Consider the following 144,179-nt stretch of genomic DNA (forward strand, 5'->3'; position numbering starts at 1 on the left):
GTCTGTAAAATAAACACCTGAGCACCTGCAACGGAATGGTCTCGTGAGAATTCCGTGAGAACGTGTCAGTAAACTCTCCAGCGTATTGCCTGGCGTACGGAAGACCGCGAGTGTGAGAAGGCGATCATGATGGAAATGAACACGTTTCCTTTCATCAGTGATACCTGATATTGAACTCCGAGCTAGGCTTGACCTAAGGGGAACCCACACCAGGACGGAAACGCCAGGAATTAGTACCACAGTCATGCAGAGCCAGTGCCATGAACAGAACCATAGGTTCTGGTCAACAGCCATGAATACCCAACAGCGTTTACTGCCACGAACGAGGGCCAAGAAGTCTTAGTTTACTCCTGGTGTGCGGTCGACTGGCCCACTTTCTTTACACCTTTGGGCGTTTGCTCCTACAAGAGAGGAAATACAGAGTAGCAAAATGGATAGGCATCGGTAGATATTTTTAGGGCCGGACTCTATAAATTCTAATCCTGGTTTTAACATCAATAGTTATGCAACTTGCCCGGCTGGGTGGTTCAGCGGTTGAGCGTCCAACTATGCACCAAGAGGTCACTGGTGCGATTCCAGGTCAGGGAAGATGCCTGGGTTGAGGGTCGATCCCCAGTAGGGGGTGTGGAAGAGGCAGCCAATCAATGGTGAAGTTTCTCTCTCATCCATGTTTCTGTCTCTCTCTCTCTCTAAAATCAATAAAAACCTGCTTTTAAAAAATGAGTTATGCAACTTGATGCAAATTGCTTGCTCTCTCTGTGACTCGGTCTCCTCATCTGTGGAATGATAAAGGTGGGCTTTTTGAGGGTATTCAATGAGTCAAGGATAGTAAATATTCAGAATAGCGTCTGGTGTGAAGGCAGAGGTTCATTTATTATCGATGCAATAATGGTCAGCTGTAGATGTGAAAGTCTCCTGAAGTTCCGAGATTCTACAATCACATGATCTTGACGGAATCCTGGCTTTTATCCACTGACATGAATTTTCCAGAATCTGACCACCTGTATCATTTCATTACCTCTCTCCGTCACGCTCTGTCTAAGCCTGAGGATAGTATTGGAGACAACCTGCCCACCCTGTTCCTATAATATGATACACATATTATAGACCTAAACATGTATATTCTGTGTCTGAAAATTGCCACAATTTAGGCACACACAGTCTATGGTTTAGGGCAGGAGTGGGGAACCTTTTCTCTGCCAAGGGCCATTTGAATATTTATAACATCATTCGCGGGCCATACACAATTATCAACTTAAAAATTAGCCTGTGTTTGGTCAAACATTTAATTAACTCACCCCTAATGCCTTGGCAGGGCCAGGCCCAATGATTTCATGGGCCTTGTACAGTATGGCCCATGGGCTGGGGACGATCCCCACCCCTGGGTTAGGGCATCAGTTCCTACCAAAACAGAAGAGTACAAAATTTCATTCTTCTCTCCGTGGCATCAAATTAATGAGCATGGAACCCAGGGAAAGTGCGGCGGAGAAGTTTAAAGAAATGTGATTGTCCCCTCATGTAGCTAAATGCCCCTTACATTTGTTATAAAGCCATTCATCTTCACCTTTCCCTGAAATTTTATTATCTTGACCCATTTTTCTTCATAATCCTAGCAAAGTCATTCACCCTAGAATTGGAGATGTGTGCACCGGGGGAAGAGATGGCCTCTCAGAGAAATCTGGGGAACAGGAGACAAAGAAGAGATATTTGGGAGAACTTGCTGGTGACAGGACCAGCCACAATGACTACGGATGTCATCAATATGTTAAGCTCCCGGGGATTGGCCACATCGCGCCGTGTGATATTCCTTGACACTGAGTAGTCATTGGCGTCGAGGTGCTCAGACTGTTTTGCACCCTCTCCACTCCGTCCATTCTGATCCGATTCCATCTTATTTCCTGGCCGTGTGTCCTCTGTGGCGGCCCATTTCTCACCCTTCACCCAAACAGGTTGTGACATATGCCAAGTTATATCACTCATCATGCGCAGAACACAGGTCTCAATCCGTGCCTCTATGAAATCTTCATTCACTAGTTTACACCAAGGAAGGAAGGGAAGTAGCGGATTCAATGTTTGCATCACAGCCCACAGCCCCGTGCACACGCGACTCGCGTGATGCGTCCTGGGTGTCCCCTTATACGCCTACCCGCACAGAGGCATTGGAGCATTTCACGAACACCTTCCGACTCGCCAATGGAAGTCTCCTTCAACTCTGGACCCTGCTCATCTTCGCTAACGATTTCTTCTCTTTGTTTTACCACCTCTTCCTCTCACTGGCTTTTAGGCTTTGCATTCTCTTACAAATGGCCTGGTTGTTTTTCTTATTGCATGCAGGACCTGCCAGGACTTTCCCATTAATGCCACCGGCAGAGATGCCTAAAATATTCCTGATGGATTGAAGCCTGGCCTGCAAGTCCCTGACTTTGCAAATTAAAAACAAACACAGCTGAACTCGCTCTGTTTAATTGAACCCAGCCCTGAGAATGGAGCTGCAGGCAGATAAGGGCCCCCCCGGAACGCGGCTGGGGTAATTATAGGAACATACATACAGCACCCACGTCTCTGCTGTGAATGGTAATTTCCAACACCACGTTTTTAATGCGAAGATGCTAGGTTTTAGAGGAGGTTTCTCCTGTGTTTGTGGGGGCCATGGAGAGCGAGTGGCTGGGGAAGAAGTGAAATGGGGAATTGTCACCAAGAAGGCCAGGACACAACCAATAGGGTCTCCATTTCTCAGGCAAGGTTTCTTCCATCCTAAATGCTATTCCACTTCCAGGGCAAGAGCTGCAGGGTGTCTTCTAACATGTGTTTCCTGGTGTTTTGTTTGTTTGTTAAAAATGTGTTTACGGATTTTTTAGAGAGAGAGAGGAATAGAGGGATAGAAACATCAATGAGAGAGAAACAGTAATGATCGGCGGCCTCCTGCACGGCCCCTACTGGGGATCCAGCCCACAACCCCAGGCATGTTCCCTGACCAGGAGCTGAACCCGGGACTTGTTTTTTTGTTTTTAAGAATCATTCCAAGAGCTGTTCATCCTTGCATTTGGCAGCCATCCATATATTGAGAGCCTCTCCTATAAGCAAGTGCCAACCCCTGTAGGAATAGCAAGCCATATATGTGTTCCTGGGTGGGTGGCAGGAAGGGGTGGGGCTAATCTCATGAGGGGCGTGGCATCCCCTAGGACAGTGGTCGGCAAACCGCGGCTCGCGAGCCACATGCGGCTCTTCGGCCCCTTGAGTGTGGCTCTTCCACAAAATACCACGGCCTGGGCGAGTCTGTTTTGAAGAAGTGGCGTTAGAAGAAGTTTAAGTTTAAAAAATGTGGCTCTCAAAAGAAATTTCAATCATTGTCCTGTTGATACTTGGCTCTGTTGACTAATGTTTGCCGACCACTGGTCTAGGAGAAGGTGCTTAAGGATGGGCGATGTGATCGCCAGGTGGAAGTACATCCACGGGAACAACATGCAGGGAAACTTGGGTGCGAGAAGGTGTGAACACACAGGGCTTGTTCAGGGAGCTTTAATAATAATAATAAAAATAACAATGATTTGGACCCACGACCTTCCAGTTTCAGTCCCCACCGACCTCCGTCATTAGGTGTAAGCAGGTGACCTAGTCCTATGAATGGGAGGGTCCCGTTGTTGGGTATTGCTTCTGTGAGGTGCTGCCTGTATGAGATCAGGAGTATCCCCTTTTCTCCTTGCCTCCGCCTGCCACCTGGATGGGTTGGGAGACGGGTGTTCTAGCGGGCAGTGTGAGCCACAAGGACAGGGCCTCCGAGAGGGACGCTGAAGCGATGAGTGGGAGAATGACCTGGGCCCTTCTCTCAGTCCTGGATTCCCTCTCTTTGTCATTATTTCAATCCAAAGAAAAATAAACATCTCAGGTGTGTATGTCACTTTTACATTAGCCAAACCTAATGTTGTTGGTTTTTTTTTTAAATATATTTTTATTGATTTCAGAGGAGAAGGGAGATGGAGAGAGATAGAAACATCAATGATGAGAGAGACTCACTCATCAGCTGCCTCCTGGACGTCCCAGGAGCCCACAACCTGGCCATGTACCCTGACCGGGAATCCAACTGTGGCCTCCAGGTTCACAGGTCGACTCTCAACCACTGAGCCACGCCGGTTGGGCAGCCAAACCTAATCTTAATTGCCACACCTTCTTAAGAATTTCCACCAGTTTAGGGAGATTGTAGATATAAAGGCCCGGTCTCACATCATTTCCAGGGCATCTCTGAAAATTGTATCTGAAAATCGAGTCCTGTTGAGCTCAAATCATTTTAACTATGCGTTTTGTTAAATGACTGTTTTTTAAAAGCACCTCCCTGCCCATTTTTAGGCAAGCTGAATTATCAGCTCTATTTCGGAGTGCGTTTTAGGGGGAGAGGGGATCATGGGAAAGCCTTTGTGTTTAATGACACAAAGAAATAGCAATCACTTTTTAAAGGTTGCGGGATTTTAAATCACAACAACCGTGCCATTTCCAGCAGGGAGGGAGCGCCTCCGAGGGCTTGGGATTTGGGTTCTAATTTGCAAACAGGGCTTGTGTTTGGATTAGGATTTGACTTCCACTTCCCTCTATGGATTTGGGTAAAGCTTTTGTTAATCACTCATCCGAAGAAAGAGTGGCTTGAGCCCCTGTGGGATGGAACAATAGATCTATTTTTATTTCATCAACTCTAACAAATGAGAACTCTATGTGCGCCTCTGGCTGCCACACCGGAGCTTTCTAGCTCTTCGGAGCCAACTGCTCTTTAAGAATCCAAGTCATTTTTAGGAGTCTGTGATTCAATTCTTAGGATTCATTTAGAGCCATTACATTGCAACAATGTCCATGTTGAAATTATTAGGAAGAATTTCATTTTTAAATCAAATTTCTTAAATACATATATATATATATATATATATATATATGCACACACACATATATATAGTATAGAATATATTTTATATTTATATGTGTGTGTATAGACATGTAATAATTAAACAGTCAAAGAATTCTAGACAAGCAAACTTCTTTATAATAAAATTACGTTAATACTCTAAGGTAACACATCGCGATAATACAGATTTCTATACAACAGCTAATTCAAATGTTAGGCCATAGGGCAATTGTTGTCTAAGTGCCTCTCACCCCAGTTTCTCAGGGCGGGGGGTGGGGTATCTCCTGGGTATGGAGAGAGCCTCGAGATGGAAGGATGAGGGCAGAGGGGGGGAAGGGGAGAAGCTGGGGTTGGCAGATGGTAGGACCTCGTTTTTCCCAGATTCTCTCAGGCCAGACCTTCCTGATTTTCCTTCTGCTCTGTAGCACAAGGGAGCCAGACGCAACACTAGAATAGCAGACATGCAGGTGCAGCGTTAACGGGTCTGCCGTCATCACCTTAGGGTTGACTTCTGTATGTGGCACTTGGGCCCCAGCACATACCTTTCGTAGGCTGTGTTCGCCGACTGCGAGTTTAGCCCCGACAGGGTGTGTCCTTGGGGTTCTCGCCGGGAGTTTTCAGGGGAGTGTGTGCTTGTACCTACTTGCTCACGAACGCTACATGTGATCTGTTTAAATTTTAATTTTCAGATAAATTCAGATCCACATTGACTTGCAAAATCAGTCCAGGGAAACCTGCCTACTCACCCTTCGTGTCTCTTACCAGAGGCGGTCCCAGGCCCTTTGCGTCATGGTGTGGGTATGCGTTCCCCTAGCTCTGCGTGCTTTGGCTCACCAAGTGACAAAGAACACGCTACCTACGAGTTCAAGGGCCCACATTTGAGCTCAGAGTTTTTCAGGTCTCGAGCTCACACCCAAATGTCAAACCTGAACACACGAAATGGGAACACGGCAATCGGAGAAGCGCCGGGTTTCAGACCACAGCGTGGGAATAGGAGGGAGCGGCGTGATGACTCGGTGCGTGCTGTGTGCGGGTCCGTCACGGAGGACAGGCTGAAATCCTGAAGAAGGTGCATAGGCGAGGAATGGCAGAAGGGACAGGAGCAGCAGGATGGTTAGTGGAGAGAAAGAGACCTCGGGGGGACGTGATACTTATTCCCAATCATGGTCACACCGTGATGTCACTGGGAGGAGGATTACAGTAAATTTGCATGGAGAATTACAGCCAACAGGTCAGTTATTTTTAGGCTTCTTGCTATTTCATATAAAAAGAAAAGTCTCCATTGCTATTTTGCATAAGAGAAAACGGAATAGAAGTGTATTAAAAGGAATGATCATAGCCTCTACCTCATAACAATTATGCTCATCACTTAATGCAGCGTCTAATGCAAAGTTAATACTCAGTAAACAGCAGCGATAATATTATTATGATTATTCTCCTCGTTGTCATTATTATTATAGTGATGGAATTTACTGCTTTGGGAAATACTAGATCTGAGAGCTTTTAAAAAAGCGTTGGAAGATTGGAGAGAGAATGATAGCATTTGCTGGGAAGTTAAGCTGCATCAACACATTTTCTTCCATATCTCAGACTCAATTATTATTATAAGTATGTTTTTATTTATAGTCAATGAGATATCATAGGAAAGTCTCATAATTAATTTCGTTCAGCCTTTCCTAGGTCTATCTGAGGGAACTTGCTGATGCGTCTCTTTTTTAAAATCCTTACCTGAGGATATGTTTTTATTGATTTTTTAGAGAGGGAGGGAGGGAACAAGAGAGAGAGGGGGCGAGAGAGAGAGAAATATTAATGTGAGAGAGAAACATTGGTTGGTTGCCTCCCCTAGGCACTCAGACCAGGGATCGAACCTGCAGCCTAGGTATGTGCCCTGACTGGGCATTGAACCCACAACCGTTTGGTGTACAAGACCATGCTCCAACCAGCTGAGCACCCGGCCAGGGCTGCCCTTCTCACTCGTTTTTTTTTTTTTCCTCTCACTCGTTTTTTGCCGTCCTTCGGAGGAGACACTAACCCAAAGAGAAAGGGTAATAAAAAGAGATAAAAAGATGAAAGTAGAAACAAAGAGATTAGACAATTCATAAATTCATGAATTGCTTCCTCAGAAATCCATAAATAATTCTGCTTTAGGACAGGGGAAAAGCAGGGAGCATAAATCATGTTGACGTTTTCATTTTCGTTTGCTTGCGAAGGAGTCATGCTGGACCCGAGGTGTGACACTGGGCTCCCGGTGCTCGCTCTTCCTCTTGGGAGAACCCTGGTTCCTATGTCGTAGCTTCTGCCTGGGTGGAAGGACCACTCAGCTGCCTGGGACCTGGCTCAGGCCAACCCATCCTGGCACCAGCACAGTCCAGAACCTGCGTCCCGTCTCCCCTGATCAACCCCTGCACCCAGCACTGTACTGAGTGAGATGCAGTAGGCCATCTGATGAACTCTTGCTCTGGCATTGCAAACGCAATATGTTGCAACTCGGGGAGAATAGACTCAATTTTTTTACAATTTTTCTCAGTCACATGTCAAAATGTGTATTAGGAACTAGAAATTCCAAGCAAGAATGGGGATGGTTAGGTGAGATTGGGAGTGTGTCTTAATGCTAGATGTAAAATGATGTATGTTTTAGAGGAAACAAAATTGACTTGGGGAGCATGACCAGTTTTAACTTAAGAGTAAAACGAAGTCAGGTGCTCCCTGTCCAGAGTGGCTCAGTTGGTCGAGCACCGTCCGGTGCACGGAAACATCGCTGGTGCGATTCCCGGTGTGTGCTGTGTGCAGGAGGCAGCTGACCAATGTTTCTCACATTGATGTGTCTCTCTCACATTGATGTTTCTCTCTCTGAAAATATCAATAAATATATATTTTTAAAAAATAGGATGCTATTGGTGGACAAGTAGCATTGAGGAGCCCCGGTGTAGTAGATTTAGTCCGGGATTGGCACAGGCCAGGCCTGCAGTCAGAGTTCATTTTGTTTTTCAGTTGGTTCCTCATGTTTCTCCATTGTTGTGTGGCTCTTTGGCACTCAGTATATTGACGCTTCCTGGTTTAGATCAAAGCCGTGTCAATGGGAGAATGTCACTGGGAGTCAATTCCTCAGTCTGACAAAGCCTTGCTCTGGTATCTGAATAATGGGAACACCCAGGGGTAAGCACTGGGCCCTGAGTTTTGCAGAAACCAAGATCATGCGGCTGGCTTGTCTCAAGTATGCACCCCCCCCCGCCCCCCTGGAAGTTATCCTGTGCAAACTGATAACCGAGGCCACGTCAATACCTCTTGATAAAAATAGTTGATGTCTATGCTTCCTATAGTGCATTTGAGAGTCAGAGAAGGAGAAAGCTGCTACACAGAATTTCTCCTAATTTTCTGATTTAATTAATTTTACTGCAATACTACATTTTAGGACTCAGTCCCTTTTCATCAATGATGTAAAGATCTCTTTTTATACTAAGTTGCTACTGTGTGATACAGAAATAACAATGTAGTAATGTACAACAAATTGCCTGAAGTTATTTCAAAATATATCACCCAAGAACAATGAAATGAGAATAGCTTGGCTAATGAATAAATATCATAGAACAAAAGATCACCATACCGAGAATTAAGTTTGATAAATTATTCCAAAAGAAAAACTCAGGAGAATTAATAGAATAAAGCTATTTTTTTTTAGGTTGTAAAAATGAATTACCCTAATTTCTTTGCAATCAGTTGCTAAGCGTGAAAGAAAGAGTAAGAAAAAATATCAAAGGTTATAGTGTTTATAACAGAGCACATATTCAACAGACGAACGAGCATAAGAATTTCAAGCAGTTAAAGTGTGTGATGGGGGAGGGGACTTAGAGTTTGGTCTCTCTAACGGGTAGTTATAATTTCTTCACAGCTGGGTCAGCTGACAGGCAGGTTGGAAGAGTTAGCGTAAGTCTCCTACACGAGGTACAGCATTGAGTCAGGCAGGGCTGAAGCCCCCAGCCACAACCCACTGATGGTGACTGAAGGGTCCTAAGCAGCCTGATCAAGACTCAACGTCCTAGTGAATTCTGAAAGTGAACCGAGGATGAATGCCACTGAGAGTATTGTTATAAGAGTACATCCAAAGGAAATGGAAAAAATGTTAATCTGTGTCCTAGGATTTGGTGTCTTGTAACCATCACCTTTTAGTGGTCTGGTTCACACTGTAGCCATCACCCTCCGATGGCCTGGTTCACACTATAGCCATCACCCTCCGATGGCCTGGTTCACACTGTAGCCATCACCCTCCGATGGCCTGGCTCACACTATAGCCATCACCCTCCGATGGTCTGGTTCACACTGTAGCCATCACCCTCCAATGGCCTGGTTCACACTGTAGCCATCACCCTCCAATGGTCTGGCTCACACTGTAGCCATCACCCACTGATGGTCTGGCTCACTTTGTAGCCATCACCCCCCTGATGGTCTGGCTCACACTGTAGCCATCACCCTCCGATGGTCTGGCTCACATTGTAGCCATCACCCCCCTGATGGTCTGGCTCACACTATAGCCATCACCCTCCAATGGTCTGGTTCACATTGTAGCCATCACCCCCCTGATGGTCTGGCTCACACTATAGCCATCACCTGCCGATGGCCTGGCTCACATTGTAGCCATCACCCGCCGATGCCTGGTTCACACTGTAGCCATCACCCTCCGATGGCCTGGTTCACACTGTAGCCATCACCCGCTGATGCCTGGTTCACACTGTAGCCATCACCCTCCAATGGCCTGGTTCACACTGTAGCCATCACCCGCCGATGGCCTGGCTCACACTATAGCCATCACCCTCCGATGGTCTGGTTCACATTGTAGCCATCACCCTCCAATGGCCTGGTTCACACTGTAGCCATCACCCTCCGATGGCCTGGTTCACACTGTAGCCATCACCCTCCGATGGCCTGGCTCACATTGTAGCCATCACCCGCCGATGGCCTGGCTCACATTGTAGCCACCACCCTCCCCTGTAATGGAGCCCACATTCTTGCCATGAAAGTTGCACTGGGGTCAACAGGAAAGGAATTACGTGAGCATTTGCTTACAGGAATTTTCATATAATACTAGGGCCACCTGGATGGAAATAGCTTCTCCCATAAAATATGAATTTATGTGGAAATGCATTGATTCATTGTAATTGGTTGACAGCATGCTTGTGTGTTATTGACTGAAAAATAACATCAGTACATTTATGGAGGTGAAGGTCTAATTTTTTTTTAATTTCCTAATAAAACTAATTAGACATTATACTTTTATTGAGTTATACTTTTTCCATCCTTCCTTACTTAATGAATCCTTTGTAATCTTTAAAGTAAATTATAATTCCTGAAATGTCCTATTAAAAAATCAGCTGAAGTCACTAAAGTAGGAAAACTAAATGTGTAAATCCTTATTCAGACATTATTGGTATGCACATTTATAAACAGGAGTGTTTATATATAGTATGCTAAATGGCTATGTACAAATATAAATGCGAGAATGGATATAATTATATGGCTATCAACCAGTGAAATATTCAGCGCACATTATACGTGGTGGAATGTATTCTGCCTGGGTGAGTTGAGACAGATTGCATAATAAAATGAACATGGCAAAAGTGGGGTTTAAGTCAGGAAACAGAACAGGAAAGCAATTTCCTGAGTTATTTAAATGCTTTCAAAGAGAAATGTCATTACATCCTTGAGTTACACTGGCATATAATTGCATGAGCATCACAAATAACAATGTCTTACGAAGAAAAACAGAAGTTATTATAGGAAAATTATTCCCAATCATAAATCTTCATTTTAAGCTCAGGTAAATACACACAGAAGGGATTTGCATGGCTTCAAAATTAATTCCAGGCATTAAATCATTCATTATTATGATTCCAAAAAAAAGTTTGTTTCTAATTACAATTTTTAAAAACCTTATGAGCATGTTGATAAAGTGTAGTAATGTCTATTGTTTCCTCTGAAATGGAAAAAAAAATATATGATGGATTGATGGGTGGGTAGATAGATGAACAGATACGCAATGTGAAACAAAATATTGATTGTGGAATTTGAGTAGGGGCAAAAACTAGGGGTGTTCAGTGGCGTTTATTACCATTTTTATGTCCCCTCAGTAGCTTTCCTAATAAAATGTTGAGAGAACATGTGGAGAGGATAAAGAGAAGGACATGTTACAGGAAAGCTGAACGTCATTGGAGCATTTGTCGAGATATTACCCAGGAACATACCTGGGAAGGAAAAGGAATTTTGTGTGTGAAGGAAATTGCATACCATAGTTTGAACGTGTCACTGTATCCCATCAAACATGGAAAAATATTCATGCACCGTGCTTCAGATCAGCCAGTTCATTTATTGGACTGTTTGACACTATACTTTGCAGTCCCTACTCCTTGTACATCCCATCTGCTAGATCCTGGAAAGCAATAAATGGGAAATGGAAAGATCATGTTTTGAGTCCGATGGAGGACAAAGGACAGGAACTTTGGAAACACCCAGGGCGAATGTCCTACGTGGGCAGTGTTAGGGAGAGAACTCGGTCGTCCGTGCCAGGGATGGATGGGAAGTCTTTGCCAGAGTCCAGGGAAGGAGAAAGGTCATGAAGGATATTGACAGCAGACTCCAAGAGCAACACATCCTCAAACGCAGTCCACTCACCACACTCAACAACTTACTGAGTTTTTGTTGTTGTTGTTGTTTTGTGTTTTTGTTAATCCTCACCCGAGGATATTTTTCCATTGATTTTTTAGAGAGAGTGGAAGGGAGAGGGAGAGAGTGAGAGAGAGAAACATTGATGTATGAGAGACTCATCGATTGGTTGCCTCCCATATGGGCCCAACCAGGGCTGGGGATCAAGCCTGCAACGGAGGTACCTGCCCTTGATGGGAATCGAACCCAGAACCCTTCAATCTGAGGTCTGACGCTCTATCCACTGAGCCAGACCGGCTAGGGCCACCATGGACTGTTTTGAAGGACTGAGCATGGTAGGGTGGTGTCAGGAACGAAAGGAGTCTTGGGAAGACGTAAGCAATGTCACAGTTACACGCCTTCATAGGGTGAGTGAGAAAGATCACCTGTGAGCACCGCTGACTGCCTGGTGTTGAGGTTGGAGCATTGAAGATGCCATGGACCCTCACCCAAAGCTTGAGACCGTGGTGGTTATTCATGCTAGCTGCCCACGGCCCTCTTTTTCTTTCCTGTGAGTTTTCTGAATGGAATAAATCATTCAGACCAGCCCCGTAAAGCCTAATTAGGGTGCGCTTTTAGATGGATGCAGGGAAACGTGTGTTCAGAGCTAATGAGGCATCGCAGGGGGGAGAGACCTGGCCGGAAGCAGCGTCTGTAAGAGGGAACATGTGGGCAGCCCGATTCAAAGCCGGCGTCACGTGTACCTGAGCCCAAGAGTGCTGTTTGTCTCTTCAGCCTCTCACCCCGAAACCCAGCTTTCCCCTTGAAAACAGGAGAGGTGCTGAGATGACACTTTAACATTTTATTTGAAGAAAAGGGCAGGCGACATTATTCCATGCAAAGCCAACGGCATTCTGTTCTTCAGATAGAAAAACCCCTCAAAAAGGTTCAAAGACTTAATTACATCTTACAGCACCTGAAAATAAAATCATGTCGCGGACTGGATAGAACATTCTCAGGACATGGAGCATTCTTGCTCACTTTGTAGAAAGGAAAAGCAAGTGTTTTTTGTTTTTTTTATTCAATTACAGTTGACATCCAATATTATTTTATATTAGTTTCAGGTGTACAGCATGGGAGTTAGACATTTATGTAATTTATGAAATGATTTCCCGGGTAAGTCCAGTACCCACCTGACCCCATCCATCGTTACTACAGTATTACTGACTGTATTCCCTGTGCTGTAGTTTATGTACCCCTGACTGTTTTGTAACTACCAATCTGTATGTCTTAATCCTTCACCTTCTTCACCCACCCCCCCCCGCAACCACCCTCTCTTCTGGCAACCATCAGTTTGTTGGTTGTTTGGGGGTTTTTTTGTGCGTAGATGAGCTACTATCCTATATAATAAAACTCTAATATGCAAATCGACTGAATGCGGAACGACCAGTCGCTATGATGCACACTGACCACCAGGGGGCAGATGCTCAACGCAGGAGCTGCCCCCTGGAGGTCAGTGCGCTCCCACAGGGGGAGCACCGCTCAGCCAGAAGTCGGGCTCACAGCTGCCGGGTGCAGCAGCGGTGGTGGGAGTCTCTCGGGGGGGTCCCGGACTGCAAGAGGGTGCAGGCCGGGCTAAGGCCCCCCCCCCCCAGTGCACGAATGTTGTGCACTGGGCCTCTAGTCTGAAATAATGATAGATTTTGAAGTGGATTAATGGATTCAGACAACTTCAGGTGACATTTAATGCTCTGAGGCACTGACTTCTTTGGCAGGCAGCATCGCAGTTATGGGGAGCAGCTCTCCACCAGTGAGTGATGGAGACTGGTTTATAACCAAGCTCCGCACGCAGGAGTTGAGGGTGACCGCCTTGCCCCAAAGACCCGTCGTGTTTGTGTAAATGGCACTCACTTCAGGCACAGTGGTGCCCCTGCATGTTCGGGTCTCACACCGAGAATACACTATCCAAAGGCAAACCCCCTTGAGTGGGCGCCGCCTTAAATCCTCGCCAGCTCACAGATAACACGGTAGCCACACCTGAGCCTCAGAAAGCGGGGCTCCAGCGAGGCACCCTGGGACGGTTCTGGAAAGGAAGGTTAAACACGTGCATCCACACAACGGATCACTACGCTGCAGTGAAAAATGGAACTCTTACCATTCGCGACAGCGTGGATGGACCTGGAGAGCATTAAGCTGAGCGAAATAAGCCAGCCAGTATCACGTGATCTCACTCATTTGTGGAATCTAATGGACAAAACACACTGATGAACAAACCACAGATCCAGAGACACAGAAGCATCGAAGGGACCCTCAAACCCCAGAGGGAAGGCAGAAGGCAGGGGAGGGTGGGAGGGGGGGGATCTTGGGGGGAAGAGATCAACCAAAGAACTTGCATGAATGTGATCATAACCAGTGGACGCAGACAATGGCCGGGGGTGAAGGCCGGGGCTGGGGGGCAGGGGCAGGCTGGGAGAGGACCACGGGGAAAAGGAGACATATGTTGTAATACTTTCAATAATAAAGAATTTTTTAAAGAAAGCTAATTCAAAAGTCTAGTTAATTCAGCTTATCAGGAAAGATATTTATAAAAATTATAATTTAAAATACAATAAATGAAGCAGAGATTCGGGAAAAAAAATAATAATGTCCCGAAGACAGTTCTGTCTCCTGTGTCCTTCCGTCAGAGACAGGCTCTGGGGACACTGTTAGTCCCCTCCACATCTGTGAGGGATGAACGCTGGCGCACAGGCCAGGGACCTCCCACCAGGCGGGTGAGAGATGACACGCAGCCAAAGAAATCTAAGCGACAGAAAGGGCCGCCCGCCTTCCCCTGAAATCCTCTCCCTGTGCGACAGAAGCCGGCTTGGTCACCCCGATGATGGGAAGCAGAGGCCATGTCAGTGGACAGCAAAGGAAGGTATCCATCCAGGCCCCGTGCGCACAGCTCTCAGCCATGGGAGGGCGGCGGGGGGGGGGGGGGGGGGGGGATAGTGAGTGTGGGGCCTAAATGGGCTGTGAACGCGGGAAACGCTGCAGGAGATGCAGAGTTGCTTCGTTTTCAATGCCCAGATCAAGTGATATGATCGTGATTCTCCTTAGGAGGGTCTTTGCGTCTATTTTCTAGTAAGTTCCAGAATATTCTAACCTGGGAGCAGAGGTTATTCTTGTTTATTGCTGCTCCAGACAGTGAAGGATGCGAACGTGACCACAAAAGATCTCCGTAGTTATCTCCCAGAGAATCATAAAACCTGCTTCTCACGAGAGCCCGGGGCATCATCCAGTTCAACCTCCAGGCTTTACCGAGGACAACAGCGCAGGCCCGGGAGGTTCAAGGTCAAGGTGCTCATCTGGGGAGCCCTGGGGCTGGGACCAGAAACGCTTCCCCCTGCTCCAGTGTGCACCTGCCATCGGGGGGCGCTGACGGGGTCCGCTGCAAGTAGGCACGTGAGCAGCCGCCCACCAGAAAGACAGCCCTCGGCCCTTTCTCCCGGTTCATCCAGATCATAAAAATTCCCAGATCTCCCCACTCCTTTTTAAAGCTGCGGAGCGTTAGGTCTCGAAGACATGCCATTGACGTGTCTCTCTTACACCCATTCCTCTCTCTGGAAATCAATGAAAACATATTGTAAAAATAGTGACGGTCTCTGCAATGGAAAGCCATGGCCTGTCAGGACAGAACCACGATTGAGAGCGGGGTGGGGCGAGGGGGGGCGCTCTACCACGGATTTTACTTGAGTCTCTTTCCCCTGTGGCAGCGCAGACTTGGAGGCGGAGAGTCTGTGTCTCCTGAGGGCAACCCCTAACGCAGGCGTCACTGGCAACAGCGTGGATTCCGCCACGGTCGTCTCCGATCAGAAGAAGCCCCAATGGGAGACTCGGACAAAATCATCAGGAGACAGCGATGTTGCTGGCATCACCGAAACTTATCAATTAGCATCAGCTACTGTTTAGAAATAGCCTCGTGTCCTGTGGCAGGACATACTTGAACTTGTAGATGAGACAAGAAAAGGGTGAGCTGGAAGTGGGTAACAGTAATCACCCCCACTTTTGTTCGTAGCCAAAAATGCGTGATGATACGTACGTGCCCCCAAACTCTCGGTTTCAAAGCTTGACGAAAATCCCTTCAGCTCGCCTCGATCTAGAAACAGATTTGCTAGACACCGTGTTCTGCCTGGAGCATGCAGGGCGGGGATGACATTCATGACATTGATGGCACTGTTGTATGTCAAACCCAAATAAGAGCTGCAAACAGCTGACACAACACTCCCGCCCCTGAATGCACACGTTATTGGAACCACGGGGCCCGGAGCCCTGTCTCTGGGGCCGTTATCGGGGCCCGGGTGGAGGTGGGCTCTTCGGGGCAGCCTGTAGTGACCCCCGCAGCCCATGCTGGTCGGGTCTTGCACGGAGAGAGTTTTGCTTTTGGTATTTGTGTCCTGCAGCAGGCTCCTTACCTCGGGCGTGAGAGTCAGGGCTTTGGAATCTGGGTACCAGGGTCGCTCTGTTGCCCATGGAAACAAAAGCTTCTTTGGAGGATGGACGCCCTGCAGGGGGCAAGGCAGAAAGTAAGCCCCTGGATTCCGGCCGTTGCCCTCTCAGAGAGTGTGTGCGCTGCGTGAACAAGAGCCTCAGAGATGTCTGCCCGGGATTGCAGTACTCCACGGCGCTTTGAGAGCTCGTTGTTGGCGTCTCTGAATCACCTAGAGGAGGAGGCCACACTCCTTTACATGAGCTGGGCCTAAGTAGGGTAAATAGTCCAGGGGGGACGGCTCAGGGCCCTTCAGCAAAGAGAGGGGACACACGGATGCCGACAGGCAGGGAAGGTGGGCAGATTGTGTGATTAAGAAGAAAGCTTTGGACATCCATGAAGGCTGGACCACGATGCGTGTTTCAAAATGTCATGAAAATGGCAGGGACTAGACTTTGCCAAGCGTCTGCTATCTTTCTTCCAACATTCAAGCTACAAATTCAGCCGCATGCTCCACTTCATTATGAAGAAGCGTTTCCGGGGAGGAGAAGGCTGGCCTTTCTGATAGCCTTGTACTTAGCTCGTGCTGTGCCCAGATAGCACCGTGGGAGAGGGATGGCAGCAGGGACAGAGAATGAGAACCGGTCCAGGACACGATGACAATACTCCCGTGCGGTGGTCATTGCAGGAGGCACAGGGGACAGGAAGGGAAAGGAGGAAGAGGGAGAAGTGAGTGCTTCTCGACCATGTCACCTGCATCGAGCACAGAGCCTGAAACTCGACCTCGGGTATCCAGAGGCAGCCTTCCTAGTACAACCGAGAGACCCATGTCCGTGTCCCCATTTCGGACGCGGGGAGGGAGATTGAGGGAGAACTGCGGAGAGGAACGAGGTAGGCGACCGAATAAAGATATCAGTAACAGAAAGCAACTTTTCAAAACTGTTCCTACACATTCCGAGTCAGAGCATACCTGTGTTTTGTTTGTCACTCTGCGTTACTGAAGAGAATGAGACTGTGCTTGAACTTGGAATCAGACGCGTGTGGTGCAAAGTAGAAAATCAGAATGACTGGGCAGTTGGTTGGGTGTGAGGGGTTGGGAATAGGATCCAATGATCACTTCAGTGTAGGGAGACCCGATGGGTGGCAATGCGTATTAGAAAGCTATGCAGCCCGGCTGGTGTGGCTCAGTGGTTGAGCATCAGCCTATGAACCAGGAGGTTACAATTCAATTCCCAGTCAGGGCACCTGCCTGTGTTGCGGGCTCGATCCCCACAGGTGGTGGTAGGCGGGGAGGGGGTTGTGCAGGAGGCAGCCTATCAATTATTCTCTCTCATCATTGATATTTCTATCTATCAATCTCCCTTCCTCTCTGAAATAAAAATATGTTTAAAGAAAAAGAGAAAGCTATGCAATGTGGGATAGGGGGGAAAGATCTGGAAGACAAAGATATAAATTCTTTCAAGAAGAACCTGTCACATACTAAGTATTTCTGCAATGTTTGGGCGGAAACGTGGGACAGAAGTTAGACTGCCTCGGGGCATCGGGCCCTGGAAATACATGTGTCTCTCACATGCGTGGCTGAGTTGGGGTTTCATCTAAAGGAGGAGGCTGGCTCCAAAGAGACTAAGATGTGAAGTGAGCAGAGCAGTGGGCTGTGAGGGTGGAACACAAGAGATGCCACAGAGGAGGTGGAGGGCAGAAGAGATGCTCGTGGGAGAAACATGGAGGCAGAGGTCACAGAGGGTAAACCGATAGCTGGTCCCACAAAAAGTCACAGAATGAGTCCATCCAGCCAATGGAAATTGCTTGGGCCTTTTCTCCGGGAATATAACAGCCAGCCGATGCCTGCCCGTTGGTGTGGACTCTTGTCGGAGAAATGTGAGCTTGTTTGGCACCGAAGCTAACCAGGGTGCACGCTGCATTGTAGATGGGAAAGGAGGGTGTGGGGACCATGAGCGTAGACGCCCTGTTCATGAAGGAGGACAGGGTGAGGAGGCTGGAACCGAGAGGAGCTACAGAGTCAAGGCAGCCAGCTGAGGATGGGAGAGATCTGAGGACACTTAGAAGGAAAGGGCACTAGAATGAGGGGGAAGGCCGGGGTGAACGCCAGAGCAAGGTCAGAGGGGACGGGCGGAGCTGTGTTTGAGAGAAGCAGGAGAGGCAGAGAGGAGACGAGAGACCTCGCCTTGACAATGAAAAAACCACGGAGACACTAGGCTCAATTCTGCTACCTGCCACTTAGAATGGAGGCACTTGGCAATTTACCAAATCGAATTCCTAGTGATAAGATTACCTCCCCACATAGAGGAAGTAGTAAAGCAAGTAACACACAGAACTTGTAATTACTGTTAATATCTTACCTTATAATAGACAAATATGCAAATTGACCGCACCTTTGCTACGCCCAAGCAACGCCCACCTACCACGCCCACCAGGAAACCGTTGCAGGGACGCTGGGTGTGGTGGAGCCCAAGGCCGGGAAAGCCGCCCGAGGCTTTCCCGGCCTTGGGCACCAGCGGGGATCCTGCACGGATCACAGGAAACCACTGGGGGTCGGCTCCTGCGATCCTTAGCAGGGATGTTGGGTGCGGCCGAGCCCAAGGCCACCGCCCAGGGCCAAGCCCTGACCCTGAAAGAAGGCAGAAGGCGGTGGCCACAGCCAAGGCCTGGGTCCCCGGTGCTGGCAGAAAACTGGTGCAGGCAGCCAGGTTAATGAAGGTCTATTGCACGAATCTTCGTGCAAACGGGCTGCTAGTTGGGTTATAAGTGAAGATGAACAAGGTAGTGTGTGTGTGTGTGTATGAGAGAGAGAGAGAGAGAGAGAGAGAGAGAGGAAGGAGAGGGGCAAAGGAAAACCAAACCTATTTCCACCCATTTTTGCGTGTTATTTCCGAGATCTTTTCCCCTGGCCCCTCCCTTTTCCCACAGTCCTTGGGATCCAGTGGGAGTGGGAGGCAGCCGAAACTTGCATTTGTTTCTAGATATTCCAAAGTTCCACTCACAATGTATTGATGATCTGCTGTATTCAAAGCACTCTACCGAGGGGAGGGGCTACAAAGTTAATGAGGGCGGAGACCTAGCCCTTTTGAGCTCCGGGTCTCCTAGGGCTGAGAGGTAAGGATGCAAACACCTGCAGGGTGAATGTCTTCTCACCGAGCCTGGCATCTTCTACCTCCTTAAAGGCAAAGTAGAATCGGCTCTTTCAGAAGGCCTCTCTCCTTCAGGCCGAAGGTAGTCGGGAGGGACTCTTGACATGTCATTGGGTGTGGAGGTACGTTGGACACACATGAACATGAACGAAGAAGAGGCTTGTCAGTCCAGAGGAGGTGTGGCGTCCGGCCTGGGAGGTGATGTGACGACATGCGGGAACCCCTTTCACATCCCTCATGGTTCAGGGTTCAGGTTCGGGGTTCGGGTTCTGGAGGAGGCCGCACACCAATGAAAGAGACTAGAAAAGTATTAATTTGGGAATATTGGGGGCCAGGCGGGAGCCCACCTCTAGGGGGAGGACGACCACTCGCTCTGGCCTTGTAATTCCTTTTATTAAGGTCTGGGGTCCACCCATAGCCAGTAATAGCCAATCAGCAAGGATTTACATAAGATTGACAGGTGGAAGTTGCTTCAGCTACCAATGTCTCAATCAGAGGACCATGGGCGGCTTCCGCCAAAGGCAGGGGCCTCGGCAGGATGCATTGCTCAGTGATGACACGAAGTCGCGGTTCCAAGGAGGGCAGCGGGCTCTTCATAATAAAAATCCCATCCTTGCACTTTTTAAAATTTATTTCAGAGATAAAAATAGGGTGCAGGCAGGGAGAAGTGCTTCCCCCGAAACAAGAGCTTTCCACACAGTGAAAAAGCTGGAGTTAGATCATCCGTCAGCATGAGGAAGCGAGGCCATGCGTTCTCCAATGGCCGCTCTGGGGCCTTGGTGACGTGGCTGGCCTCTCGGCAGAGGGGCTTCCATAAACAGCAAACCTCCTTCCTCACCCGGCACCCTCTCCTGCTTGGACCTGGGGAAAATTTGTAACTCGGAGATGATTTTCAGAGTAGACAACGGTGTGACTACTGCAGCCCAGCGGTGGGATGTGTGGGAGGAAAGATGTCGATGCACAAGGTCACCTCTTATTTAATACATCTTGGGGGAGGGGGTAGATTTATTTCCAAAAACAAGAAGATTTCTAAGTGTGTAGTATTTCACTCAAAGGCTTACTTTTACCACATCTATCCCCATAAAGTGCCCAAGCATACCTTACTAAATTAGTTTGCATTTCAAAATTCTTTGTGAAAAAACAAAATTTTATACAAGGTAAAATCAGTGATTTTCAGTGAATCGTGCAATAAAACAAAACAAGAAAAATCACAGCCATAGAAGGCAGAAAGCACCAAAATAAAGTCAAAGAGATTTAAAAACAACAGAAAAAAAACACCTATGGCTGCATGAAATGCTCGTATAAACTCACCTGTGCACATCTAATTTGTAATTTGCTGTTAAGGGTTTTCAATTTAGCTTTTCAGTTAATCCAGGAAAATCATACCTTCTGGGGAAAAGCATTCGGGGAGGACTCTCACTTCCAAACATAAATCCAAGAAAGTTTGAGAGTAACAGCCACTTCTCTGTCCTCTACAGGACAAGGTAATGGGACTGGACTCCTGGGAGAAATATCTCATCACTTGTTTACATTGATATCTAAAGTGCCAAGCTTGATGGTGTGTCACCAAGAGAAGAGGTCTCCACAGAATAAAATAGCTGGCGAAGGGAAGAGCGATAACCCAGGGTCATGCCCAATATTGGGTCAGATACGTATCAGGAGATACCTGCAGACGCAGGGAAAATTTAATTCAACTGAATGGTCTTTTTCATAGTTTTTTTTTTTTTTTTTTTCACTGTGTGGACTATGTCCACTCAAAATTCACTTATTGAAACTCTACCCCTCAATATGATGGTCTTAGCAGGTGGGGCCTTTAGGATATAATTAGGGTTAGATCAGGTCAGGATGGGGCCCTCATGAGTGGGATTAGTGCCCTTATATGAATCAGGAGGAAGTTCTCACCAGAACTCAACCTTGCTGGCACCCTGATTTCAGATTTCTGGCGTCCACAACTGTGAGGAAGAAATTCCAACTGTTTACAAGTCTGTGGTATTCTTGTATAGCAGCCCGAACAGACTAAGACACTCCCCACCTTTCCTCCTCCTCTTCCTCCTTCTTCCTCTTCTTCTTCCTCCTCTTCTTCTTCTTCCTCCTTCTTCCTCCTCTTCTTCTTCCTCTTCCTCCTCCTCTTCCTCCTTCTTCCTCCTCTTTCTCCTCCTCCTCCTCCTCTTCCTCCTCCTCTGTCCTCCTCCTCTTCCTCCTTCTTCCTCTTCTTCTTCCTCCTCCTTCTCCTCTTCTTCCTCTTCCTCCTCCTCTTCTTCTCCTCCTCCTCCTCTTCCTCCTTCTTCCTCCTCTTCTTCTTCTCTCTCTCTTCTCTTTCTCTCTCTCTCACTCTCTCACACACACACACACACACACACACTCAAGAATAGCAAGCTATTTCAAGTTGTGTTCATTCCCACCCACACTCTCCACCATCCTTTCCTATCTGGGACTAAGCCTTCTTCTTGCCTCTTTCTTCTTTAGATTCCATCCCTTTCCTAGCAGGCCCTACGCCTGGCACAGGTCATGCTAATGCACTCATCTGGGATTCTCTGTAGGCCTGAGGACCACAGCTACTTCCCAATAAAATGGGTGGGAGATGCCAATGTGAGAGCAAAGACTGCTCTATGCGATGGCCAAGGAGGGCTGCGCTGCTGGGAGCTAGAGGGCCAGTTTGTCCACACCTCTTCCCACATCAACCTCAAGTCACTGAATCCGGCTTAAGCCAGTTTTTCTGTTCTGGCTGCAGAGCCCAGAGGACAGGAAATCATTACAGGGAAAACATTTCTAGCAAAGGTCACTTTAATAGAAAATTACATCCATCACCTCGAAGAAAAAAAAAGTTTCCATTGATGTCATCCGTCCATGGGATATCATCCGTTTTAGTTTCTGACTTGAGTTTTTAAAAGTTAATCTTAACTTCCCAGACAACAGCATGGTGATTACCAGAAGGAAAGGGGAGTGTGTGTGTGTGTGTGTGGTGGGGTGGGGGGTAGGAGGGGGCAAAGAGGGATACATGGTGATGGAAGGAGACTTGACTTGACTTTGGGGGTTGAACACACAATGCAATATACAGATGATGTGCTATAGAATTGTATCCCTGAAACCCATATCGTTTCATTAACCATCACAGGGAAATCTGAGAACCCAGCCCCACTGGAATCATAGCGAAAAGTCAGCCCACCTTTCTCTCCTCTGCCCCGTAGCCCTGAGCCCTTGGACATGATAGAACTGAGAGTGAAATAATGGCTGGGATTTAAGTAGCCGGAGTTAGGAGGGAAGGGTGTTCGGGGCGGAGAGAACAGTCTCTGCAAAGGCACAGAGGCAGGGAAATGAGACAACTGAGTCTAATCCCAATTCCTAACCAGTTCAAGAATATGAATCAGGAATCAATTCCCAGGGGGGATTTTTCCTACGGAAGCCTGTGCTGTCATGCAGGGCTGGTATTTACAATGGTAGGATGCGATTAGCACAGAAATTTGTTTAAACACCCTTTGGGCCAAATCCTCTTTAATCTCAAAATAACAGTTTTAACAATGGTTTAGAAAATCATTTTCAAGATAACACCCCCATTTTTTCAAAAAATATACTTTGAATCCCTATGAAACCTGACGAGGTGCCATCTATTTAAATTACAAGTGTTTTATGGAACAAGGTACCATTTCAACAATAAACTGGCTCTTTCGAGAGAGAAAAAAATAAAGTGTAAGATAGCTCAGGCAGCAATCTTGGCATTAGGACTGTAAACTGAGTTAATTTTTAAAAAATTGCAGCTGTTATTTTATAGTCAGATAAAAAGTAAAGGGTGAAGTATGTCATTTCACATTGAGGCGTATGAGGAAAAGCCCATTTCTCTACGTGGTTTGTATTTGACCTGAAACGGTAGCTATGCCCCTGCGCTCCCCAGGTTTTCCGGGTGCATAATAATTCCAGAACATTCTGAATATGAATGTCTTCAAGCACGAGGTGGATACCAAGGGCTCCTAAAAAGATATCTAAGTTCTAGAAATAAACTAGCACATAAATCTGCGTAAACTGATCCTGTAGCGAGCGGCCTTACCGTGTGTGCATGTTCTAAGATTTGTAGGGCTCGTTTAATGAATTTTACTTCTTTATCTCGAAACACCCTGAAAGCCAAATCCATGGCTATCCATGCTCTTTACACCAAAATGATGAATCCCCAGCACAAAACAGACTTCCACGAATCCATGGTAAAGGGACTCTCAGAATCCGCATGCCAATGCAAACGCACACAGGACCGTCTTCAGAGAGCAACACCTCTTCCCTTCAGGACACATTTCTTTGCTGCCAAGCTGGCTTTTCTGAAATCGCCGCCTGTGTTTGTGATACCGAGGCCATGTCTTTGAAACGCAACACATTCTAATAGTGAACATCCCTTCCTTGTGGGCGCCGAATCCTTTCACGTCACGGGAGACCTAGTGCAGAGGAGCACAAAGCTCAGCACTTGAAATCCAAAAGCCTTTATCCAGCAGCTCGTATGTGGCCAGGCAACTGAACTAGGAGCTGGACTCTGAGCATCAATAACTAAGTCCAGATTCTGCGCTGAAAGAGCTGAGAGAAGGGTCATTGTCATAGAGAATGAGTAACCATAAGGCAATGTGAGATACGTGTATATGAATAGAGAGGGCTCAAAATGCCAGGAGCAGACAAACTTGGGGTCATGGAAGTTGTCATCAAAAAAGGTACTGTAGCCCGGCCGGGTTGCTCAGTGGTTGAGCGTTGACCTAGGAACCAGGAGGTCACGGTTCGATTCTCAATCAGGGCACATGCCCGGGTTGCGGGCTCCATCCCCAGTGTGGGGCATGTGGGAGGCAGCCGATCGATGATTCGCTCTCATCATTGATGTTTCTATCTCTCCCTTCCTCTCTGAAATCAATAAAATAATATATTTTTTAAAAGCTAATATATTAGCTAGAGTTATTTTTAAAAGGAGAGAGAACGTTTGGGGTTGACCGGGAGTGGGGGGAGGATGTGGTTTTCCTGGGTTGCTAATCTCTCTTTGAAGATTTATAGTCAGACTTCCCTCCCTTCCTCAACCCCAAAGCCCAATCCGTTGCTCCTTTCTCCCTGCTTCCCCTACAGTATCTCAGGGAGGTAAGTTAATCCTGTAAAAGTCCAACCGGAAGCCAGGGGGGCCGCTCGCACCCCCTGTGAGCCTCCCTTCCCCTTAAGGGTGAGGGAATTGCTTCGTGGAGCCTTTTCCCCCTCGCGATGGGACTCCTGTCCTTGTGAATTTATAGTTGAATTAAACGCGCTGAAATCGTTCAAGACAAGCACATTTAGTATATGTGCACCCCCCCCTCGGTTTGGGGGCTCCCCTTGCAGTCTCGGATTGGGGTTAATTACTGATGATTTGTCCTCTGTATTCATAATTTTTCTCTGGCAGTTTCACACAGTGATTACGGGGCCTTTCCTTTGTCCTGCCTAATTAAATGCTGAAAGGCTCCTCCAGGGCCGGGTCTGCTGAGGCAGCTGGATGGTTTGCCATCGGAATACAGTGTTCAGCGCTCCCTCCCCGGGCAGACCCTCGCCCTGGCTCTCGCAGGCGGCGCGCGTGAGCTGCTGCGGCCCGGCTGCCGATCATCTGTGATTAAAAACAGACAGACAGACTGGTGGGGGGGGGGTCAGAATCCGCCTCGGGGTCCTGCAAAGGGGACTGGCTGCTTCGGTTTGGGCTTCCTGCGCTTTGTCTGTAATCAGTGGGTGCTGAGGACTCCTTGCCGTGGCCACGGGGAGTCACCTGTGCTTGGAGAAGGGAAGGCAGGGCCCCTCGGGGACAGGGATGGGCCCAGCGCGGGGGCTGCGAGTGTGAGGCCTGGAAAGGGGCCCCTATGTAACACGACAGGATAGAGAGAGAAAGAGAGAGAGAGAGAGAGAGAGAGAGAGAGAGAGAGAGAGATCAGGGCTCTAGGAAGGCACACAAACCCACTCTGAGAGGTCAGCTAGAGAGAAGGGGGTTCAAAACTCGAAGGCAGTAGAAGGGCTGTGGGTGGCATCCCGTGGGCGTTTATGTCATAAATAACGGCGCACGTGCTCAGGGACACTTGCATTATTGGAACAAATACCCACAGGGCCGGAAGGAACTGATCTGAGATCTGAAAGCCCAGCGCCATGGCAGGCAGACCAGTGACACATTCACAGGGCGGCCTGCGGCTTCTGACCACCCGGGGTTCCCGAAGCACCTGCTCAGGGCTGATGAAGACACTGGGAGGAGGCCCGCATTCCCACTGCTGCTCCAGGGAGGCGCTGTGGCAGCAATGAGACCCCGTGTTCCCAGGCACATTTCCTACAGACAGGCCCGTGGGCACCCTCCTCTCCCCGGGGCGCCCTCGCCGAGGGCTGCGTTAGGATGTTGTCTACTGAAAAGCATGGGGTTAGGGGAGGGAAAGGAGACTGAATGAGGGAGCAGGTGGGAGGGAGGCAGCCGTCCTTCCCAGGGAGGAAGTCCCTCCCCCAGATCCATCTGATTGTCAGTACCATTGCATTAGGGTCTCTGAGAAATCATATACTGCTTCCTCCAGCCTTGATGCAAAGGTAGGCCTCAATCGTGGACGATCGCCTACTCAGTCTTCACGGGCGGTTCCTGTGACCCCAGACACACCAGGCGTTGCAGGAGAGAAGGAAATGCCGCCAGTCAGTCCCTGTTATCAAAGAGGTTACAGCTGAGTGAGAGAACAGAACTGCGTCCAAAATAATGATGAGCAGTATATAAGGAATCTGATTTTCTTAACAAAGGTATAGGTCTGTATTAATTAATAGGAGTCGCTACAGCCAGCAGCACCGAGGGAGGGAGGGTAAAATCTTCTACATAAAACCTCCCAAGTGTGGTCCCCAGGCCGGCACCGTGGGCATCATCTGGGTGCAGACTGGAAGGCCAGGCTCCGGATCTGCCACACCAGAGACTGGGTTTTAACAAGAACCAGGCAACGCGCGTGCACAGTGAAGTTTGAGGAAAATTGGACCCAACTCTACGGTTTAAGAGGGCAGGAACCCCAGCTAGATTCTGGGCTGATCCCCGACAACTAGGCTCACAACATTGGTAGGTGATCAATGAATATTCGTAACGGAAGACAGTGCTGTCCATTGCTAAGTACCAAGAGTGCAGGGGAAAATCAAGATGAAAAGGGTGTACCTATTCTTAGAATATTCAGAGAAGCCCCACTGTGGGCATGAAAAGATAATATTTAGATAATTGAGAAGAGTCCTCATTGTGTTGGACAGTATCCCCAGAATTCTGGGTGGGTGAGTAGATATTTAAAATATCATTTTAAAAAAAGATGTTTGTATTCATTAATCTCTATTAACTAAAATGATTTGTAGTATTTCTAATATATTAACTAAAATATTTTCTTTGGGTATGCATGTATAAATGGGAAAATTATACATTTATGACTCCAGAACAAGGATTAAAATAGACTCTAGGACTATTTTGCTTTCATCTAATTATTCTTTATTGATAAGAGTCTATGAAAATGCTTTTATGTTAAACTCTCAAAAGAATATTAAGAAAAAGCATGACATCTCTTACTATGCCCATTATCGATTAAATGAAAAGTTAGAACTTTATCACGATAGGGATGTGATCAGTCTGGCTTTAAAAAATATGTCTGTCTAACTTTTATTATCAGGTTTCTATTACTGGGCATAACTCTGGAGTTTTTTCATTGTTGGCAAATTCCAATACAAAAGTCAATAAGAAGCACAGAAAGCATTATGTAAAGACATCTGCGGGTCTCTGGGTTATGTTTTGAAGTAGGAAGAGGTTGTCCACATCATTGGTTCTCAACAGGGCGACTTATTTTAATAGCCCTCATAGCTCTCCAAAAATACCCGTGGCCAGCTCCCTCCCCCCCACCCCAGTCCTATCAGGTCAGAACTTCTGGGTGTGAGACCTCACCTTTTATTGGGTAAAGGTGGTCTAGCTAAATTGTATCAGTCCTTTATCTTCCTTTGTAGTTCCACTTTTCACTTATGCACATCATAATTTGTTATCAGTGTTCATCTTTTGCAGGACCAGTATTGACATAAGTCATACACATACTTTGGCTGGGAATAAACAAGTCCATGATGATAAAATTCGAAATTGATCTAGGCTTCACTTTCTGTTGACTCTTACAGAAAGACAAAGGGGACGGAGGACTTTCTTCGTTAAAACAGAGCTCTGAGCCTTGTCTCTGGGATGTAGATACAGAGTTGATGAAGGTGGAGGTTGATGGTTCTTTGCAAGCACCTTCCCCTCTATGTCTCTACATAACTCACTCCATTTTCGGGATCCACCTCTGTAGCCATTTCCTTTGGGGCGATAGATCAGTGTGTCTGCATAATTCTCCCATCAAGCCAGGAATCAGATTTTTAAGGTCCTAGAAATGATATAAACTAATAGAATATGCCTATGGACGTCTCAGTGAGGAATTTGGAAAAGTCTAGTCTGTAAATCAAGGGAAAGCACAATACAGGTGATATAAATGTAAAAGCTACTGCAGATAGCTTGTATTTAAAGCTGGGGGACAAGAGAAGTCTACTAGAAAGATTGGATTGATGTCAAGTTGGGGGAGGAGATTTAAGCACTGGTTTTCTCCAAGTTTAGTAATCAAAAGAGAACAAACTAGCACTAAAGATTAAAGAGAGAAAGAAGCAGGGTAGTATAGCATTATAGAAGTCAAGAGAAAGATGTGTTTTCAAGGAGCGGTGCTTGCAGTCCAGTAAGAGTAGTGATGAAAACATTCGATTTTGACCAAGTGGAAGTCCTTGGTGACCTTCACAGGAACGCTCTCAGTGAACTGCAGGGCATGGACCCTGTTAGAGGAGTGGAGAGGACAAGCCGAAGGAGGATGGAGTCGGCAACTCCAGATAACACTTTTCTGAACTTTAGTTATCAGGCGTAGCAGACAAATGAGGAGGAGGAGAACCAATGAGGTCAAGAGCAGGTGTGTGCTTGTGGTTTGTTGTATTGATTGGATTCGTTTGTAAGACTGATGAAACAGATTTGGGTTAAGGCGCCTCTCTGCACTCCATCCCTCAGAACAGGAACATGGGCAGTTCTCTACACTCCTGTGTCTCCCTCGCTCAACATTCCATCGATTACTGCAAGCAGATTTAACTCCTGTTGCTTGAATCTATCCCCTCCTCTCGTCTCTATTACCATGGATTTCCCTCACTTACTTAGATAACTCTCCTCTCCCATCTTATAGTCCTTTAAAACCTTTCTTTATATTGCAAGGAGATATGTATGCAGAAGGCCCCGGATTCAGGGTAATGAGACAAAACTTTCTGGAGCTCAGACAAAAACTTAAAGGGCTCTAAGCCGAAAATTGACATCCCCCAAAGATTGTCTTAATGAGCGATGAAAGCTAACTGCTAATACGCAACGACATAAAAGTATGAAAATCATATATTGCTATAATTGATACTCTGGTTTATTTCTCAGAATTTCGTTTTGTCTCTCACTTTAAATGATTAGTGAGGTGAAGAAACTAGACAATAATGTTTTAATCTAACTTAATGTAAAATGATAATGTATTTTTAGAAGTATTATTAATAGAATTGAAGTAAAAAGCATGACTATCCATGTCCTTATAATCTAATTAATTGGAGAGTACATGCGCAATTTGTACTTTTAAAAATATTTTGACTTTTCATGGCATATATTTCACATACCAGATGAATAATATACTCATCTGTTCAATCTGCATCCAGCAGGACAGTGATCTGACCATTGCCGAGGCATCAGGTGGCCCATTCCTTCTTTTCTTGGGGGGAGTCCCAGTTCCACCTGATGTAAATGAGGTGACACCTGCTAGTAGATTGTAACATCCCCTTTCAGCCTCACAAGTGTCCATGTTTGAATGATAAATTACGTGGTCACTGTCTGCATCTCTATCACAAACTACAGTATATACTTTTAGAAAATATATACATTAGACCAGCGGTCGCCAACCTTTCAGACCTCATGGACGACCAGTGGCCCACTGGTTGGCGCCCACTGCGTTAGACTATCTAACAATAAGAATGTCCGGTACACGTAACTCTATGTGTGTGTGTTTTCTCGGCCTGCATAAGATTCAGCGGGAGCTCAAGATTCCCAACAGGGTAGGAGAAGATCAGAGACTGCGGTAAAGCATTCTTAGCACATTTAAAAAAGCTTATGGCCCTAACCGGTTTGGCTCAGTGGATAGAGCGTCGGCCTGCGGACTGAAAGGTCCCAGGTTCGATTCCGGTCAAGGGCATGTACCTTGGTTGCGGGCACATCCCCAGTAGGAGGTGTGCAGGAGGCAGCTGATCGATGTTTCTCTCTCATCGATGTTTCTAACTCTCTATCCCTCTCCCTTCCTCTCTGTAAAAAATCAATAAAATATATTTTAAAAAAATAATAAAATAATAAAAAAGCTTATGAACACAAGTGAAGTAAATTTCTTAAATTTGTAGACACAACTGTACTTTTCTCATTTGGTTTATCAGGATAAGTGAACATGATTCTATAAACCACGCCATGCAGGATTTGGCAAAGCCTAACTGATTAGCAAATATCAGCTGTTAAAATTCTTACTGTTACTCTGTGTTGTTATTATTATTAATGTTGGGTTTCGGTTCTAATAGCCCGCTGGGTAGGTTCGGCCATCCTGGGGCAGGGTTTGGCCAGCAAGACCGCACCTAGAATTACGTAGCTCAGGTGGCTTCAATCCTAGGCAGGCACACAGGGCACAAATCACATTCTGACATGGTCAGGACAGGCATAAAACTATACCACCCTGACCAGATCTAGCAAGGGGTGCACTATGCCTGCAGTACCCCAGGAGTTCTCAGGTAGGAATTCCTGTATTAATACATTTATATCATACTACCCAAAGTCCTGCTTATGTCCATGCCCAAAGCAGGCTTGCTCATGCAGATGTCGAATGCAGAGACATTACAGTATGGGGTGACACAAGGGGTCCTACATTATCTTATTTAGAGATGACGCCTGCCTCTGAGGTTGTGATAACTAAAGGCAATGTTTCCTAGTAAGTGCTTTAAAAAAAGAAAGCAATAGTAACTGTTATTATTTTCTATTTGATTTGGAGATCATGATAAATAAACTGTATTGGGATAGGTGAACAAAGACATATGAGAAAAAAATTAAGGGAAATAAATTCATTCAAAGCAGTGGCCATTTTGTATTTTAGGAGAATTAATGAATTTGGGGGTGAAGGGGAGGACTCAAAAATATGTCTAAACATCTAAGAAGTTTACCTGGAAGTTAAAAGCATTCAGGCAGAGAACCCTAAATTATTAAAAATGTACATTTGCAACATAAATGTGTAAACACCGAGGAAGGAAACAACCTCCAGCATACCAGAGGTGTTTGGAACGAATTTGAAGCGATGGGTGAAAGCATCGCAGGGTTGTGTGATTTGCTCCATGAGAGTGAACTTGAGATGCGTCTCTATTATGTGAACCCCCTTGGCCATGGAAGAGCAAGAGTTAGAGGGCTTTGTCAGGACAATCAAAAGAAAAATATAGCCCTAGCTGGTGTGGTTCAGTGGATAGAGCATTGGCCTGCAGACTGAAGAGTCCCGGGTTCGATTTCGGTCAGGGCACATGCCCAGGGTTGCGGGCTTGATCCCCAGTGGGGAGCATGTAGGAGACAGTCAGTCAATGATTCTCTCTCATTGTTGATGTTTCTACCTCTCTCTCCCTTCCCCTTTCTCTCTGAAATCAATAAAATCAATTAATCAATAAGATAAATATAGGCTCCTGGAAAAGAGAACAGCCAGGGTCTAAATGACGCTTAAGAATCTGCGTTACTGTTGTATGCAGGGTAATTTGCATATAGTGAGAGGCTACTGGAAGGTAATAATTAAACCAAGTCCTGGTGAAAAAAAGCAGCAGTTAGGACACAATGGGGACAGAGTGTAGTGTTACTGATTTAGCCTCCTTGTTTGCTCTTTGAAAGAGAGAAGAAAGCCATTCATGTTATTTTCAGATAATACTAAATTGGGACATGTTAATAACCTCAACGGGGAGAGAAAAAACAGAGCAGTGATTCTATATAATAAGCACACAAACCAACACATTAATTAGATTCAGTATGGAAATCCGTCTACAAGACATTAATTTGCATAATTATGCAGCGCAAATGAAATGATGAGTTGACACAATAGATTGTTCCTGTTTCCCTACCCTCCCTCCATGCCACCCAATACATGGATCTTCACACTGAATAACACAGTCATTTCCCTTGAATTGGGGAAGGCGGTCAGGTTTTCACTGCATGTAGGACGGTGGTGGTCATTAGTCTGAAAAGAAATGTGTTCTGACTTTTGACACCAACATTGTAGCTACTGACCCAGGCTCATCTGCTCACAGCCAAGCGGACAGGCCTTATGGGAAAATGTTGCTGGGTGGTTGTTGTTTGTTTGGTTGGTTGGTTGGTTGGTTGGTTGGTTTTTGTCAAGAACCAGCCATGAGATTAGGACATTGAGGACCAGAGATGGAATGCTGCAAAGACACAGGACAACAGGAAACTGGGAGAAATCAACGCACGGTGTTTGTAAGCTTCTCAGCCTGTGGCACGGAGGCCTGAATGGGCTAAGACGAAAACAGAGTGGGAAGAAGAGTCACCGCTCCTACAGAAATGGACATCCCCGATGTGGCTGAAGAGGGAAGTTCTGTGGTGACGATTCTTTGGGGCCATTTGTGACGTTGGCAACATGGAACCTATGAACAAGACCCTTCTTGTCCCTTCTGGGTTCTTCCTGTCATAAATATTGTGAAGGCAAGTTCATGCTTCCAATGCTGATGGATTTTGAGATTCTCATTTGGTTGGGGGAATCAATAGGGTGTGTGAAGACTGGTGGGTTACCCAATGATAATACGTGGGAAACAAATTAGGAGTATAAATTGTTGACTAAAAATAGCTGCTTGAAAGAGATCCAGTCCCACCACGAGTGGGGCGGAGGAAAGCATCCCTCCTGGGAATCAAGGACTTGCTGGGATGAATTACAAGCAATCAAAAGAAGAAAGCCACATCCTTAACTGATGGAAGGAAATCCCTGAGGGAGAAAGCACTCATTTGTACTGTTCTCCCTTTGTGGGAGGCTGATTCCTCAAATGTTAATTTTATTGTGTGAGCTACTCCTTCTCTGCTCTCAGATTTGTCTGCACAGATTGTCATGCAATTCTTCTGGTTATTTTAACTCAGTTTTACTAAGTGCTCCAGTATTTAACCATTTCTTCAGATCCTTTCATTGATACATCATTTCTATTAGATGCTATTAAGAAACTGTACAAATGTACATTAACCCGAATAACAATGAGAATGTACCCTCCCCCTGCCCACTCTCATTTACACCGCAATGGCTGTCCCCATCCTCAATGGCTGCCCCCATCCGCGTGACAGATCCTGTCTGCCCTGGGGCATCAGGCCTAAGCTGGCAGTCAGACATCCCTCTGGCAGCCCAGGAGCCCTCGGGGGATGTCCGACTGCAGCTTAGGCCTGCTCCCTGTGGCCGCAGTCAAACATCTTTAGTGCTGCCGAGGAGGTGGGAGAGGCTCTCACCACCACTGCTGCGCTCACAGCAGTCCCCCTATGGGAGCACACTAACCACCAGGGGGCAGCTCCTGTGTTGAGCATCTCTGTGGTCAGTGTGCATCATAGCGACTGGTCGTTCCCAGTCATTCTGCTGTTAGGGTTAATTTGCATATTGCCCTTTTATTATATAGGATAATACTTACTGCCTTCTGACACACTGTGTGTGGGGGAGGGGAAGGCTATGCATAATTCTAAGGTGACTGTCAGTGAATCACATCCAAGTATAGACACATACTCGTGAATCCAGATAGGACCTGTGACAGGACAATGTAGTAGGGCAAAGGGGAAGGGATGTCACTACCTTAATTAGGCTATCCTGTATAATAAAAGGCTAATATGCAAATTGTCCCCTCAACCAGGAGTTCGACCAGGAGTTCGACCAGGGTGCGGGGCTGACTGGTCAACCACCCGCAGCCCCTCCCCCTGGCCGGCATGGCCCAATCGGCCCCACCCATGCACGAATTCGTGCACTGGGCCTCTAGTTTTATATGAAACTCTCTCTTAGCTCGCTGGAGCAAGAAATTCTCATGGTGGTCTTGAATAAAAGAAGCTACTCTGTGTGAAAGGATCGCATGTCAAGGAACCATGGGGACCTCTGAGAGAAAAGAATCACATCTGCTGACAGCCAGGAAGGAAATTGGGACTTCAGTCCTACAGCCTCAAGCAACCTTATTCCACCTGCAGCCCGTGATCTGGTTCAGCTCTGTAGTCCCCAGTACCGGGTCCAGTTCTCCACTCACCGGCAAGTGTTGAATGTGACCAGTTATGGGGACTATTTGAAGTCTTTTCTCTAGAGAAGTCTTCTCGCTAGAGAAACCAGGTCAGATGTAAGAAATATTGAGGAGTAAAAATAACAGCGTTTAGGAACGATGGGGTGTTGGGGATGAGAGAGAAGGAGGGTGACTTCCAGATGTCTGACTGAGGCGACTGGTGGTTTCACAAGCGAGTCCCCCTCACTGTGGCCTGGATGCCTGCATTCTGAGGTTGAGAGAGCAGATGTTGGATGTTGGCCTCCTTCCTTAGTTGACTATCTAAGGGGGTTGGTGATTTGCTTTACGCTGAAAGCAGCTCTGTTGCTTGATCTGCCCCAGGGACACTCCCCCAGCCTTTTCAGTTTCTCGGGCAGTGCTGGCCTTGCTCCTGGCTATAGCCTGATGTATATCAACATGCCTAAAGCCTCATTACTGTCACCCAGGGCGGACTGTCAACTGGAGTAAGCATCCTAGCAAGTTTTCTCCCTCCTCCCCTCACTGTCAGGTTCCTCAGACAAGGCATATGTTTCTGTCATCGCCAAATTACCGGCACACGCCCTAGAAGGTGCATCCTCATTAATTACAGGGCTGTGTCAGAAACGCCTTGACATTGGAGCAGGGGAAGGTGCCCATTGTGCATGTGTTAATAGCACACCGTGTGTCTATCCCCAAAACCTGGCGACACAATGCCACGCATTTGTCATCAGGAAGCGAAATCATTGGAGAATATGGGTGACTTCTGACAAGTGCCTACATGGGGAGAACTTTCAATGAATAGAAAATCAGGGTAGCATAGTTTTGAGAGGGTGAAACTTACCATTAAATATCAATGTTTAATATGTATTGATAAGTACAGAGAAGTTGCTGACTCTCTAGGAGGCTGGAGCCCTTATCCCATAATAACTCTTCTCGGTATATCCTGTAACTTACTTACCCCTAGAGAGTCAGAGCCAGCTATATAAGTATAAGGAATGTCAGGGGGACAGAAAGCCAGCAAGCTAGGAACCAATATATATTTTGCAAAATCAAGATGTGGCCAAGAGGAAGGATGGCTTTGGCGAATCAAGCTTGGAGACACAGTGATCAGTTGGGGGATCATTTCTGGTAAGAAAGGATGAAAACTTGAACTAGACCAGTGATGCTAGAGATTCGTTTGGATGTCACGAAAGGTAATACAGTTCATTGCTTTGTCAGAATGCACAGGTCTCATTCCCCAGCTTAACATCATCTCCGGTTGTTCCTCTTTCTAAATTAACCTCGCTATCACAGCCTTATCTTTGCTGCACTAACTCTCCCATCCTCAGAATCATCTCTACCCCTTTCATTCCGTTTTGCCTCACAGGATTTTAAACTTATGCTACTACCACTAATTCATTTTAAAATCCCATCCAATGAATATATATTGAGCACCTACTGTATACCATGCTTGTTCCCCCTAGGCCCTCAATAGTCTAGTGATACAATCACTCATGTTGTGTTTCTACCACAACACGAATTAGAAATCTGAAAATTACTTGGTAATGTAATTCATATGTTTACTGAGCCCCTACCATGTTTCAGGCAATGTTCAAAGTGCTGGGAGTGTAGTAATGGACATCAGCAGCTAAAGGACCTACCAGCAGGGGACTTCCAATTTTGATAGGAGGAGCACGGTCAATAAACAAAACTAATAAAATATTTGCCTCGCCAGATGCCTCTGAGAATTGTGGGGAATAATAAAGTAGGGAAGTGGAGAGGGGGTAGATCAAGAGTGTCAACTTGGGGGCATGAAATTTTCAATTAGATTGTCAGGGAAGACCTTACTTCCAAGCTATACTGATGTTGATTCTCTCTCATCATTGATCTCTCTCTCTCTCTCTCTCTCTCTCTCTCTCTCTCTCTCTCTCTCCTCTCTCTCATCAATAATATATATATATATATATATATATATATATATATATATATATATATTATAGGAGATTCAATGAAATCACCAAGAGAGTGCCAGTTCGTAACCTTGGAGGTTGGGGGAATGTTTTTCTCACAACCCTGTAAATAGTGGAACAATTATTCCGATTTTACTCTTAGAAATGTATCTAGTTAATGCTCCCCCCGCCCTCCACATACACACACACCTCCTTCTTCACTTCTTCTTCCACCTTCCCTACCTCTTGCTTGGAGTAGCCTCCTAACTCAGCCTTTCAACTCAGGTCTGCATCCCTCATGTCCGCCCTCCACACACCTCAAAGAGACTATTGAGTCACTCTCCAGTTTAAAGGCTCCCAATAGCTTCATTCCAACCTAGAGAGCAAAGTTAGAATGCAGTATTTATTGCCTATGAAGGTTCTATAACCTGCCCCTTCCCTTTTCCTTCAGCCTCATGTCTCATATTCACTCTATCTTCTATTTTATGATCCAACAATAATGAACTCCTAGTGGTCTTCTTTCTAACCTCTGTTTCTTACTCAACTCCTTCTGGTCTCCTTTTTGGAGAGAAATGCTCCACTTTTGACAGACTTTTACCCAGTGTAGAAAGCAGAGCTCCATTGTTGCCCCCTTTGGATTTGGGGAAGATCTTGCATATCTGCGCCCCGATAACACCCTGTGCTCCTCGCTATCACAATATTCAACACCGGTTACTGGAGTGATCTGTTATTCGTCTCCCCAGTGCACCACAGTTCTCCGAGGTCAGTGACTGGACTTTCTACCTCTTTCCATCTGCAAGGCTGACTCTACTGCCTACCTTCAGTGGCCGCTCCACGGCAATGAAGGTAACAGAAGGAGACTGGTTTCCCGGCACATAGAGGAACTGTCCATGGCTCTGCTCACGCTATTTCCGGGCCTTTCTTACTCCCTGGATTGTCCTAACCCATCTCATCCTTCCAGGCTCAACTTAAATGCCATCTTCCCTGCATGGCATAGGTGTCTCCTCCCCCAGACAATCTCATCTTTTCTTCAAAGAGAAGCCCTTGCCTCTATTGGTATGTCTCCAAGGTAGCACTTGGCATCGTCACACTCATTTCTCTTTGGCTCTTTTGAGTAAGTTTATGGACAGAGAGAGGGTGTGATTCATTTATCACACATCACCTTGAGTCTCGTGTACCATTGAGCACATAGTAAACATTCAGTACGTTCTTGTTGAATAAATCTCTTAATTGATTATCATATTGATTTATCGAGAGCTCCTAAAATAGATACCATCATAGAAAGAGTTTGATTACAAATTTTTAAAAAATGTCATTAGAAGTATATATGTATACAAATTATTTTTAAATGATTAAATCTGGAATGAGTTTTGAAATTAATCTAATTTTATGGGTGAAGAAACTAATGCCAAGAGAGTTAAATTAGTTCTTCACCAGAAAGAAGGTTTCAGGTATCATGGCCATGGCTCAGCCTCCTGCTTGGCTCACTCAATATTCTGTCGTTTTGTTTCTCCCCAATTCTTCCACATCTTGCTGTTCACCCCATCCTCTCAACTGGGCAGCACTTGCATGGGGGTTTGATATGGTATATATTTCCAACGAATATTTTAAAATAAAAAACTAAGTATTCTTATTCCAGATGCCATCTTGTCAATACCATGACAATTACTTTAACATATTTTCTCTTATCAAAAGAAAGAATTATATAGAAATCCCCTTAATGTCCTCTTTAATTATATTCTGATGGCTAGGGACTAGATTCCATCAGAAGGACTATTATAAATATTAAAAGACTGGAGCTCTGTCCCCAGTTCCCAAAAAGTGATAGGTTGTCTCAGCCATATACCCAAAGGCAGAAAAGTTTGCCCATCCAGCCAGCCTTCCCACCTTTAAAGTCTGCTTTCCCCATTGCCCTGAAACACAGGCTGGCCACGTGAATTCTGCACGATTTTTCCAGGTTGCTTCATCACCGTTATTCTCAAGGATATCACAGAGTGATAGATGTTATAACAAATGTGAAAACAGGGTGTAATGGGGACAGGCAGGTGATGTTCCCAGCTCAGACTGTCAAAGAGACATTGAGGGGAAAACAGAAGTTAGCCGGGCAAAGAATAGCTGAGGGACATTTTAGAAAGAGGAAGAATTACATGAAAAAGAATAAGTTGGTGTTTCATGGAAGAAAAGGTAAGAAATGTTGGCTAGGTTTAGGTTTTGGAGGGGTTCCGTGAGATCAACTAAGCCTGGACTCTATCTGGAACATTAGAATGAGTCAAGGAAGGCTTCAAAGAGAGGAGAGAAAATAAAAACAATTGCATTTTAGAAAGAGACCTCTGGAAGCAATGTGGAGAATAGATTCAATCAAATTAAGACCAAAGACTTAACTTAGTTTAGAAGGAACTAAAATGCATTCCTTCCCCAGAGAGAAATGACAAGTGATTACATTAAGACTATGGCTATGAAAATGGAGACTGAATGGATCCCAGAGTAGTCAACTAGATTGTTGACCAACAAGATGGGGGAGGAAAATAGAGAGTAAGAAGTTCAGAATGCATTTCTTGCATGCAGGGTTCTGGAGGTAACAGCTCTACCCCTGCTAGAAGGGTTTTCACGGAAATGACTGGAAAACTCCATGGATGATACCACTGTTCACAGAGGCATGGGCTTAAGGAACCATAAGGCATTGGGGTTTTTCTTTCTTTCTTTTTTTTTTTTTTTTGGGGGGGGGGGGGCGTGGTATTGAAAATGATGAGTTTAAGGACAGCATGGATTGTGAAATAACAAAATTAATAATATAGACTAATAGGTACTACTCTAATCTTTATCTCATTTTCTCCTCACAAAAACCTCTGTGAGGTAATTATTATTATTGTTATTATTATTACTCCATGTGACAAGTAAGGAAATTTAGAGAAACTGAGTAATCTTTTCAAGGTCACCCAGATAGTTAAATTCCATGCCCAGTAGACTGTTGGATATACACGAGTAAAGCTCAGAAGAGAGTGCTTATGTGGAGACTTAAGTGTAGAACTTGCTAAGATTGTAGTTGCAGTCATGAAAGTAGACATGTCCACAAGTTGTCATGTGTAGAATGAGAGAGGAGACCAGAGGCCCACCTCTGGGGTAGACCAGTCTCCCAGGAACAGGTTGAAGAAGCATAACATGCAAAGGCAAGAAGTCTATTTAGGAAACACTATTAACAGCCTCGGAAGAAACTGTAGGTGCACAGGAACCACTGAGATTAGATGGCATACCTGGGTAGAGAAGTCATGTGTCTGTGGTGTTTTATTTTAGTAGGCTTGGTTATTTTAGAGCAGTTTTAGGTTCACAGCAAAAATGAATGGAAAGGCCCTGGCCAGGTAGTTCAGTTGGTTAGAGCATCATCCTGATATACCAAGGCTATGGGTTCAATCCTCGGTCAGGGCACATACAAGAATCAACCAATGAATGCATAAATAAATGGAACAAATCAATGTTTCTCTCTGTCTCTCAAACCAATAAAAAATAAATTAAAAATAATGAGTGGAAGGGCCCACATTGGAGTCTTAATACGTTTCAATATTTTTTTCTAGCATCACTCCACAATTATGACTGGATAATATTTTGCAAATAAAGGGAAATAAAGAACACAAAAGGCAAGTCATATAATTTCTAAATTGAAATCCTTAGAAAGAGAATTCAGTGTTCAAGTCTTGAGAGCAGTAGGGTTTGATTAGTTTTCCTTTATCTCACTGTTTGTTTGTTTGATAATAAACTGGAAGCTATCAGTAGGTTCCTGAAGTGGAATGTTTAAAAAGTTCAAGGGAATTTAAGAGTTTAAGGAACTGAGAGGCCAGGACATTGGAAAAGTTACTGGTACAGTTTTTGAAGTCATAAAAAAATATCCACATAGAAGATGTATACAGGGTGGGGCAAAACTAGGTTTACAGTTGTTTATATGGAAAATCACACAAGAATTAATGACTGATAATACATGAACAAACTGTGTTTCACACAGTCACAACTGTAAACCTACTTTTGCCCCACCCTGTATGTCTGCATCCTAGAGCTTTAAGGAAGTTCACGTGTAGTTCCCGGATGAGGGTTGAAAACAGAAAGACAGACTGGGGTAAGTTGTGAGGCAAAGAATTCAGAGTAGAGCAGGTCACTAAACAAAACAAAAACCCTTGCCCTGGCTGGTTTGGCTCAGTGTATAGAGCATCAGCCTGTGGACTAAAGGGTGCCAGGTTTGATTCCGGCCAAGGGCACATGCCCGGGTTGTGGGCTCGATCCCCCACCCCTCCCAGTGGAGGGCGTGCAGGAGGCAGCCGATCAATGATTCTCTCTCATCGTAGATGTTTCTCTCTCTCTCTCCCACTTCCTTCCTCTCTGAAATCAATAAAAATATATTTAAGAAGAAAAAAAAAAACCCTTGCAAGGAAGCAGGAAGAATACCAGCCACTCCTTGCGTTCAGGATTCTGGAGATAACACCTCTACCCCTGCAAGAAGGGTTTCATGGAAAATGTGTCAACTGATTTGTCAGAGGTTAATGAAGACTGTGATCGCTCAAGTTGTATGCGGACAATTTCTGTTGCTGTCTCATTAGCTCTTTTTTCTGAACTGTTTCTTTGTAAGTTTCCTAGGTGAGTTTTAATGAATTTTTGTGTTCCACGTTCAGTGCTGATGGGAAAGCTATGTGATGATAAAGATGCTGACACTCACTCTGCTTATCATTGTTTCCCTTCAAACCCCAAATGGCACATAAACAGTAAAACTAATCAACTGAAGCAGAAACACAGTATCAATTAGGCTGGTGCCTGGGAACTGAAAAAGGAGCAAACAAAATTAATTCCAATCAGTTTGGTCATAAAAAAATCAACAATGTGTAATAACTCGAGATGATTATGCCAGAAAGTAGCTGTGATTCGGCAAATAATTTTTATATATGTCTAGAAACCATCAAAACAGTCTTCATATCTGTGTCTTGTTATCATTTTAAAATTACGCTTAGAATCACCATCAAGGTAGTTGAGACTCTGTGAGACAGGAAATTGAGCTTTTCAAACATACGTCTATTTGTCCTTGGTGGCTTGCAATCACATGTTGAAGATATTTCAAAACTTAAAAAAAATATATAACAATAAACATTTATTGAGCATTTATTTTGTACATTATGTACTTTATATACCTTTTAAAAATCATTATCGTAGTCACCCACGGCACTGGAGGAGAGGACCTCCATATCCCGGTGATAGAGGGTTCTCCAAAGTGCCTTCAGAAGTACCCTACAAGGAGAATAGGGGACATCTGTAATGCTGTCAGCAATTAAAAGAACACTCTCAAAAAGTGCCTTTGCCCGGCCTGCATTGCTCAGTGGTTGAGCATCAATTTATGAACCAGAAGGTCAGGGTTCGATTCCCGGTCGGGGCACATGCTGGGGTTATGGGCTCCATCCCCAGTGTGGGGTGTGCAGGAGGCAGCCAATCAATGATTCTCATCGTGACGTTTCTATCTCTCTCTCTCCCTTCCTCTCTAAAATCAATATTTATTTATTTATTTATTTATTTATTGTAAAACTGGAGGCCTAATGCACAAAATTCATACAAAAGTAGGCCTTCCTTCCCCTGACTGCCGGCACTGGCTTCCCTCTGGCACCCGGGACCTGAGCTTCCCTCCGGCCACCGGCAGGCACCTGGGACCCGGGCTTCCCTCGCAGCCCCGGCTTTGTCCGGAAGGACTTCTGGTCTAATTAGCATATTACACTTTTTTATTATTATAGATAAATAATGCCCTATGGGGAAAGAGTAGATTCCCAAGCTTAGCAAGCCCAGCAAGTACCAACCTGGATAGAACTGTCACCTAAGATTCATATGGGTTACGCATCACCTGGGAGGTGGGAGAGGAGAAACAGAGGCACGGATTCCAGGCAGAGAAATTAGGGAGGAAATGGCCTTGCCTTGGTCTGCATTGGGGGAAGTGGGAAAGTTTTATTATTTCCTGGAACTGAGCATATTCATCACTGAACTGATATATCTCATCAGAATTTATTAAGCATGTCCAGAAAATGTATGGCGATTTTTCTTAAATTGCATTCCATGGATATAAGGGTGCCAACGAAGTGGGCTTGCAAAGGCATGAAGAAGAAAGGTTACAGCTGGCTTCTGATTTTAACCCACGTGTCTCTGTAGTCCAACATTACATGTATACCTATGTGATAAGTCATGACTGAGCCTAGCAGTCAAGGCCTATACAAATGACCACGCTGGTCGCTCCTGCCTCAGGCTATCCCCAGACTCCTCTCTCCTCTTGCTTTAGGTTTATGGACACGTCCTAGATGCCGGGCAATTCTGCGTCTGTTCAGTGTGCCAGTGGTTGTTCTAATGAACGTTTCCATACCACATTGCTGACATGTACTCTTCAAAGAGTGACGAACATGACATTGGTGCAAGTAGATAATGAACTCCTGGGAAAAGATGTTATATAACTCATTAATCAATGACAGAACCAGTAAGACATCAATACCATCTGAAAGGAACCAGCTAAGAAAAGACACACACACACACACACACACACACACACACACACATACACACACGCACGCACACACACACACATAAATATAATTTATTATAATATATATATATATAATTTTTAAATGAGTATTGGGCCCGGTCACTGTGGCTCAGCAGTTGAGCATTGACCCAGGAACCAAGAGGTCACAAGTTCGATTCCTGGTCAGAGCACATGCCTGCATTGCGGGCTTGATCCCCAGTAAGGGGAGTGCAGGAGGCAGCCGATCGATGATTTACCTGTTTCTATCTCTCTTTCCCTCTCCCTTCCTCTCTCTCTCAAAAATCAATAAAACATATTTTTAAAAAATTGGCATTGGGCCTACGCGCGCGCGCACACACACGCACACACACGCACACGCACACACACACACACACTTTAGTAAGGAAAGCTGAAATGGGTAAGCATGTATTCAAGATCAGTTAATATCCCATATCCCATAGGGCAATACAATGCAATCTTTAGAGCCATCCCATTTGTACTGGGTAGAAGTCAATCGTGTCCTTACTAACCATAAATACTTTTATTCCTATGAATAGGAATCACTTGTGTGACTCAGTTTTCCAGAAGTTAACAACTACCCCTTCACAGTGCAGATAGCCTGACTAATAAGAAACCAGCCGCAGGTCCCCAGCCCTGGCCCACTGTGTGCCTCTCAGCATCCCCTGGAAGGACAGCACACCATCTCCTTTGCCCATTTACCTGTCTTGGACAGTTTTTCTAAAACAATTCATTTCCTAGTAAAAACGCATCTTTCAAAACTCAGCCCAGTGGCCACGTCCTCTATGAAAATGGTGTAAATGCCTCCAGGAAAACTCGTGGTTCCCTTCTGTTTTCTGTGATTCACTCCTCGGTCATATCACCTACATCACAGGGTGGAGAGGGTAGTCCGTGACAGTGTCCGTAACTCTCCCCAGCGACCAGCAGTATTCCTGGCCTGCCGAACCACCGTCAGGTCGCCCTGTAACTGGAAAGTCCTGGTTCAAAGCCTGGCTCCAGCATGTTGTAGCTGCATAGCCGCGGGCAAGTTATCTACTAACTGGACGGAGTTTTATTGAGCTCCTCTTTTAAATGAGAATAATGTCTGACACCAGGTTTTATTGTGAGGAGTAAATGAGGTGAAATATATAAAACATTTATTGCAATTAGACTCTCGATAAATAATACAGCAACGGTAATAAAGATATCAAGAACATAGTAAATCGTCGGAAGCAGCGGAATGTAGATAAACAAGGCTAAACACTTGGACACTGAGAATTTCTCGGACTGTATTTTATGGATGACTTGGCATATTTCACCAGACCTTGGGAAGATCCTTAAATCAGAGTCAAAACGTCAGTTTCAAGTCTTACTGAAAGCAGACGGTGAAAAAGGACTAAGCATTTACTTTATTAAATTATGTTCATTGCTGTATCAAATTATGTTAATTAGCGTAATTAAGTAATTCGCAAAGCAATTCAAGTTTCCTACAAAATTTATCTCTGCGAGTATTTTCTGCATGTTTCTTTGCTTGTTCTTTTAGTTTACAAACTACACAAAATAAATTTCCTGAAATTGTATAATTTTCAGGCACTCCTGCTCAGATATTATTAACATTTTGAAAGGAAAAAGACTCATTAAAAATGTAATAGTTATCTTTAGGAAAGCATAGCATATTTCAGTAAGAACTTTTTATTGTAATGATTTATTTAAAAGAAAACTCCTAGGCACAAGGAATAATGCAGAAGTTAGAGAAGTTAGTGGTTTTCAGTGGGCTACTTACACTCCTCTGAGAGCTCCTGCGTAAGAAAATACTGGTACAACACCATTGACTGCAAAAAAACCTGCTCCATTAACTTTCTTCCTCATTTTGGAGGGAGAATAAGTAAAAATTAAGTGCTTTACAGACCGACAAAATGGAAGCCGGAAACATGAGGAAAACACTTGAGCATGGCCAGTGTTGCTCAGTGGTTGAGGGTCAGCCCATGAACCAAGAGGTCACTGGTTCGATTCCAGGTCGGGGCACATGCCTGGGCTCCGGGCTCGATCCCCAGTAGGGGGCATGCAGGAGGCACCCAATTGATGTTTCTCCCATCAATGTTTTTATCTTTCTATCCTCCCTTCCTCTCTCTCTCAAATCAACAAAATAAAATATTTTTTAAAAAGAACTTGAATTCTTCATGAAGGTTTATTTTCAACCCAGCACAAGAACCACCATCAAAATAAGTGAAAATAATATGTCCATTATGTTCTCAAGAGAGCTGTACCACCTCCACACAATAGTTCAGTTCCGGACAATATTTTTCTAAGTTGAAGTTTTATAAGTGGAATCATATTTGAAAAATCGCTGGAAAGACCAATGACCCAAAGCTATTGATCATTCAGGCTGTTTTTGTAACGCAACCATCCAATGGCTTTGTCCTTTTTTCTTATGTATGAACTTGTATTTTCATAGAACGGAGCCAGGAGTTGCCTGATGGGTAATTTGTTCTAAATATCCTGTGTTCTGCTACCGGATTCAGAATGCCCGGAAATGACCATGAGTTGCGTTATCGTGAACAATAAATACCGCTCACCCATGGAGAGCCTGCTTGTGCCAGACAGTGGACCAAAGTACTTCGTGTGGATTAGCCCATGTGAGCCTCACGATACACCAAGAGGTGCCTCATTTTATTGAAGAAATATCCTATTGCATATGGGATATTGCTAATCTTGACAGGGAAGGAAACAGAGATGAGGCCGTTTGCCCGAATGAAAGGATGGAGGCTGGACCGGATAGTCAGTGACGGGCTAAAGTCCTTGGCAGTCCACCGTCCAGCATGCCCTCCCTTAAAGAGCCCATGGGTTAGTCACTTTAAAACATGGGACAAAACATGACAAGAAAAGAATTTGTTCATTAATTATCCAACATAAACTCCCTCATTTTCCATGGCCCAGGTTAATAGGTTTAAGAAAAAAAAAACTATGTATTTCTCCTATCATCCTAAGAGAGATTTTAAATGGCCTTCTCTGGGAGTATGGAGGAAGTAATGCTTACCTTATTTTTAGTTTTTCATTAAAGGATTTGGGTTGCTCTGACTCTGAATTTGCATAAATAGAAAGTGCATTTAGAAAAATGTTAAATCTATTCAATTCACCTACCACTGGTGGGTCCAATTTTCAGGTATAATGAAGCATTCCAGAGAGCAAATAATGAGATGAATGGGGTGCTCGCTCAGATAAAATCAGCCAGCTTCATAAAGGGGTCGGCTTGGTGGAGTCGTAGGACGCCTCGTCGGGACGGCCACGGCTTCCATCCCAATCTCATTGTTTTCTCTCCGCACAAATGCTGCATAATTATACATGATCTATTCAAAGGAATACATTAGACATCCTAAAATAATGACTAATTAGCATAATGATCATCTCAGTATCTTTCAACTAATAACCAAGGAATTTTGTTGAAACCTAAAAGGGTTGCAAGAACGAGGTCAAAGACTGGAAGCGGTGGGGGTGGGAAGGAGCTGTCTGCTTGTATGCCAATGCTCCCCAGCTATTTATGTCCTCGTCTTACTAGCCCTTCTGTGAAGAAGCAAGCAGGAGGCATATGACTGTCGGCATTGCTTTGGCAACAGGACTATCATCTAAGAGAAGATGAAACAGCGGGACATGGTCCAGGGATGGGATGCGGTTATGGGAGGGATCCGTTTGTCTTGCAGAAGATCAGCAAAACCTCACCTTCCAGAACCCAAACTTGAGGTGTCTTTTTAGGACTTCAAGTTGAAAAGACTCACTTCGGGGTTATAATCCTTGACGTTTTCAAACTTTGCAAAAACAGTGAAAAGAAAAATGAGGCTAGTGAGAGGACCCATTCTTAGAATGGAGCCCTGCCAGTGTGGCTCAGTGGTTGAGCGTCAACCTATGAACCAGGAGGTCACAGTTCGATTCCCGGTCAGGGCACATGCCCGGGTTGCGGGCTCAATCCCCAGGGGAAGTGTGCAGGAGGCAGCCGATCCATGATCCTCTCTCATCGTCGATGTTTCTCTCTCTCTCCCCTCTCCCTTCCTCTCTGAAATCAATCAAAATCTATTTTTTTTTAAAAAAAGAATGGATAATCCAAGGAATTTAAAAGCGTGCTAAGAAAACAGCAGTGAATAGCATTTGTGTGTGACTGAGTCTGTTGTGTGTGATGATGACCAAAGCATTTTCAATGTTGGAGGGTTTATTTAGGAAAATAAGAGATAATCTAGTGGTTTTTACTGCTTGTCAATTATCCAATTATGTAAACTAGATAATGTCTACATCAGGTTTAGAACTACACCTTTCTTTGAGTTGAGCTGCAGATCTAAGATGAGTGGCTTCCGTCGGGCAGTGAGCTCTGTTTGGCTGCTCTTGTAAGTGTGGCATCTTCCAAGCCACAACCTGCTTCTGCGGTTTAATAATCCTACGGGAGGAAGAACTATGGGTATGTGTCACTGTGAGAAACCATCCTATTCCTCTTTCCTCCAAAAGAGATGAAACCCGGACCATGCCCCATCCTCTCTGTCACCTTAACTTACTCATGGACAGTGAGGACACTTTCTGTCTTCCTGCCGGATGTAATTCTCAAGCCTTAGAAACTAGCATCCTTTGTCATGGCACTAAAGGCCAGGCCCTTTAGGAACCAAGCATCCTGAGCAGCATGGATGTGGCCCTCGCCCCCCAGGACGGAGGCATCCCTGTGATCCGTTCTCTCCCACATACACAGCCCATCACATCACAAAGGCAAAAGGGAAAAACGAACGTCCTCCCTTGCGGATAAAATATTTCAAGGTGCATCTTTTTCTTTCTCTCTACATTCCCCGTGCCAAAAAGAAAAGTGGAGTTGGAGTGACACTGTGTTCCAAAGTAATGCTAATGTATCTGCAATCAACAAAGAGAGAGAAAAAAAGAAAGAAACAAGATCTCAAAAATTGTAATTGCAACCGGCGCACGTCGGGATTCTCAACTTGGAACGTGCACTGTGGAATAATAAAGCAAAGTCTTTCCTTTCATCATCGCCATCAGAGTCCACACAGCTGAGAAATCTGCCATTAGATAAAGGATTAGCAGCGAGACTGATTTCACTGTTTACATGATTAAGTGCGCCTGTGTGGTCTAATGTTGTCAGGAGACGCCTCCCTCTCTGAAGGTCAGACACCGAGAGCAGGAAGCACCAGGGAGGGAGAAGATAAAAGCTTGCCTGTGGCAAAAACATTTCCCAGAGAAAGCAGCATCTGGAAGTGACTCTCCTATTTATGGGGCTAGAATCTATCCCTAAGTGCTCTGTGACAACTGGTAGACGAGGTGCAAGTCTTAAAATGAAAAATGTCGTCAAATCTCTACCGAGAACATGGTCTTTCCAGGCCATGAAACACCCCTCAGTTCGCTTTTACATGAGCTAGAAGTAGATGTCATTGATCAGCAACAAGAAGAAAAATACAACAGTGAATTGGTAGCCCCATTGCTTCCGTAGCAAATGACCACAGGTTCGGTGGCAGGAACCAATGCATCGTTTTATTATCTTGACAGAGAAGCCAAGGTTTCCTCAAGTCACATCCTGGTTTCTTTCTGCATGAGAGTTCTCTCCGTTTATCTCTTTCTTCTTGAATTTGACCATGAGCAGCAAGAAGAAAACGTCATGGAAGAACGAGAAAACCTTGAACTCGTCCGGAGGGAAAGGAATGGGTCAGGGAAGGCTCTGGGAGGATCAAGACTGGCATGTGCGCCGAAACCGGTGTGGCTCAGTGGATAGAGCATCGGCCTGCGGACTGAAAGGTCCGAGGTTCGATTCCGGTCAAGGGCGTGTACATTGGTTGCGGGCCCATCCCCGGTAGGGGGTGTGCAGGAGGCAGCTGGTCGATGTTTCTAGCTCTCTATCCCTCTTCCTTCCTCTCTGTAAAAAATCAATAATATATATATATAAAGACTGGCATGTGAAGGACCAGTTGGCATCAGCCACATGGTGGGTGTGACTTAAGGCAGAAATAATAACCTGAGAAAGAAGTCCTCTTTCTGTTTCTGGTCACGTGTTCATATTTCAGAGGCAACCATGAATAAAAGCTGTCACAAAGGTTAAGCAGCCACTTCCTTTTCCTCTGTTGATCTGTCATGTTCGGTCTTAAACAAAAATGTGGATCAGTTGCTGTCACCACCGGTTTCAGATGAGATCTTGGTCGACCTGGGGACACGCAAACCCTCGCTGGCTAACTGGTACTCGGGTGCCCCTCCGTGTATTCAAACTGAGAGAGACATAGATGGAGGTCGGCCGATGGCAGGAGCCGGAGCTGACATGCTCTGAGGCAGCGTATGTCAGAATCCCCTGTAGAACCGCTTAAAACACTCGTTTGGAACGCCGTCACATTGTTTTGTATCTTGAGTTCCCACATAAAAATGGGTAAAGTCACTACACAACCAAATCAAAACCACAAAGTCAGCTGTGACAACAGAATGATGGGACAGGATATCCCCACAAACCCCTGACTACCCAGAGGTGGGGACACGCTGCCAGCAGCCTCAAGGACGCTCACCCCTGGTGCGAGATCCGACAGAAGCCAGGGGACACTGACAGGCCTGCAAACAGCAGCCAGCAGGTGGTCAGGGGACATGCAGCAGGCCAGCTGGAGAAGAACTGCCACTACTTTGGGGGTTCCCCCTCCCCCAATAACAGGTGCTTGGAGTCAAGGGGGCACCGCAAGTTCCACTGAGGGGCTAAGGCCGTCCGTCCCCTGTGAACGCTCAAACGCACCCCCGAGAGCTCCCTTCTAGAACAGGAATCCACACGGCCAGGGGGATCGAGGCTGATGAGGACAGAACAGCAGAAACGAGGGAAGGAAAGGAGCCAGGAGTCCAGTGGGAAAAGCCAACCATCTTGCTCCTAGTAAGCAAGCCGCTATATATCATTGTACACACACACACACACACACACACACACACACACACGAGCAACCTGGAAGGTAGACTTGCTCTCTAAACCAAGACCCGTTCTAAAAGTACGGGGGGGGGGGGGAAACTAACTTCACAAAAAAATGAGCAAATTACAAGCTTCCAACTGAAATTCCATGTCAACCTCCCCATTTTACCAAAGAATTACACGGGGCTGCCAAAAAGACAGCTATCTGGTTCCTGTTCCAGGAGCTCTGGGCTGTCAGTTACTCCGAGGTGGGGACAAATTGCCAACAGCCACAAGGTATCCACACTGTTTTCTTTGTTATGCAGCTAGTCCAGTGTTACCTGTCTTAATATCAATGATAAGCTTCTAACCACACTCTTTATATGTGTACTAGAGGCCCAGTGCATGACATTCGTGCACTTGGGTGTGGAGCGTTCCTTAGCCTGGCCAGCACCCTTTTGCAGTCTGGGAGCCCTCAGGGGATGTCTGACTGAAGCTTAAACCACTCCACAGACATCCTTAGCACTGCATCGAGCGTCTGGCCCCTGGTGGTCAGTGTGCATCATAGCAACCAGTTGTTACACCATTCAGTCAATTTGCATATTACCCTTTTATTATATAGGATTTTACTAGTTTAATTCTCAGAAGGTTGTTGTTGGGTTTTGTTTTTTTTACTTTTTTTCTATATGTTCATTTCATCCTAATACATTTTTATGGACTATATTTATTTTCATAAAAATGACTTACACTTCCAAATATATCTCAGTCTATTTTAATGAGAAAATGTGAAAACAAAGGAACCGAGGTTAAATTTAGTCAAGATTACATAGTGAATGAGATGTATTTTTAAACATATTTGAAGGGGTTAACAGAATATATATATGTGTGTGTGTGTGTGTGTGTGTGTGTGTGTGTATTAGAGGAGACAGTGAAAAATAATATTTAAGTAACAGATATAAGAAAACATCAAGAAAACTGATTAAGCTGACATGCTTCGCCTATAAAGAACATAATAAAACATAAATAAAGGTAATTTCAATATCTGGGGCTTCAAATTTTTTATGACAAATAGCCTGTCAAGCTTACTTTCTAGGTGACAACTAAAAGCATATCATCACTTGGAAAATATTTTATTACATTTTATAGCTTATATGTTTGGATTACAGTTCAGCGTGGTTTACGTAGATTGGCATGAGTTGTATATAAAACCACCAACCTCAATATATTAAAACAAAGCTCCAGGGGAAGTGGCAGGTTAATATAGAACCAAACAAAAAATTCCATCCGTTCAGAGTGTCAAACACCCGGTGTCCTCTGTCACAGGGAGATACTCAGGGCAGGTGTTAAAATCAAAGGATGATATGAAATGTTGCTTTCAACACCAAAATTGTGCACCGAGGCTGATGAAACTGAGCATGACAAACGTTCGGGAAAGCATTGGAGAACGTGATGTCTGGAATGGATTTCTTACTATTGTATTGCTCATAGTGTATTCACTTTCACGAATACCCCTAGCATGCCTTGCAGTGGCTGTGAACAAAGGCAAACACCGCCTTCAGGAGGCTCTGCCTCCTGTCGGACTGCTCTGTTCTGTTCAAAAGGCACCCCTGATCTGTTCCAATCGGGCTTCCTGGAATGGCCCCAGGAAAGTTTTCTGGCAAAGGTGAACTTGGCTCATTAGAGAAAGAAGGTTCTCTGAAGGCTGCCACTCACCTCCCTTCCTTTTGAAAAAGTAAACTTCAAGGCACGAGAGAGCAAGGGGTGAGTTTAGACTAATTACAGAACATTCAATGATTGTGCTTCGGCTCTAATTTCCAATTAATTTTAAAGAACAGAAGCCACGCTCATACATTTCTCTTTGCCTGCGTCTACCAGTCCACCCACCAGGCCCACAACAATCGGATTTTCTGAAGGATTCTGTCTTGCAACCTGCATGCCGTGCCTGAAGGTGGGAGTTGCCTGCAAGTTCTGTGCCCCAGAATTAAGTGCGCAAAGATTTTCTCCATACGCGATTAAGAAAACAGTGCTACGTGGATAGCTTCTTTTCGTCTGTTAAAAGGGGGAGGTCTGAGTTCCTGGAGCCTCCATGGGATCTGGGCTGCCTCCAGCGTGAGCACTCCCAGGAGAGAGCTTCGTGGGGTCAAACGTTCATCGTTCATCGTCAGTCACTGTTGTCTGGCTCCTCAGCTCTGTGTCCTGCTCCCCTTCAGGAAGGAGGAGGGACTGCTCCACTTCCAGGATGCAGCATCCACACTGGTTGATGCACAGAGGGGCTTGGGGTCAAGGCATGGAGACGCCACCTTCCGTGCACGAATGGCTTGAAGTACTTTCTTGGCTGTGGAGGTGAAGTCAGGATTAGAGGGAGGTGGATGGGAGGTCTCTGCAGCTCGCGTGTGCTGCTGCCTTCAGCTAACACACCCAGTGGGGCATCTGAGGACCGCACACCTGCCCCAGAAGCGCAGCCCGCAGCTGTCGGCTGACCAAGGCCGGCTACTGTCTTCCTTCTCGTTCTTCTCCATTTCTCATCTCCTGATGCATCTTCTTGGTTTGCTCACTGGGGCCTGGGGCCATTCAGCAGCTCACTCGCTCCTTTCCCGCTGCCTCTGGGAAGTGGTTAGCAGCCCGCCATCACCCTGATGTCTTTCATTCCTCCGTCCTTTGCTGAGAAGTGTTGGCACGGAGGGCCCTTTGTACTCCGGCTGCCTAGTATTGCCTGGACTGGGGATGGCAAGGATTTACTCCGACTCACCTCTTTGATTTAGTCTAAACAGAACTCAACAAATAAAGCAGGAGTCGAATGGTTGGCAGCGAAGACAACGCTGAAGAGAAGGAAGATGAGGCCAGGCACGTGGAGGCCGCGTGCTTCCGTTGCGTGCTTCGTTGGAATCTGTACCACCGATAGCTTTGTCTCCACCCACACTCCCCCCGTTAACTTTGTGCACGTGGTCATAAAAACTGAGTCGTCTGAGCAAGGCCGATGCCGGTGGATTTCAATTACTTGCAGAATTTCGGTGTCACTGATGCTCAAGGTTACATCTTGTCTCGCCTCTCCCAGTAAAAACCCTTCCTTGAATGGCCCCTCACAAAAAGGAGTCCCCAGATGCAGTTGTTCTTAGAATGGCACCTTGACGAAGGGGTCAGTCTAACCCTGGCAGGAAGGCGACCTGGGACCTTGGTGTGGGGCCTGGAGCAGTCCCCACAGGTGTTTATGTGTAGATTTCTTTTTATAAACACATATTTTTACATATTTTATCAATTAAATTGAGAGTCTTCATCTTTTGGCAGGGATTTTAAACCACTTAAATGTATTGTTGTAACTGTTATTTAGATGTCAGCGTCTATAATTATACTTTTGCTCTTATTTTACTGTTTCCTTCTTAATAGCACATCAAATTAATCATGTTTATAATAAACTAGAGGCCCTGTGCATGGATTCGTGCACCGGTGGGGTCCCTCTGCCTGGCCTGCGCCCTCTCACAATCCAGGACCCCACCAGTGCACGATTGGGCTAGGGAGGGACCGCGGGAGGGCTCCAGGGCATGTCTGGCCCATCTCGCCCAATCCCAATTGGCCACCCCCAGCAGCAATCTAACCTACCAGTTGGAGCGTCTGCCCCCTGGTGGTTAGTGCACACCATAGCTACCGGTTGAACATTCAAACGGTCAAACAGTCACTTAGGCTTTTATATACATAGATTACAAGTTTTGAAGTGCTCCAAGAGTCTTTATCCACACTGTCTTTCAGGAAAGACGAGTTGAACACTTTGATAGCTTCTCTCTTACCTTCTGACACTTCCCAAATATCTCTATTTCATCTTTAAGGTAGAGTTCATTAATTTTCTTTTTTTTTTTTTCTTTTGTATCCTAGTTTGCTCCAGCAGTCAAACGAGTTAAGATTTTTCAGTACCAGCTCTCCTTTAATTTTGATGTTCTGTATTCTAATTTGTTTTTATTAGTCTTTCCCTTATCTTAATGATGCTGTTTAATTAAATCTAATTATCTCTTTTCAAAAACAACAGCCACCTTTTTTTTTTAGTGGATATTCTGTTGTTGGAACAAAATTGCATCTATACTTTGAGATATCTGTATTATTTAACTCTTGGATGCTCATCATTGGTCCCGGGAGTCTTTTTGAGGTGTCTGTGTATATCATAACATATAACCTGTAAAATATGTATTTATGCAAGACTAAGGAATGACCAATTTGAATGAGATAGGAATGTGTCCTAAGTGCTAGAAAAGAACAACATTGTTGCTGAGCTCAATGTATTGCAGTTCCACATTTTAAGGTGCTGGGTTACATCGTTGAGGGCTTTATCCAGGAAAAGGTATTTGGAGACACTATTTCATCCGTATCTGTGTGATATGTTATTCCGTTGTGTATTGGCATTGCATGTGAAAGTTGAAAACGGTTAGGGTCTTTTAGTACTGGTTGACAATTATACATTTCCTAGGAGCATACCCCTTTAATTTCTCTCGGAGCCCAAGCTTGGGGATTTATTTGCTTGCTGTAGTTCGCGACTGTTTCCTGTTATTATGCCCTCGCTGAGTCAGGCGCCCGCGTTCTGTGTTCTTCTCTGGGGATGCCTGTACTCACACAGTGTGTTCGCCGTCTCCATCTTCTCGCGAGATTATTTATGTACACTTGGAAATTTACTCCAGTCTCTCTTCTGCTTCACTTGCCGGATTTTTCTTCAAGGACACTTCTCCTACCCTAAATGAAATGTCTTTGATTATGGCTTTATTTTTTTATATCTAAGAAATCGCCTTAGTCTTTTCTGGGTTCATTGTTAAGACCTTCGTTTCAGTTTACTAAGCATGAGTTTCTAGGTTTTCTCATGAAAGTTTCCCTTTAGAATTTCATATGACCTTTGACATGGTTTGATTTCTCTCTCTCCTTCTGATGCTTCAGAGTATTTTGTTGGTTTCTGTGTTTTAAACTGAGAGCTAATTTTCTTTAATGCTCCTCTCGTTAGCTGGCGTACTTTTGGGGACCAGGACGCGGGACACACTTCAAGGCCTACACGTTCAGAATTATGAAGTAGACCAGCTGAGGAAAGGGCCTTTCTTGCTCTTAGAACGCAAATAATTGCAGAACACATCCTTGTATTTGAAAAACATTAAAATACAACCCTTGATTTCACATTGGCATTTCCATATCCCAAGAAGAGAAGAGATGAATGACAGAGCAGTGCTCTCTCTAAGGGCCCCAATATGTATCTAGAGTCTCCTAAATGCGAGAGCCTGCGGTACACGCTTCTCACACAGTATCTCATTTTCTTCCCACAAAAACCCCGTGAAGCAGGAAATGCTGTGTGTAATTACCAGCTCAGGGGTGGACAGTCCAGATGATGGAGTTGAGATCGGAATTCAGTAGCGGTCCAGAAACACACCGCGAGTCAACAGCAGAGCCAGCGTTCTCTCTGCTCTGCCACCCCACTGCAGTCTCCTGCATTTGACTGGCATGACGGGCGCCTTAGGAGGTCACCCCTTTCCTCTGTGTGCCATTTGCAAATGTAAAATGTTTGGAAGGCAACGAGGCCCTGGCTGGGTTGCTCATTGGTTAGAGCATCATCCTGATATGCCAAGGTTGTGGGGTCTATCTCCAGTCAGGGCACATACACGAATCAACCAATGAATGCATAGAAAGTGGAACAACAAATTGATGTCTCTCTCTCTCTCTCTCTCTCTCTCTCTCTCTCCCTCTCTCCCTGCACCCCGCCCCCCTCTAAAAAAAAGAAAAAAAAAAACACTAAAAAAAAAAAAGAGAGAGAGAAAGAAAGACAATGAAAATAATTCCCAGTATAGGTCCATAGGAAACATACATGGGCTTTGTTCTCATGGGGTTTATGGTCTGAATTATTTTAGTTGGTGAACCAGAGCCATCTCAGTATACCCCGGAACCGAAAAGAAAGGACTCCGGTTGGTGACCCAATGTACTCAGCCTGTCCCTCGCTGTCTGGTGACGCGGGCTCAGGAGGAAGCACCGAGCCCAGCTGTGCCATCCATAAAACAGAGACAACAACAGTGCACTGCTAACCTCGGGTGGTGCCAGGAGGAATAAATAGCATCCTGCGTATGAAATCGCCATGAGCATTCACAGACAGACGGACGCCTACATACAGGGGTATATAAAGGGATCACCTTCCTGCTTCCTGAGGAAAAGAATGCATTTCTTGCTTATTTAAAAAAGCAATTACGTGACAAGGAAACAGTTTCTACCCAACGGCAAAGTTCGGAGGCTCCTGCTCGTGTAAACATATAGATAACAAATTGGAAAATGAATGGTGGAAAAGAAGAATTCATTCATTCAGGTGTTGTAGAATTGTGTACCTGAAACCTGTATAATGTTGTGAACCAGCGTCACCCCAATAAATTCAAATTTTAAAAAAAAGAATATATTTTACAACTTTTACTGCAAGGAGAAAGATTTTTTGTGCTTTTTTTATTAACAAAAATTATTTTTTAAAAGTGCGTTTAGTTGGTAAGAGTGGTTACAATTAAGAGATCATTTATTATTGAACATTTTATTATTCTTCAAAAGTATTTCTTTCCTTAAAATGCAGTGATGAAGCCGGAGAGGAAGTGTTAAATCTTAACTCCCACGGAGTATTTTACAGGATAGGTCTGTAACTTACAGAAAGGTTAGCTTGGAAAATGAATGCAAATAAACACATATGCTCTATTAAAAGCAGAATAATTCCTTCATGATTTCAATTATTTGATATGATCATATCAAGGCCACTCGGAGCCTCATAAAATACAACTTTGGGGTTTCTACCTTGTGGGTGAGATTTAGCTAATCAGCCCCAATCCTTCCCCAAACGCGGGCGGAGCGAGTACCAGATGACAAGGGAGATGGGGCACAGAGAGATGCTGGTGGGACCACCGTGGCAACGAAGACGGGATGATGCACAAGGACGGACCGTGTTCTCGGGGAACCCGGAGTCCCCTGAGGGCCATGGGACATAGACGCTGCCCGCTGTTGTTAACTGTTAAATTAGGGAGACGGGGGTGGGTGGGCACCATGGGAACATGGTCTGAAGATCCTTAAACTCATCCTAGCGTCTGAGAAACCCCTAAACGGAAGACAGGGACGAAGAGGCCATTCCAGTCAAAGGCCAGTGCCTGGTGGTGGAGAGTGTCCCAAGCACAAAGCGGGAGAGAAGGCAGGGGACACTGGAGACAGACCCTGTCGCGGTGGCCCGAGTGTGGGGTGCAGAGGGGACGGGTGTGCAGCGCAGCAGGCCGCGGCACAGGTTCACACGCGAGAGGCCCCCTGGCACACAGACCCGGGGAGGAGGTACAGAGGGTGGGTTCCCTCAGAGCAGAGGAACCCTGTCCAGTTGGAGTTGGCTTGGCTTGGGGGGGAGGCGAGGAAGGTCACGGTCAGACCTGCTCTTAAGGGGCACCCCGCTGGCTTCTGGGCGCACAGTGGCTGGGGAGGGTCAGCAGGAGGCTGATTGGGAAGCTGCTGAAATCTCTGAGCGGGAGCTGCGAGTGACCATGACCTCCGACTAGAGGTCCTTCAGACCGCATTAGACACCGTGCATGATGCGATGCTGGGAGTTTGCCAGAGAAACTGAACACGTGGAAAAGCCAGGAGAGTACCGAGCCTGGGAAGGAGGGCTCAGAGGTAAATGGGGTTGTTTCCTGTGGCCTAGGCGCCTGGCTTCCAGGGGGGACTGGAATAACCCTCTGAGCACCCCCAGGTAACCCCTCTGAGCACCCCCAGGTAACCCCTCTGAGCACCCCCAGGTATACCTTTTGTTCAGACTGGGGGGCAGGGGCTGCTGCCCCTTGGGAAGTGAATTGCTAGCAGGATGTTGGAGCCCCTCCCCTGTACAGCATTTACTCAGAGGGTGTGGGGGCTGCGCAGGGGGAGGATTATCTGTGGCTCCAGCACGCAGCCTGGCTCCTCTCTGCACACGTGGCTGCCAGGGCCTGTGGTTAGGTTTGTCCATTTCAGCGGCATCACGATACCGAACAGCTGGCCACTGCGCCTCCCCAGGCCACTGCTCACACGCCTCTGCTTTGTCAGCCACAAGTCCCAGGGCTGAGCGCTGAGAAACCAGAGGAAGCGTGTTATGAAAGCAATCGCACCGAGAAACACAGCGTGCGGGCCCCCTGGATACGAGTGAAAAACCCAACAAATCATGGTGGTTTTGTTTGTTTGTTTTTTCAAAATAAATTCTAAACAATGGTTATGCTGATGTGAAGCCTTATATTTGAAAGATGTATCCTCATAGCACTGGTGACCACTGGCCCGATTTAATTCATGATTTCAAAAGGTGTATATTCTTAGGGAGATCAGGTACACAACCAGAACATGGGAGCTAAACACTCAAAACGCGCAGATTAATAATTGCTGCGCCCTGACCCGTTTGGCTCAATGGATAGAGCGTCGGCCTGCAGACTGAAAGGGTCCCAGGTTCAATTCCGGTCAAGGGCATGTACCTTGGTTGTGGGCACATCCCCAGCGGGGGGTGTGCAGGAGGCAGCTGATCGGTGTTTCTCTCTCATCGATGTTTCTGGCTCTCTATCCCTCTCCCTTCTTCTCTGTAAAAAATCAATAAAATATATATTTTTTAAATAATTGCTGGTATTTAAAGGCAGGTTACTTGACTCTGGGATGAACAGAGATTTGAAAAGTGATTTGAGAAAGACATCCAATGGTGAACCTAGGACAAATATAGAACTATTGGGGGGAAAATAAGCTAGTACAAAGGCTAACACACATCTGTGAAGCAAGCATATAACACATGTGGTTTCATGAAGATTAGGGCAAACGTGGAATTTAGAAAGATACCATCATGAACTGAGTTAGATTTAATCATCAGTTTTCATTTAATGATTCAGAATTAACACTGATTTCTCATTTAATGAGTAAGATTTATGGCACTATCAAAAATTGAAAATATCATTAATTAATATAAAAGGCTTGGTAAAGACATCTGATCACTCACTCAAAGACAGTTCAACATTGGAAATGAAGCATGATTACCTTACATCCGGCAGAAATTTATAATACCAAACTGGTAGTAACATGGAACTATAGGAAGAGAATGTACACTTCACTCGGAGTTCGCACTGTGAGTAATGAATAATCCACTGAGAAATAATTGCCCTCATAAAACATCATTATTCACACACTTTACCTCCCAGGGCATCTTTGCACAATATTGAACATGATAACACTTGATCAGAAATGGAAAAACGATCACTTCCCACTGTCATCTGGAAAGGTCTATCGGTCAACAGCAAAAAGGCACAAGACCCTAAATGACCAGTTAAAGCACAAGAGCTTCAAGAGTCTGTTTCTATCCCTTCAGGACACTTCCCTGGAAAGAAGGGGGCTATCATTTTCAGACAAATTAAAGATAAAGGCACCTCTATGTGTAAACACACAGGTATTTGATCATTGGCATCTTCCTGTGAAGAATATTACATTTTCTCCATTATTCCCCTTCTAAACATCTACTCTGTAAAAATACCTTTCCATTCTGTCCAACACATTATTCCTATTTACCTGACAGTTGGATATGCCCACGTCTACTTTACACACTGTGTGTGAACTTCCGTATCCTGCGCCAGACTCATGTTTTCCAAGCCTTGAAGCAAGATTCTACTTTCTTATGGAAATAGTACACTACTGAGAAGAAAAGTAATTGATAAGAAAACCTTGGACATTTCTTTTTTTAAGTGTTTTTTTTTTTAATTCTTTCTTGTTTAAAGTATTACATATGAGTACTTTTTCCCCCATTGACCTCTCCCTGCTCATTCCCATCCCCCAGCACATGCCCTCACCCCCCACCACTGGCTGTGTCCATGGTTATGCTTATAGGCATGCATACAGGTCCTTTGGTTGGCCTCTCAGCAGCACCTCCCTTCACCAGCACCCCCACATACACACCCGCCTTCCCCCTGCGGTCGGATGGTCTGTTCGATGGTTCTGTCTCTCTGGATCTATTTTAGTTCATCTCTTAATCAGTGTTTCCTTCTTCCTCGATGTGAGAGACACACACTGACTGGTTGCCTCCTGCACACGGCCTGCACAGGGGTGGAAAGTGAACCCGCGACCAAGTACATGCCCATGACCGGGAATCGAATCCGTGACCCTTCGGTGGTCAGGCCGAGGCTCTAACCACTCCACCACACCGGCCAGGGCTGAGAACATTTTTTTTTTTATCGGTATTTAGTTCTAAGCTGGAGAGGTCACGTGAGTCACCCAATGGGAAACTCTTAGGCAGCTCCAGAGGCTCCCAGGGCAAGTCCGACAGGGAAACTGAGTCAGCATGCTATCTGTGCGCTACCCAAAGGTCAGAGGACTTACATGACCAGGTGGCAGTCCACAAACGTATGAAAATCCATTCTCAACTGCATGTAAGCCACAGGAGAAGAAGGATGAGACGACTGTCCAGTGACTAAGGATATTAATAGATTCCTAGTCACTCTTCAGCCGGACAGCAGCCACTCCTGCTGAGCCTGCAGAGGCTTCGGGGACGGGCGATGTGTCACAGGCTCAGCGTGTCCCAGAGGGTGAGAGGCCGCCAGGAGGCAGCGCTAACAGCAAAGCATGCCCTCCTGAATCCACACCACTAACTAGAAAACCATTGCAAATGACAGAGCTGGAGCGATTAACGAGAACACAGACACATGCTCAGCACGTGGGCCCTGCCTCCCCATGCAAACGCTCTTTACCGCCCAAGAGCAAAGCTGGTGCCGATACGCCCTTGGCTGGGCCTCGGTTGCCCATCAGTTGCTGAGAAGGGACACGTTCGGAGGCAGAGGCCGCCTGATTTGAGCAGGGGCCTTACTGTTTATGGATTTCCAATTGGACTTAGAGGGTTACATTGGGGGTGGGGGTGGGAGGGGAAGAATTCCGAGGGAGGAATCCATCAGCCTTTGTGAGTTTAACTTAACCCTTTGTGCGCCATAAGCGTCTACAGCCGCAAACCTCGCCTATCGACTCTGGCCGCCCAGTTTTACGATCGGACTTGTTAGTGACATCTCTGGGTTTGTAAAGGAAATCGTGGTAACTTACATTCGTCAATATTCCAGGGCCTATGGAGGAAATGGGGATGGTTCCCGTTTTGGACGCGTGGCAGTCAACGGGTTAAAGGTTCGATCATGTCTAACATTCACTTTGTCGGTTGCTCTGTCGTCAAAATATTATTTTTGTATATAACTAACCAAAAGGCACGCAGATCCAAGCCCTCAGAGAGCTGCGGTGTCCCATCCATGGCACGGGGGCCGGCATCTCCTAACCATGGGATCTCGCTCTTGGGGCCCCCACGTTCCCTCAGCGCCATCCACGCAGCTGTCAGCCGTGAGTAACAGCGTCCACCCTGCAGGGCTGTTGTGGGGATCAATGGTTTTGCATTAAGGATCTTCTCAGTAGCGAATAAAGGCCGGACACGTAGGATCGATGATACATCCCAGCACTTCTTTGCAGGAGTCGATATGAATGGGAAACTGTGTATTTGGCTGCAAGAGGAAGGGAAAGGAGGGTGACGGGAGGCAGAGGGAACCCAGGTGAGTAAAGAGAGGACACATTGGCTTGTCCAGCCTCCTGGAGTTCTGCAGAAGAGGGGCAGGGCGGAAGGTGCGGGGCGGCTGTGACACGGGATGGCGAGGGCCTGTGACACAGGATGGCGAGGGCCTGTGACACAGGATGGCGAGGGCCTGTGACACAGGATGGCGAGGGCCTGTGACAGGATGGCGAGGGACTGTGACACAGGATGGCGAGGGACTGTGACACAGGATGGCGAGGGACTGTGGCACAGGATGGCGAGGGACTGTGACAGGATGGCGAGGGACTGTGGCACAGGATGGCGAGGGCCTGTGACACAGGATGGCGAGGGCCTGTGACACAGGATGGCGAGGGACTGTGACACAGGATGGCGAGGGACTGTGGCACAGGATGGCGAGGGACTGTGACACAGGATGGCGAGGGACTGTGACACAGGATGGCGAGGGACTGAGGCACAGGATGGCGAGGGACTGTGACACAGGATGGCGAGGGCCTGTGACACAGGATGGCGAGGGACTGTGACACAGGATGGCGAGGGGCTGTGCGGTGGGACGCGCTGCAGGGCTCGGGAGCAGAGCTGGAGAAAGCGAAGTGCTGCCCGCCCTGGGTTACAGCATCGCGCCAGGACATGGAACAGACGAGAAGCATCCCCAGTGGCCACTGTGCCTGAGAGGGAGGCCAACATGTCAAGGAACCCATGAGGGCAGAGGCCGGGGGGGACAGCTCTCTCACACGCTTTTGGGGGATAAATGCCCAAGAGGATGCTCAGGCAAAGGAATGGGAGCAGCCTGTTCTTGAGCTCCCAGAAAACACCTCTTAGGAACCCCGCCGTCATGGGGGGGGTGGGGGGGGCTGGGGGGAAGTGCAGCGGCCGCCGATGGAGCTCAGGAGACATGGAAAGCCGGACCTTGATGTGCTTTGTACCTGAAGGTAACAGCACCCGGGTCATGGGAGTGACCTGCCCCCCATCTTTTCCTTTTTGCTTCTCACCCCAACTATAGACCAGCTCCTGCAGGACAGATGCTCATCTCAGGGGTCCCCATTTCCCACATCCCCCCGCGCTGAGCTGGCCCGGCCCAGGTGAGCTCGTTGTGTAATACACTCTTATTGACTCTCATGGCGCATAGGCCAGAGGAGCTGATCAATAAATAAACGAGAGGAGACTTTAGGAAAGAATCAACAAACAAGACATGAATAAATGACCAAGAACAGATGGCATCCAACCAAATGTTTTCGCAGCAGCCAGAGGGCACCGGGCTTGCTGGCCAGAGCGTTGAATCTTTCATTAGGATCAGACACAGCCCCCGCCACGGGCACGCTGCCGTCCCGCTGGTGCAAAAGGCTTGGAAAGTGACCTTGGAATTGGTTTGCTGCTACGGAGTTGAAAGTGCGTCAATTACATGATAAACGTTAGTAACGAAATAAGCAACGTTTTCGTTGTGTTTAGAAAGATAAAATGGGACCAAAAGTAGAACTCAGCGTAACTGTGTGGTATTTAACCGTTTGGGAGCAGGGCGCTAAAGGGGAGCCCATGGGAGTCCTTGATTTCGGCTTTTGGAAAGTCTTGGGAAAGTTGCAGGCCAAGCAATTCACCAGAAGATGAGAGGAAGGGAAGACTGACCTCAGTGGAGGAAATCGCGGTGGGGCCGTGTGATTTTCCTGATCTGCGTCAGTGGCAACATGGAAGTACACGAGGGTGGGGACAGGACAGGTGCATGTCCTATCTTCATCGCGGACTTCCCAGGGAAAGCAAACAACCTGAAAGAATGATGGAGCTTTCACCAAATCGCGAAGAGAGGGAGGGACAGGTCACGTGGTTTGGACAGCATGTGCCAAGGGTGCTGGGCTTTGTACCAGGGAGCAGCCTGGCTCAGGTGAGAAGCCCGTGGCAGGAACGGGGTCTGGGCCAGGTCACAGCACCCTCAGAAGGGTGACTATCGTCCGGCAACAGGGAAGCACAGCATTTCCAGAATGGACTGCGTGACCCAGTAGACTTGTTCTGAAGAAAATAAGAGAAATAGGATATGAAGGGAAGTCAGAAGAGATGGACAGGCGGACAAGGAGGAGCTGTAATTAGGAGGTAAAAGTGGCAGGTTTCTTAATCAGCTTTCAGATACTGAGAAGAAAGACTCAAAGATGACTTCGACCTGTTGGAGCTGGAGGGATTGAGGCAGGAGGCGAAGATGAATAAATTACGGGAAGACAGTAGGCAGGGCAACCTGTAATGAGTTTGACACGTGTCTTATTTAATTAAAGATGGAGACGTTCAGTTAGCAGCAATGTGGGTTCACAAAAAGGTAGAATTGTACACTTATAGATGGGATAGTTACAACCTCAAGGGTGCCCATCTTATACTAAATTTTGGGAACACTCCTTACCACGGCATTGAGAACTCCCCAACCTCTCACTCCACCACTTCTGAGGCGGGGCATTAGCATCTCCCCTCTGGGTTATCTGCACCTTCTCTCTCTCCCCCAATCTGTCTGCCTCCCACGGCGTCTGCATTCTGCAGTCAGTGTGTGAGACCGCCCGCTCCCCACGCTGAGGAAACAGCCTCCCGTCCCCTCTGGGACATGCACGTGTAGCATCAGCAGTTTCTGGAAGCCCTGGAGGCCTCGCAGCTCGGAAATCTGCTTAGCTTTGTTCAACTCAGCATCTCTCGGATTTATTTAACTATGCAACATGCTTTATTTCTTATTTTTCCACTTTTTTTAATACTCAAGAAACTCACTTTGACCACAGTCCAGTAAGGACAGCGATAAAAGTGCCACTCCCTTCCTATCATTCTCAGATGAAAAGGAATAACATTTCTATAATTTCCCTTCATTATCAAGGACAAACGTACGTTTTATTTTGTCAAATGACAAAAAGCATCAGGTGTTAAACTCGTAAATTGCTAACCTGGTATTGGCTGTTTTCTTATAAAAAAAATTATGCTTACTGAGTGGTGGGAATGGGGGTTGGGAAAGAAGTCAGGGTCAGAGATATGTGTGACTTTCTAATAAAAATAAGCACACACATGGTGGCCAAATGAATCTGTTAGAAACTTCCACCTTGGAGGCTCATCGTGGCTCATCTTGGCCTTGTCAATCTAGAAGAAACACAGATCCAACTCCTGTCGCCTTGAGACAAGGCACGCAGTGCTCCCCAGAGCACCCTGAAGAGCTGCGGAGTCCCAGCAGCCATCACACCGCACCCCAGAGGTCCTCACCAGCCCCCTCTGCCCAGCTCACGCCTCACAAGCTCTCTGTGCAGGACAGACGCTACCCCTTCAGCCTCTCTTCTCTCTCAACATGAGTCCCCTCCGGACTCCTTGCCTTCCTGATAAAGTCTTTTCTCCCTACATCTCTTACGTGCATCAACCCAACTTGTCTTCCCTGCAATTCCTCTCCATGGGAGACTCTCTAGTGGGAGACAATTCCAATGATCTGATCAGCGTAAGCTCCCGAAGGTGAACAGAGAAGACGCAGGCTCCTTTTTTGCAGGCAGAAGAGAAGCCAATGAATACTTGCCACGTGATATGTTTGTCACTGTCTCATGGATCTTGCCAGAACCATTTTGATGCAAATTCATCAAAAAACAAGAAACTATAGCATCAAAGCAGCCATATCAAGATGCCCTGCTTTACATCCTGCTCTCCTTAATGCACTCTGTTCTCTAGCCAGCTACTTCCCGACATTTATCCTGTTACATCCGAGCTTACGCTCAGTTACTGTGGGCCCTGACAGTCCACAGCCAGGCCAGGCTACCATGGTTTCATCCGCTCGTTCAGCAGATGTCTCCCGAGGCCCTGTGACTGACAGAGACCTGGGGAGGGGGGATGCAGCCGACAGCAAGACAGACATTAGTGTAGCTTTTAGGATATTTTACATCCAGGGAAGTGGAGCGGGGAACCAGGTCATGCAGGGCTTCTGAAGACAGGGTCAGAAGTTAGGATTCCAGGAGCAGCTGCTGGAGAGTTCTGAACTGGGTGGGAATTTACAGAAGCTGATTTATATGGAACATGTTTTCTATCATTTTTAAAAATGTTTATACTTCAAATCATCTTCCTAATAGTTTCCCAGATATAGGAATGGTAGCCATTCCTCAAAGCTCAAATCAAGCATTCCACTTCTCTCATTGGGCCATTCCTTATAAATCCTGACCAAAATGTTTTCTCCTTGTTATGAATTTTGCTAGAACATCCGGTTTGGGGAGGCCAAGTTTTGAAACTTGGTAGCCTTGGATCCAAACCCCAATTCCAGCACTTAAAATTCGGTGGCATTTAGAGACCTACCTGAACTAATGTTTGCCTTCCAACGATGTCAGAGGATCCAATGACATCATGGATGGAGAGGCCCGAGCACGCTGTGTGGAACACAGTGAGAGATCCTGAAAGACTCATTCCACCCACTTGCACGCGTTCACGCATGTCCACCGAGTTCCCAGGGGGGTGGGGTAGGAACCGGGAGGTAACATGTACCGTGGCTTTACAGTGTCCTCCATCCTTCATCCAACAGAGGGAGAACCATGCAGGCCGTGCCCATCGCACAAGGTATACTTTTTGTTTCTCTTAGCTTGTTTTTCGGATTGAAAATGCCACACACACATGGATTATCAAGCTGCCCCTCCTTGCACTTCAAACTGCGTCGAACCCTGGACTGAAGCAGAGAGAGAGCACCACTGTCCCTTTAAGTAGAATATCAGTGAGAGTCATCCCCGTGTCTGCAACCTGCGCAGATGAAGTGCCAGCAGATGCAGCTCGCGGTGAAGTTCAAGCGCGCAGTCCATCACAGCTCCTGGAGCCCCGCTCCCCGTGCAGATGGAAGCCGAGCCCTGTCGGTGCAGGCGGTGCTGGGAACGAGCCGGTGCCCTTTCCTGTTCATTCCAGAGGCAGCAGCTTTACGGGTTCCGCTGTCACACTATATTTCTGCAAAGGACAATTACGACCGTAAAGGGACTTGTGCGGTTACGACGCCGGAGTCTGCCGTCAGGGAAGAAGATGACCTTTTTCCTCGGCTGCCTGGCCCTCCGGAGCAGGTCCCCGGCATCGGGGAGAGATGGGTGGCCACTGAAGGAAGCCCGGCCGCCGACCAAAGACCGAACGTCCTTATTCTGTTAAAAAACAAAAACAAACGCACGTGCACACGGTAACAGCTTGTGATTCGTGTGCGTTCCCATGTTGGCCGCACTCTTCTCCTGAGGGTTGAGACTGAGAGTGTCTTCCCCTCCACAGCCAGGCCTGCCCTCCGCTCCCAGCTGTCCCTCCCCTCCAGCCCTCAGAGGGCCCCCACCTAGTGGCTGTCCACATGTGCACTTGGAGAAAGTGGATTCGCAAGAGCAGAGTTTCCCAGGAGAAACCTACTTCAGACCCGCGGGGAGAGGCCTGCAAGTCCCCACGTCTGCTGACGAAGGAGCTCCTGGCGCTGCATTATAAATAGCTCCGCTCACCCCCGGGACCAGGGAGCAAGAGCATTGGGGAGGGGACCCGTCCAGGGGATGGAAGGGCCTGTATTATGCAGCGATTATGTGGGCGACGAACACGGTTGGTCTCTTTGCCAATGGAACAGGTGAGAGGGCATGAGGAAAGACAAGCAAATGAAGATCCCAGTCAAGGGACATTCTAGAAGGATCAAAAATATCAATTCTTTAAATGTTAAAAAGTATAATGGATGAAAACGGATACACTTAGAGATCATCTTGGAATGAGAAATATTTTTATAAAGAATACGGTTATAAATTTAAAAAGTGAAAACTGCTATTTATTAAAAATTAAAGGTATCGCCCAGGGGCCGGTGTGGTTGAGTGTGGACTCAGGAACCAGGAGGTTGGGGTTCAATTCCTGGTCAGGGCCCATGCCTGGGTTTGGGGCTTGATCCCCAGTGGAGACCGTGCAGGAGATAGCCGATCAATGATTCTCTCTCATCATTGATGTTTTCTCTCTCTCTCCCTCTCCCCTTTTTTCTTTCTGAATGTATGAAGACTACCTTAAAAATGCTCTCAGAGCATATACATTTATAGAGCTAACCAAACAGTATTTAAAAAGAGATGGATGATGTAGTAAAATTAACAGGCAAAGCCTCTGACCCCCTACTTGGGTTGACTTGGGCCCTCACCCGGGACCTGGTATCTTTATAAGACAGAAGCTCACAGACACACGAGTTGATGGCTGTCGAGTGGAGCAGAGATTGGAGTTCACGCTTCCACAGCCGAGAAACCACGGAGATCCCAGCAGCCGGACGAGGGCAGGGAGGCCCCCCTACCTGGCGGCATCAGAGGGAGCAAGCTTCTGCCAACACTTGGTCTCCGCCTCCAGCCCCCAGACCTGGGAGAGAAGACCTTTCTGTGGTTTTCAGGCGCCCAGTCTTGGTAGTTTGTGATCACAGCTCCGGGAGATCAGCCCACCAAGCAAACGGCATAAAAGCAAACACGAAGGTCAGTCACTGCGGAGCGTCTCTGGGAGCCTGTCTTATGAATGCACTCGTCATTTGTCATTTTGCCTCCCTCTTTGACACCATCTATCCCATCCTCCACAGACCAGCCGTAATGTTCTACTTTAAAAGCACATTCGATTACATCGGACTCCAGCTGAAAACCAACCCGGACTGCTATCTGAGGATCAGTTTGGCCATAAATAACAACAAAGCCGACATCAGAGGCTTAAATGACGTCACTCAGCAGGGACGGCAGTCATGGAGGTCAGGAACTCAACGGTAACAGGGAGGAATGTCCTGTGATATCTGTTATTGAAAGTCTAAAAAGCATTCCTCTGCATAGGTTGCCTGATGGTTTAGTTGTTGAAAACGGAGGTGAAGCCCTGGCTGGTGTGGCTCAATGGTTGAGCATCCTCCAGTGCACCCAAAGAGTCAAGGTTTGATTCCTGGTCAGGGCACAGGCCCGGGTTGTGGGCTCCATCCCAGTAGGGGCGTGCAGGAGGCAGCCGATCAATGATGTTCCTCTCTCATCGATGTTTCTTTCTCTTTATCCCTCTCTACTCCACTCTCTCTAACAATCAATAAAAAACATATTTTTTAAAAATGCTAGTCATCTGGTACATACAACAAATGAAATACTGCCCAGCAATGAAAAGGAATTAATGACATCCCTGTTCCACCTCTTGGATGAATCCGAAATACGTTATTCTCAGTGAAAGAGAAACAGAGGCAAAAGGCCACATACTGCCTGATTCCATTGACAGGACATTCTGGGGTTAAAAAGCAGAATCATAGGGACAGGAAACAGATCGGTCTTTGCCAGGAGCTAGGGGGTGGGGAGAGATTGATCAGAAAGTATCAGGCGGGAACTTTTGGGGGTGAGGGTGATGGAAACGCCTTCTGTCTTAATTGTGGTGATGGCTACAGAATTGTATGCATTTGTTGAGACTCAAAGGGCTGTGCACCTAAAAAGGTGAAGTCTATTGTATGGAAATCGTTCTCTTTTATCTATTGCTGCTTCACAAAGTATTCCAAAATGTAGAGGCTGAAAACACCCCGCTTTTATTATCTCATGATTTCTCTGAGTCAGAAGCCCAGGCTCGGCTTGGCGGGGTGCCCCTGGCTCAGGCTCCCCCTGCTGAATCACTTTTCCCAAGTGCCCAGTAATCTGCATACAACGTTTTATTTAATCTTCACCACAACCCCACGAGCAAGACGTTACAACCTCCGTTTTTGCATATAAGGAAACTGAGGCATACGGAGACGAGAGGGGATGCCCAAGATTGTGCCACCAGCAAACAGGAGAGCTGAAACTAAAACCAGCATCTCTTAACTCCTGAGCCCAGGTCCCTTTCACTTAGCATCTCTAGCTCAAGTACCACCACCCGATCCCTTTACTGATTTAGACCTGTATCTATTTGATCAGTAGAATTTCTTGGTCTGATTTCATTCCTACAGAAGAATACTAAGGAATTCGTTGTAAAGGTAAACAAAGGTTTAGGAAGAAATGATGTTCATCATATTGCTCAGTGACCAACAGAAAAAAAAAAAAAATAAGCAGCCTGAAATTCTAAAACTGGCAAGTAGCTCAAAAATGTTATGAAACGCAAGGGCGTTCTCAAGCACGAATGACACGGGAAGGGCTCACTAATGATGTCACCTTAAGTGTTTACAAATGGGAAGGAGTTTGCAAAGGAGGAGCGCAGTGAGGCATGAAACTCCATTCGACATCTGCGTGTGTCTTTTTTTTTTTTTTTTTGAATGTCACTATCTGATTCTGAAGTTCCCTGCTTCTGGGTCCATATACCAAAAAATATATATATATTTTCTCAAAGATGATTCCAATCATAGAACAAACAGAAATATAAAACACTGCGTAGTTCAGTGGAAAATCAAGGAGAGACCATCCACGGGGAACACTGAAAATGTAAAGGAGATTGCATCGGACTAAAGACAGAAGCTTAGAGCACCCAAAACACGCAATCCCATCAGGCCACAAAGGGTCATTTCGGAGGACAGTGATTGTAAAATGAGTCAAATGCCTTTAAAGCGTGCCTGTCTTTTGATTGGGCAATCTCAGAAGAAGAATTCACTCAAAGAAAAAAAAAATCTAAGTTTGCCAAACTGACTCATTGGTGACTACAATTATGAAACACAACAAGAAGTGCCCGACGATAATGGATTCAAATAACTGTGATGTATACATGGGTACAGATTGGGATAGAGAGAGAGATCTACACAGGGGCATCGAAACTTGTTATATTTATACATCGGTTAAGAGATGAGGACGCAGTATGTTTCATGTGCTTGCATTCATGAAAGACATAAGGTGGTTGTGCATAGGAAGATGTCTGAAAAATATTAAACTCGAGAAATAGTTATTAATCGTCCAGCCTTGAATAGTGGTTACCAGCACACGCTCCGGAGCAGACAGCCTGGGCGAGTGCGTGTCTGCACGCACCGGCTGTGCGGACCTGCGCCGGTGAGGCAGGCCCTCTCCGTGGAAAAGGGCGCAAGGGGGCCCTCGTGGCCATAGCAACCTGAGTGACACCTCACCGTTCATAGCGGAATCCACGGGAGCCAGTTCCCCCTCATGCTGGCGAGGCATTGCACTCCGTTGGATGTTTGCACTTCACAGGAAAGCACTTCTGCCACGGAAAACAGCAGCAATGTTTGCATTTGCAGAAAAAGAAAAGGAGAGGGGGGTGTTTGTGGTCCCTCTCTCCAGTGAGTACTGTGGGTGCTCCGTTTCTGGCTAGGACACCCGCATCCTGTCCACGCCAATTCCAGGCCATCTGCGGGCCTGGCTCTCCTGGGAGGGGCCTGAGCAGCTTGCCCGGGGTTCTCTCCCAGGAGGTGCTGTGTTCCCGCCTCCACCCTTCAACCCCGTGTCATTAGAAACCGGTTTTTAACATTAAATGGCTGGTTTTCAATCGGCATTTCCCTCAGGTGCCAAGAACAATGGAGCGTATATTTTAAAAGTAGAAAGTGAATTGGATAAAATATATTGCTCGGCTAGGAATGTTTGCAGTAGCTCCTTCACTGCAAAATAATTCCCTGCTGAAAGCCCGAGATGCTGTGCAGGACAGTTCCCCTGGGGCAGGGGGCAGTAATCCCCGCTCACCCTTTAATCACACCCACAGAGGGGAGCCGGGATGGGCGCCCACCCGCCCTCCACACGCAGTCTTCATTGAAGGCAGAAGAGCCGAAGCGTGCGTAGTCCGAAGTACCAGATCATTCCCCAAATGCGCAAGGTTTAGTTGGGGTGCGTGTAGCTTCACTGTGTAGCTATTGCCAGCAATTTGAGGATTCGCTCCCATTCAAACCATGAAGCCACACTCCCAAAACCTGATGCAAGCTGGCGTTCCCTGCGTATTCCTCTGGTCCATTTCTGCCCAACCCCCACGCTAGGGATTGACGAGTCCCTCTCCTCCCAAACTATAGATTTAGGATTTGCCATGGCCAGGGCTTTAAAAACAATGATTGCCTTCTTTGGGTACGTCTTTTCCGTCGGTTTCGCTCACAACGTCACCAGTGCGGCCTGGGCATCAGACAGTGCTCATTGAACTGCTGTGCAGGTTGGGGGCTGGAAATAGTGTCGTATTTACGTTTTTATCCTGGGAAAGTAATGCAGTGCTTAGCGGATCGTAAATGTTGTTGTTGCAATTAAAAGACAGTTCTGGGCCAGAGCAACTTGATACGTCATATGATATTAAAAAGAGAAATTGACAAATTTATTCCAGTAGAAATACCCCTCCTCCTCTCTTCCTAATTCTCCAGCAGGCCAGGTAAGAAAGTCAGCGAGATCACAGTACAATTGCAGAAATTTGTTTCTGTTATTAGTGAGGACCATTCCAGCCTGCATGCACAGTTTCAGTGTTCTATTATATCCTTAATGTTTAAAAATGTGTTTTCTGTTTTAAAGATGAAGCCAGGAGTAGCTACAATCAGCGATGATTCATTATGCTGAACCCAAATGGGATGTGTTCACGGTGGGGCTTTGACACTATTATGGAAACCTGAACTGTTGGGTTTTGTTTGGCTGGAGGAGAAACAAAATGTGGAGGAGAGCAGGAGGGATGGAACAGGAGTAAGTGGATTATTCATTCTGCGTGCCCCTTCTACCCTCAGATCCACCCCCAATCCTATGGTGATGATTCATTCCCCTACGGAAACAACAGCAACCACAAACACCAGAGAGGGAACTAGAGAGAGCCAACTACAGCATGGCCATTAACCCTGCCTCCCCCAGCCTCGCCGAGGGAGGCTGCTTGCCTTTGCCAGCTCTTTCCTCCCTATCGCCGTGAAAGCACCTGAGTGGGGCATTGAAGCGCACTCCGATGGCTACCTTCAGGGGTGCCTCTGCGTATCCCTTTTATTCCTTGGCATCCCCACCCAGCAACAATCCTCAATAATCAGCCACCTTGGGCGGCTTTCTTGAGATTTTTCTTCTTCCCTCACATACGCTCTGCAAAACATAAGCCACTAGTCACTCTTACTGTTGCACGGTGGTGTACTGTGCTGCCTTCTCCAATGGGTCACGGCATTTTTTAAAATATATTTCATCGGTTTCAGAGAGGAAGGGAGAGGGATAGAGAGAAAGAGAAGCATCAGTGAAGAGAGAGAATCATTGATGGTGCCTCCTGTACGCCCCCCACTGGGAATCGAGCCCACACCTGGATTATGTTTTTTAATTAATTTGACAGCAGAACACAATAATAATTAATCTCCTTCCTAACACTTATGTTATTTAGTTTGTTGTTCCTTTCTCGCCAGTAAAGTTAATATTCGTGCTAGAAGATGTCTGGTAAAGTGGCACGTTCCGTATTTTGTTAGTGTAATTAGCAAAATCCTGGTACTTAAAGCTACCAGACTCTCTAGCTCTCACACGGAGGAATAGGGCCCGTAGGTAACCCTGGGTTTGCTTTGGGAAGAATCTCTCACTTGGCCTCTTACATAAAAAGATCTGAGATAGTGTTCCCTTTCTATGCAAAAGACATAGAATAGCCGAGACCACACCAAAGAAGAACCAAGTTGGGAACTCCATTCAACTCAATTTTAAGATTTCCTATAAGCCATGGTAGTCAGGAAACCATGGTATTGGCGAAAAAAAGACACAACAATAAAAGGCACGGAATAGAGAGCCAGAAACAGACCCACACAACTATAATCAACTGGTTTTGAAAAAGGTGAAGAAGGAAGGATCTTTTAACAGGTGGTGTCGGAACCACTGGAGTTCCACATGTAAAAAAAAAAAAAAAAAAATGAACCGAGGTACAACCTCACCACTTACATAAAAATGGACCGAAAAGGATCATAGATCTAAAAAGCTCCTAAAAGAAAGCAGAGAAGAAAATTTGAGTCACGTTAGTTTGGTGATAAGTTTTTAGATGTAACACTAAAAACATGCTCCATAAAAGAAAAAAAAAACTGAGCCCAGCCTCTGTGGCTCAGTGATTGACCATCAGCCCATGAGCCAGAAGGTCACAGTTTGATTCCTGGTCAGGACACATGCCCAGGTTGCAGGCTCCATCTCCAGTAGGGGGCGTGCAGGAGGCAGCTGATTGATGATATTATGCTCTCATCCATGTTTCTATCTCTCTATCCCTCTCCCTTCCTCTCTCTCAAAATGCATGAAAACACATTTTTAAAAAACACACCACTAAACATAGTCTTACACAGAATTTGACAATTAAGCTCTTAGTTACCCAACTGATTTGAAAAATGATTTTCACATAATATGAACACACAGAGTTTATAGCAACTTTATCCACAACTGGAAAAAACAAGAAGATGTCCTTCAATAAGTAAATGGATAAAAACTGTGATAAATCCGTACCATGGAATATTCAGTGATAAAAGGAAATGAACTATGAAGCCACAAAATGACATGGATGATTCTGAAATACATGTTGCTAAGTGAAAGAAGCTAGTCTGAGAAGTTATACATTAGCAACTCTTGAACAATGCAGGGATCAGGGGCACTGGCCCCTGCACAGTAAAAATTATTTGTATAACTTTGACTCCCCAAAACTTTACTACCGTCATCCCTCAGTAACCACGGAGATTGGTACTAGGACCCCTGATGATATCAAAATCCAAGATTTCTCAAGGCCCTTATATAAAATGGCATCAAACAATGCATATGTTTGACGCTCTGCATCCAGGAATACCTAATGGATGGAAAATACTGTCTCCTATCCAATCTACAGTTGGTTGAGTACGTAGGGCTATGGAACCCAGGGATATGTTTATGCTGATCTATGGATAGAAAACAAAATCACGTCTCAAAGATCATTGAAAGGTCTCCTCCTCAAGGTTCCCATGAACTTCCAGGATGCTCAAAGTTCATCACCTAAGCCAATTTTAAGCCCTTTTCCAAAACAATTTTTTTAAAACAATTTTTTATCTGTAAAGACAAAGCTAACGTTTTTCATTTTCTGTCAGATTAAATTTTACTCTGCTTTTAATCTTTCTTGCTTGTATATGAAACACATTGCAGGTCTCAGAACAAAATTCACTTAGACAAGCAAATGACTTTTGTGCTGTATATTTCCACATTAATAGCATCATTTGCATGCTAAAGAAATGAAATTTTTATTCTGCTGAGGTCACCGAGGATTAATTTAATGACTTCAATAGAGCCTGGATTGCCTTCTGAGAGAGAGAAGGTTAAAAGATACATTTTGCTAAATATTTAAAATCTTTAACCTTTGTGGTATAGACATCCATGATTAGGAAAACAAGATAGGTACTTAAAGCACCATTGTACCTTACTTGAAATGTTTTCTTTCTACATTCGGAGGTAATCTGTATACATGATTCTTTTAATTAATACACAATATTTCCACTTACGTTATAATTCTGCTGTGGAAGAATTTCCAGACATGCTTGTCAGAACTCCTATGATTTCTACTTCTTCAAACCTGAGGGCATGGAAGAGTAACTTTTACATGTTCAATAGTGCTCATTAGATGGCTGAATCAATCGGTTGACTAATATCAAATCCCACCACACATGGAGATCAATCCCTTGCTAGATGGTCATGTCCACAGAGTAGAGAGCACCAAACATCTTTGAGTCCATAGGAGCTCTCCATGAATTGGGAGAGGACAGTGAGTGACCAAACACACAAAATGCGAATGGTTGGAAATTAGGGGCAAATCTTATCTGGGCCCAACTCTGATGATCAAGAGCACCGTCCCATCCCCCACCCACACCTCCATCTAAGGAGAAATGTAAAGAAAGAAGGACGGAAATATGAACAGAGGATCCAGGATAGATACAGAGAACAGATTGGTGGTTACCAGAGGGGGAGGGGGCTGGAGGGATGGGTGGAATGGATGAAGGGGATCAACTGTGTGGTGATGCATGGTAACTAGACGTCCGTGGTGATCACTTGGTAGTGTGTACAAAGGTCACCTGAATGTTGTACACCTGGCACTGATGTTATATACCACTTTTACCTCAATTTGAAAAGAAAAGTGATAAACCAAAGAACTTATATGCATAGCCCATGGACACTGGCAATTAGGGTAGTGAAGACCTGTGGGGGGTAAGGGCTGGAAGGAGGCGGGTAAAGGGGTGGGGTGGGGGGGAATGGGCAATATCTATAATTTTATCAACAATAAAAATATATTTTAAAGAAAAAGAAAGAAAGGGATTCCAGACCCCTTCTCTACCCACCATATTTCACCAACGATCACTGCTATCTGATTTGGGTACTGTTAAGATTCCTTAAATTTTTCATTTAAGGAAACTCCCCACAGCAAACAACCAGCATATAAGCCATTTTGAATAACCACATTAGTCTCAATGCCAGATGATGTCAGACAAATTATTTCCTCGTTGCCCTTGTAGATCATCTCCCGGGGAAGCCTTTCTGACCTCAAGGCGTAGCACCCTTTACTGTCCACAAGCTAGGACCGACCACATATCAGGTAGCGAAGGGTTGGGCAAGGACTTCCTCATCATTCGATTCCTGGGAACACAGTAGGTTCTTCAGTAAGTAATTATCGTATCATTGAATGAAATCTCGTAGTCACTAAAATGCAATGCCAACCACCTTGCAACGCGTAACCCACTTAACAAAACATGATACCCTGGCCAACTTGCCAAAGGCTTTGTTACCCTCTGATGCCCTCTTTGAGATGTTGGTATGTTCAGAAACTTACTGTTAGGGCTGATCAAGTAACTGAACCCATACCCCCTGGCCTGGGCACAGACCTTCAGACCAATTCACAACCGACAGTTGCCTTCTGCTTGGACCACATTCCACTTGCTGAGACCATTATCTCTCCGCTCTGGACTTTCCCAGGATCTGGACCAGCCCAGAGAATTCTCCGCCCAGGAAAAGCCCCCCCTCCACCCCCCCGCAGAGTCCTTTCAAACCTCTGACACCCTGTCCCTGCGGGCTGGCGCCAATTTGGAGCTCAGCCCGCCTGGTTCTCCGGATGCCCTAATAAATGCATCATCCCTTACCCCTTTCGGCCTCATGCGTGCCTCCTTCAGCCGCCTGACACTTACAGAATGATCAGTGACAGGTTACTAGTATGTATCTGCTGCTCTGTTCCCAGCATCATTTTTCCTGATAAAAAACAACATAGGGCCAATATGGAAACTATTTCTTTCCAGTTCAAAGAATTACAAAGCTCAATCTCTAATGATAATACATAAAAAAACACCACAAACGAAACAGTTAAAAGCCCATTTGTCTCATACATAATAACGGTATTGAAAAGCTTTTGGCTTAATCACTGTTTTACATACTATAAATGTTTTAAGCATCCCGCTTCTGACCTGCCCCTGGCGAGGAGTCCGGCACCTTTGCCGTTGGATTTTTATTAATTTAGGCATTTCCTTTCCCATTTAAGTGAGAAGAAAAGAGAACGGAAGTGAAATTTAAATGAGGAGTCTCTGTTACTTGATTATGATGCCGATGAAAAGTTTGATATGGATCGAGGTGGAGAAGTATTACTAAATGCGGTTTTTCAATTATCTATGGATTTCGATGATCCAGGGTCCCTCTCCTTTATTAGAATAAGTAGCTGTGAGTGAATGTAACTTATTGGGATAGAATTTAAATCTCACCACGCTCAACTTCATTATCTGGAACCGGGCTTTCCTTTTCAGAAACGGAAGGGAATTTAGGAAATTGCATAATTAGTTTTCCACTTTCTTTGAAAAAGCTGACACAGAGTGCTTCATGCATCAAGAAAACAATACAATAAGCCAGAACGATGGTCAGTTCGCCTCTTTTTAATACTTTGTTGATTGTCAGACTTACATTCTATCAAAGCCCCGAAACTTAACCGCTATAATACTAGGGCAACATTTTGAGACATAAGAATAGACATGGACATACAAGTTTCATTCGTGTATATTACACGCACCTACACAAATAACCTGCAATATCGCCAAGTCTCGAAGGAAATTTCTAAACTGAAATAATTCAACATGAAAACAATCCACTGTTTGCCTGAATGCGTGCGGCTGTCCCACACGAACTCCTGGCACGGGAAGGGCTCAGTGGAATCCCTGTGGTTTAGTGCCTGGGCCAAGGATTTTATTCATGACCTTCAGCCAGTTATGACTGCTGGGAGACTCAGTTTTCTTCAGGATAAAATGGGTATAATAATGGGTTTTATGAGAAGTAGGTTATATATCCAGGGTGTCCCAAAAATGTATACACATTTTGAATAATTATAAAGGCAGTGTTTATTAAATACATTTCATTTTCAACATGTAATAGGATCAGCTGTTAACATGTGTACACATTTTTGGGGACACTAGATAGATAGATAGATAGATAGATAGATAGATAGATAGATAGACTGATTATGGTTGTTATTACCATCTTCGACTTCTCTCTTTCCCTCGTGTCCTTATCAAATCACCTGAGTAATCGTCTCCAGAAAACAATGTCTGTAGCATCTGTGAAATGTGTCCACTCCATCGTTCCCTTCCACTCTTCCCACCCCAGGCCTCAGTACCGCTTCCTGTGCTGCTGCAATAGTCCCATAGCCGTGCTCACTCTCTCCAGCCTCTCCTTCATGTGCCCTCAGTCCTGCCAGCGATTCCTTCTCAGAAACCGCTGCCCCTCCGCGGAGGACAAGCCGTGGTGGTCACCGTGTAGCATTAGCGTCAGAGCCTCAGCCGGGCTTTCGGATGCACAGCGTGCTCTCTCCACATGCCAGTGTCTTCGCCCTCAGTACCGCCTTCCGACTCCCCCTCACCCGCCGCCCCGGACACAGTCTGTGTCTCTCCACGTGGCCTGACTGTGCCTCCCAAATGCCTTGCAGTTGAGAGGATCAGGTCCCTCCATGATTTCCCTGTGGGCTCCTGACTGCCCTGGGACCAGAAGACCTGGCTCGATCCTAACCAGCACCGCGCTTCCTGGGGCGAACCCACAGGACGTCCCCAGCTCCGCGTCTCGGCCCGCAGGACGCTGCGGAGGGTGGGAGGGTTGCTGCCCTGTGGACACCGTTTATACACTGAGTGGCCAGATTATGATGATCTCGGAACACATAATAATCTGGCCATCAGTGTATATATATTAGAGGCCCGGTGCATGAATTCGTGCATGGGTGGGGTCCAGCCAGCCTGGCCAGGGGGAGGGGACATGGGCAGTTGGCCGGCCTGCCTGCTGGTCGAACTCCTGGTCGAGGGGACAATTTGCATATTTGCCTTTTATTATATAGGATATACATTGAGTGGCCAGATTATTATGCGTTCAGAGATCATCATCATCTGGCCACTCAGTGTACACCCGAGTGAGCAATACCCGGGCAACACTATTTTCCAAGTGTTTCTCTCTGATACGATCGGGCCTGCCCAGCAGTTTATGTTCCTGCCAACTGGATTATGTGTAACGTTTTTAGTTGATATCATTCCCTTCGAGCCACATCCCAGTGCTGAGCTGGACCTACGGCCCACTGTTCTTTGCAGCAGCAACGGCGTGGATACGCCTGCGGACTGCATCTCCCTCCCCCCCGCCAGACCGTGCATCTCGCCGAGGAGGGGCCTGGGTGGGAGACGGAAGAATGGAGCGTTTCTGGGAGCTTGGTCGGGGAGAGAAGCCGTCATCGCCTGGTGGCTGCCAGGTGACCTGTGGGTTTTTCATCACCGGCCGCGAGGCAGACACACACACCGGGAACCGCTGTGTGACAGCTGGGTCAGAGCAGCCTGCCGCTTAGGCTGTTTCCGCGTAAACACCGGGAACTTGTGCCGGCTGCTTCATCTGGGCACGAATGTGACCGTGTGGTTTGGACACTGGAAACGTCCTCCGTAAGCACCGTGGTTACTCATTTCGAGTAAGGGATTCTGGTCTCGGATGGGCTCAGCCTTCCTGTTCTCTGCGCTCCTGCCGTGGCGACAGCCTGAGTCACCCAGCTCGCGCTGAATTAGATGTAAGCCTTTCGTTGTGTTCTTGGATGTGAGACAGAATCTCCGATTTCTGTAAGATGGGCGGACGTAGAAAATCCTGGAACATCGTGGGGTTTTGATGAAAACCTCAGGATTGGCTCAATCTTGCCATTCCTGACGGGTTAGGCTCGCTAGTCAGAGGGTTAGAATATGACGGCAGGAAGGGACCAGGGCCCACTTTGCAGGCGGCCACGGAGCCATTTTCAAAGGAATAGTAGGTTTTCTTGGCAGGAAGAGAAACGAACTCACAAAGCCCAAGATAATTTCCTTTCTGCCGCCTAGGGGACACCGTGCATTTTAATGCAAGATTCGGAGGTGCTTTCAGACCTCTAAGTATTTTGCAAGAAAAATAAAAAATGCTCTCTAACCTCAAGAGAAATGAGAAAAGGAGACACAGCAGTCCGGGGTCACAGCAGTCAGGGCCACGGCATTTAGGGCCATCGGCATTCAGGGCCACGGCAGTCAGGGCCACACTGAGAAACTCGCTTCTAAACTAGAAGACACCACAGGCCCATACTCTCAAGTTACACAAACAAAATTCAGGACAGTTTGAAGCAGGCTAACATTTACAAAGAATATAGTCTTTTCAAAAATCAAATCGTCATGCAATTAATAAAACCCCCGTACTTAGTGAGTGCCTATATTGAGCCTATATAACATTCTTCCATAGGTAACCAGGCCCAGATATTCACTTATGTCCGAATATAGTCTAGCCAGCCTAAATATATATTAACTACAACATGGGATCCCTATTTCTCAGTAAAAAAGTCATGAATTTACACACAAGGAACATGGTCCTCATTTTTAATGTGAGCTGAGCTATTCATTAAAACCATGACATTCTGAGGCATAGGCCAAAGTCCAAAAATAAAGGAAAGCAACCAAAAATGCTCACGGTTTCATAGAACCCCACCCAGTCCCAAAGGCCTTTGTTAAAATACCATTCTGTTTGTTTTGTTTGTTTTAAATATGTTTTTATTGATTTCAGAGAGAGGAGGGAGAGAGAGAAAGAAACATCGGCTGTCTCCTGCACGCCCCCTACTGGGGATCAAGCGTGCCACCTCGGGCATGTGCCCTCACTGGGACTCGAACTGGTGACCTCTCGGTACAGGGGATAGATGCTCAACCACTGAGCCACACCATGCAGGCAAAACCCCATTTCCTTCAGGCGGCCCCTGCAAGTACCAGCTTCGAGGTAAGGACGTCTGTGGCCCTTTAAGGCCTAGACGAGGAATCAAAGGAAATCCTTCACTCTCTCTTCTCTCTTGGCATATAACTCTCACCACGAAAACCAATGTGGTTTCCCCCCAGTCCCTCAGGCCCCTGAACTTCCGCCCTTTGAACGGTAACTCCAGGAGCCATTAGGACATTTTGACAAGACGGTAATTCACCTCCGTCTACCTTTCCCATCTGCTAAGTAAATGAGCACGGCGGGGCGTGCTTTTGTGAGACGGTTCAACTGCTCGCTGCAACCTTGTGCGCAGCCGAAGGAGAGATCGAGCAAGCGCTGGGCCACCCGCTGTCCTCCGTGACAGCCGCCACTGCCCCTTGACACGGGAAAGCATGGCATTGTCACCCAGGAGCCAGGCGACTGAGAAGTTGGGGGGACGGATAAGCAATGCAGTAGACGTCGGTCTGAGGATTTATGCCGTCAATCCAGTACCAATTCAGTACACCGGATCACCTCCACTCCCAGATGCTGGCCAGGCTGAGATTTCTCTGCCTCAGTGGGAATCGCTGCCTTTTCCAACATGAGGCCTGGCTCGGTTTTGTCATTTTAGGTCTAAATTAAGGCACACGATGGTTCGTAGGGTTGCACCCATGCAGAAAGGAAGCGCTGGTTTCTCGCATTCAGGGAAATGCTGTAGCATAAACCTATTCTCAGGAGTCCTACCCGACTCCATCATCAAGATCCCCTCTTTTATAAGTACCTAATAATCTGTTCTTTTTAAATATGTCTTTATTGATTTCAAAGAGAGGAAGGGAGAGGGAGAGACATAGAAACATCAATGATGAGAGAGAATCATGGATCGGCTGCCCCCTGCATCCCCCTCTCCCCCGCACTGGGGATCGAGCCTGAACCCTGTGCATGTGCCCTGACCAGGAACCGAACCGCGACCTCCTGGTTCATAGGTCAATGCTCAACCACTGAGCCATGCCGGCCGGGCAATAATCTGTTCTTGGAGCCAAAATGTTGTGGGCTTTCTGGCCCTCCCTTATTATTCTGACCAACGGCCTCGTGAGCAAAGTTGGGCTGTGTTTTTTCTCTCTTATTTGAATTGTGAAATTCCAAGAGCAGACTCCGCCCTTTTATGAACTTGGCTGTGATGGCCTGCTGGCTGGCGGGTGAAGCACGGGAACGCTTTCATGAGAAACGAGTCCAAATGGGAAGCAAATCCATGCCCAGCAGCCTCCTCAGAAGTAAACGGGAGCGTGCAGACACAGACACAAGTCATTGTCCCTCCTGCTCCCGGGGGACTCGCCCAAAGGGAAGGGAAAAAGGAACACTCCCGCTCATTATCAGCCAAGAACACGATTTGGGCTCGGTAACTGAACAGAAGAGCAAGGAATAATTGGGTTGGGATTGATTTTTTATGATATGGGAATGGAGCTTTTCCTGTTTTCACTTTAAAGAGAAGGCTGATTCCAGCTTTATGCTGCTGCTCCTTGAGCCTGTGCCTTTATCTTTGATGGAAAAGTCCCGAGGAACGGGCTAAAGGGGAACTATTGGCCCCAATGGGCTAGTATTGAACTCTTCCTGCCCCAATCCGAGTCAACGTGTCCGCCACTCCTTTTGAGGCCAGTGTTTGCAGATAGGTCCCGAGGGATGCTGGGTAATTCACCAGCCTCTCACTTCCGCAAGTTTCTAAGGGGCCAGGTCCTTCCAGCTGACCCCTGGGAGAGCGGTGATGCATGGCTCTCAGTCTCTAACCCCCTCCTGGAGGGCCCATGTGTTTCAGTGGGCATCTGCCTCCATCCCTAGCCCCATTGCACCAAACATTTGATTTGTCACTTCCTTTGGTCAAGTAGCACTCCAGACGGGAAGGGCTTAGGGATAAGAGTCTAGCTCCCACCTCAGCCCACTCCTGAAGTTGGCCTGATTGGCCTTTTCCTCCCAGATTCTTAGAACCCTGCCTCTGTCGTGGTCTTTCTCTCGGATCCATCAGGGATGTCCAAGGGTTGGCGGGGGGCATTCTCCTCTCTCTCTCCCTCACTAATGAGTCTGTAGGGAGTATGGCATTCCCACATTCTGTCTGGCGCTACACATCAGCTTCAGAGTTGGCAGTTCACGTCTTCTGATTCACGCCTGGGAATGACATTCCCTTATGTGCTTCTGCTACAGCAGGGCTGGGCGATAAGTTTACTCTGGACGAAGAACGGGGAGAGACCAGGAACAGACATGACCTGCCCAGGAGCTTTGACCACCACCTTTGAAATATTCTGAAATTGGCTGTAAAGCAATGAATAGCTGCGGTTTATTCCATGTACAGCATTTCCATGTACAGCATTTCACGTACACTTCCTCACAGGAAGGCAAGGGCCGTGATGATCCACCTCGACCTGCATTTGCCTGTGCAGACTCTGAAAACCTTGGGTGGGTTGAGTCACTTGCCCAAGGTCACCCAGCTAGTAAGTGGCAAAGTAGAGAATTTAAGCAGGTCTAGTGACTCCATATCATTCCCTCAAGCCCAGGGAAAAGGAGAGAAACTGCGGTTGAAAACAATAAGATGCAGATTAACATCGATGAGAGCAGGTCAGGTGTGTGGTCGCTGTGATCTATGGACCTTCCCGCTCAGGAGAGCAGGCAGCAAATATCTCCATGAAATATGTATGTCGCTGCGCTGAGAGAGAGGAACCCTGTGGGCCAGACACAATGTATCATGCTCCCTACACTCACCCTTGAGTGACACTCTCAATAATCACATAGTCTAGTATACGTGCTGCCGAAGCGAGCACGATAATCACATATTCCATGTTTATCTTCGCCAACAGACTGTAATCTCCACAGAGGAAACTCCATCAATTCCCCTGAGCACACACACCGCGACGGAACATGAGGCAGTTCTTCTTTTCCTTCTAGATTCTGGCCAGTGCCAGCTCTAGAGTCCCCAGATGGCCCGGGACTGTGCCCAACACCTCTGCTTCACCCTCGGCACACTGTTGAAGGGCAGGTTTATGTCTCACACCTGTGTTCTCTGCAAAGTGTCTTGAAGCCCAGACGTGGAATAGCCAACCTAAGCCAACATACACATATGTCTTTTTTTTTGATGAGCACTCAGAAAGGAGTCCTTAAAAAGTGGCAAACCATGGAATCCATGGGAAATGGCAGGCTTTGTAGACATATGGGCGTCGTAAAAGACTAGTCGATGGCTAGAGCATGGTAAGGAAGGGACGTTATGCAGCATGGAGTCATACAGGGAAGAAGCGGGTTGTCTAGGTCCGTGGTCGGCAAACTGCGGCTTGAGAGCCACATGCGGCTCTCTGGCCCCTTGAGTGTGGCTCTTCCACAAAATACCACGGCCTGGGCGAGTCTATTTTGAAGAAGTGGCGTTAGAAGAAGTTTAAGTTTAAAAAACTTGGCTCTCAAAAGAAATTTCAATCGTTGTACTGTTGATATTTGGCTCTGTGGACTAATGAGTTTGCCGACCACTGGTCTAGGCAGAGCTCAGCCAGCAGCAATATGACATGTGGGACAGAGCTCTCGAGCCAGAAGTCTGAGTTCCTACAGACCAGCTAGGCAGCTTCAGACAAGCCATCGACACCTCTGTGTGACTTCCTCCCACGTGGAGACAAAGATGTTGACATGCCAGGCACAAAGCCCCTTTAAGATACAGACACGTGAGAGGCAGTGAGGGGCGAGCTATAAAATGTCCTGCAGGTACAGTCTTATGGAAACAGATGTGACGACACAGGTGATTTTAAATGGCCCCTATACCAACGTGATAAGAGAAAACCATGGCTCGGCGTCTCTCTAATCCTAATGGATAACGTGGTAGCCAGTTCTCCGCTGTGAATGTTGAGCTTCAGTGAGCTATCATTTCCGCACACTCAGTAGGGCCAGTACCTAACATGATGGCTCTGGTCTCAGTTGAAACCTCCATCGTTTAAATGGTTGTGCGGTTCTAGCCCCATGAAAGCGCTCAGAGAGCCACGGGCCCGGGTCCTGAGACTCCATCCAGGCGTGTGTGCTTTGCTTGAGTTTGTTTTCTTTAGCGGGAGAGGTCTGCTGGCCACCAGGCAGTGTTTAAACGAGGTCCCTGCTCTCTCCCGCTAACAAAGATAAAGGCCTCCCGTCCAGATTGCCTCGGGAAACGCCGGGTTAAAGGAAAAGAAGCATCTTGGGCCGCGAACGGATCCATCCACTCCGAATAACTGCCCCAGACAAATGGGCTGTGAGATGGGGAGCGATCAGCCTTCCCATCATTAGACAGGCCTGCAGGGAGCCTGCCCGTGTCTTTGTCTAATGGAATAAGGACTCTTCTTAAGAACTTGTCAGGGGAAGTACTGGTGGCGGCAGCACAGCTCTGACCATGTCACAGTCGGCAGACCGAAGCCATGAGTCGCCCATGATGCTGAGAAGTGGGGGAGGCATGTGTCGCCTTTGGGCAAGTTTTTCTAAACCAAATGTGGGCCAGGTAACTGAGAATTCTGGACACATTATGTGGTGTTTTCAGAGAAGATTCAAATCCAGGGAAGGTAGATGAGAGCCCACATAATTTCCATTTATTTTTGCAATGCGGTACAGTGGCGGCGGGCGGGGGAGGGGGGATATTAAACTTGCTCTCGGGAAACCTGGGTCACAGTCCTTACCCCTTCGATAAAGTGAAATGCGAGCTTGGGAAACATTGGCATAAATAATCTTCTGGAGGCATTTTATTTTATTTATTTTGTTAAAGGATATTTTTATTGTTCTCAGAGAGGAAAGGAGAGGGAGAGAGAGAGAGAAACATCAGTGATGAGAAAGAATCATTGATAGACTGCCTCCTGCACACCCCACACGGGATCGAGCCCACAACCCAGGCATGTGCCCTGACTGGGAATCGTACCATGACCTCCTGGTTCATAGGTCAGTGCTCAGCCACTGAGCTATGCTGGTCAGGCTAAAGGCATTTTAAATTATAACATTAAATTAGTCTTGATTTATATTCTTGATAACTGAAAACAAAACACCAACCCACTCTTGTTCATCTTGTGGCCAATCCCATGGCTATTTCTATTCCACGTCTGTCCAGAAGTCAAAAGCAGAGTCAAATTCAGGCATCTCCCAAAGACAAACAAACAGCCCGGGGCACCTTCACACCGTCGTATTCAGGTCACGGCCAAGGCGTGATCGGAAGTCTATCCTCCAACGGCGCCCTGAGTAGAGACTTTAAAACTGTTCTCTGTTTTCAGAGCTCTTTATTGAATGTCTTATGAAATCGGGAAACTGTGGAGGAGAGAGCATCCCTTTTCTTTGTCAGTCAACATGATGCCATGACAACCGGTTGAAATGTGAAACATTGTCAGATCAACAATTGTTTTGTCTACATGATGCCAAATAAGGAGTTTGATTGATTTGTGGTGTGTGTGGTGGTTTCTCTCTCTCTCTTTTTTTTTTTTTTTTGGCACAGATTAGTTCAGTTGAAGCATGTAGATACAAGCCTTTAAATAATCATACGTTTTATTTTCCTCACAGAGGGCAAGCCAATTTCAAGCATATTATCTCACGTTTATTCTGACTTTCCCCACCACCCCGGGACTCTGTAGAGCAAGTAGTACCCTATTTGTGTAACACAGGAAGGTTACGTGTGGCACTTACATCGCCTGGGCATAACCAGCTCCAGGCACCTGCTGTATGTCCTTTGAGTGGAACTGAAGAAACGACCATTTTTGGACGTCACACGGTGGAGTGTAAATTTTGCCCAAATGCAATGTCCAGTCAATAGTATTCAATGAGAGCCTCCAGGTTCCTGTGAGGTGATCGGCCGTCCATCTACAGGCCGCTGGTGGACACCCTCGTTGAATAGCCCGGGGCCGGAAAAGCACAGCCCCATGCCGCTGGCTTCCTTTACTTCACGTTAAAATAGTTACCCCTCCAATACCAGTCCGTGAACTCATTTGGTTCCAGGGACTGAGTCTACCAGAATGAATTCACTAACCTTGTGAAGCTACGGATGCTTGAGAAAGTGGTACTTTGGTCAAGCTCACTGTATGGTAAGGGTTCTAGTCAGGCCTTTCTGTTCCAAAGCCTTTTCTTTCGACCACTTTTTAAAATAAGCTAGTCAGAGAAAAACAAATACCCTATGTTTTCACTTATATGTGGAATCTAATGAACAAAATAAAAACAAACAAAATAGGAACAGACTCAGAGAGATAGAAAACAAACTGACAGTTTTCACCGGGGCGGGTGGGGGGCGGGTTGAGAGTGCTGGGTGGAAAAGGTGAAGAGATTAAGCAAAAAACAAAACAAACAAAAAAAACAGACACAGATATCAGTGTGGTGATTACCAGAGGGAAAGGGGCTTGGGGGACAGGTAGATGAGGGTAAAGGGGAATAAATGGTGATGGAAGGAGACTTGACTTGGGGTGGTGAACATGCGATATAATCTACAGATGATGCACTGTAGAATTGTACACATGAAACATATAAAATTGTATTAACCAATGTAATCGCAATAAATTTAATAAAAAAATATAAAAAATAAAATATATTTTCAGATTTTATGTCAAACCCTAAAACTTTGATTACCCTGGAGATTTCCCATCCACCACTCTGTCCCCCACGGAAGGGCAGGTACCAAGTAGAAAGGGGAACTATTGTTCAGCTTAAACTATTAACCCCAATCTCATACTTTATTTATCCCCGAGACACAATCTTCTTTAAAGCAAAGTATTATTTTTTTAAAATACATTTTTATTGATTTGAGAGGAAGGGAGAGGGAAAGAGAGAAAAATCAATGATGAGAGAGAATCATTGATCAGCTGCCTCCTGCACGTCCCCTGCCGGGGATCCGGCCTGAAACTCAGGCATATGCCCTGACCAGGAATCGAACCTTGACCTCCTGGTTCATAGGTCCATGCTCAACCACCAAGCCATGCTGGCCGGGCTAAAGCCAAATATTATTGAACAAGAAAATTATTTTTTTCTTTATTCTTTGGGCTCTCATTAAAATAGCAAGAGTTGGCCTTGACCCTTGAGCTGTGGATGGGGAGGACCTGCCATCTGGATCAGCCTAACCTGAAATCTATTCATCCCCTCCTTCAGCAGGCATCATTGAGTGCCAGCCATTCAGGGAACAAGATAGACTGGTGGCAGTTCAGGGAACACACAGTCCAGCAGATGGCTTGGGTGGTCGCTAAGTAACAAGGAGTGTGATGTGTAGACGTGCAGGGTGCTGTCAGGGACATCTCACGGGGAGTGATCTTGGTCAGGGGCCCAGAGAAAGCTGTTCACCCAAAGTGACAAGATACTTATCCTGAAACCTGACGTGTGACTGTGAGCAGGAGGGGAGGGGAGCAGGGCCAGGCAGCTGGGAAAGCACAGCCAAAGGCTGCGATGGTTAGTGTGAGGTGTCAGCTGGGCTAGACTATAGTTCTCAGTTACCCAGTGAAATGCTCACCTACGCGTCACTGTCAGCGTCTTTGGTAGATGTGGTTGACATCTACTATCAGTTGATTGTAAGTACAGATTTCCTTCCTCATCTGGGCAAGCCTCTTACACTCAGTGGGAAGGCCTTAAGAGCACAACTAGGGTTTCCCTGAGAAAGAAGACATTTCATTCATTTGTGGATTGAAGCTTCCACTCTCCCCCCGGCCCCCGAGAGTTTCAAACTTGAATCAATAAATTTCAGACTTGCTAGCCCCACAGTCATGTAAGACAATTTGAAAGAAATCTCAGGTATATTCACACACACACACACACACACACACACACACAGCAAATACACAGCACAAGTCTTCTTTCTCCTCACAAGTATGTGAATGTATAGATGGTGGTATCAGAAAGCAGGGTGCTGCTGTAACAAATACCTTAAAATGTAGAACTGGCTTTGGAATTGAGTAATGGGTACAGACGGAAAGAATTGGTTATCCTTCATGCTCAGTGGCTTAGTTTGAAGTTTTCTTGACCCATGAAATAGAGTTACAATCAAATCTTAGTGGCTCAGCACAACTCACCTAAGAACCTTTTCCTGAATTCGATGTGTATTGGTTCATTAGCATAATCAATGAATACTTTATTCCTAAGCATACCCCGCCGGGCATATGACGGAGCATAATCCTCTCCAAACAACACAAACAACAAAGAGGATTCGAAACTCTGTGTGTAAACATTTCCAATAAAAGAAGGCTTAATCTCATCCTTGAAAACTGGAGTACTTTTTGTCAGTTGTTTAATCACTTCCAATTTACAGTCCGGGGCCTTCATTTTCAATCTTCATTAACAAGCACAGGGCCATAGAGATGGATCACTGTATTAATAAAGCAGAATTATTATGTGTTATTTATCCAGGACAGCAGTAAAGTCAGGCCGAGAAGATTAAGCACTCAGCATGCTGTAATTTATGTCACCGTAATGTCCTACTTTGAAATCAGATTCTGGCTCCAACAATGAAGTAGGACACATATTCCAAACAGCAAAGGGAGGTGGAAAAGGAAAGAGCCGGCTTCACGTAGAATATGGAAACTCTCTGGACCTTTTAAACTCTGTTTAAAAGAGAGATCGCTTGAGGAATAGCGTCTCAGACGAAGGAAGGTTAACCATGACTTTACCCTCTCTCTCCCTCTTTTATATTTTTAAGGTTTATCTTTTTATTTTATTGATTTTAGGAAGAGGAAGGGAGATGGAGACAGAGTTAGAAACATCAGTGATGAGAGAGAATCATTGATCGGCTGCCTCCTGCATGCTCCCTACCGGGGATCGAGCCTGCAACTCGGGCATGTGCCCCGACTGGACATTGGACCATGACCTCCTTGTTCATGGGTCAGTGCTCAACCACTGAGCCACACCAGCCGGGCCTCTCTCTCTCCCCCTTAATCCTCCATATTTAGCCAATGTCATTGCAGAAGCCACCATCCTGAGAGCAAGTGGGGTCAAGGGTTCCAAGTGTCCTCTGACTTGTCTTTGATGCTCCCTCTGGCCCTCACACTTGGAGTCACTAGCTGAGGAAACACAAACACTTCAGTGCATTCAGAGGACTCCGTTCTCAAAGGAAGAACCTCCCAGTAAAAACTAAAGGCTTAAAAGCGGAGCCAGTGCTGGTGACAGCCTTGGCCTTCCTCCTGCACTTGTCCTTACGGAACTGGTCAGATCCATCTTCCAAATGAAACTGGGAGAAGGAATGAGCAATAGGGTTCATTGCAGTGTCCCTGAACCCTGATTTAGAAAAATGCGTTAAGGCTGTACTTGTTAACCCGGGGGCCCCCCCGAGAGGTGTGCAGCAGTACATCAGGAGAAATGACGCCAGAGGTCCAAATCTGTGGCATCGCCCGGCTGAAACAATTTTACGAAATAATTTTGGAGGAAAGTTTCTTGTTTGTTTAGTTTTTGCACTGAAGAGGTTTTGTCGCACCCACAGAGAGCCAGAATTAGTTTTGGGGTGTGAGCCTAGAAAGTGGAACTTGCTTATGGGCAGTAAGTGGCTGTCAGATTTTTCACTCTTGTGCTGGAAGGAAACCCATCGTATGAACAACACTGCAGTTGAACGAGAGAGAATGAGTCCTCCGAGGAAGACGGAACACATTAGGGTCTTGTCCTTGTCTTTGAAATGGGTGTTTTTCCAGAACGGGAATCATAAGAGCTAATGCAAGCACTGGCAAATGAAGGTGTTATTCTCTCTCTCTTTTTTTAAATACATTTTTATTGATTTCAGAGAGGAAAGGAGAGGAGGAGGAGAGAGCAGCATCAATGATGAGAGAGAATCATTGATCGGCTGCCTCCTGCAAGCCCCACACTGGGGACTGAACCTGCAACCCTGGCATGTGCCCTGAGTGAAAATCGAACCGAAACCTTCTGGTTCATAGGTGGACGCTTAACCATTGAGCAACACCGGCTGGGCATGAATGTGTTATTCTTAACAAATGAGTTTAGAGACTAGGAAATACTTTATTTCAACAAATCTCAATGAGTTTTATAGGGAAAGAAAAGAAAGGTGCTGTCCCAGAAGTCACATAAATACCACTCCCAGGGAGACAGACTTCTGTGATCAGCTATTTCTAAGCGATGCTCCCCTTTAAGGCCATCATTTTCATAAACCTCTCACTTTAAGTTGAACTATCTCCAAATTGGTATTTGTCACCATGGGTCCTCTTTTTTTCTAAACTCATTAAGGAAAGCTAAGGCTGGCCATCCTAATTAGTCTACAGGGTAATTACTTTTCACACATAAGAAAAATATTCATATTTTTCAGTCCAGATAGATGAAAAGTTATTTAAATGGAAAATACAGGGTACATTTACTATGGGGAAAAAAAACAAAACTTAGAAGAAAGAATTCTGATTAATCGAGCCTTAAACCATTGTCCCTTGTAGAATGGGAAGGTGAGACAGGAGCATGTAGCTTCTTCAACGTATCTTCCATGACACTACTCACTGTTTAACACTGGCTAACATGCAACACACTTGCTATATACATCTCCCAGACCAAACCCGACATGATTGTCTCAAAGTAATAGGCAATATGAGGATTGGCAGGAAAGAGTGAATCCCAAAACACCCACGTCTGTGTTTCACGGTGTGGCCATTGCCAATGGAGGTGAAGGCAGGCCATCTCCAAGGTCATTGCCAAGTTCCTCAGGAATGGACCTACTTGCTGTACATTTCTAAGCATTCTCTCTGGGAAGTTTCTGGTTCTTGAGTGCTCCTTCTTCGTTTAAGTTGAAACAACACATCCGACCTGGTTTCAAGGACAGAACGTGCACTCAATGCGGCTAACGCGCCCTATCTCATCACCTGCCTCCTTGACGTGAGCTGAGCAGGTACTCCAAGTAGCTCATTATCTGAAGTCTCCCTTCCCGGCATTGGCCCCATCAGGCAAAGTGGTCATTATTTCCCAAGGATACGGGTTACTTTTTGAGTCATTTTTTTTTTCAAGCCCACATTTGATTGAAAGGAGAGAACGCCTAACACAACTCATTTCCTTTTCCTGTGCAAAAGCCATTGGTGGGACAGGCGGGCTGATGCTGAGGACAGATTTTGTTCTTGAGAATTTTTCAGTCTAGGAGGGATTGTCAGGAACGCTTCTCCCTCAAAATGGACAAAATGTATTTGGGTCATTTGGCAAATAAAATCCCAAGATTACCTGCATCATCAGAGTTATTTCATTTGAGTGTTGTTGTTGTTTTGTAGGAAGAATTTATAAACCAAGGATAAAAATGTCCTGATTATACACTATGAACCATAAGAGCTCTATTATCACGTAAGAATTAAAAAGCAATGTCAACTTTTATAGAAATTTGTTTGCATACGTACAGAATGGGTATTTACAACCACCTGTACCAAGTTCCCATTTTAAGGTAACTCGTTTTTGTTGTTGTTGTCTCATTCAGATCGCAAGCTTTGATCCTGAGTTTAAAACTAGCTAAATGCATGCCTTCTGTCTTCTTATCCTTGTCGGCCATCAAGATGACACTTTTAATTTCCTTCAACTGATGAGCATGATTCAAGTTCATCTATTTACAATTTATAGCTATTTCAGGAAGGATTCGGTGAAACTTGGCCAGGGGGAAAATTTTTCAACTTTCAATTACTTTCTTTTTGCTTTTATGCCACAGAACATCTGAAACTCCCCTTCAGCTTTGCCTCGCTGCTTTCCCCAGCAAAGCGCCAAGATCGCCCATTGTCCTTCACCTCCCTAAACACTTCCATGTCGCCTCTCCTGTGTGCACTTCACTAGAATTACAGAGCAAACCAGGGTAACCTCTGATGCCTGGCAGTGTGCTTCCCAGCCTGGGTCTCTCTTTTATGTAATGCTTATCTGTGTGGATTGATCAGAAAAATATTCAGAAAAGGTTAGTCTTGTAAGAGAAACTTGGATTATACCAATTTATTCCAAAAGGGTCCTGTATATTCTCTCATATCTCTCTCTATCTCTTTTTATATATCTAGATAGATATAGATAGATAGATAGATAGATAGATAGATAGATAGATAGATAGATAGATGAGAGATAGAGAGATGAGAGATAGAGAGATAGATTACAGATAGATGGGAGATAGATAGATAGATAGATAGATAGATAGATAGATAGATAGACACACACACACACACACATGCTCTCTCAGCTTGCTGTACATACTGAAATTGCCTGTCTTATAGCCACTTGCATACCTGATTATCTTTCAGGTAATAGAAGCTAGTTGTGGTGTCCGTCTGTCTTTCTGTTCTTGTGGCATAATTTCTTTTGGTTTATGGCTCAATAAATAAAACATCCCATCTATTAAACCAACCCTTAAACTTTGAATTACCAAGATAAGGATGTGGTGAGGATGCAGTGACACAGTCAGTCAATGGCGGTTTCCATGGGAACTAAATAACAAATCCTGTGGCCCTCGTGCCCTCCATTCCCACATAGGCCACCCTCCCTTATTGGGCAGCTACTGGCAGATGGTAGGCAATGGACACATATTTGGTAAGGAACTGAATAACGGAATACTTTCACATTCCTCGGACCTCACCTTACCTATCCTCATCAGCACCGAGCGGAAACCTTTCATTATTTATGAGTGCACCCTGAATGACATTACTGTGTACGGTTTTTCTCTCACAGTGAGCCTAGCGCCTGCATACTCTCTCTATCTCTATCTCTCTCTATCTCTTTTTATATATTCAGATAGATTATAGATAGATAGATATAGATAGATAGATAGATAGATTATAGATAGATGAGAGATAGATAGATAGATAGATAGAGAGATAGATGAATAGATAGATAGATAGATAGAGAGATGATAGATAGATAGACACACACACATGCTCTCTCAGCTTGCTGTACATAGTGAAATTGCCTGTCTTATAGCCACTTGCTTACCTGATTATCTTTCAGGTAATAGAAGCTAGTTGGGGTGTTTTTGTATTAGTGATTCCTTATGGCATCATGAACCTCATCTAGCGTCCACGCCACTCACCTAAACGCTTCTGTTGTTTTGAGATTCTTACTCACTTATTTTGTCTTCTCATAAATTAACATGTTTCTCTTTAAATATTTAAATTAGAAGCCACTGTAAGTCGCTCATTATTTCATGGGCCAGAGTTCACCCTTCTCTCGGTCAGAGGCCCGCTGACATTGACGCCGCCCCCAGCCTCTGGCCGGAGAGCTAGCGCGGGCGGCAGCAAGGCCTGCTGGTCAGTGCTGCCTCGGCCAGGGGAGAGCGGGGGCAGGGAGGGGGATCCAAACCAAAGCTGCGGCTGGCCTGTCTCCTCTGTCCCTCTCACTGGAACCGGAAACACCAAAGGCGAGTGGAGCTCGGAGAGGGTGTGGGGAGCCCTGCAGCAAGGACAGAGATAGCGTGATGCTGCCGACCCGGCTCCGTCTTCTACCTGGGACAGCGCAGCCTTTTGCTGTAATGAAGGTGACGCTCTAGGTCTCACAAGGACGAAGCCATCCAAACACGAAGGTGCTGGTTTTCTTTGCTGCCATCGGGGGATCTCGGTGTCTTTGTTTTGAGGGAGAGGCAGGAGACAATTCCAGAAGCCGTCCGAACCGCCACCCGGCCAGGGAGTTCATGTTAGAACGTTCCTGTTAGCCACACACCGAGGCCAAGTTCGTTTCCAGAACCTACGCGTTAAGTTTGCGTTCTGATTACCCGACCCCTCACTATGGACTTCCAGCCCCATTTCTACCAAGTTCCCTGCGGCCTTGAGGCATACGCCACACGTGTATACACACACACACACACATACACACACACACACACACACCCCTTATGCTTCATGACGCAAAACCAAGGGTTCTGGAAACATAGCTGGTGGCTCCCAAAGTCTACTTTGCATAAGCCCTTCCCATTGACTCAGAGGCTCCCGCTACCCTTTCTGCTCTCTCTCTCTCTCTCTTCCTTGCTGCACCCTCCTAATGCCTTCCTCCTTTGAGACAGCATTTCTGTGTCTTTCCTGCTCCCCCAGGACATGTGGAAAGGCGTCCCCCTCCCTCTTCTGGCCCTTTGTCCTCCCGCGGCACCCTCTGCAGGCCTGGCCACACCGGGTTTATTCGTGCCTCTCTTCTCCGAGCCTGCGAGGGCCTTAAAGGCAAAGACTGCTTGTTGTGGCATTTTCCTATCCCTCGTGCATGAACCGACACCTGGCATGTAGCACCTTCTCAATACGCATTGACTGAATAATGCATTTATCCACGAGAAATGTGTGCCATTGACAGCAATAAATATTTCACACAAAGCGATGCTGCACAAATAAAAGCAGAAGTAATAAAAAGACATTATTTTAAACTAATTTGGCAGGGCCTGGGACTCTGTGTCTGTAAAACCTGGTGCGTATCAGAAGCCAATCCAGGGCCCAGCAGGTGCAGCCCGGCGCTTGGGGACTCTCAGGAAGCGTAAGGAAGGAGTAGGGACTTTTTTTCTTCCTAATGGCTAGAGAGATAAATTGGCCTTAAATGCGCTGGCCTCACGGGGCTGTACATAATGCCAGAGACTGCCATTCCGATGGTCCTTTAAGGAGTGTCATTTATAAACATAAGCATGCAAAACGCTGAGTTGAGAATTGCTAGGCCAAGCCACATTTACAGCCAACTTAAGGCCTTATAGAATTTTCCTGCTCTAATTTAATGTATATATTCCCAGAAAAATGTATACACACACTTTGAGTAACTATAAAGGCAATGTTTAGTAAAATACATTCCATTTTCAAAATTGAGCTATCAGCTGTTAAAGTGTGTATACATTTTGGGGGAATGTGTGTGTGTGTGTGTGTGTGTGTGTGTGTATGTGTGTGTGTGTATATGTGTGTATATTATATATATTCTATATATATATATATCACAATAATTGCTCTGCACTCAGACTGCCACCTATAACAGTGTCAGGTCCTTAAAGCTGGCTTTCTATGGATACCTGATGTACAGGGAAGCCTTAACCGTTTGCTCAGTAAGGAAGTTTAAGTGCAGATCATGCGATTCCTCCTTGCGCCTCGTTCCGCTTTGTGCCCTTCCTGCAGGGCTCGCCTTAGCCTGTGCCCTGCTCCCGCCCTCCAAGCCCGGGTTTAATGGAGAGAAAGCCAAGCTGGGGTTGTTGACTCAGGTGTGGAGGCTGTTTCTCTCGGCAAATGAAACCGAGTGACCTGACTGCGAGCTCCTCCCCATGCCTTCTGATAGCTTTGATCCTGCATATTAATTGTCATTCCCTTTCCTCTGCTCAGCGATGGTTTTCCCCGGGATCCTATTGAGGGTGATGGATGCTCAGATCACATTCTAACGGTTTCCCCTAGAAAAAGAAAGATGAGCATGTGCTAGCGGGAATGCCAGATCACGAGCTCTTAGATTAGCCTGACTATGAACACATGCTTGTGCAGGTTAAAAAAGGTACAGTCTGATGAATAAAACGCAAAGCTGGTCATCAGAAAGGAAAAAAACAACAAAACCTGGTTTCTTTCTTTTTTTTTTTTAATTCTCACCTGAGGAGTGAGGATATTTTTCATTGATTTTTAGAAAGAGTAGAAGGGAGGGGGAGAGACAGAGAGAGAAACATCAATGTGAGAGAGACACATCGATTAGTTGCTTCCTGCACTCACCAGGACCAGGGCCAGGGATCCAGCCTGCAACCAAGGTACCTGCCCTTGACTAGAATCGAACCCGGGACCCTTAAATACCAAGGCTGATGCTCTATCTACTGAGCCAAACTGGCTAGGGCAAAACCTGGTTTCTAATACCCTATCTTCTTGACCAGCAAATAGATGTGCCTTTTGGTTAACCAGTTAACCCAACTGGAAGGCTAGTGTGTGGATCATGTTCAGCGCCATGCTAACAGAATTGAGGGGAAAATACGGGCTTTAAGCTGTCTGGTTCCACCCCCCCCCACCCCCACCCCTTGCTGAACTGCACGGGTCTGCAGCACAGCACAGGGCTGGTGTTCTAGCTCGCATTGTGCAGAGGCTCCATGTGTATCTCTTAGACAGGACTTGAACTTCCCTGTAATATATCACTTTACTTAGTACAAGTGCAAAGTTATAATTTTTACTTTTAAAATATATTTTTATTGATTTCAGAGAGGAAGGGAGAGAGAGGGAGAGATAGGAACATTCTCTCTCAACGATGAGAGAGAATCGTTGATCGGCTGCCTCCTGCACACCCTACTGGGGATCAAGCCCAAAACCCGGGCATGTGCCCTGACTGGGAATTAAACCGTGACCTCCTGGTTCATAGGTCGACACTCAACCATTGAGCCATACCGGCTGGGTTGTAAAGGTATAGTTTTTTAAACCAATCCTCATTTTCTTTTCTCCCTGATTTCTATATATATATATATGTATGTATGTGTGTATCTTATTATTGAGCACTTATTTTTATAAGTAGCCTCACATCCATTATGAAACCAGGCAGAACGTAAACACAGGATGAAATAATGAAAGAACATTCAACGTTTTCACAGAGGAAGAAAGAGAAAATTGGTGAATTTACTTTTGTATGTTTCCAGTTTACCTTACATTATGAGAGGATCATGGAGCCGGAGGTTTCTGTTTTGGGCAGCTAAGGGTTCTGTAAAATGTCTTTGCTAAATTGGGCTCCTTAGGGTGAAGCAGGTTCACTTGTGAAACCCAACCACATCTTTATTAACTAAAGGCCATAATGAAGGTTGAATTTCTTGCTGGAAAAAAACAGCACTGTCTTGGGTATAGATGCTAATCTAAAACCTACCTCATGAATTTGCTTATTTTCTCTGCTCCCTTCAGACATTAGCCAGCTAAAGCCATTACACATACATTAATTACTCCAATTAGTCCCAACTGCACATGCACACACATTCAAGACTTGATTCTCTGTGCTAAAAAAAAAAAAGTGATTAGGCATGGCACAAATAATACAAGCGAGCAAAAATTCAAATCCCATGTACGTTGACCTAATGACTGTGTTATATATTTTTGGCACAGCTCAGTTAACTTATTAGGCTTTTCTTAATTTAATAATGCAGTTGCCTTACGTTTCCTTATTCCATCCCAGTGCTGACAGGGAGAGAGGCCCAGATTTGGGGAAAGCCAGCCTTCTAGGTAAGGATTTTGTCATAGTCTTTTCTTTATCTTCATATATGTATTTTTAATGTGGCTGCATATCCTCCTTACTGTTGCTTTAATGCTGCACAATGTCCAACACACACACACACACACACACACACACACACACACACACACACACACACACACAAGAAAAGATTATCCCCATGGGTGTTACCGTAGGGTCCATACATTCATCTCCTGTGATTAAAAGAAGTTGGAGGGCAGCCAATTCCCAGCTAGGAGTCACTGCAACTTTCTTTGGATTGGGGGCAGCTAACTCATTTTCTGAGTTAACCTTGATCAAGTTGGGCCGGTTGCGACCACCCGTTGCAAGATGGCACAGTTTAATGCAGTGGCCCTCAAACTGTAGTGCTCAAAACCAAATAATGTGGAGAGCTTGTGAAAACCCAGATTGCTGGACTCTCACCCCCAGAGTTTCTTATTTGGCAGGTCTAGGACGAGGTCCATCTTATCCAGGTTTTTGGATGGGTTGTGCGTATTTCCCTCAACCCTCAAAGCAAGTACTTGAATGCTCCTGCCCTTGGGTCCTTTTTCCCCCCAAGGACACTGCAGGGCATGCCTCCTTGGCAGCAGATGTTCAAGTCAGTGTGTCTGCTCATTTCCTCTAGGAACTCAACGATTATTTATCTGCCCTTTCAGCACACACATCACCACTTTCTTGAAGGAAATGTCACTCCTGCTGGGGCCGCTCAGCTGCCCCCTTCCATCCTCCCATCCTGGTCTGTGAGCCTGAAGGCCCCCTCGCCAGAGTGCACCCCGGCCATTGGGTGATATCTGAAACCAGCCACTTAGCTTCTGAATTTTCAGGGTTTGTTTTCATAAAAGCATCTTAAAGTCTATAGAGTTCTCTTCAAATGCCTTTTCTACAAACATGGAGGAAACCTCAAGGGAGATTTCAATGCATTTATTGCAATTATTAGTAAGTATAGTTGCCAAAAAAATTAGTATATGTAAAAGATGGGAGCAACAGAATAAAAATATTAACCTAAGAGACCTATATCAAATCTGAATTGAAAATTTGGACAGTACAACGTATGAGTTTTGATGAGTCATTTCACTGTTACTCAGTACTAAATTCTTACAAGGTTTCCACATAATTTCTTCTTTGACTAATGAGTCCCCTAGATTTTTTTTTAACCAAGTACATGGAGATTTAAATGTTTTTTCTCAGTAGTGGTATGCTCTGATTCCTTGGCCTTTTGTGTATCTTCTGTAGGTTTTGGTTTGAGTTTCCATGAGGCTTACATGAGACATTGCATGGTTATAGCGTCTATGCCGAGAAATCCACTGGTCACCTCAGGGTGGCTTTCACGTATGCAGCAAATTGCTTTTCTGTTGCTGCTTCTCAGATTCCCTTTTCGTCTTTGACTTCTGACAATTTAAGTATAACGTATCTTGGAGTGAGTCTCTTTGGATGTATCTTTGGAAATTTCTTTAGGCTCTCTGTATTTTGATCTGTTTCTTTTTCTCAGTTATGGAAGCTTTTAGTCATTATTTCTTTGAATAAGATTTCTGCCCTCTTTTCTATCTCTTCTCCTTCTGGGAACCCTGTAGTGCATATATTGGTCAGCTTGACCATGCCCCATAAGTCCCTTCTTCACTCTTTTTTTTTTATTATTCTTTTTTCCTTTATATCTCTTATCACCTCATATATTTTTGAATTTTTTTTTATTTCTCTTTATTGCATTCTGGAAATCGTCTCAGAAATGTCTTTCTTTTATCTAAGTCTCTTTCCAACTATGTCTATTATGCTAATTAATGCACCCACGAGGGTCATTATATCATGAATTTATTTTTAACTTCTACATATCCACTTCTGATAGTTTCTTTTTTTATCTTTGTAATTATATTACTTTCCTTGAAAATCCCTCATAGCTATTCTATATGCTCTCTCCAACAATGACGTCAGTGTATTCCTAGCTAATCTATGTATGTTGTTTCTCATCTCTACTGGCACAATGGCTTGGTAATCTTTGAGATCATAACTGTTTAATTTATGTGACTTTGATTGGCCTAATCCGGGAGAACTTTTCTCCAAAGAGTATTTGCTCTTGTTCTGACCACTTTAGAGGTTTAGACTCAGAGTGGGTGTCTAAGACGTAGCTTTCACTTCCTTGCCATTCAAGGATTGCTATGCCTGTGACAGAGTTCCTATAAGAGGCAGTCTCAGCACAGCCACGCCCTGCTCTGCTTCCACACCTCTGGGCTGGCTCCCTGACACTCTTGATCCCATTCTTCTATAAAGCATGACTACATTTTTTCTTCTTTCTTTTTCTTTCACCCAGAAAGAAATGATTATGAGGAGAATTCAATCCGCTATAGACAGAGAAAGAGAGAGAGAGAGAGAGAGAGAGAGAGAGAGAGAGAGAGAGAGAGAGAGACTATGATTTTCTTTGAAATTTGGCTAAATTTTAAGCACAATAAACAATATTTCTGCTGGGATAGGAAAGGACAGCAAAGATCTTCGTTGCCATGGTAACACCAAAAATTAGATCTAGAAACTCGTACTTCTATATAAAACTATTGAAAAGAGCTGGGTGCAAGAAAACCTGAGGGACTGGTCTTTAGAGAGAATAGCCCTTTATCCATGACTATCAAGTAGTAGCTGCTCCTGGAGACCGCGGGAGCAGAAAGCCTGCTAAGGCTAAGATGGTGAGCCACTGGCGGTGGTGGGGACGGGCCGGAGCTATTGATGTTCTGAAGAATCTGAAATACAGCAGCAACGTACTTGACCTAAAACTTCTTTCCGGCTCCCTGCTCCTGCTTTGCTGGGGGATGGGGCAGTAATGGTGTAGCTAAAGAGCAGAAGGAATCTCTAGTCTCATGGATCCAGTGTGAGAAGCTTTATGCCAATACATTTAAAAATATAGGTGGAAAGTTAAATGTTTCTTAAGAAGCACGGTTTTAACTGACATGAGAAGATAACCTCTGACTAGCTTGGTATTAACAAAATTTGTAATATTGTAAATGTTAAATATAAAATACAGGGAACAAAAATAAGTAATAAATATTAAAATAATGTCATTAAAACCATTCCACAAAGAAAACTTGTAGCTCAGAAGGCCTATTGAATTCAAACATGTAAAGAAGAAGAAATACCAGTCTTAGAGCAAAACCTTTCAGAAAACAGAGATAACATTCCTAATGTACCTTATGAGGTCAGCATCTTTCTATCACTAAAAACTTACTAAATAAACACAAGGAAATAAAACTCTACACCAGTTATTTCTGATAAACATAGATGCAAAATTCTTAACAACATTGAATAGAACCTATGACTATGTGGGTTTATCCCAGGTAAGGAAGATGTATTTAAAATCTAAAAATCAGCATGCGAGTAACGTATTCAAAGTCACACAGCTCCCATGTGGAAGAACTGGGGCTCCAGCCCAGGTGGCTCAGCACCCCATCCCTGAGCTGTACCTGGAGCGCATCGGCCAAAACTCCCCAGAAAATGCAGGGAGCAGGTCGCCGAGCAGTCCAAAGGCTAATGGTCCTGTCCGTGTGGATGTCAGAGAGAGTTGCAAAGACAGAGGGAGTAGAACAAAAATCAAAAGTTAAGGAAGAAAATGAGGCAATCTCCAGCTCTCTGGCACATCCCCAACTAATTACAACACCATTCCATTGCGTTTGGGAGACGACCTTCCGAAATTCCCCTGAGACATTCAGTGCTCCATGCAATGCGCCTCCAGCTGCAAGCCATCCCCTCTGCCACCCGTCTGATTGCCAGGCGCTCTGTCAGAGAGCTGCTTGTCTGAGCCACGTCGGCTCTTCATCAGCCACTTGGACCTCAAGCACCAGACACATGGCATCCAGGGCTGAAGAGCCGCCGTCACTTAAATCTCAGCCAAGTGAGAGCTTGGCGATGGCCAACACACAGCATTAGAGTTGGACGTTTCAGTTCACCGAGTGCACATTTTTTAAAAAATTACATTTTTATTAATTTCAGAGAGGAAGGGAGAGAGAGAGAAGAGAAACATCAATGATGAGAGAGTCACTGATCGGCTGCCTCTTGCTCGCCCCCTACTGGGGATTGAGCCAGGACCTGGGCATGTGCTCTGACCGGGAATCGAACCATGACCTCCCGGTTCACAGGTGGATGCTCAACCACTGAGCCACGCCCGGTGGGGCCTTTTATTTTTATTTTTAAGGTTTTCTACCTGCTTTTAATTCTGCAAGAAGACTGTGGAGCATGGAACAGATCAAGTGACCCCAAGCAAGTGTGTGGGGGGAATAAGACAGAGTCCTTTGCAATCATACAGGATTTCTCTCGCGCCATATGCAGGCATGAGCGGAAAGATAAAAGTGCAAGGTCAGCTTGCAACCCCGGGGGTCCTTTCCCAGCATGGCCCGCCCAGGATAATTACCCAACACAGGAGAATTATCCATGTTGTCCCTCAGGCACGGAAACCGAATAAATCAAAGCCGGCACAGGGCTAGAGGTGGACGGCCTGCCACGTTTCTGTTTTCAGGGCCTCCTGACTCTCTGAGTGATTTATTTATTTGTGTAAGTGTTGAAAGTAATTCATTAATATTAGAGAAAGGCCGGGCTTGATCTTCAGTGCTTGAGGAGAGCGGACTGTTGGTGAATATATTCTCTTTCCTCTCCGCCCTCCCGAGAGAATCCCGTCTCCTTTCATTAAATTCTAAGCTGAATTTCTTAGATGTGGGGGTCACTGGTTTGGTATGAAGTGTTAGCCTGCTATCCCTGGTGAAATCTGAGGCGTATGTAGGAGAGAAATGCTGGTCTGGGCATTCGGCTTAATTTTTCATAAGTTCTTGCGTATCTTGAGAAAGTTCAACAAATGTAAAAATGAAGGCAGAGACTTCCTCATCCCTGCTGTTCCAGAATCTTCTACATGCTGGAAACAAAAGGAAACTGGCAATATGGGAATACGGATGGTTGGAACTGAAACACAGATGATCCTGGAGGAAAACCACATCCTCTGGCTTTTGCAACGTCACGTGGTGGAGTCTGAGGGTCCGGGTGAATGGACTCCCCACCTGGAGAATTCTCTGCAGCCCGTACTGACCCTGGGCCAGCAGTTCACTGGCCATTGATAGTGACAACGAATAAATCTAGTTGTTTTTCTTAATGAGGGTATTTACTTCAAACTTCCGGGCATCGAGTTCCTTAGGGAGAAAAAGGGGGGGGGGGTCTAGAAAGTGACAATGATGTTGTGAATTCCTTACACAAATATGTTTCAGGTCCACCGACCATTCAGAGGCACACACAAGCAAAGCATGGGAGAGTCCTACAGTGGCACCGACAGACAGCCAGTGAGTGAGTCGCGAGAGCCCACCTCCTTTAAAGGCAGCAGCCTCTGGGGTCCAGGGCCTAGAGCTGGGCTTCCTGAAATGAGTGCCTGCCCCACACGATACTCCATCGTATTATGTATTTTATACATAAAACTAGAGGCCCGGTGCACGGACTCGTGCACTGGTGAGGGGCATGGCCTGTGGGATTGGCCCGCTGTGGGAGCGTCACTCATCCTGGTCAGCAAGCAGTGCTCTCACTGTGGGAGCGCACTGACCACCAGGGGGCAGCACCTGTGTTGAGCGTCTGCCCCCTGGTGGTCAGTGTGCATCATAGTGACTGGTCGACCAGTTGTTCTGGTCATTCCGCCATTTGGTTGCTGGGCTTTTATATATATATAGATATATGATAGATAGATAGATATATAGAAATATAGATTTTATAGACATCTTTTTATTCTATAGCAATCATTTGCGTGTCTCTCTTCCCAGCCAGAAGGAAACTCCTATACGATAGAAAGAACGGCATTTGTTTTCACTTTTTCATCCGTAGAACACTGCACATGGTAGGAGCTCCGTAAGTGGTTACAGATGAACACATGAGTGATAAACAAAGGAACGGCGAAAGCACAGCTTCCAGGTTGACCAGCAGCTGTGACTCCCCGAATGTGTGCTTTCAGCATCCAGGTTCAAGGGCTATCAACTGGGTGATGATGTCTTCCTATCCCCCTGCAGACCCCATCCCCAACCTTCACTTCAAACAGGTCTTTCTTCTCATCCACAGCCAGGCCCTTGCTTTGAGCTCCATGATCCCTCGGTGTCTGAGAAGAACCTGAGAGATAAACCTTCCATTTTTTAAGTGAAAATATTTGCGTGAAAGGCAGGGAAATGTGGAAAACACCGCAGTCAAAGCAGGGATGAGAAGTCCCAGCAAAGCCTGACCCCCAAGGCCAGGCCCCGACCACTGGGACGTGCCGCCCATCCGTGGGGAGGGAAGAGACTCATCTCCTTTCTGAGAATGGGCACACCTTGCTCTTCAGTACGAAGGCCAAGCAGGGGGCACCGAGCAGAAGAGGCCAGGATGGTTCAGTGACAAGATTCACGATGTTCATGAAACTGGTGGGGGCCTGCGGGCTTGCAGGCCCTGCCGTAGCTCCCAGGAAGCCCCGCACAGAAACATGCAGCAGGCAATGGAACTTCTCGGTCTCAGACCCACCACAGGGCTACAGAGCCAAAGTGGGGAGGTTAGTCTGTCTTTGAGGACTCGGAGGAAGGGAAAAGGAAACCTAGAAGGGTGTTCCCTTCACATCATTTCTCTCTAGAACTACACCCAGGCCCTTCAAGGCTTGGGGTGGAAGATTCTCACCCACTTCGCTCTTTTCTGAATGACGAACTCTTTGGGGGTTTCTGGCAATTTGGGGGTTTCCAGGCGATCTACCCTCCCTGCACTGAGTGAGGCTCTTGGGTTAATTAACTTGCAGGCTCAGGCTCACAAGTTCATTGCACTTGAATTGTTCTTGGGTCAGTCCATTTCTGTTTTGGTTCCTTTTTGGGGACATGTTTCAGTAAGGAGGGTATTTCCTCAGGATCTGCCGGGCCGGGGGGCGGGGGAGAGGGCATGTCCTAGATCCCACCCATCCAGTGGCTAATCCTGGGCTCTTGGCCAAGTCCATCAACATCCCCTCATCTCCATTCTCATCTCTGTACATGGGGCCCAGGCAATAGCAGCGCCGTTAGAAAATGTCGGTGAGCTTATTCCTTCCAGCAAGAAGAGAGTGACATTGCTCACCCAGAAAGAGTAAATCAGTGTCACTAACTGTACCGTCCGTTTAATAAGAGCCTATATTTATTGAGCACTAATTATGGGCCAGGCTCTGCAACGAGTGATTTACAAACATTATTTCATTAAACTATCACTACAGGGTTATGAAGTAGGTACTTTTATTATTTCCCAGCTTACAGATGATGTCACTAAGATTTAGAGAGGTTATGTAACACACTCAAGGTCACGAAGCTAGGAAGTGGATGAGCAAAGATGATAGTCCATATCTGTCTGCCTCCCAGAGTTTGCCCTTTAATTAATACACCATAATGCCTTCCCTATTAATGCACGAAAGCAGATAAAGCTCCAAGTAAAGGATCGTCGGTTTTAAAGACAGGTACTTGCTAAAATGATAAGGTGGTTGAATGTTTAAAAGAACTCTGAGCAATCTCAAGAGCAGAAACACATTAGCATGATGGTGTTTGGAAACTTGTGGGTCTTTCTTAAGGGCCCCCTGTGAGAACATCTTCATGGGACCATGGACTGGGTAATAGTTAAGTCCATCAAAACTCCATGCAAGGAACTAACACTCAGTGAATAATGAAGGAATAGCCCTTGTGTAGAGTGGCTAACATTCTCAGTGTTTTCACCGTCCTACTGGTTCAGGGTCCCAGACCCCACCCACCAGTGTTGAATGGGAGCTGGCGATTCAGGGGCCCTCTCCCTCAGGTCTGGTTAGCACCACACGCCATCCATTCCTTCCGCTGGTTCTTTCCGTATCCAGAACCTCTCAGTAGCTCTCCACTCTGTATCTGTCTCTTACCTCTGTGTCCCTTCAGCTCTGGGTCTGGGCCTCTCCTCCTTTGCATCCCTCTTCCTGTCAGGACTTGCTGTTGGAATGTGAGTCTCCAAAAATCATTGAGACAAGGACCTGTTTTAGAAAATATATAAAAATGGAGTTAAGCCCTAACCGGTTTGGCTCAGTGGATAGAGCGTCGGCCTGCGGACTCAAGGGTCACAGGTTCGGTTCTGATCAAGGGCATGTACCTTAGTTGTGGGCACATACCCAGTAGGGAGTGTGCAGGAGGCAGCTGATCAATGTTTCTCTCTCATCGATGTTTCTAACTCTATCCCTCTCCCTTCCTCTCTGTAAAAAATCAATAAAATATATTTAATAAATAAATAAAATAAAAAGGTAGTTAAGTTGAAATTTTCTAGATCAAAAGTCAAATGATTTCTTAAGAAGCCCACCCTAGACACTCATTATTGTCTAAGTGACATCACTCAACTGTTAAGTGACATTAAATTGTAAATCTGTATCATTTATTAAGTAGAACAAAAATTATTATCATTTAGATCTATATTGACACAGCTGAGAGATGGGATGTCATGGAATTTTAGAGAGTAGGACTGGAGGCAGACTAAGATTAAATGCTGGCTCTATCACTTATACCCATGTGACCTGAGAAAGTTACTTCACTGCACTGTGCCTCAGTTTTCTCATCTGTAAAATAGGGAAAATTATATTAACTGGTCCAAAGGATTCTTATGACTACAAAGTGAAATAATATATAAAAAACATTTATGAGATTAGCTGGTTTATGGTAAACACTCAAAGGTGGTATAATTGTTACAATTCAGAATGTCAACAGACCTGCTCTAATAAACCAGAGAAATGGTTGACAGATTTTCTTAGGCCGACCAAGAAAACATATGCCTAGGTTCATAAATAAATATCTGCTTAAGATTTATACTCAGTCTATGCAGTAGCCCTGGTCTTATAAAGCAACCACATAGAAGTACTTTCTACAAATTCTTGCCCAAGAATAGGAGAGAAAAAAAGAGAACTGATCTATTTTAAGATTTTGTGGTGGTAGGAGGACTTTGGAATTTGATATCAGAAGATTTAGATTCTGTCTCTTAATATTTTCGTTTATGAGTTTCGAGAGCTTCTGAGCCTCTTTCCTTTTAATTGCAAAAATAATACCACTAACCATAGCAATGTCCTAAACTTAGGTCGACAGAATGAAATAAAATATTGAAACCATGTTATAAATTAGAAGCCACTACATACTTCTAAGGGGTAGTGTTTTTTCTTCCTAAAGCATTGTAGAGCGTCCGTGTACAGCATGATCCCTGTTAAGCAGCGCTTTGTGCCAGGCAAGCTGACATGCGCTGGAGATTCTCAGAGCAGCTCACCGCACAGATCCCATTAGCTCTGTTTCTCTGGTAGGAAACCCAGGGCTCAGAAAGCTCCAAGTTACACAACTGTTAAATGTCACTGCAGTTTTAGCACAATTTTTCAGTTTCCAAAGTCCAGATAATTCTTTCAATTATATAAGAGCGAACTCTTTATTGTATCTCTCTACAGGTACAAGTGATTAAATACAGGCATAAACCATAGTAACTTCCTTCCGAGAATATATAGTCAGTCTACTGAGAAATAGTAATTACATATCTTTAATAGTTAGAAATCAATACACGATCCCATGGCAGAATATATACTTATCCATGAACATGCCTCAAGCTACAAAAACAAACCCTAGACATGCAGGGGTTTATACCAAGGAATTGACGTCTCTCTCATTTAACAACACAATGTAGATGTTTCTGGGCAGTGAGCAGCCTTGCTCCCCATGGTCATTCACGGACCTAGGTTTCTTCCGCCTTGTGGATCTGCCTTCTCCTTGGGCCATGGAATCCTCTGCCTTTGGCCAACAGAAGGAGAAAGAAAGAGAAGCTCTGCCTGCTTCTTAAGAAAGTCTCAGCCCAGAGGTAACACTTCTCACCACGCTCATTTTCCATTGGTGCTAGTTAGTCCTGGGGTCACGATGGCAGCAAGATGGGCTGGAAAACGTAACCCCAACAACAACTCCACACTATATGAGAGGATTCCAATTTCAGCCAGAGCTGACTGAGTATGCCACATACAATCAGTAATAAAAGTTCCCTAAAGTAAAACTGTGGAACCCATTGGGATTTAGAATCCAGAAATTTTCAAATTTCAGGAAGTGCATCCAGTCCCTGTACCATATTATACATAACTAGAGGCCTGATGCATGAAGATTCGTGCAAGAATGGGCCTTCCTTCCCCTGGCTACCGGCACCGCCTTTGCTCTGGCCAGAGCCACCTTTCCGCCTTCCCATGCTGCCCAGAGGCCTGGAGCAGCCCCCAGTCCCCCACCACTCGGCACCTGCATATGCAAATTATCCCTCCATCTTTGTTGGGTTTATTTGCATACTCACTCCTGATTGGCTGGTGGGCATCTCAAAGGTATGGTCAATTAGCATGTTACTTTTTTATTAGTGTAGATACCCACCTATGAGTCTAGAGAAGATCTCTATACTCAAACAGTCGTATTTCTGCAGTGAAACATATCAATATTCATAGTAACCTGTGATCATTTCACATTTGTTGAAGTCAAGGTTTGCCACTAAAGAGGCTTTTCAAACACATAGGACACATAGATAAAAATTGAGATTTCTGAATCGCAGGTAAGGAGCTGTGAGCTTGCATCAGGACTACTGATAGGATTCCCAGACATAGAAGGGAAGGACTTGTATGGGTGCAGAAGAGCTCTCACTCAAAAGGGAAGAGATCAGGCCTTGGCCCACGTCTCTCAGAGTTAGAGCATCCACCCTGTGCACCAAAGGGACGTGGGCTTAATTCCCAGTCAAGGGCATGTATCGGTATTGAGGTTCCATCCCCAGTCCCTTTCAGGGCATGGGCAGGAGGCAACCAATCAACATGTCTCTCTCACAAGCCATGTTTTTCTCGCTCTCTCTTTCTCTCCCTCCCTACCTCCCTCTCTCTAAAAAAATCAATGGAAAAGATATCCTCCAGTGAGGATTAACAACAACAACAAAAAATGGGAGGGGGTAGGACTGGCCAATTACCACGCGCTTCAGCTCCTGAACAAGTTCAATGTTCTGGTCTCTTGCATTCCCAAATGCACAGAGCTGTCAGGCCAAGTGACAGAAGAGGCACTTAACCATTTGTTACGCACGCCGAGCAGCTGATACACGGCACTTTGCTCCATTGACAACACCAATTAGATGAACTGACCCCTTGAAACTGATCATCAAAATGCCCTTCCCACCAAGCGCTGGTCATCACCGATAGGCACCTGTCAATGAGTCATAAATCTTTCAGCTCGGTAGCAGAGCAGCTTATGTTTTTACTTTTAGGCGGTAACCGTTCCATGTTGGACTCCTTTTTTTTTTTTTTCATTAAAAATTAAGAGATCATTTAGGGGTTTCATGGTGCTCTTTCTAAGCTGCCTTTAAACCCCACATATTCTCTTTGACCGAGGACATGTCTCAAGCCAGTTTTTTTTTATCTATGTGCCGAATGCAGATGACCACACAGAAATACACTACATTGCTATGAATTAATCATTACAAGCTTTAATCTCTAGCGATTCAAGCCTGATAATAGCAAAATCTGGCGATGTGACCTTGATGTTAATTTTTTTATTATATAATTTTTTTTTCAAATATAGGCCAGTTAACTTTCTCCTGACTTTAGCTATGTTATCCGATCCCCAGGATTCTAACAAAGGCACTAACCTCAGGCAATTTGGAAAGGCTTTGTTGCATGATAATGAGAAACTGAGCCGCACATACAAAAACCTGATATTTATTTAAACAGCATCATGAATTTAAAAAAAAACAACAAACTGATAGATTGCAGTATTCATCTCCTGACAACAAACTGGTTGAAAAGGCTGTAAAACCTAAAAATAATGCATTTTAATTTTCTTAACAGCTTGAAGCAAAATTGGATGTTTTAAAATTAAATCCATATAGGGCATTGACTGGTGGGTCTTAATTCAAATAACGATGCTGTCTATGATATAGTATTTCATATTACATCTAAGACATTAGCTCAAGCATTTTTTATGAGTATAAGAAACAGATTATGACAATGTATATGGCTCCCCTACCCTCTTAATTGTTACCAAACTCTTTATTAGAGGAGTGATAATACCTTCGATATACAAGATGTGCTTTTGTGATTAGTAGCCTGAAGAGTCTCGAATGAATGTACAACAGATAAGAAACACGGGGAAGCCCCGCTTTAAATACCAGCTGTGATCTGTGGGTGACTGTGGGCAGGTGACTCTTTCCTCCTTGGTAAACCAAAGACACTGGGCTCACTGATACCAAGAATCCATTTCCACTCTAGCATTTGATGGTTTCAAATAGTATTACAGGCAGTCCTCAGGTTACGTCACACTCGAGGTATGTCATTTCATGGTTATGTTGCCATCTCCCATTTATTTATTTTTTAAAAAGTTCTGTCATTTCGACATATGTACATATGTTCTTTATGTTCTTTATGTTCTTTATTATTTATTTACCACAAGTAAAGGTCAGGGATTGTTATCTTTCTTTTAAATTATTTTACTGATTCACTTCATTAACTGCTGTGTCTGTGCTCCATGTGAGTGACGTGGGTGCTTATGCAGGTGGGTCCAACTTACAGCGAAAATCGTGTTACGTCGCACCGTAGGAATGGATCTCCAACGTAACCCGAGGACCTACTGTATTTCAGGTATAGGAATCAGTTTTACTAGAAAGGGTGTGTACAGAATTCTGTGGTTTGTGACTCAAGTGGCCCATGTGACAGGGACTCTTCATCACCACATTCTGGTTTTCCTGGCTCCTCCGTACCCATTGCACATGAACCAAAATCGCATCAAATGGGTTAAACAGGCAAAGAAGTCTTCATTCAAGACTATCGCAATAGAGGCAAGAGATTGAACTCAAGTCCACTGAAAGAAAAGGCGGGTGAATTTTTTTAGCAGTAGTATGAGCCAATGGAAAAGCACTGGAGGACGTTAGGAGTAGGTTGGTCAAGGTCATTAGACTTTCTGTGTTTGCTATTTGGCGGTTGTCAGAGTTAGGCTCCTGCCCTCCCCCAGATACAGGGAGGTAGGAGCCCTAACGTCCTTGAGGAAGACATTCCTGGGTTGTGGGTGCTGAGACAGGATTTCCGATCTCAAATTCTAGAGTAAGTGTTAAGAGGAAGGAAAAGTCGATAGCCAGAACATTTAGTCAAGCTAAGGGGAAAATGAAGGCCATCTTGGTCCCTGTGAACTGAACATTGTAGGATGAAGGAGGCCAAACAGGAAGTCCCCAGAGGCCCACGAGACCCAGAAATGAGCCCCACTATTTTTCAGATGCTCATACACAGGACAAGACACTTAACCTCTTCAGAAGCAACTCATTTACCACCATCTCTCCAGTGCCCAGCAGGTGCCTGGGTGTCGCTGATACACTTATATTAGCATATAAATATTATTTCCATGTAATTTCACAGTTACATAAAAATCTGTAACATACAGATATAAACAAAGAACTGAGGAAGCCTAGAAAAAGGAGCAATGAATGTTCAGTGGACGCTCTGATCCTTTTATATCACATTTGAATCTTCCAAACCACCACGATTACATCTTATAAAAGAAGCACAACAGTCATTCAGGCTAACTCACTGCTCTACTTTAAGGGTCATTTGATGGAAATTTAATTTCAATCCAAGATCCGTAATTCCCTAAGCATTCTCCACCCCGGTTTATGAGTTCGATCAACCTAAAGGCATTTTCTGACATGTCACTTTTTTTCCTCTTCCTATGGCTGATCAATTCATTCTTTGTGAAAAATTCAGAGCTTGTGGGGGGAAATTAGGAAGGATGTCACACCCTTCTCGGCACGTCCGCAGAATTTTAAATTACTCGGAGGCCATCGGTGCAAGACCCTTTCAGGATCTGAGAACACTCACTAGGCAATTAATGATTCTCTTCCTCTTTCAAGAAGAAAACGAATCGGATCAAACAGGGTTGTTATACACTGCGATGAATAAAGTAACACCCACCAGTGTCTGTCAACAAAATATACATATTGCGGGTAACACTGGCAACGTTCTGAGCAAAGCTCCCCTTATTCCGAAAGTGCCCTTGTTTGCTATTGAATGAACAGAGGAAGCACTGGTGAAAGCTCCCTCGAGTGTTGACAATGAAGAAGTGACGGGTGAGCATGGCGGCCTATTATTTATGTCCCAGAAGAGATCAAATCAGAACAGCGTTGTGCCATGGGAAGCCAGGCCATCACGCAGAGAGCTTGGCTGAGATGGTGACCAAACACCTCTGCATCCCCCTCTGCCTCCAAGGGAGCGCTGCCCCCCGAGGGACCTGGCGATGCTCAGACACAAAGCAAATCTCCGCTCCGGGCATGCGGCTGAAAGTCGAGGGCTGGTGTCTGAAGTTGCTAACACACTAACCTTTTCATTGCATTCTTTCTTGCGTGTCCTGGAACATCCAGTTTTTGGTTTTTTGCTTTTACAAAGGAGGAGAGTGAGGCCTTGTCCCGAGAAGGAAGGCATCCCTAATTGGGGCGATTCTAAGCCAATGCAAGATTGCATCGTCGCCATCAATCATATTACCTTGGCTTGTCATCAGTTGGTTACCTGTTTGTTTGTGCACCAGCCCGTGACCAACTCAAAGGGAATTTTATCCTAATGGGTCTCCATACTGTGTTGGGCGTAACATTTAGTGCGTGGATGGCATACACTAAATATTTCTTAAAAGAATACACACAAGGGAAGCTCATCCAACCTGTGAGCGATAGGAAGCTAAGAAAACGGGCAACTCATTCATTGAGTTACCAAATCAATAATCCAAAGTATCTCAAATGGAGCTGAAATCTAAGAAATGACATTTTCAAATCTTCTATTCAGAATTTTTTGAGAAAGTCCCCAAATAGAGACATGAAAAATTGCCTAAACTGCAATTCCTCAAGAAAACGTATGGATCTTAGTTCACAGCACGCTCAACATGAGCCAAAGGGACATGGCCTGTGAGGGAAAATAACAGAGGGCTGTGGTTGTACTCCAGGTCTCAGCATCCTCACCCCGAACCCACCCACCGGCCACAAGAAGCGTGAGGCTCTCCTCCCATGTCAACAGGGAAAGAGCATTTTTAGCTCAGGGGAGGAAGGAGCTTGATGTTGAAAAGATCTAGCAAAGACAGAGAAACAAAGGGCGAAGAATAGACAGGGGATCTGCAGAAAGCCCCAGGGAGGCAAAAAGTGAGAGGGAGACAGATCTGAACAAATGGAGCATCAGAGCAGGAACCCTCTGGTCAGAACTGATGGCTTCCTGACGGAGCTCGCATCTCTCTGAAAAGCAGACGTCTGAAGTCTTCCGAGGAGTTTCAGCGTGAGGGAGTAGCCCTGGGAAGACTAAACGAATTAAGGATGAATGACAAAAATATATTAGAGCTGGACAAGCAAATGAGGTTGCAAAAGAAGCAAACGAGTTGGGAATAGTTGGAGCTCAACTTGAATTAAACAGTGAAAAGGAACACCTTCCCGGACCGAAGACTTGCTGTGGAGAAGAATGGCCTCAAACCTGTTCATCAGATGAGAGATGGATGGCAAACACAGGCCGAAAAGTGGACGCAAGAGAAGCCTAGAGCTCTCATGCCTGCCCTCCTCGGTGGAAGCTATGATGCTGGACGTGGCCATTCGAGTCCAAAGTTCACCAAGAAGGGCCTGACTTCAGTCTAAACATATCTAAGCATATGGAGGTGAAACCTGGAGTATCACCCAACCCCACGCCCAGCCCCGATGGCTGTGGCCTCCATGTCTTCACTCAACCTCAACGTGAACCTACTGCCATAAATAGAGTACCCTGGAAGTATCCGTGTGCTGTGGAGCCATAACATGCTGGGACATGCTTGGAATTTGGGATGCTACTTATGAGAATATCCTCATCATCACTGTCAACACCACAGAGTATAATCAAGATGTTGTTTTATGGACACTGGGATAGCCAATGGTTGGTCTTTCCATGGAATGGGCTCACGCCTGTCCTTTAGTCAATTAGTTCTCAGTCGGTTATATTTGCAAACTCTCCTCCGTGTCTACTAGACCCAAACCTCCAGTGCTTGATGACACCTTCAGAATTAGCATTTGAGATCTGAGTGGCAATCAAGCAGATACTTCTTTCTTCTAAAATGATAGCAAACTAAAAAATAAAAAAATAAAATAAAATAAAATAAAATAAAATAAAATGATAGCAAACTACCTCAATGCCTACCTAGAAACTGATTCATCTGCCTTTTACCGGGCTGAGGGGTGCTAACATCTGACTTCTGGTTGAGGCTGAAGGTAAATTTCATTTTGACCAAGGTCAGTGAGAGATCTTTTATGTTTTAGGTGCTTCCTGACTACTAGACTGTCTGACGCTCCGGTGTGTGGTTGGCCTCACTTTCTGGCCCCGAGGAGGGTCCCGGGTCAAGGGCAGGCTGGCCTGAGGAACATGGCTTCTGAGAATAGGGCTTCATTTACACCTCACTGAACTGATAAACTGATAGAGACATCTTTCAAAGGAGACTCACCCATGAAGATTGTGGCTGAAAGCTTATTTTTCAAACAAGTAAAATAACACAAGAGACCAGATGATCTCAGTGTATATGTTCATCACTGCTTGTCGGGAATGGAAGTCTGACATTTTTAAGACGGGAGTAAAAGAACACACTCATTTCAGGGGCATTATTCTCCGCTTAATAACTTCCCTTTTGTTACTAAGTTATTTTCTAGGGGGGAACAAAAGCACATGTATCTTTGAGCTGGAGACATAATTTTTATGTACTACCAAAATGCAGTAGAAGAAATAAGTCAACGCCAGGCTTCTTATCTTAATATATATATATATATATATATATATATATATATATATATATATATATATATATATATATATATATATATTAGTTTGCCTAAAATAGATGGGCTTTTATTTTTTAACAACAAAAAAAAAGCAAGAGAAAGTAATATTCAATTTGTTTCCAGCTGAGTGATAACCCCATGATGATGTTTAATACTGTAATATACGCATATATCTGTCATCTCACAGGGTGATGAAAAGCTATTTGGGCTTCTGTTTGCTTTTATTTAACTAAGTCACCAAATATGATAGATCAAATATATTTTTAAATTTTTTTCCATTTGAGTAGGCTCTTAGTAACAGGTTTTGGAGAAGTTTAGGCTCTGCCAGTAGTATTTTAACATTTGATCACCAAATTGAGTCCTCTAAGTGTCCGTCATGGATGGTAACTGTTGTGTGTGTCCTCCCAGGGAAGGAGGCGGGGAGAGGGGTCTGAGTCCTTTGAGTATACTATTGATCACGCTGCATGCACAGTTTTCTTTTGAAATCAAAATTTTTTGAAGTATAAGTTACAGTAAATATGAGCCATTTCTCCATTTATTTAGCTATTTCATTTCTCTCTCTGAAATTTTTATATCATGTGCAGTGCAGTTCTTGTATATATTTAATTCAACTCATGCTTAGCTAGTACATGCTTTTTAATGTCAATTGGACATGGATACACGGATAAAAAGAGCACTTTTTAATTTTATTTTTTAATGCAATCATGGCTGGGATAGAGAAATAAAGTTGATGTATCCATACTGGTTTTGTAGCTTGTGATCTCACTACATATGTTTTTACTTCTAGTAACTTTTCCCTGTAGATGCTTAGGGTCTTTTGTATACACAATCACATCTTCTGCAAATGAAGACATATTTGCATCTCTTTTTCCAGTTCATTTGGCTTTTATGTCTTTTACTTGCCTATTATAAAGTCAGGGAGCTCCCATGGAAAGCTGAAGATAAATGTCAAAAATGGAGATCTTTATCTTTTCCCCAATCTCACAGCCATTGAGTATGATGTTAGGTGAAGGGTTCTGCTGCTTTCTTTCCATCTGAGGACATTCCTCCCCCTTCCTACTATCTTGAGAGCTTTTCTCATGATTCGGGTTGTCTTGTCAATTTCTTTTCCCACTTGGAGATTATCATATGATTTCTGCCCTTCATTTTACTAAGCAGGAAGGAAAAGCTTTTAAGAATTGTTCACAGGAGTGAACAGATGGAAAGAACAATAGTAGTGAGGGTTCTCGGGAAAGACCGAACCAATAGGATAGAGAGGGAGAGAGGGAAAGAAGGAAGGGGAGAGGGAAGGAGGTGAGAGGACCAAAAAGAAAAAAATCCTGGAGACAATAAGCAGACAATAGCCTGATCAGGTTTGCATTTTTGAGGGGGTCATTCTGTCTGCAGTGTGGCGACTCATTGGGGGGCAGAGGATGGGGAGGTGCCCAAAGGAATGGAATATAGACCAGTTGGGGGGTGAGTGTACTGATTGGAGGCTGGAAGTGGTTGTGGCTTAGAAAAGGTGGTGAGGGAAAGAAGTTTGGGTCCTTGAGACGTATTCAGAAAACAGACAATCTTGTTGATAAATTGAGCGTCCCCTATGTGTCACCCATGAGATGGGGTGGGCAGGTTGGTGATGATTCCATCCATACGTATGGGTGCCATGGAGACATTTACAGATGAACAAAGTACAGCCAACTCAACACAGCGTGGCTGTGCTCACATGAAGGAGAAATAGAAAGCCCATCGTGAGAAAAACACTCCTGATTTTCAAAGTAGGTATCAGAGTGTTCTTTGAGTTTGACAGCAAAGTCCACAGTAGCGTGCTCTGCTTTGTCACGGAGTCTGCAAGCGAGAGCAGTTTCTTCTAGAAAGAACAAGCACCCGTCCAAACTGGAGCACCGAGCAACAGCTCTCAGCAACATTCTCATCAGAACTCACTCTGGCATCACGCTGAGCTCCCCAGACAAATGACCAACTTTTCCACATAAATTTCTCCTCTCCGCGGTCCTCTCAGCCAAAGCTTCACCCTGACTTGCTTTAAATTCCCTTCCTGCTTTCCTTCTTGCCCATAAAGTAAATGCCAGTACTTTCACCTCAAAGTGCCTTCTCCATTTTATTGTCTTATAACAAATTCTCCTCAGTCTCTAATAGCGTTTTGTGCTGAGAATGAAGCCAGAATAAAACATCATGGGAGTTTAAGTTCTTTGGAGGATCTCGGTTATGTTTTTCTCCAAAATACCCCTAAGACCTGAGATGGCACCTGAGGTACAACCAGTGTTCAATGAGCACTTGTTATATAAACAGTAAATAAGGAAGGAAGTTAGCTTAAGTGTCATTTTCTCAGATCAGCCTTCTCCAAACCCCAAGAATAGCTCGCTGGTTCCTGAAGGAAACCAGAATATGTCACCTCCAAATTCGCCATCTTGCCATATTGATGATTTTGAATCAAAGGCACTTAAGAAACAGCAGTGCAGGAATACTCCGACTTCCCTTTCTCTTCCTAAAAGCGAGAGTTTACACGCCCATGTGAGAGGTACCCTCCCTCCACCAGGCGAAAGAATCCCTACTCGTCACGAACATACAGAATTCAGGGAAAGAATCCCGGTCAACTCACCCTTATCTTCCTAACTACTTCTTCACCATTTATAACTCTCAGCCAAACCCCTATCTCATCAATTATTCACAAATGGATGGTTTCTTTGTTGAAAAGGTATAAACATTTGCTGTTCTAGTTCCTTCTGCCCCTCTTCATTCTCTTGTGAAGGCTCCTATGTAACATTTTAATAGAATCTGTATGCTTGTCCCCTGTTGATCTGGTTTATGTCTGGTTCAATCATCAGCCCCGCAAGAGACCCAAAGAAGGAAGAGGAGAATTGTTCCTCCGCTACATTCCCTACTGATCACTCTTTTTTTAAAATTATTCTTTATTGTTGAAAGTATTGCATATGTCCCTCATTGATCCCCTCCAGCCCACCCCTGTCCCCCCCTTTCTCTGTGTCCATAGGTTATGCATATGTGCACACAAGGTTATTGGTTCATTACCTCCCACCCTCCCACCCTCCCCCACCTTCCCTCTGAGATTCCCCACTCTGTTCCATGCTTCGAGTCTCTGGATCCACTCCAGTCATCAGTTTATTTTGTTCCTTAGATTCCACATCTGAGTGAGATCATGTGATGCTTGTCTTTCTCTGACTGACCTATTTCACTTAGCATCATACTCTCCAGCTCCCTCCATGCTGTCTCACAGGGTAAGACATCCTTCTTTTTTACGGCTGCATAGTATTCCATGGGGTGAATGTACCACCGTTTTTTTATCCACTCATCTGCTGATGGGCACTTGGGCTATTTCCAGATCTTAGCTACTGTAAACTGCTCTTAACTTCCCATTCTTCTCCTTCAGGGCACTATTCACAATTTCAATGAAGCAATTAACTAGGTAGTTGTCTGTTGAACTTACTATATTTGCTGGGAAGCTCTAAGCTCCACGTGAGCAGGGATCATTCTGTGTTATTCACTGTTATCTTCCTGGTGCCCAGTCCTGTGCCTGGCACACAGCAGGGACATCAGCTCTAGTAAAACAATAATGACACTATTTGAACGTGTGTGGCCAATAAGTGGGAAGGAAAATAAGCAAGACTCGCAGGCTCTTAGATAGGGGGAGGGATCTGGAGCTTCAGATGTGCCCCAATTTTGCCACGAAGGGCATGGAGACCCAGAGAAGGTAAGCGACTTGCTCGGTGTCTTGTACCTAATAAGTAGTCTGGGCTGAATTTCAATCCCAGTTCTCTCCAGCTCCGTGGCTGGAGCTTTGAAATGGAAACACTACGCCCTGCCGCACCATTTAAGCAATGATATATTCATTTAAAGCGCGAGTGATCACATCTCAGTAAGAAAAAGAGTTTGTAGTGTGAGATGAATCAATCAGCCATATGGAAGGAAGGAAGGAAAAAAAAAAAGAAGAAGAAGAAGAAACAGGCCAAGAGCTTCCTTTCACTTTGTACAATATGAATTGCCCCAGGAATCAAATCTGGCACGTTCTGTGGAGCAGAGAAAAAAATTACGCCACGATGGATGCAAAATGCATCTTGCATTTTCTCTGTGCTTCTGAAACCCTGACGAGGATCCCAGGGGCCTGTGGAGTTGAGGCCTTGATGTTGCGATGACCGGTTTTTGGGCACTTACCCCGAGGCAGCAGGATGAGGGCCTGAGAGCTAAAAGGCAACCTCGGGCACAACGCGTTCCTTAGGCAACGAGGCAGCGGTCAGGGCCAGGCAGCCTCCTCGAAGCCGAGTGGATGGGTCTCGGGACTTGGAGTCTCCAGACAGAGGCAGGGGCAGGAAAAGGGCCCATCAGCCATAAAACACGCACATCTGTCCTTCTCCTGTCACTCCTCCTTGAGACGGTTCCCCCTGACTTCAGCAACATCCCAAGTTCACAACCAGATGCGTAAGCCCGCTAATTAGAACAGAGGTCTAGCAGCAGCGATCTACCCTCTGCTTGTGACAGGCACCTAACGCTAACCATAGCAAGTAGCTGATGGAGTTCCTGGGCATTAATTGTAACTCCATCCAACCTGCCACATTGGGCTGCAGAGTGTCCCTTTCCATGTGGTTCTGCAGTCCAGCCTTCGCCATCCTAGGATCTCATCCCTACCTTCCCATGGTCCTTTCACAGAATTTCAGAACCCGAAGGCATTGTAGAGACCCGCCTCCCCCCAGTAAAACATAGAACACACGCAGTACTGGTCAGGACAACATCCGTCTTAAAGACTTGGAGCCCGTGTTGCAATCCTGGGACAGAAAGCACTGCCTCATGAGGCAGCCTCATTCCATTCATTGTCAGACAGCTCAGCGTCTCTGGAAAAGTCTCCCATCATTCAACGAGCACTGGAAAAAATATTGATTTCTTTTTTTAATCCCTGTCTTTTTAAATATATTTTATTGATTTTTTACAGAGAGGAAGAGAGAGGGATAGAGAGTTAGAAACATCGATGAGAGAGAAACATCGATCAGCTGCCTCCTGCACACTCCCTCCCGGGGATGTGCCTGCAACCAAGGTACATGCCCTTGACCGGAATCGAACCTGGGACCCTTGAGTCCGAAGGCCGACGCTCTATCCACTGAGCCAAACCGGTTTTGGCTCCCTGTCTTTTTAATTCATCATGACCTATCCTCAAGAGAGGGGGACAAAATATAGGTATTTATTTCCAATTGATGGGCATGGCTCCTGCTTTCCATAGGGAGGTGAGGAGCTGAGAGTTACAGAAATGTGTGCAATGAGACGCTTACAGCAAAGAGAGTTCTACTTTAAAGAAATGGAATGCAAACATGGCTGTGAGGGCTTCTAGAGTGAGGAAACCGAGCTTTACTCCTGGCTCTGGGTTCCATGGTAGCCACAGCTGCCTGACACCCACAGATGTGCCCCAAAGCCCTGCGCCCCCTGACGCCTTCGCCAGCTCCTTGGAGGGCACAGGTGCATCTTTAGCGGGTGGCACTTCTCCAAGACTGCAGACACTCACCCACGAAGCCCTGGTGTCCTCTTGCTCTTAGCTTCTTGCTGTTACCGTCTTCCTCTCTCTTCCTGCCACCAGATCTACTGAGAGTGGGAGAGAGGAAGTTAATCTGTCCTTTTGGGTCAGGGCGGGAGACTAGAAATAGGTAGGTGAAAGGTCATCGTGGCATTTTTTCTGGCCCCCTCCTTTATTTCTTTATCCCCCCCCCCTTTTTATTAATCCACTGTTACTTCCGTTGGCTACTCTAAGGGGTGCATCAGAGACTAAATGGTGGATCCTTCATTTCCACTGTTGAATAAACTGGTCATGGCTGTTTAAAGTGCAATTTGGTTCTCTGATGCCATTCTCCACATCACATTTAGAATCCTCTGCTCATTTTCTTTTCTCTCACTCAAGATATTGATGAATATGTATGAGAACCAGCGCTCCGACCACCCCTGCGGCAGGTCATCAATACACAGCTAGCTATCGACAAGACCTCCAGGGAAACAAAACTTCTCAGAATAGATGCCCCTCCAGGAAATCCCGACTTTGACAACTGAGAGGAGACATCAGAAGCTAATAGTAGCCTTCGCAATGAGCAAGTCACTGTCACACACTCCCACAGAAAGCCAGGCACCTCAAGACCCTTAGAATCTAATCTCACCAACATGGAACACCTTCCAGCCCAGTCTATCCATTCTCCAGCCTCGAAAGGATTCCACAGTTAGGTATGAAAGGTACTTAGTATCTACGTTTTCAGGCACCGTGCTCAAGGAAACAGAACCCAATGTACATTCCTGAGAGTCCATGGAAGTTTTGACCGGGTAGGAACATGGGAATGCAGCCCAAACAAGGAACATCTGGTCTTGAACACAGAACTAGAACAGAACCCAAATAAAGCATTGTTTCCACTGATACATGCAGCCACTGCTGGTCTGGCACCCACAGAATCCTGGGACGAGGAGATCAGAGGTGTGCACCCCAGTGCAGCTAGAGGTGAGACAGGCTATGCCAGGGATAAGGTGCTAAGCTGGAGGGCAGGGGGCTGAGTGTGGCACACTTTTCCTCTGCCTGGACTGTTTCTCTACACCACTGCAGGACTCTCCTTGGTATTCCTCAATTCTCAGGTCAAATGCTCCTTCTCAGAAAGGCCTTCTCTGACCCCCCTTCTTTTTTTAAAAAAAATAAATGTATTTTTATTGATTTCAGAGGAAGGGAGAGGAAGAGAGAGAGAGAAACATCAATGATGAGAGAGACTCATTGATTGGCTGCCTCCTGCACACCCCCCTACTGGGGATCAAGCCTGCAACCTGGGCCTGTGCCCTGACTGAGAATTGAACTGTGATCTTCTGGTTCATAGGTGGATGCTCAACCACGGAATCATGCTGGCCGGGCTGACCCCCTGTCCTTTAGGTATTCTCAGTACCCCATACACTCTTGATTTCATGGCCAATTGCTTTTTTTTTCATAGTTTTTACACATCTTAAATTGTCTTACTTAGGGTTCTGTTTTTACTTGTCACTCCTCATGGAGAATGCAAGTTTCATAAGACCCAGGACTTTTTTCTTCCCCACAGCTCAGAATATGACTGTGCAGGGTAGAGGTATTCAGTAAACATTTGTTACATGAATGAATGAACGAATGAATGAATGATGGAATCTATTCATACCTGCCTCTCACAGACGTTGTCATGCTTAGGGCATAATCCGCCTCTCAGATTTGCCTTGATTGGCCTTACATTTCCTCCCAATGGGAGGCAGTACAATACATCCATTCCCTTCTAAAATATCTGAAATCTTTTGTTATATTAAGGATGCCCTATTGCTGCAGAAGGCCTCCTGTAATCCTCCTAACACTCCGGGAGAGCAGTATTATTACCCTGTCTTAGAGAGAAGGAAAGTCACCAAGGGTGCACAAACGGAGATCCTGATCCAGAGCACTGGCTCTTTCCTTCAAATGAAATTCTGAGCCTTTCGGCATGTGTGCTGCTAAAATGAAAAAGGCGTAAATGTTGGGAGTTTCCTAGGCTCCTTTTTGCTTTCCCTTGGTTTTCTTGGGAGAGAGGGGGGCATGATAAGAGGGAGGGAGGAATAGAGGGAGAGGGAAGAAGAGGAAGGAAGAAGAAGGGAAGAGGGGAGAGGGAAGAAAGAGAGAGAGAGAGAGAGAGAGAGAGAGAGAGAGAATAGATCCTCTGCCCATCTCCACCAAACATTTGCTACATCCTTCTGAAATGAATGAGCTAACACTTTCAACTTCTAATCTCTTACCCTGGGCCAGGGCAGTGTATTGAAAGGAGCATTGACTTTGACCATAGGAAATACCAATTCTAATACCGACATCACTATGTATTAACTTTATGGCTTTGGGCAAATGACTTACCCTTTCTCAACCTCCGTTTCCCTACCTCTGCAATGAGAATATCATTCGCCCCATATAACCGTTATGAGGCTTCACCGAGACTTGGTATTTAAAAATCCTAACAGTGCGTGGGGCCCCAGAAGATCTCCATGAGTTTGCTCCCCTCTTCCTTATTGAGGTTCTGTTCTTCCTTTTCGTTATTCTAAATATCGTTAAAAATTCTGCACCCAATTACAATGGGGCTGGGAGGGGGCAGTTCTCCCCCGTCCCCCCCCAATTCTCAGGACACCATCTGGGCATCCTGTAATTAGACTCAACCCTGCACTATCTACCCAGAGATGTTCTCCAAGGGTTTGGGGAGCTGTGAGCCAGGAACTATGGGTGAAGACCAAATATTATACAAGGAATATGTTTCTTATTATAAATCATCATAACACAATTATAAGAATTGTTTAGGCATTTCTATATTTGCTCAAGTAATAAATATATGCCCGCACCTGCCGTTTTGTTTTCCCTCATAAACCAGGTTTAGGTTACTGTTGGGGTGAGGAATCTGTTTGCTTTTTTATTCTTTGGCCCAGACCTCCTGATAATCTACAAATACAGAAGAAGCTGTCTGAGATGGTGATTTTTTTTTTCCAGTTTTAACTCTAACTGATCTTAAAAAGAATTATAGAGTCGTAAAATTTGGAAAGAGATTTAGAGGTCATTATTTCCAAAAGCCAGCTAGAAAAAAAAAAAAAAAACTTGCATGGGGAGCTTGGTGGTAAAAAAAATAAAGATATTACAACCCAGCCCCATCCATTCTGATTTAGTAGGCATGGAAAAATACCCAGAAATTAGTATTTTTATGAAGCTCTCCACAGGGTTCTGATGCTCAGCCAAGTCTGAGAATCAGTAAAATATAGCTGTTTTCAAATGTTGTTAAATCAGTGGAAGACTTTTTTCATTTCTCTACTTGGCACCCTAATATGCAAAAGTAATACAAGTAGGGCTGTTCTGGTTGAAGAGGGGCATGAAAACCTTGCCCCCGCCCCCATACCCACCCCCCCGGGATGACTGACTGAGGACCAGTGGAGACCTCAGATGAGGAGTACAATTTGGACACCACGGATCTCAACCAAGTCTTCCAAAATGTTCCTGAGGCATGGTCATTCAGCTCCAATTTGAATGCTACCAGTGATGTACATCTTCCTCTTATGAAGTTTTTATGATTGAGGTATAGTTATTTCTTTAAGAAACCTTTTTTAAAATTTATTGACTAGAGAGTGAGAGAGAGGGAGGGAGAGAGAGAGAGAGAGAGAGAGAGAGAGAGAGAGAAACATCTATGTATTGTTTCACTTACTGATGCATTCATTGGTTGCCTCTTGGATGTGCCCGCACCAGGGATCCAACCCACAAGCTTGGCATGCTGGGACAACACTCCAGCCAACTGAGCCACCCGGCCAGGGTGAGGTGTAGTTATTTATTTGCTGGTAATCTATTGCTTCCCCAGACCTCCACAGGCTCCTGTACTTACAGTATTCAATGGCCCAGTTAAGCATAAAACTAAACTTCTCCCTGGGTGAAGGCTATGCTTCGTCTTCCCATCTCTGCCTCCTGGTACCCTAACCACCCTCTCTTCTGCCTCCTCCTCCTTCATTCTCTCCTAAATCCCTTTTCTTTCTACACAGTCGTAATACAACAAAGAAATAGCACAAAGAAGGACAAAATGTTAAAAAAAATCTTTTTAAAGTATAAAATGGGAAATCGGCCTTTGACAAAGGGAAAACAGCACACTAGCTTGTCCCAGCTCTTAATGTGGTTTGTAACTATGACAAGGATTTTTAAGATTTTTCTGCTTATTCTACAGTGGTACCCGCTCATCAACATATTTTTGAGCACTAATCCTGGACCCAGCCATGTGCTAGCTAGCACTGGATCCACAAAGGAAAATCTGATTTGGCTTCTGTCTTCCATGGACTCACCAAGTAGGAGACAAATATATAAACAGCTGTATTATAGATAATGAGGAAAGTGCCGGAAAGATATAATTGGGAGGGAGGGGAGACCTAAAAACAAAACAAAAGAAATAAAGACATACTAGGAGTAAAAAGGAGAAGCAGACTAGATCCACAGGGAAGAGGATTTTAATTGGGCCGAGAAGAAGTGTTAATAAAAGGACCAGACGAAGAAGGAAACGAGGAAAGGGAGAGAATGAATAGATCAGAAAAATGACAAGAAATCAGTTTTCTCAATATTAAAAAAAAAATTAAAAGGAATTAAAGACTTTGAATTTTTTCCAAAATAATGAGGAACACAACGTCTCTGAGAAATATCGGTGCTTTCCAATTGTGAGTTCTAATAAACTGTGAATTCCGAACTAAATCTGAGCAAAAGCAATCACAGTGTGATTGTGTCTGCATCACAACTCCAGAGAGAGATGCATTCGCTTGAGATTGGCGGCGTGATCTTTATGCTGTTAAAGAACCTGAGGCGCAGGGTGGTGGTCTGATGGGGTAAGAATTCCTATTTTCATGGTTAGCTCTCCAGAAGTAGTTGACTTTTTAAGCTTTGTATAAAAACAATCACAAAAAGAGCATTGTAGCCCTAACCAGTTTGGCTCAGTGGATAGAGCGTCAGCCTGCGGCCTGAAGGGTCCAGGGTTCGATTCCAGTCAAGGGCATGTACCTTGGTTGCGGGCACATCCCCGGTAGGGAGTGTGCAGGAGGCAGCTGATCGATGTTTCTCTCTCATCGATGTTTCTAACTCTCTGTCCCTCTCCCTTCCTCTCTGTAAAAAATCAATAAAATATATATATTTTTTAAAAAGAGCATTGTATCAACATAAAAGGAATTTGCATTCACTTGAGAAGGAAAAAAGAAATTGCCATGGACCCGCATGTGTGCATGTTGATAAGTTAGTGTCCCCGCCTCCAGGGTCCCCTCTCCCTGGCAGAGGAGCTGGACTTCATTCACAGGGCCCCCCTCCCCGCTGAGGAGAGGTCTCCCCGCAGGAACTGGAACCCTGAAGAGAAGGAGAAGCCATCCTCCCTCAGAGGAAGGTCAGCCAAAGGCGTGGGCAGAGCAGGCTTGGAGCTGAAAGCCAGCTGATGGGTGATCTTAAGAATCATCAAAGACAGCGCTCCCCACTGAGAGAGTCCGTGGGAGCTCCCCTGAGGCTCCTGAGGTTTGCGGCCACAGCCAGGTGAGCTCTGTGAAAACCACACGCTTCGCGGCTTACAAGCAGATGGGGGCAGCCTGTGACAGCTTCCTTGACCTTGGCCGGAGCTCTGCCATGGCTCCGTCAGGCCCCAGTTCCTCCTGCGGAAGTCCTCGCTGCTTGGCATGCACGCACTGGCTTCTGTTTTTCCTGACGGAACCAGACACTGAATCCGTTTTAGGAAAGGCTTCGCTGCCGCTCATTGCATCTACTTACTTGGTCGTGAATACATTTCGGCGATGGCCAATTTTGTGCTCGTTCCCAGAATCAGAGATTGAATAGAGGTTGGTGGGGACCAGTGTGCTCTGTGGAAGCAGGTTCCCGGCGCTCACATCTCAGCAAGTTTCAGGCTGTGTCATTTTGGGGAGATTCTTCACCCCAGGGTGCCTCATTTTCCGCACCTGTGAAATGGGCACAATAGTTTGGACCCGTCTTGGAGGGTCACCTGGGAGACTTTATAAACATCTTTGGCACCGAGTAAACGTTAAATACCTGTTAACACTCATGATTACCTTTAACCTGTAAAATGTCTCTGGTTCCTCTTAAGAGCTCCCCGGTGGTGAATAGTGTCAGAGAACCCCTCCTTGGCCAAAATTCAATCAGACTCCCCTGAGCCCTCTCCTTGAGGAGGGCCCATCGATGGCCTGCTGAGCCCAGTAGTAGCAAAAGAAAAGAAAAATCCTGCTAAGCCAGTTTCATAGGAAAATCTCCATCCTCCCTATATAATCAAGTTATTCCTTTCCCTGAAACATTGATACTTAACCAAATTCCTTAGTAATTTTCCATCCATTCTATCGCCCTGCCTGCGGGCTATAAATCCCCATTCGTCCCACTTGTGTATGGTGTTGATTTCAGTGTCTCCCCCCACTGCGATGGTCTTTAATAAAGTCCTTTTTCCCATTTGTGACAAGTGTCCAGTGAATATTTTTCTTTAACCATAACCGGAGAACTAAAAATCTAATTTTAAGCAAATCCTTTTACACTTAATCTAATCTAATCACCTTTATGCACTGGATCTAATCTAATTTAAAGATTCTCTTTAGAGTTGGCCTCTTCTTTTTGGATTTTTTATGGCCTATCCTTTCCTTCTTTCTCAGAGTCCTGTTTAAAATGCCTCCTGGGTGTGCAGGAGGACCTTACCTGACCTTGTGTTAGTCTTTGGATGGGTGCCATCTTGAGTCCAGTAGTGTTTGGCTGGCTTTATCCTGTGCTGGGCTGTTGCGCTCCTCTCTTTGACGGATGAAATTGGGATCCATTATTTATCAGTTTGATCAGAACGTGGTGGCCCCCCTGTGCTGGGCTCAGTCTCCCTGAGATGCACCTACACCCGGTTCGGCTGCTTCTCCCTTCCCAACCCTGCACCACCCCGGACGCCGCTGCGGTGACACCTGCCTTCCTCTGTGGCCCCGAGTCAATCCTACTGGCGTTCAAATCTGTGTCCGTGCCACACAGGACCCAAGGGAGGTCTTCAGGTACAAAACAGACCCTCTTTATGGTTGGCCATGAGTCCATATATTCAGGGGCTGAGGGACCTCTTCAGCTCACTAGTGGGAAGAAGGCAAGCGGGCTCCCCATTCTAGGATTTCAAAACGGACAGGATCATGTGGACCCAAAGATTTCAGTCAATATCTCTCCAACCCCAGTCTCAGATTCTTTCAGTTGTCTCTACCCATGATCCTCTTGGGGTTAAAAGAAAAAATGTAGAGTTCCCTTTTAATTTTTCTGTGTCTAAGTAACTTCATCTCTCTATGGAAGAAACTCTATACAGTGACATCAGCCCAGTGATTTGTATTTTAAATGGGAAGTGAAGGACTTAAAACATGTCTCTCTTTTTAAAATATCCAATTAACTTACTATAATATTCTCCCAACTCTCTATTTCTATACAATTTTGTTTTATAACGATCCTAACCCCTCAAACACACTCACAAAAACAAAGAAATACTCCAGTAGCAGAGCAACTAAGATTAAGCAGAACAATTAGTAAAGAGGATAAAAACAAGATATAATTTAAAAAATCAATAGCATTTTCTATACTAGCAACGCTGCTTGAAATTGGAATGGGACAAAATAATTCATTTACAAAAGCAACAAAAACATATTAAATGCCATGGCATTAATTTAACAAGAAAATGCAAGACTTTTTCGAAGATCATAATAGAAATCGCCTTATTAAAATGCACAAAACTATGAAAAGATATATTTTATTTTGGGGAAGACTTACTATCACTAAAATGTTAATTTCCTTCAAATTAATATATACTTTTAATTTGAAGCCAAAAGTCTTTTTTTTTTAAGGGGTGGAAGGAATGGATAAATTTATCTTAACGTCAATAAGGCAAAATTTCAAGAAATTATAAAGAAACAGTAAAACGAAGAAGGATTTATCCTGCATGATATTATAAATTCTCTGCAATTCCATAGTACCATAGGAAGAAAAAATAGATCAGTGGAAGAACACAGTCCAGAAATATATCACAGCATATGTAGAGATTCACTGTTTGACAAAGGCAGTTTTCAATCAATCAGCAAAAATATCGTTTATTTAATAAATGTGGTTGGCACAATTGGCTGTCCATCTGGCAGGAAATAAAGTTGCACTGGACCTCACACAGGTAAGATATAAAAATAAGTTCCAGATGGATTAAGAACTTAAACATAAAACAAAATACATAGGGAAAGATAGATAATTGAGTGGCAAAATCTTATTAACTGAAATGGAAATCTAGAATCCATACTAAATAAGATGGATGTATTTGACCAAGTTAAAATGAAATGATTTTGTGTACAAAATCACACTATCAACAAAGTAAAAAAAAAAAAAAGATTAGGAAAAATATTTGCAATATATTGGACGGAAAAAAATATATTGGACGGAAAAAAATATATCTATACTATATAAAACAATCTTTATGAATAGGTAAGAAAAAGTCAGGAAATGGTCAATTGATACATCTAGGCAAATTTAAATGTGATAGCTTTGTAGTCAGTAGGCTTAGGACCCCATCGGTAGTTAAGGACACATCAAGTAAACTATCACAGAGATCATTTGGGTCCTACCAGATTGACAAAATTAAAATTGAAAAGAGACTCTCTAATGAGGATGAAGATAGAATAAAATCTAAGGAATAGAAATCATTTTGTCATCTGGTAAATCTATATCTTACTATATATTAAAAATAAAGATACAAATAACCTCTATGCCAGTCAGAGTTCTTGGCTGTAATAAAAGACATGTGCTCTGCATAATTTAAGTAGAAAAGAAATGTATTGGGAGGAGATTAATCATAGACAGAATTCACAGGAACGTTGGAGAATGATGCAAAGAAAATGGACCAGGATCACCGAAATCGGAACAGCTGGACCCTCAGCCAAGGGCAAGACCAGGAACAGCCAGGGGACACTGGGCACTCTTATTGACATCCATAATCTTTTGGAAATTAATTGCCAACAAATTCAAAACCCGAAGCACTATAAACTTTTTCTTTAAAAAAAAAAAAAAGCCCAAATGTGATTTTTTGGTACTGATTTTGCAGTAAATTTGGTTTTGAGAAAGGAGCTTTAAAGAGACCAGTTAAAAGCCCTAGCCGGTTTGGCTCAGTGGATAGAGTGTCAGCCTGTAGAATGAAGGGTCCCGGGTTCGATTCCTGGTCAGGGTATATGCCTGGGTTTCGGGCTCGATCCCCAGTGTGGGGCATGCAAGAGGCAGCTGGTCAATGATTCTCTCTCATCATTGATGTTTCCATCTCCCTCTCCCTTCCTCTCTGAAATCAAGATAGATAGATAGATGATAGATAGATGATAGATATTTAAAATATATATATACCAGTTACCAGACTCTGGAGGGTGCCAGCCCAAGAACTCCGTGTACCAATGACTGATCTCTTCCTACTTTGCTTTTGAAGAGAGTCTTGGCCGCATGGCGGACTGAGAGCATTGGAGAAGCAGAGAGAGGCCTTGGTGAAAGAGGCAAGCCACTTGCAAAATTACCTCAGGAAGCAAAACCAAGAGAGTGAGAGAAGCTACACTTCATGTCTGTGCACCTTCTTGCGCTGTGGTCCAGAAAGGCTTGTTTTGTCCCTGCGGTAAGAGGAACGGGGGAATTTTAAAGGAACACTCCCCTCCTCGGAGTGGAGCAGGGCTGGGCTTGGAATAAGCAGGCGACAATCACAGGTAATGGAAAAGGCATCCCCTTGGGCCTAGGTGTTTGTTTCCTTCAGAATCTTCCCCTCTTTGCATCATTCTTTGAAGAGATTGCTTAGGAATCCTGGTTAACGTTGTTGCTGTTTGAATAAAGCGTTCTGTTCTTACGTTAAATTAGAAGGTGAGAGCCTCGAACGCCATGAAACCCACTAAATGGAATTTATGTTCACAGCCTGTCCTCACTCCATGGCAATGCACTGAATTTCAAGCAAAATCTCCACGTTGTTTCCGGGACCTACGGGGAAGAGGAGCACACCCCAGCCCCTTTCCTTCTTGGAGAACTGGACCGCGACATCCAGGACACTAAGGAGAAGAAAGAAAAGAAAGAGAAGGAATAATGAAGAGCCCTGACCGTGAACACAGAGCTAACAGCCCAACGATGCCGACCTACCATAAGACCAAAAGACGCTGGCTCTCGGATGCTGGCCAATGAGCATGCAGCCCATTGCGTTCTTGTATCCCTGTCTCCCACATTTTGTCAGTAGCTTGAGGCCAACGTAACATGTGGGCAGAGACTGAGGACCAGGTTGTCCCCTGTATGCCACTTAGGATCCAGCGTGGAAACAACTTCATCCGGCTCAAATACGGTTTGAACTTGAACCAGCTATTTAGGTGTCTTATTTTTTTTTATGATTCGTTTATCTTTCATTAGATAACCTTGTTATTTTCTGTTACTTCTGGAGTCCTTCCACTTTAAAATGTGCAGGCTCCAACCTGGGGTTTTATTCGGTTATTTTCAGCGGGGCGTTATAGAACTGTCTTGTTTGTGTGGCTGGGAGAGTGGAAATGTGGGCCGTGAGATTTAATTAAGATGAGTCATTTTATGAAAGAATTGGCAATGACTGATGCTTCAATAGAACATCGCCAACTGATCTGATTATTGAAAAACGAACAAAATCAGCATCAAATCGCCCCAAACTAATGCTGAGTTTGAGTCATTTCACCTGCTCCTATGGAATTCTAATATATTAAGTTCAGTAAATTATAAATTGAGAGACAAGGAGAATTCTTCTTGAAGGAAACAAAGAAAAAAAGGCAAGCATAGATGTGAGATGTTTAAAGGGAATTGTCATTGGTGGGGCATTAGGGAAGGAATGAGAGACATATTTGAGATGCTTTCCTTCATTATGTTTGTCACTTTGTTTATTTTCAGACACGGAAGTAAATTTGGAAAGAAGTATAATAGGCACAAGCAAGGGGATTTTGTGTGGCCTCGTTCCTTCATAGTGTAGACAAAAAGTCAGATGTCATTGCCCCATTTGTTCTCTCTCTCTCTCTCTCTCTCTCTTTCTCTCTCTCAGCTTCCGCAGTAACTGTGCCTTTAAGTGGTAGCACAGCTTTCAGGATTCAATCTCCAGCCCATCGTTTTCTGCAGAAGTTACAAGCATAAGTAGAAAACACGACTCGCTGAGGAGTGTTCACTCAAGGGCTAGAGCAGTGATGTTAGTGCCTTTGTTTTTCTTTACTCTGCATCTCACATGGGGACACCAAAAGCTCTACCATGGGAATTCATTCCTTAATTATAGAAAATACCTGAAAGTGGTCCAGTGCCGTCATTGTCAAGCACAGCCCTCGACAAAGGTTCACTGAAGGATGCACTTGCCAGATAGGGTAGAACCTTGAACTCCTAGGAGACAGAAAGGTAGTCAACCAGGATGAGTACGATTGACTAATGAAAGCAGCTACAAGTTGGTAATATCCCCTATTTTTAGAAGAATTAAAAAATACTTTAAAACCTGACTTCTCTAAACTTTGGTTTGTGTGGATTTTTTGTTTTGTTTTGTTTTGTTTTGTTTTGTTTTGTTTTGGTCTGGTTTTAACTCAGTTCACGACGCCTTCTTATTTCACTATCCCGTTAGGGGCTTTGTTGTTGTTGTTGTTGTCTGATTGAAATAGTTCTGTCTTAGACTAGAAAATGGAAGATGCCTTTTAAAGGAGAGAGCCTTTAAAAGTACCTACATAAAACTGTAGTCATAAATCTCCAAACACACTGCTCATCTGTTATCATGGTGCTATAGACTAAATGCTTCTGCCCCTCAACATTCATAAATTGAAGCCCCAGCCCTCAGAGTGTTGGCATTTGGAGATGTGTCCTTTGGTAGGCAATTGGGGTCAGATGAGGTCATGAGGTTGGGGCCTTCATGATAGGATGAGTGCCCTTATAAGACGAGGCACTACAGAGCTTGGAGCCTCTCCACCATGTGAGGACACAGAGACAAGGTGGCCTTCTGCAAACCAGAGAGCTCTCCCCAGGAACCAAAACAGCCAGCCCCTGGATCTTAGACATCCCAGTCTCTGGAACTCTAGGAAAATTCACTAATTAATTTCTGTTGTTCAAGCCACCCAGTCTATGATATTTTGTTATGGAGCCCAAGCCAACTAACACACAAGTCTATCAGAAACTGATGTTATGCAAAGACTTCCTTGTTTAGGATGCAGAAGTCAGACAGACAGACCTTGTCTCTATGTGACCTTGAGCCAGTTATGAACATGTCTTCACCTCTTTCTTCACCTAGAAAAATGGGAGTAATAATGCTTGCCTCCTTCAAGAGTGTGGAAATTCAAACAAGATGGAACAAAAGGCTTCACAGGATGTCTGGCAAGTAGGAAAAGCTAAAATACTGTTTAGTATGTGGGCCCATCCCCATCATTCTATAAGAGATCACAGCCCCTTACAGTTGAAAGCACAGACTATGACCTGATCAGTTTCCTGCTATTTTTACAAAAAACCCTGCAGATTCCATCCTTATTTCTACCAGTCCTCCATCGCACATTAATAAGCACTTTGCATTTTTTTATGAGGCCAACAAGAGGTATTTCAGCAGTCAAATAGATCTTCTGAAACATATTATCATTTTGTTGAAATATGATGGTACTCTCTAAAATCTGGTTGTTTTCCAAGAGGCTTGAAACAAAATTCTAAACCCATCTGAATAATTTAATAATAATTCAATATAGTAAATATTTTGGAACACTGGATATATGCTGGAAAAGTTGTCCAGGGAGCTGTGGGGCACACAAGGGCAGCTAAGATAGGGCCTGTCCTCAAAGAGCCCAGAACCCTGCAGGAATAATACTGAACAGTAGTAGCACTGGGAAATTAGAACACTGCAACTACTATTACCACTGTATTACTGTTGCTACCAGTACTACTAGTACTAGTACTACAAGTAGTACTACCTCTGCTACTACTAATAATATCTAACATTTGTGTAGCTCTTGACAAAGTATGTACTCATTTTCTTCCAGTTCTACTCTTTAGTTGTTGTTGTTTTTTAATTATTTTTAATCTTTATTGTCGATAGTATTACATATGTCCCTCTTTTTCCCCCCATTGACCCCTTCTAGCCTGCCCCCAGCCCCGCCCTCACCTCGAGGCCTTAGTGTCTGTGTCCATGGGTTATGCATATATGCATATAAGTTCTTTGGGGAATAATTTTATTTCTGTGTCTTCTATGTCTCTGAATCTATTTTGTTCACCAGCTTATTTTGTCCATTAGATTCTACATATGAGTGAGATCCTGTGATACTTGTCTTCCTCTAACTGGCTTATTTTGCTTAGCGTAATAGTCTCCAGGTCCCTCTATGCTGCCTCCAAGGGTAAGAGATCCAGCAATAAAAAAGAAGGATCTCTTAGTTGTTATTCTTAACTTAGTCCCAAATGAGGAAACTGAGGTTCAGACAAACCCAAAAATTTGCAAAGTTAATTCTTTGTTTTTAAATTATGAACAGGAAGAAACATCAACGGCATAAACACTTCTTTCTCAAAAGCAATGAACTAGAAAACAGGAAGCAATTCTATACCCTCCAGATGCTTCACCCAACTAGAGTCCTAGCTCCCAGCTCCTGCTATACTTGTTGGGATTACTTGAGATTAGTTAACATTCTCATTTGCATTGATTAACATTCTGAGAACCCTAACAAATGCTGTTCATAAGCTGTGTTTATACTACATTGCCTTTTCTTTTGTCATGTTTTTAATTATGAAAGTAAAATGTGCTTATTATAGGTAATTGAAAAATATAGACAAATATTAAGGGGTGAAAAAAATTAATCTATAACCCAAAACCCAAAGATAATCACAGTTAATACTTGACGATACAGTTCTTTCTACCCCATTTTCCCTGTCATTCATCTGTGTGTTTGCACATGTATTTTTATGAAGGAATATACTTTATAAACAGATGCATTATGCTGTATCATTATGCTAATAAACTTTTGGGGGAATAATTTTATTTCAAAGAATAGTTGCAAAGATGGTACAGAGTTCGGAGAAACACTTTGCCAAGCTTTACTCAATATTTACATCTTCTATAATTATGGGGCATTTTTAAAAAACTAAGGAAGTAATGCAATTATTAACTAAATTATCTCTTTTCCTTAGATGTCACTAGTTTTCCCACCTGTATCCTTCTGTTTTAGGATACAACCAAGTTATCACATTGTTACTTGGTGCCCTCTGTTAGGTCACAGAAAAAGGGGGACAGAGAACATTTAGCTTTAAGAGTTAGAGGAGGGCCCTCGCTGGTTTGGCTCAGTGCCTAGAGCATCGGCCCGTGGACTAAAGGGTCCTGGGTTCAATTCCGGTCAAGGGCACGCACCTCAGGTGCAGGCTCCATCCCTGACCCATGCAGAAGGCAACCAACCAATGTGTCTCTCTCACATCGATGTTTCTCTCTCTGTCTCCCCACTCCCTTCCACTCTCTCTAAGAATCAATGGAAAAAGTATCCTTGGGTGAGGATTGACAAACAAACAAAAAGAGTTAGAGGAGGTTGTATTGATTATATGGCGCCCACCAGGCCTTGGGTTGGAAGAAGTGTTACCATCCAAGCTTGCCTCAGAGAATGCTTGAAGCTTCATTATAAACATGTATTCTGCAGGCTCTCCCATTACGCCTCTGTCTTCATCAAAATGGACACGTCAGAGCGGCTGGGTTTCTCTCAGAGATGTGTGAACCCCGGGCTGATCAAAGCAGCTCCTGAGCACACAGGGACCCGAGAGTTAGAAGAGGCAGAGCCGTCTGGGTTTGGGAGGGAGCAGTGACTCCTGAGCAGACAGCGGACAACGTAGGAGCGCCACACATCCCACCTCCTCGTGAATATTCATTTTGTGTAACATGTTATGTACTACAGCATCTTTGAACTTCCCCTGGCCCCTTAATTTGTTAATACCTCTCTTCAAAGTACTTGAAAATATAACATGTAAGCTCAGACTTAAAAATAGAATACTAAACAGGTCCCCAAAAAATGCTTAAAGGAGGAGAAGAGAAAGGCGAGAACAGGGATAAAAGAAGAACATTCTAGGCTGAAAGGGGAAAGGACATTTCAAGGTCTTGAGGTGAGAAGGAGCTTGGCTTTAAGGAAAATTAAAAATAGTCCAAGGTTACGCTGTGCTGAGCGGTCCAGAGGATGAACCTGAGAGTGGATCGTTGGATTTGAGATTGGAAGGAATACAGCAACGTGGTAGGATATTCAAGAATCGCACTGAAAACAGATACCCAAATTCATCACCCTCTGCAGTCAGCATATGTGACAGCAAACTTGACCAGACTTTCCAAAGAACAGACGCACAGGAAGAGACATTTTCCTAATTAGGTAACCTCTGCTATAGATCACCCAGTGTACGTTGAACCAACACGATTTTAAAGCATAATTAATGCCTCAGTGCTACTTCCTAGTTTGTGTTTTTTAATTGGTCAACATGCTTTCAATTCTTTGCCCAAGAAAAAAAAAAAAGTCACCCAAAAGGAGCTCTCTTGCAGAAGGCTCATCATTTCAACAGGGGCATGGCCTGGCCTGGCAGAATGAGGAGGAAAAGTAAAAGGATGATTGAGGGGTAGAAGAGGGTGTTTGGGGAAAGAGAACACAAGGAAATGCAGTTTCTAGAACTTCACATGCCCCAAGGATGTGAAGCATTGAACACAAATGACATGTCAGTAATTAGGGTTCCCATAAACACCATTTGCATCCCCATTTGTAACTAATAATTCCTCTACTGGTAGCTGTATGCCCCTAGCACTTGACTTAGATGTGGGTTAATACAGGTGATACAGGAAAAAGTAGCCACCACTCAATCATCAGCTATGAGACACTGTTAAAATATCTTAATCGATATTTAAAAAACCCTAATGAGTGAGTGGAAAGGCGGAAGGGAATGGTGTAGAGCAGCGGTCACTAACCGGTGGTCCGTGGACCTCTGGTGGTCCGTGAGGTCCGAAAGGTTGGCGACCGCTGGTGTACTGTATGACCAGACCCATGGCCACACAATATTGTCTTTTTGAGGATATGGCCTCAGAGTCTATCGAGCATAAAAGACAATTTGTTTGCTCAATACTTATCTTCACCCCAACGTGCATCTACTAAACAGATGTTGCTTTAGCTCTTTCCCAGATTTCAACTCCAACAAACACTGACTAAGGGCCTTTAAGGAGTAAGTGCTTATATAATGTGCAGAGTGATGCAAAGGCGAGATTTCTTCTTCCCTATCATCTCACATTCCGGAACAGGAGCTAAGATAGATGCACAAAGAACAATAAAAAGAATGAACGAATTGCTCTGAGAGAGAGAGAGAGAGAGAGAGAGAGAGAGAGAGAGGAGAGAGAGAGAGAGAAGAGAGAAGGAGAGAGAGAGAAGAGAGAGAGAGAGAGAGAGAGAGAGAGAGAGAGAGAGAGAGAGAGAGAAACAGTGGTTAAGGGAGCATAAAAGGAATATTGTCCACGATTCCTCTCTAAATATAGTTGCTTTGTGTCTTACTTAATATTTACCTCATTGGTTTGGAATTCAAAGAGTTTTATAAACTCTAAATCATTACACAGTTGTAGTAACATGATTACTGTGGTATTATTATTGCTGTTTCCACAGCTGTAGGCCAAGCATTATAAAGGTGGCAAAAGAACTGTGAATGCTGCCTGGAAGGCCCTGGACATTGGGTAGGTTTGGCTAAAGGACCCTAGATGTACAGGCAGATAATGCAAGGTAACGTAGAATGGATAGTTGGTGGTGGTTTTCTGTGTTGCCCATAGACTGGCCAACAGCCAGGGCGCCAGCTACTGGCTTCTGCATCAGAGAGCCCAGGAGGCCAGCCTCCATTCATACCCTGGCTCTAGGTAGAAACCAAAGATATTAAGAGTGGTCCTGTTATTGACCTGGGACTCATCAAACAGTTGCAAGAATTCTTGTGACCCGTCATAAGAAGCAGGAGTCCCGACACGCTCTACATACAAGATACTTTGCAGGAGGCTAGGAAAACAAGGATGAAATACCAAGTCGACTCTCTAGTTCATTTGATGTCCTCTAATAACGTCACAGGCAACTGCTAACCTAACAGCTGTTGAATAATGCATTTATCTTACATTAAAAAAAGTAACGGAAACCGAGAGGGTAACCTTCTTCCACACTGGATTTGCAAATTCACAAACATGTGTTGGACACACGTCATGTGCCCATTTGTTGACTATCTTAGATCTTATCCTGAAAGACCTAAATTATTCATTCAAAACTTTTAATTCATTAAGGCCCTCCCTGACCCAAATACACTCTGAGTTCTGAAAGGTTGGCTTTAAAAACCTTCCTTCCTTTAAGATCCAGGGGGCTGCATCCACTCTCAGAGGGCCGGTGCACCTCCCTTTCCGGGCACGGGAAGAGGCAATTATAAAAGTGAATGTAGCTTCCCAGAGTGCCATGCTCTCCCAAGAGAATATCTTAGATGGCCAGAATATTGGGCCCAATGTGCGGGAATAGGTGCATAAAGCAACATGGCGGGGAATTAGGGAAAAGAGAAAGAAAAAGAAAATACCAAAAGATACTCTTGCATTAAATAATGTTTAACTGAAGAAATCATGCTATCATAAAATATGTATTTATGTGGTAAAACACCAACTATACCACAACATCAGTCACGAAAATCACTCTGGTTTTGCAACTGAATAATGAATATAGCGGCTTAAAATAGCTAACGGCCAAGATGGATGAAAGAGAGAAGAAGCCAGCACACACAGACCTCAAACTCCAGCCTTCCCCTGCCCCTGGGGGGAGAAGACACAGCGGACACAGTGAGAGATGAGGCCATGGGGACAGCAATGACCCAGGCCCTAAATAATGGATATCCTTGGGCACACTCAGTGGAGGTTGCAAGTAGACTTGGGAGGAGGGTTAGCCTTTGAAGAACCTTAAGGGTCTTGCAGTAACCAAGTGGGGAAACCAAGAAAACAGGGTAGCGGCTAAAGGATTTTATCCACTTTTAGCAGGAGAGCATTTATTCTGGTGCAGTGCTAGTCATGCATGTGAAATAAACATATCGCCCAGCCAGTGTGGCTCAATGATTGAGCGTTGACCAATGAACCAGTAGGTCATGGTTTGATTCCCAGTCAGGGCACTTGCCTGGGTTGTGGGCTCGATCCCCGGTGTGGGACATGCAGGAAGCAGCCAATCAATGATTCCCTCTCATCATGGATGCTTCTCTCTCTTTCTCTCTCTCTCTCTCTCTCTCTCTCTCTCTCTCTCTCTCTCTCTCCTCTCTCTCTCTCTCTTCCTCTCTGAAATTAGTAAATAATATATTTTAAAAAAATATTCATGTTCTTAAAATGTTATCATTGGATAATGATGGACTAATATTACCCATTTGAACCCATGGGTTGTTGAACCCTGGCTTGCAGATTTGCATGAATTAATTGACAGAACACACTTTCTTGGGAATTTTCAGAAGCGTTTTCCAAATAGTTCAACGGAGGCACAATTGATTAGAAACATAAGGATGCTGAGGAGGCACCACCGTCTACAACATGCACCAGTCTACGTTTATGGCCACCAGGGCCCCTCCCGATCCAGCCTGTTCCCTGCACAGCTGCTATCTTCCCTGTGCTGATGCTTAGAATCCAGCCTTCTCACTTTGCCACAGTCGGAGCAGTTGCTTGACAATTTGATTCCAGTTTCCTGCCAGCTCATGCACATAATGGTTCCAGGAGCTTTCAGCAATTGCTAAATATTTTGATTTTCCAATGCTAGGATACAATGAAGAAAGGTATCTTCAAAGTATTGATTTCTAATAAGGAGTGAAGATCTGCATGAAAGGACATGGCTTTAAGAGTCCGTGATTGGAGCACGAAGGGAAAGAGGGCAGAGGCTGTGATAAGAGGAGGAAAGACGGAAGGACTCGGGATGTGGAAACTACTGAAGGAAGCAGAGCTGGTGACGAGAGCGCTCAGGGGCCTGCTGGAGAAAACGCAGTCACACTTTCCTGGCCCGCTAGACAGCGCATGCTCGTCCATGTCCTTCCACACCTTCTTCCTGAGTGGAATGCCCTTGTGTATATGTACCACGTCTTCTTCATCCAATCATCTAGCAAAGGACAGTTGGGTTGTTTCCAATGTCTTGGCCACTGTGAGCAATGCTGCAATGAACATAGGGGTGCCTGTATCTTTGCGATAAAATGGTTTCTAATTTTCCAGGTAGATACCCCAAAAAGGGGTTGCTACGTCATATATTACTCAGCCATAAGAAAATAATTAAATACTGCCATTGCAATGATATGGATGGAGATTGAAAATATCATGCTAAGCAAAATAAGTTGAACAGAAAATTGTGGACAAAAAAAATTAAGAACCATATGATTTCACTCGTATGTGGGATAGAAAACTGAAAGTAAAATGAACCAACAAAAAACCCAACAGAAACTCATAGACAAAGACAACAGTATGAGATGAGATCATTTACATACATATACATGTGCAAGTTATGTATTAAACTAGGAGACATGTTGCCTTCTCAATGACAAAGTTACCAGGGGAAGAGGAGTGGAGGGGTAGTAAAGGGTAAAGGGGGTCAAACATATGGTGATGGAAGGAGCACACCATGCAATCCTATATAATGAAAGGCTAATATGCAAATCGACTGAACGGCAGAACCACCAGTCGATATGATGCACACTCACCACCAGGGGGCAGATGCTCAATGCAGGAGCTGCCCCCTGGTGGTCAGTGTGCTCCCACAAGGGGAGCACTGCTCAGCCAGAAGCCGGGCTTCTGGCTGGAGAGCGCATCGGCGGTGGTGGGAGCCTCTCCCGCCTCCATGGCAGTGCTGAGGGTGTCCGACTGCCGGCTTTGGCCCGCTTGTGGGGAGTGGGCCTAAGCCAGTTGTTGGACATCCCCCTGAGGACTCCCGGACTGTGAGAGGGTGCAGGCCGGGCTGAGGGACCCTCCCCAAGTGCATGAATTTCGTGCACCAGCCTCTAGTATACAGATGATGTATCATAGCATTGTGCACTTAAAACCTATATAATCTAATTAAACAATATCACCCAATAAATTTAATTTACAAAAAAAAAAACAATAAAAACCTTCTTCCTCCTTCAAACAGCTTAAGGCTGTTGGGCACTTACCTTGGTGGATGTTTTATAGGAAAGGGAAGTGAGAAATGAAACTTTGTCATTGGGAAGGCAAAATGTCTCCTAGTTTAATACATAACTTGCACATGTATATGTATGTAAATGATCTCATCTCAAATGTTAAAGGGCATATCTAAATGTGAGAATTTTTGTCCTTTATTATAAAGTGAAGAGAGGCTTTTTCAATATGTGAGTAAGACTGGCTCTTCCTGACCCCTTATAGAGACATGAAATAGGATTTGTCTCGAATTGTCGACCTTTCCCCTTGAAATGAGAATGCAAGAAAGACCGCCACATTCTTTTCTGTTCCCTCAGAAACCATTTTAAAATGCAGTACTTACTACCCGCGTTTTCAGCACTTCTAAGAGACGGTAGTTTTCCACGAGGTAAGACAAAACTGAAATTATTTCTGCAAATGAGCGAGAGAGAAATGGGCCTAGGATCAGACTGGAAAAAAATCATGGAGTTTTAAACGGAGGGAAATGCTCTGAAATAAAAACCCATTCCTGTAGCCCTAGAGCAAAAAGGTAATTGATAGGTAGACCAGTAAAACCGGTGTTCCTCAATAATGCAATCAATCACTCTACATGGAATCCAGCCACTCAGCATTGTAAGACTCTAGCATGAATCTAGATTTTCTTACGTTGCTATTAGTCAAATAGCTTTGAATGACTCTACTTTTAGACAACAGTTAGGGCGACTTAAATCTATAAACTGTCATGCATTTCTTCTTAAACAGGCCTGTAATCATATATGCTGCCATTGCTTATATTCAGAACAGGGAAAAGCTAATGGTTATAACACATGGGCTTTGAAAACATAAATTACTCAGGGGGAAAAAGTTACTGCCACTGACATTTCTTTTCAGTTTCGTTACAAGGTATAATTTACATGCAGCGAAATTCATTCTTTTTCGCATGCCACTCTGTGAGTTTTGACAAACACATAGAGTCAATGTAACCACCATCACAATGGAAATACAGAGCAGTTCAACAATCCCCCCAGATTCCCTCCTGCCCTTCTGTAACCAACCCCTTCCCTACCCTCTGCCCCTGGCAGCTACAGATCTGTGTCCCATCCCTAGAGTTTTATGTTTTCCAACATTGCATTTCAATGGAATCCGACAGTATGTAGCCTTTTAAGTCTGGTGCCTTTCAACATGAAAAATGTGATTGAGATCCATCCATGCTGTTTGTTGTGTGTGTCAGGATTAATGTCCTTTAAATGGCTGAGTCGTATTTCATTGTCTGAGTGTACCTCAGTTTGAATGGCTCCCAATTTTTAGGGCTTTACTAATAAAGCCACTGTAAATATTAGCATACAAGTTTTTGTGTGAATGTAAGATTTTATTTAGCTTGGGTAAATACATAAGATTAGGGTAGCTGGGTGGAGTGGTGAATATATGTTCAACTTGACAAAAACTGTTGTGGCCGTACCATTCTGAATTCCTGGAGGCAGTGTGTGGGGGTTTCAGTTGCCCATACCCTTGTCAGCACTTGGTATTGTCAGTTGTTTTATGTTTGACGTAGCTATTCTAATACATATGCTGAGTATCACATTATGGTTTTTAATTCTCGTTTCCCAAACAACTAATATGTTAAACATCTTTTCCTGGGCTTATTTGACCTTATGTTTTTTTGATGAAGTCTCTGTGTACATTTTTTGCTCACTTTTTCATTATTTTCTTATTACTGCTGGTTAGGAGTTATTTTGTAAGCTGGGTATAAGTTCTTTATCAGATATGAGATTTCAGATATTTCTCCCAGCCTGTGTATTCTAATTCTCTTAACAGTGCCATACATATGGCAAAAGTCCTCATTTCAAAGCAACCCAACTTATCAATCTTTTCTTTTTCTATGGATTGTGCTTTTTATATTGAATTTTAAAAATCCTGGTTTAATACAAGACCACACTACTTTTCTCCAATGTTTTCTTCTAGTCCATAGATTATTTACAACATAGTGTAAAATACATCTAGTGTTAATGAAGTATCAGCGATATGTCTCAGCTAAAAGAATGGACAATTAACATTTTAATTTGAAAAAGCCCAAACTTTTTAGTATTTCACGTATTTGGAAGTTCTTCTATCACGATCTGTCCCCGAAAACATAACAAATCACACCAGTACAATAGTCAATCACTAATATATTCATTTATCAAGTATTGATTAATGGTGCTGCTGTTTTTTCAATTACTCTACTAGATGGTGTGGTAGGAGAATTTAAAATGTAATTGGTCTCTTCCCTCCAGAAGTTCCCACCAAATACAAATACATAAATAACTATTTAATTGCCGATGCTCTAAGTGCAATGAAAGAAAGTTATAGGAAGTAGACAATATATACAAAGATATAATTCAGTCACGGAGCCTAAGGGAAGATACCCTTAAGATAAAAGTAGCATGCAAATTGGAAGCTGAGAATAATTATAAATTAACCTTGGAACAAGAGGGGGAAAATTCACATTCCAGAGGAAACTGCACATTGAAAGACTATAAACTAGGAAATAAATGAACATATTTGAAGAGCAGAGCAAAGGCCAGGCCAACAGGGGATAATGTAGTGGTTTCCTAATTTTCATTTATATGAGAATCATCCAGGAAGCTTGCTTAAAATCAAGATTGCCAAGCCTCACATTAAAAAATGTTGATTTAGTAGATCTAAAATAATAAGGTGATTATGATGTGATGAATCAACCACCACAGATCAATAAACTCTGGGAAGACAGGAGGAAGAAAGGGGTAGGTACAGACACAGGAGGTAGGATTGATCCAAGTCATTCAGAGGAAGGGTAGTTGAGCCTAAAACCTTGGGAAGCCTTTGTCAGATATAAACTGGTGATGAGACAGCCCTAGCCGGTTCGGCTCGGTGGATAGAGTGTCAGTCTGCAGACTGAAGGGCCCCGGGTTCGATTCTAGTCAGCGGCACATGCCTTGGGTTGTGGGCTCGTTCCCCAGTAGGGGGCAGGCAGGAGGCAGCCAATCAATGATTCTCTCATCATTGATGTTTCTCTCTCCCTCTCCCTTCCTCTCTGAAATCAATAAGAAATTGGGGTTGAGACATGATCCAGTTGCATGAAACGATGGATCATCAACCGCGGGGCTGTACAGGCTGTGGAGCACATTCCACAGTCCTGCCCACCTGCCGGACGTGCACTTGAACATGCTCTGGGAAGACGGACCACAACATCCAGGGGTCAAGGGCCTTTCTGCACAGGGAGCCCGCTCTGCAGTCCTGCTCAGCTGTGGGCGTGGCTCTGGCCCCAGGTAAACCGTTAGTTTGCACACTGACCTGAGGGGGCCTGGAGCCCAGCCCCTGGTCCTGCGCAGCCACAGAGCCCAGCCTGTGATCCAGCCCGTGATCCAGCCCCCCAGCTCCGCTCAGCATAGCACCCTGCCCACTTGCTGAACTGCCCGTGGCCTTGTCCAGGCGGGGAACCTCGCCAGTGGCCCCGCCCACTTGTGGCTCATCGCCTGAGGCCCCACCTGACCCGGAAACCAGGACACTGGCTTTGCCCAGCGGAAGAGCTCGGTCACTATCAACAATGGACAGATCAGCCACACAGAGAGTCAGCGAAAGGGTGAATCTGAGCCGAACCCGAGACCCTTTGGTCCGAGGGCTGATGCTCTAACGGGCTCTTTGGCCCCTTGAGTGTGCTCTTCCACAAAATACCACGGCCTGGGCAAGACTGTTTTGAAGAAGTGGCGTTCGAAGAAGTTGAAGTTTTAAAAAATTGGCTCTCAAAAGAAATTTCAATCGTTGTACTGTTGATGTTTGGCTCTGTTGACTGATGAGTTTGCCGACCACTGCTCTAACCATTCAACAAACTGGCTAAGGCAGAATGAAGAATATTTCAATAGCCCCTTGTCCCTGGCAGGCAGGTGGGATTTCTTCCTCATGGGATCACAGGACTAGGTTACCATCGGACACACCTGTGAACACAAATGGATGGTTTCTCTATTGTAAAAAAAATTCTGTACCCTCCACCCCAAATCCAGCCTTCCCCAGGACTCAGGAATTCCTCATCGCATTTCTGAGAGGGCGTGTCACAGCTGTGGGCAGAGAGTAGCTGACTTTGAGGTACACGGCACCCGAAGCCATCCTTGGAGGTCGAGCCCTGGAATCATTTTCCTGCCGTTACCAACCCTGTTTGCCGTTCCCGGGGTCATTCACGGGGCGCAGAGGCCGTCAGCGGGGAGCAGCCCAGAAAGGCCAGCTGTGCCTCTTATGGCTCCGAGGGATGGAGGGCGCCGTCAACAGGCATTACTTTTCCAGCAAAATGCATCAGAGGGCTCCCCAAACTTCTTAAACCGCAATCACGAGTTACCTTTCTTGTTGGTTTCTAGTTTGACATCCAACATATGTTGAGTAACAGATATCCAAACCCAGCCCAGACATGAAAGGCAAAAGCTGTTTCGCAGTGTGATAGGCTCGGGGTGCCAGAGATGATAGATCGGCTTTTTTTTCCCCCCAAGTTATTTTTTAAAATTTATTTTAATTTTTTAAAGTATTACAAATAGTAGTACATATGTCTCCTTTTTTCCTTTTTCTCCCGTTGACCTTCTCCTGGCCTCGCCTACCCCCCGGCACATGCCCTCCCCACCCCCTCCCCCAGTGTCTGTGTCCATTGGTAATGCTTATATGCATGCATCCAAGTCCTTTGGTTTCTCTTACCCACCCCCCCAACAACCCTCCCCTGCCTTCCCGCTGTAGTTTGACAGTCTGTTCGATGCTTCTTTGTCTCTCTGTATTTTTGTTCATTGGTTTATGATGTCCATTATATTTTGTATGTCTTTCTGATGAGCATGATTTAAAACTGCATGCAGAATGGTTCAATGAAAACTATCGCTGCTTCTTGCCCGGCTGGTGTGTCTCAGGGGCTGAGCATCAACCTAGGAACCAGGAGGTCACAGTTCCATTCCCGGTCAGGGCACAGGCCCGGGTTGTGTGCTCGATCCCCAGAGTGGGGCATGCAGGAGGCAGCTGATCAGTGATTCCCATCATTGATGTTTCTATCTCTCTCCCTCTCCCCTCCTCTCTGAAATCAATAGAAATATATTTTTAAAAACAAGAAAAAGAAAATTATTGCTTCTATGACTATTGTCTAGGAATGTAAAGTGCCTTGCCTAGAATAAATGTGAAAGCTTAAATATAGGAAGCCTCCTATAGATCTGGGATGAACTCTTATAGATAAAAGGATACAAGATGTATGTTATTGAAGCTGGGGCAACTCAGTGGGTGGCAGCAAATACCTGCCTATCACTGCTCTGCCCAAATACAGCAGAAATTGCCAACTCTTGCTAATAGAACACACAGGGGGGTGAATTGATATTGATTGATCTTGTGTTTCCAGATCATTGTTACTCTGTGTTAGTGTCTAGGGCAGGGAAAAGTGATGGGCACATACATGCCCGCAACTTTACGGGAAACAGTCCCCACCCCCGAC

Source organism: Eptesicus fuscus, chromosome 22 (genome assembly GCF_027574615.1).
Source record: "Eptesicus fuscus isolate TK198812 chromosome 22, DD_ASM_mEF_20220401, whole genome shotgun sequence".
NCBI lineage: Eukaryota > Metazoa > Chordata > Mammalia > Chiroptera > Vespertilionidae > Eptesicus > Eptesicus fuscus.